The sequence below is a fragment of the Haemaphysalis longicornis genome, unplaced genomic scaffold (assembly GCF_048455015.1).
Source record: "Haemaphysalis longicornis isolate Haplotype H1 unplaced genomic scaffold, Haemaphysalis longicornis Haplotype H1 scaffold_4, whole genome shotgun sequence".
Classification (NCBI taxonomy): Eukaryota; Metazoa; Arthropoda; class Arachnida; order Ixodida; family Ixodidae; genus Haemaphysalis; species Haemaphysalis longicornis.
In genome coordinates this window covers 223306009-223450187 of record NW_027526361.1, presented here as the reverse complement: position 1 = coordinate 223450187, position 144179 = coordinate 223306009, and the positions used below count along the sequence as shown (strand labels likewise).

Below are 144179 nucleotides of genomic sequence, written 5' to 3'. Positions count from 1 at the left end.
GAAGAGAGCAAATACGGAGCTAGATATTTTGCAGTGCATGAAGGGTGGCAAACTTAGATGAACAAGCCAACATGCACACCTTAGACTGTACTTCAGAGAGTCGTGACCGTCCAGCCGACTAACCAGATGCGAGGGCTCGCGTGAATTTGTAGTACGGCGCAGCGGCGACAGGATTGATCAAAGGAGGGAAATATATTACGCCGCAGCCGAAAGAAAGCAAACGTGACTTAAGCAGGCGCCGCGCCTGCGCAGTGGACTTCTTTCCACGCCCTGTCGGTGCTAGCCTAGGAGTTTCTGACAATATACACTAGAGAGGAATGTGGCGCTAGCGTCTATGCGGCTCACATCAAGGCCGTCTGTGTAGTCATGGACCGCCATTATATCATGCGCTCGCCATGGTTTCATCATTGGCTTATATTGAAAAGGTTTAGTGGCCGTATATTCAAACACAGTGCCACAAAAAACGCAAATAATGGTGTGCTAATATAGAAGTGGAAAATAAAACAGGCTGTTTTAAAGCTAATGAGAAAGGAAGTAAAGCGTAGTTTCGCAGGAACGGTTGTGCCTACTATTCTGCAGGCCAAGCTGGTAGTTAACAACAATGTCAATATTTTGTGGAAAACTCATTAGAGACTCTTATTTGGTTAATTTTACTATTATTTCAAATAATAAGTTGTTTGAAGAGTTTGTAAAGCTTTTTGAGCGTGCCTATGAAAATGTCGTCTTCGCGATGAACCGGTGCAACGACCGTGAGCTACAGTTTCACAAAACTTGTTGCTGAACGAGTTGGTTCCTACTTGAAGAAAAGAGAAAGCTTGCCGTTAAACAGTCGCGTACGAAGAAAACATAAGACAGATACAGTTGCCTGTATCTGTCGTATCTTGTCTTCGTCCAAGTACGTTTTGTTTCTTTTTTTTTCGTCAGCTACAACTTTCACAGCGGCATATTACCCGCTCAGTCATACGTCCTGCGAGTGCGGCGTGACCAACGTCAGGTACGATCACGCACTGCCAGCCTTTTCAACGAACACGGCTACCACAGAACAGGGAGGATTTTGGCTTCCTCGTAGCTTGTAGATGTGTTAATGCATAGTGAAGAAAGCAAATCCCAGAAACCGCTTAAGAATCCAATCGTCATGCCAAGCCCAAGCCAAAAGAGTAAGTCTTCCCATAAACCCCACGACGACATGGATTTCCAGGTGCAGTTCCCTCTCTAATATACTTACTAAGGAACTCTATGGTGCTAGCCTCGTCGGCAGACACAGTCGCCAGCCATGCTTGCAAGTGGCGCCATCAAAATTAAGTTCCTCTCCAACTGGAACAGATGCCGGCACCTCCATTGGGTCAGCTACCTTAAAGAGGAGGCAAAACCTTAACTCCAGTTTCTCAAAAGGGGAAATGAACTAAAATTTCTCGTTATATGCAATAAAATCCACTATCTGTATCTAGTTCCAGAAATGTTCAAATTACTTTTCTAATCTCCTGCGCCTGTTTAACCGTGGCAACCTCTGCCTTGCAATGGATGGATGGTGCTGGCAGCAAAAAACAAAAAACAAAAAACAAAAAAAAAACAATCAGCCAAAACATATGAACGATGTAATCCCAGGGAACATTCACGTAAGCATCGGCGACATGGCCTTACCGAAATCGGCCGAGCTGATCTGAGGATTTCCAAAACGCAGAACCCCTTTAACAATATGGCACGCATTCAAGAGCTTTATCATACTGTTACCGTGTTAACGTAAACCGTCTAACGTGATTGCGCGAGGCGACTGTAAATGCGGGGGCCGCTACAGTGAACGCTAACTTACCGGTGCAGGTATTACCATCGCCGACCAGCTTCCTGAGCAATCGAAGTGTACCCTCGCGTCTTGGTCACAGAAAATTTACTGCGTTCGGCGTTCACTGTTTGGTACACCAAATATAAGTAAACTTTGTTGATGTTTTTTTAAAGGCGAAATACCTTAAAGGGGCCCTGAAAGGCGTTTTGAGCACACCAAATGAACTAGCGCAATCGTTAGATTGGGTCGTCAACGTCACCTGTGCGAAGTATTACTCTTTTACGCGCAGCACAAGGTCGCGGGTTCGATTCCCGGCCGCGGCGGCCGCTTTTCTGATGGAGGCGAAAAGCAAAAACGCCCGCGTGTACGAGATTTCGGCGCACGTTAAAGATCCCCAGGTAGTCGAAATTAATCCGGAGCCCTCCACTATGGCGCGCCTCATCACCTGCGCTGCGTCGGCGCGTTAAACCCTACAATCAATCAATCAAATCTTTTACGCCCAGCGGAAAGCTCACACTTTTGTTGCCAAGCTTGTCGCTTTTTCCTCACCCTTCCCTTCGTGTTTTTGGACGCCGCCATTTTCACATGTCTACGTCATCGATTCCCAGATGTTCGTCATGAGCTAGACATCCTGCTATTGGGCGGCTTTTTCACGCACTTCCGGCAAAGAGCTGAGTCGTCTGCTCAGCGTCGGCTCGCCGGCTGATCTGCCAGCGGAGTGCCGGAGTGCTTGGACATTTTACTACAAACGAAACAAGTGTAAACAAACGCTTAACCGTTTGTATTGAATGCATCACGGCCATAACACGACATGGATATTCTCTTACGTGAGTACATTCCATATAAAAAGCGTTGAAGCCTCATGGCACTTCTTTCGTGCAATCGCAGCGAACTCCCTGAGCCGAATGCCCCGGTTTGACGCACACATTTTATTAAACTTCAAAACAATCCAGAGATGCGTTTCGAACGAACACAACGCCGCAACATGCGTTGCAAGTCTTAACCGGGATTGAGAGACGATGGGTTGCCTCCTCCTGCCCGTCGTAAATTCCGCACTCACCTGGCGCGCGGTTTGCGGGGACGAACAGCAAGTCACTTAACTCTGGCGCACAAGCCGAGATGGCATTTAGCCACGCACACTGCACATACCCCATAAGAGGTTGAGTCGTACGTCGCTCGAGAAAGATAATCCAGAACATGGGAAGCACTATCCACCCGCAGAAGGACAACGTCGCATTTCATCGCAAAACAAAGGCGTCCACAACACACACACCATCGCCTCCTGTAATGCCAAACGCATCTCTCCCTTCCCAATGGGAGTGACTGGTACGCCTGCAGTGCCCACATGTCGCGAGGGGGGGCCCCGAGCTGAACCGGGATCACGGAACCGTAACGGACTTCTAGAGTGGTTTGTGCCTTGTTGCCAAGACAACCGATGTTTGAGATTGTCAAAGAAATGGCGCTCGCTCCAGCGCTAGAAAGCTCAGAGCCGGGGCGGAGCATGTTTTGCCAACGTTTCGGCTCTCCACCGCGCGTCGCCCCAAGCTGAACTGGTCACATGGTTGAAGCGTTTTGAGCACGGGTTCTGTATCGGTTTAAAATGTCTTTTTCACATGCCGCCGGCAGGAATTACCACCAACGCAAAATAAGACCCGGCACCAGCGGGGCCACATCTGATAAGGCGCTTTTTGGATAAACAGTGCGCGGTGCATCAAAGAGAACGAGCGCACGATCCTCCCCGTGCGGCTGCGAGTTCACCGCCGATAAAAAGACGTACACCGCGAAAGGGCAAGGCCAGGCCGCCGCACACATGCGGCCAGATTTTTCGTTCGCTTTTCCAGCCTTGAGCGGAGTGCGGGATTCATGGTGTCAAGAAAGCTTGCCCGTAGCAGACGGCAGTCTAGGAGCGCCATAGCGGAAGTACGTCACCGCTGAGGAGCGCAGCATCATGAAAGGCAAGGCTCGGGCGCCGTCAACAGCCGAGAGTAAGTCGAAAGGAGGAGGAAACGCGGAGCGACGATAATGCGCGGTTTTCGATTTACGATTTCTCAGCTATTACTCATCGCTTTAACAAAATTCTTGCGGGAGGAGATTGCTAATACATTGCTTTATTTGGTTACATGTACATCCCTGCATCGGCGGAAGGTATTTCAGGACCCCTTTAAGGCCGAGGCTTTTCCGGCGTCCGTACTCACGGCACAGCACCCGTGTAAGTCGAAACATCTGTGAACAAAAGGTTCAAAAAAGGTTAACAAGAACAAAATAAAAGGTTCACAAAAGGTTCACACATGGTTAACAAGAACAAAATAAAAGGTTCACAAAAGGTGTGTGTGTGTGTGTGTGTGTGAGAGAGAGAGAGAGAGAGAGAGAGAGAGAGAGATGGCGAGAAAGGGAGTGCTCCTTGAGAGCCGTGCTGCGCATGCGGGATGAGCATTGGATTGGATTGGATTGATTTGGATTGGATTTGATTGAAATGGATTGAATTGGATCAAATTGAATAGTATTGGGTTTGATTGGATTGGAAATCGTTTTAGCAGCAGTAAGCACTCTCACGGGTGATTTACAGCAAGAACGATCCCCACTGCTTCGCCCACTCATCGTAATTCACTTCGTGGAGATGCGTGAATTTTTTTTAAGTTATCGTCGCTAAATGATGCTCAGGAGTACGACAAACGACAAATTTTCTAAGATGGGTGGGCCATATCCGCCCCCACTTGTGTTTAGTCTCGCCCGCCTAAAAGACTTATGAGAAGCTACTGAGTTCGCAAAACGTTCTCGCCCCTCTAAACCTGTACTGGGCAGCTAAGTATAGGTTCTTGCGTAATTATTATAGCATATTTTGCTTTTTATTATACCTAAATATACAGCTTAGGCGTGAATTTTAGTCAACGTCATTTTATGCCACAGTTCCCAGTAGACGGTGGCATCGACATCATTGTATCTATTTCCACTCTGCACGGGTATTTTCCGCAAAAAATTCTCAAAAGAAAATAATTTTATTGTGAATGCCTAATCTAAAATGTCATAAATTGAATGTATTCTAAACGAAATCGCTTCGTTCTGAGCAAGAAAGTTTTGTGTCATTTACTTTCAGGCTGATTCGCCAGGTGTCGCCACGCGAATTACAACCACTGTACAGAAACCGCAAACGGTTTGATAAAATTTGTCGTACCTTTCTCGGTGATAACACGAAACTCCAGTTTCCGGTAACGCGGTAAACGGTAACGTAAACACGGTAGTGGTATGCTAAAGCTCAGTCTTGTAAAACGCCTAACCGCGGGAAGACCAGGAATGATAGCCGAAGAAATGATTAGACTAATGCAGACAGTGTTCATGTGCGGGATGTTGTTCAGCGTCACGTACCACAAGGTTACCCGCACCGAAGAAATCCACATAAACACCATCATCAGGACAGCATTGAGGCAGCGCTCAACCCACAAATTTTCACGGTCAAAGAAAAGGTGCTCAAAATGGGCGTTTACAGCCCTTTGAAGAAATCAGAAAAGCCAGTAGCCTAGCACGTGGAGGAGCTGCGAGAGCGACAGAGAGAAAAACAGAGAGCGAGCGAGAGAGATAAAGAGAGAAAACTTTATTTAAAACCAATGATGGTTCATTATATGGAATGGGACTTCCACCTGCCACGATGGGGTCGCAAAATTACTAACCTTTCGCAAACAAAACCAACATGCATTTCCAAATCTAGATGGACGAATAAGCTTTGCGGGAAACATGCGACATAAACTCAGGACTGTGCTCAATGCGGAAGAACAACTATCCTTTTTTACTGTGCCTGGCCATGTTCAAGGGTAAGCTGAGGGGAGAACAACTTGAAATGTACATATTCCATTTCTGCCGAGACGTGCGAGGCAGCTTTGACCAGCTCGCTCGTTATCTCAACAGTAGCGTTAGTTGATTGAGAATGCAAGGAAAGCAGCTGATGCATCTTGGGCACTTGCCTTCGGGTTACACGCTTAAGCTCCCCCCAAACTGCTTCCTACTCAAGAAACGTCTTCTCTTTGCCTCTCTCCTGGCAAAAAAGGGGTGTAGGCGACGGATTTGAGAATAAACACATTGAAACACTGACACGGTCAACTTCCCGTTCAAATTGACCAACACTTTGCAGCTGCAACCTTTCACGCCCACGTGCTAAGATGGCCTCCGTTTTTTCTGAGCCACGGCGATTAAAACCGTTGCGGCTAGTCTTTATCTCTTCACTGACATTCAGTGCGTGGAAAGTGCAACTAGTAAATGCAGCAGTTCCATTATAAAATGTTCACTCAGCGCCAAAGAAATTCTTTTGCGTCGCACAGCTTAAAATCTAAACGTAGGTGTCATTTTTCGCGACTTTTACAATGTCATAGCCAAAACTTGTGGCGGGTGCACCGTTAAAACAATATGGGAACGAGGTTTTTTGACTGCATACCTTCCAGGTTTGGCAGAAGACGACGATTGGACAGCCGGCGCCATCTTTTTCCCGCCCGGAGGAGTTCATAAGGTCACTGCACATGACGCTTGCTGAGAATGGCGCTCGCATAATTTTGACAAAAAGCCAGAGCCACGAACGCATCCTAATGCAAACACTTCATAGACACCTTTAAGCATGACTTCAGGTTAGACTGTTGGTTATCCAGCTCTTTTGCGACACTAATGAGGTACATAGATGCGGAAAATGAGCCTGCGTGATGTGCTTTAGTTAACAAACTTTCTCTCGCCTTCATATTAACGTTATTTGATCGCATTTTCGTGTTGCGTTAATTTTATCCTTAACAAACGCGTTTCGTTTGCCAGACTCAGCAGCCGTGGTAATTTGTACAATACGGAGCCACCGTTTCTACATCATTTATCCACAATGTCTGACTGGTTGGTACGGATCATTGTAAGCTATGCATCATGACACTGCATGTCATCACAGCTATACGCGCACACGTCACTGATTGCTTACGTTTTATCAGCACAAAAACCCGCAGAATTCACGAAAAATTCACGAAGTCGAGTGTAGGGACCTGGTTATATATATCCGCGATTTGTACGGCCCAATGAACTCATACTTCTAGCGAACTTTAACACAGGACGAAGAAAGAAAAGACGAAACTCACGCTAGACTCAACTTGGCTTATTCAAAAAGGAACATTAAAATACGCATATATATACATGATTCGAAAAACAAACAAACAAACAAACAAACAAACAAGCACATTATTCCGCGGAAATGAAACGGCACAATGTTTGCACGCGCTCTTATCACTATTTACATTGAAGCACAAACAACGCCTGGTCACGTTACAGGATGCGATCTTTACCGACACGTGTGCACACCAGTCGCCGTTTGCGCATGATCAAGGGACACACCTACTCTCACCAAGAAAGTGGATTTCTCTTGTTGAAAGTGCCAAAGATGGGGCAGTGAAGCAGTTCTCGCCCTCCCTGTTCATGACAAAAGCCTCGAAGACTTCCCTAGCAGTTTGAGAACATGTAAAGAAAGAAGACGCTCGTCTGCATGAATAGCGTGTGTTTTGTCTTTTCTTTCATCGTCCTGTGTTCAAATTCGCTAGAAGTATCAGTTCATTAGTCGGGCACTCGCCCAACTCTCCGCTTTAATTGTACGGCCCGGCCGCCGTAAGAAATACCCAAAACTTCGGCACATCAGCCAGCAAGGTGGAAACAAAGGCCACCACCAAAGGTAAGAAAAAAGGCGTTCTTCGCTCAGCCCCACCCCAAGCATAAAGGTGTCAGTACACGCCTTACAGGTTTGCTTTGAATCCTCATAGAATGAACTAGGAACTAACAATGGACATGAAGAATTACTGATTGATTGATTCTAGGGTTTAACGTGCCGACGCTACACAGGCAATGAGGCGCGCTGTAGTGGAGGGCTCCGGATTAATTCTGACCACTCGGGTATCTTTAACACGCGCCGAAATCTTGAACACACGGGTGTTTTTTTTTTCGCCCCCAACAGAAATAAAGAATAACTCAGGCACTTAAGTCTGCTGACGAAATTGTGAAGGTCCACGGGTGCGATACTCAGCAAGGACCGTTATTTCCACATCGGGTTCGCGTCTCTGCGTTCGCTTTCGTCACTTCATCTTTTGGCGCGAACTATTTGGAAAGACCGACTGGCCAACTTCACGTGACAGCTTTCCAAGAATCGGAGATATTTGTGGCTGGCGTGCACTTGCTCTATTCAGGTACCGTTATATTCAGCTGTCACACAACACGCAGTAGGGGTATTCTCACCCCCACATCCCCCACTGGGAATGTGCCAGGGTAGCGTCGTGACGTGGTGACGCATTCCCTCCTTATCCGCACTCCCACGTTGAATTACCACACAAACCGAAACGTGTTTTAGGGGAGAATAACCTTAAGGCCGAGGCTTGCCCGTCCGGCGTCCGGCGTCCGTGCTCACTGCCCAGCATCGTGTAAATCGAAAAGCCTGTGAACATAAGGTTCACAAAAGGTTAAGAAGTACAAAATTATGGTTCACAAAAGGTTAGAGATAGAGACGGAGAGAGAGAGAGAGAGAGAGAGAGAGAGAGAGAGAGAGAGAGAGAGAGAGAGAGAGAGAGAGAGAGAGAGAGAGAGAGAGCTCCTGGTTAGCCCTGCTCGCATGGGCGGGGAGCATTGGATTGGATTGGATTGGATTAAATTGTATTGTATTGTATTGTATTGTATTGTATTGTATTGTATTGTATTGTATTGGATTGGATTGGATTGGAAATTCTTTTAGCAGCAGTAATCACTCTCACGGGTGATATACGGTAAGAACGATTCCCAGTGCTTCGCCCACTCGTCATGATTCACTTCATGGAGATGCGTGAATTTTTTTTATTTTTTCTTTTGGCGCTGGGAGTTTTTGACTAGTTCTTGGCGATAATACATAAGAATGCACGTTGAAAACAATAGAGGGTCCCCAAAATACGGAATGGAGTATGTACTAATACTAGAGGATATCTGCATTGGGTCCACAGCTGCCATCATCCTCCATAAAGAGTGCAGTAAAATACCTATAAGGAAGGGCGTTAGACAAAGAGACAATCTCCCTAATGTTATTCACAGCATGTTTACAAGAAGTATTCAGAACATTGGATTGGGAACAGGTGGGAGTAAGGGTTAATGGAGAATACCTTAATAACTTCAGATTTGCTGATGACGTTGCCTTGTTAAGTAACTGGGGGAGGAATCGCAAAGCATGATTACCGCACTGGACAAACAGAGTAGAACCGTGGGCCTGAAAATTAATATGCAGAAAACTAAAGTAATGATCAATAACCTCGGGACAGCACAGCGGTTTGAGATAGGTGGCGAGGCAGTGGAAGTGGTAAGCGAATATATCTACTTAGGCCAAGTTGTGACCCCGAATCCCAACCATGAGGCAGCGATAATTCGAAGGATAAGAATGGGGTGGAGTGCATTCGGCAGGCATTCTTAGATAATGGATGGCAGCCTACCATTGTCCCTTAAGAAGAAAGTGTATGACAGCTGCATCTTACCGGTACTCACCTACGGGGCAGAAACTTGGAGGCTCACTAGGAGGGTTCAACTTCAATTGTGAACGGCCCAGCGCGCAATGGAACGGAAGGCGATAGGTGTAACATTAAGGGACAAGAAGAGAGCGGAGTGGGTCCGGGAACAAACGCGTGTTAAGAACATATTAGTAGAAATTAAGCAGAAGAAATGGACGTGGGCAGGGCATGTAATGCGAAGGCAAGATAACCGCTGGTCAGTAAGGGTAACAGAGTGGATCCATAAAGAAGGCAAGCGTTGCAGGGGGCGGCAGAAAGTTAGATCTGCTGATGAGATCAAGAAGTTTGCGGGGATAAAGTGGTCGCAATTACCACAGGACCGGGGTATTTGGAGAAAAATGGGAGAGGCCTTTGCCCTGCAGTGGGCGTAGATTGGCTGGTGATGATGATGATGATGATAATGATGATAATAAAAATACGGAAAGAGCTCATGCGGTCCTGGACCTCGTGGCAGTGGGCCAAGGCAAACAGTAACAAAAGCTTGCAGGAGATGGCGCAAGCAGCGAAACCTCGCGAAAATTGAATACACTGTAGCAAACCTCCTCCGTGTTTACCGCGGGAGGATCAAAGGGAGGGGAAAGGTATCAGAGGTGGGCAGGGGAGAAAAGAGGGCCCTTTACGTGTCAGAGGCGGCAGACGACTATCGTTTTTTTGAAGAAATTTGAAGCCTAGTCACCAGATACGCGCCGAAATATTTTTAAAACGCAGCTTTATGTCAAGGTCTTGGCGCTACAAAGGAGAAGTAGGAGGTTAAATTTTCGGCTACGACAGGCTGTCTTATTGTTTGAGAAGAAGCACTATTCACCCATGTTTTCGGCTAACGTAAAATGGTGTTGTGGTGAAACGTTCCCGTAGATCTACGCACCCGCCTGCCTAATAATCAATGCGTAGAGTTTGGGCACGCATACTCCAAGTTGAGTTATTATTTTGAGCGTGCAAGTAGAAGAGTAAGTCGCAAATACAATGAAAGAAATAGATCGAAACTACTTTGAAAGTTGCCATTCATTTCAATCAAGCGCCTTCTCATGGGGATGGCGCCATTAGACGCTCTTTCATGAGCCAATTAAAGTTGGCATTTTGCCTTATTTTTGGCCGCTGCCCTAACTACATCACGGCGGCGTGAGGAACTCGTGATTCTCGCTCCAGGGCGCCTGCTTGAAGGAAACTGCGTCCCGCAATAATTGGCGCTTTCGGCATTTCACTTAACCAGGTATGTTTAAAATATTCTAATTATGTTTTCTAAACGGGCGTTTTTTTTAAGCGCCGTAAGTCTCGAGAAGCGTGCTAGCTTATACATTTATAAATTTTACCCTATGTATGCAACCTAGGGCGACTGATTTCCATCCTTTCTTACTAAATAATTTATTCTGCCTTGCTTGACCGCTGATAAATACAAGTAGCATGACACAATTTTCTAAGCATGTACCTTGATATACTTCTGACTGGATTATGATAGGTTTGAACAAAGGTTTACATTATTGATGTTGATGTCAGTGTCATCTATTGTAATTTCTCATGAGCGACTAAAACTAGGATGGCGTAATTATTTCAGAGCGATTTTGTTCATTACGTACAAGATAAAATTTAACCATCTTTCACTGCCATGGCAGCTGCATGATTTAGCCAATGTAAGCATCTCATTCCACAAGAAACTGTAGGAAGAATTCCTAAATACGCTTTCCTTGCGAATCAAGGCTTCGCATTGCACATCTGTGGATTCAGGCGTTCCAAGCACACGGGTACACATTCGGGCCGTAAGTGATGGAAACAGTCAGGTGTCTGCGACAGGTTGTAAACACTCACAGGATGCGTCTCGATACGCCACGAATGCGCTCCTTTCAGTAAACAAGCTCGGCAGGAGTTAATGAATAGTACTTATTCTGGTGGAAGGTGGAAGGCCACTTTATCTGCCGCCGGAAGTGACAAGGGACCTCCCTCAGCGGCTTTGACCGCGTCTGTCAATAGGCAGCACTCTCCCTAATGCACTTGCACTGTCCGTTCCCTATGAACAAGCTGACTCTCACCAGTAGATAGGTAACCTTGAGAGCGAATTCGGTGAGATAGTCTGCGCAAAACAATACTTAGAAAGTAGTGGAAAAGACCGCACTCACTTTCTGAACGACGGCGGCATATCAACCGTAAGCCACTCTACCGCACTGTTGTTCACAGGTCATATGCGTCGGCTCGATTTCGTAAGTGAAAGGACTCTTTACGAAACAGCCGGCCTGTACGCCGTTTGTAAACAATGTGTTGCTACGACGAAAAGAATTTGTTCGTTGGCGCATGAACGTGTTCTACGTGGAAGAAGGCTATTGCAATTACTATATACATCGAAGTTAAAAGTGCTTGAATGAATGAACGACTTTACTTAGAAATGCGCCTGAGGCCCTCCAGGGTTAATAATGATGCGGGAAGGGGATTTATGAATACTTCTAGTAAACGTAAATACCTACACCAAGCGATTTGGTCTTCGATGAGGGTGCACCATCGCAAATCACTGTCACTCTGCGAAGGGACGTTTGACATCCACCTCAATGCAGCCGTACGCCTACAAACGACTGGCCTCCTGGTTAGCTCAGTTGCTAGAGCGATTGCTCCGGCTAAGTGGTGGTCCCGGGTTCGAATCCTGGACCAGGACGAATTTTTCTTCAGCTGCGAAGTTTGTGAGGAAGCTGTCTAGCTTTCCTTTGTAGCCGTACGGCTCCATTGAGGTGGATGGTAAACTTTCCTTCGCAGACACTTACTTCACCTTCGAGATTTCCCCTAAATCGGGTCGCAGTTAGCTGAAAAAATGTTCGGCGCTTGTATAAGTTTGAGAAGTCATTCCGAGCGCTTTGAACGGTGCAGTTTTATCAGAGGTGAAGCGACGCCAGCTGAAATCCTCACTTCGATTCTGACCGAGAGGTGTAATGAGGGAATTGAACCCGCTTTCGCCAGATTTCATTTGATCAGTATTGCTATCGAGTATCTTGGATCACAACCACAATGAAAAGCAACTGCTAATGAGCACAGACCACCTTTGCTCTGAAATCGTGAAGCCAGTGCAAGTGCACTAGAATGTAAAGAATTAGTGGCGTTCATGCACTCAACAGATCAAGAGCTCTTACAAGTTTTCGCTAAGAACCGACCAAACAGAGAAGTGAAGCAAGCTGAAAGTACAAGAGAATTAAAGCAAGCTAAAAGTAAATTTCCAACGAATGTATTGTCGGTATACATAACCAACTCGCCCCCAAACTTTTGGTGGTATCTGTCTAGTTCTGTATCTGAAATAACTGGGTTTTCTATGAATAGGACCTCTTATAGCGAACCGATTCAGATTGCGGAAGCATACAAACAATACTTTAGTACGGTATTTTCCCAAGTACGGATGATTCGAAAAATGGCCGCAACGTGATGATACCAGCACCATTCTTTTTCACCGTACTTAAAGAGGGTGCAGTGACATTACTGCTTGAATTGGATCATTAAAATCCCCCGGTCCCGATATGCTTCCCAAAGAAATTTAAGACGCTTTTGTGATTGGGTTTCTGGTTTCTAAGTTAAAATTTTTAATTTATCTGTGTTCTGCCGTTGTCCCGAATGGTTTGGTATTCGCAAAAGTTGCGGCCATTTTCAAAGATGGTGACCGCCTTAATATAATTACCACTCAATTTATATCACCTGTACTGCTTACATAGTTATAAAACACACTATTTCAAAATATTTATTTTATTATGCAGAAAACAATAACCTGTTTTACAATAAACAACACGGTTTTATAGAAAGCCTTTCAAGCGTAACAACGCTCTTCACACGTGTTGATGCTCTTTCTACAGCAATGAACTGAATGAACAAGTCGATTTTGCAACAATCGATTTCTCCAAGGCCTTTTGCCGACCATTTCACCAGAAACTTATTGAAACATTGTTGAAACTTGGTATTGATCCCAAAATTGTAAGATGGGTTGAAGCTTACTTGCACAATAGGTTGTACCTTGTTGAAATTAGGAGTACACGTTCATCTATGCTATTTCTCTATTACGATTGTGCTATCATGCTTTAAATTTGTGAACAGACGTGTTGTTATGTACGCTGTAAATCGGGTGGCTGAGGCCTCTCTCGGCCACGTTCGCCTTTAGTCTCAGCCTCCCCTTGGTTTTTGCCAAGAAATAAAAAATCAAGTAAAATCTCTTTTAAGTGTATCCTCTGGTTCATCACGTGGCTCTTTACTGTTTTTTAATTGCTATAAAAGACCTTGCAACGATTGTTCCACCTTTTGTTCATGTAAGGTAACATGCAGATGATTGCCTCTTGTCTTGGAATGTGAACAGTGTTTCTGATCAAATGCTGCTCAATGGTGCTCACCGATGTATTGATAATTGGTGTGAAAAATGGGACATGACAATTAATTTCGATACAAGCGTTTGCATGGCACTTTCAAACAAAAATACTCGCTAAACTCTAAATACACAATAACGAATAGAGAAATTAAGAGTTCTACTAAGTGAAAATATTCAGGTGTTACTCTTTGGAAAAATTTAAAGTAGGACAACCATATTGAAAATAGTACAGGACGGGCGAAGCGAAATGTGGGCTTTCTAAGGCATAAACTAAGAAATCGAATGTTGAATTGTTGGCCTATAAAACGATTGTTACACCAACGATGAAGTACACAGCTATCATATGGGATCCACATACTAAAATTGAAATTAATACACTCAAACGAGTCCAAAGATTAACGACAAAGTGTATACATTCAAATTACAAAAATAACACAGTTCGCATAACTGCTGCTTGCAAGAACTGACATCCAAGCGTTGGCTACTCGTAGGAAAAAAGCTATTTTGAAATTCCTTTACGACCTAAACCATAAAAATTACAAACCGGATCCTGCAGTATACCTGCGCCCCCCAGGACGAGTGTCGGCTCGTACCAATCACTCATTTGTTGTTCAGGCATATGCACCCCGGGAGAAGGTATTTCAGTTTTCGTTTCTTGTGCGATCTGTTGTTGATTGGAGTGCGCTTCTTCACAAGTGGTTAACGGGATGCAGATCCTCTCATGACTTTCAACGAGGACTAGACTTGTTTTTTGCATGAACGTTTTGTATTGTTCACCTGTTCACCTCCGACTCCTGCTACAGCCCGCAAATGTTAGCAGTATTGTAAATAAATAAATAAATGAATAAATAATTAAAATTGAAGATTAAAACTAAAACAAAATAAATAAATAAATAAATAAATAAATAAATAAATAAATAAATAAATAAATAATAAAATTATACAAATTACTTGCCTTCCAGTACCTCAGCCAACATTTGATTATTTGCTGACGATTGCATAATTTACTGGGAAATCAACACCATATAAGACCATCTGATATTACAATCTGCACTAAACTTTGTCTATTACTGGTGTAATGACCGGCAAATATCCCTCAATGTAGAAAAATGTGCTCATTTATCGATAACAGGAAGGAAGAACTGGTACGAACACATTTACAACACAAATAATAGTCCTATAATCCGGGTGCACCAGCACAAATACTTGGGAGTGATCTTTGCGCAAGACTTCAGATGGGATGTCCACATAAATCATATCGCGTCGGCTGCACTGGGAAGGCTGTTTTCCCTCAGAAGATGCCTGCGATCGGGACCGCCAGAAACAAAGAAATTAGCCTACAACGCCTTTGAGAGATCTTTACTCGAATACTCGAACATTATCTGCTTCCCGCATGCTAAAGTACACATAAATAAACTAGAGCGAATACAACGAAAAGCAATTAGTTACATTTACAATCGGTATGACATAAATGCTTTAACAATAGAACTACTGAGGAACGCCGGTATGCTTACCCTAGAGAATCGTTCAAAACTAGCGCGTTTAAAATTCTTACATCACCTCTTTCATAGAAATCTAAACCTCGATACTTCAAAGTATCTCACTACCAATGAAGCGAGGCCCACGTAGCATAATCGGACTTTCACATTTAAAGAATACAGTTATCGCACTGATTGCCCTACATATTCGTTTTTCCCACTAGCCGTAAGAGATTGGAACCGTATGCACTAATCGATTACGGGTAGCGCATCTATTGAACGAGTCCTAGCTCTAATTCAAAACCACCTCCACGAAACAAATTAACCAAAACGACGCCGAGAATTTAATCAAATGAGTCTACACGGTTTTCCTTCTCTCTCTGGGTCACTTATGATTTTCACTATTATGGAGTAGTTCTTCAGTAATATGTTTGGCTCGGTTTCGTAAAATGTTTGGTTTCGTTCGTTCTTCAATCGCTGCTGTAAAATATTCCCTCCAAATTCTGTGTTTCATCCTGCATTCAATTTTATTATGTTTTGTTGCTTTGTTTTTTCATGATCTTGGTGACGTTTGATGCATGAGATTTCAGATTTCATATGTAATATGTAACCTTCGCTTGTCATGCAGAAAACCTGTCTCGCATGTTCATACTGTTCTCTTCCTGTATGAACGAAAACCACGTTTGAATTTTGTGCATTTTAAACGATGTATCACCCTCCTGCAAGAATCCGAAATGGGATTGGCAGTATGTTAAAAATAAATAAATAAATAAATAAATAAATAAATAAATAAATAAATAAATAAATATTACAAAATAGCCCTGCCAAGTTTCTTCAGTACAGCTCACTTAGCTAACAATGTACTCACTGTACAAAATCTTGTGAGAAAGGCCATTTTTTCTTCTGTAAGAGATGCGCTCGTAATGCAACAGCAAGTAAACTTCGACTTGTTAGTTTGAAAAATGTCTTCTTGTTTATGAGGGCTTTGAGAGGGCGCGCAACCCGTCGTACGTGCGCTCGCCCCACTCTGGAATGAATGGTGTAGTGCCGTTGTTTAACCTTTGCTGATAAACTTGAGGGCTTCGCACTCAGCCCTCGTATTTGTCTTTCATTTTCATGCAGTATATCCTGCTGAAAAAAGCACGGCACTTCACATAGCTCGTGGTTTATAAGTGGGATTCTTGTTTCATACTGTTTGTAGGTTAAGTGAAGTGTGTATTGGGATTTGTGTGGTGTTTGCAGCCACCGGCGGCCCTGATTGAGCCAAATTATGCACACCGTGATAAACCGTTCTTTAACTTCCTGTACGCGCATATTGAAACTAAACGTCCGTACGAAACATACAAAAATTTGTTGCTGTCTGCATATGATTGTTGGCAGGGCGGCTATGGTCCCCTAGTGAAAGCCGCATGCCAGGTATCTGAAGATTGATTGCAGATCGCTAAATGTGCACGAACTAAATTCCGCGGGACGCTCACAACTTTTTAAAACGTGAAAGCCAAAGCCTGTTTGACCTGTGTATGTGCTAGTGACCTTTCTGCTGAAGTTTACAGCAACCACTCACCACTACCAGCCCCCCTTGACAGCACCCCGCGAAGCTCGTCCAGCTCCTTGCCATTGTGACGACCATCGTGTTCGCCCCAGACGCGATCGGCCGCAACGGGGGCCGCCGGTCTGCGTTCCGCCGCTGTTTCGGTGTTCCGGCGGCAGATAGGCACGATGGCTGCCCCAGCAACAGCGTGTCCCCGTTGCAGGCGACAACGCTTCCGGAAAAATGCTCCGTGTGTACACCGTCGCTGAGGCATTTTCTGATTACCTTGCGGCAACACAGCGGTGCTGCAGTTAGTTCAAACGATGGATTGTAGAATGGGACGCTCTCCCACGTTGAAACCATAACAAAGGCAGAACCTCAATTAGCCGATCCAATTCATTCCATAGCGCTGCAAATGCAGCCATTTGGCAACGCTGTGGAACGGATTGAATCGCCTAATTGAGTTTCCCCAGTACTGTTAAAAAAGAATGTAGCGACGAATAAAAGAAATTCAGCGTGCACCACGCAGCGCAGCAAATAATTAGAGCAAAAAAATTGGAGTTCGGGAGATAAAAGTTCACGAGCCACGCGAGAAACGATGCAACGGAACTGAACATGGAAGCTGCCGTGTGAGCACAGCCAGCACCGGCACTCAACTGCCGTTTGCGTTAACGGCCGTTGCAAGTGCCCGTGTAACTGGGGTATAAGGAATTTGCATTAAAATAAGATTGCTAGAGGTTATGCGAATTTGTGATAGAGGCGAAAAGCAAAAGCTGCCGTGTGTTTGCGATTTTGACAAGTTAAAGAACCTGAGGTGGTCAAAAATAATCCGGAGCACTCCTCTAGGGCGCGCCTCATTGCATGTGTAGCGTCGGCGCGTTAAACCCCACAATGAATGAATGAATGAATGAATCAATGAATCAATCAATCAATCAATCAATCAATCAATCAATCAATCAATCAATCAATCAATTATTCACTCAATCAATCAATCAATCAATCAATCAATCAATCAATCAATCAATGCGTCGGTTGAAGGAAAATGTGGCACTTGCTTTCCTCACTTCCTGTTGCAAATTTTAATTACCTAAACTTTACTTCCTTGGTATCGTTTACGCCTGAACGGAAACAAGAATCACCAGCTGAGCTGCACTAAGGCTGTTCGCAACGTCATGCCATTGTGTTCTGTTACTTGTTCAAATCTAGGCTGCGTTCTCCTTCTGCGTCATTGAAATCGTATACTTGCGTCCTAGAATCTTGCAAGTGTGATCACGCAATAGCACCTAACCACAGGCCCTGCACTTTATTCACTCCTTTGTGATAAACTTGGATTTGCTTACTCCATTTTACAGCGAAGCTGTTAGCCTCTCGTTGGTCGGAAGGAGGAGGAGGGAGAGCCTAATTGGTGGCAAAGAACAGATCTTCGTCTTCCCAAGTGAGAGGAGCTCTCTTCCCAGAGCCCCTGTAGCTTTGGCTGTCGCCCGGGCCCTCTCGACCAGTCTGCGCTGATCTTCACGCGCCCAGATGGACGGCGCGGCGTCCCACTGTTCGGTCGTTGGATTGTCCTTCACGGGCACTGTCTTAGTTTCGGGACAGGCCCATGTGACGTTGTAAAGAGTAGCTTTTTCTCGCCCGCATACTGCACATTAATCTGACGGGTAGCCTGAAGGGTATATCGAGTGCAGGTGACTGAAACGCGGGTACGTGTTTGTCTGCACTAGGCGCCATTCTACTGCCTCCTTCTTGCTTAGATGTTTGTGGCAGAGGAAGAGAGCGGCGAATTAAACACTGATTTTTTAGAGTGTCATGGTATGTCAGAAGGATTGGCGCTAGAACTGTGGGCTGGTCGCCCTGTGGTGGTGGGGCCCGGATAATCATAGCTTGGGCTGATGCTTGCGCTTGTTCGTTCCCGTCCAGGGCGCTTTGTCCTTGTGTCCATTTACTGAGGTTCTGGGGAGTTGACTGGGCGAATGCATAGTCAGTAATTGATGAGCTATTTTATATATTAGGCCGTTGCTGAAGCTGCTACAGGCTGCTTCGGAGTCGGATACTCCTGTAAAGTGTTTGGCTCGCAGGGATGACGTTATGGCAAACGCTATTGCCGTTATCTCTGTTCATATAGGACGTGATGTATTCACTATCGCGGTTGTTCGTTCTTGCACGTCGTCATCAATAACGCTGATGACCATAGCTGGCCTCTCTGGGTAGCTGGCTGCGTTGGTGCACCGAACGCGTTTGGATTTTGATTTGAAGAGCATGCTCGTGGGTTTCTCGTCTGCCCTGGTTGTATTCAGGGTGCATGATCTGAGGTATAGATCCCACGTGAATTTTGTCCCGTTAGAAATGTGGGAGATTCATCAGGTGATTATGACCTGCGGTTTCTCTTGGGCACGCTAGGCCTTCGAGAATCAGCCTGTCGCGTTCAGCCGGAGTCTTTCTCGCTGCCTGAAGAGGTGTGCTCAACGTGTTCTTCTACGGTGTTATAAACGCCGAGAGCCAGTAGCTTCTGCTTCAAGGTAGTGGGTAGAAGAATGAGGGCTTTCTTGTAGGCGTGCCAAATGAGGGATTTTGGTTCCTCCCATTGTCGCCTGTTGATTGTGATGGAGGATACGGTGTAAGTTACCTGTCTGATAACCAGTGCTCGTACTAGACAGGTGGTGTCTTCTTCTTATAAGCCATGGCGCCTGTTAGGGATTTGGCTCATAATGCGGATGACTTGGTTTGTGGGGTGCTTGAGTCTTCAAAGTGCGTGCGATCCACTGGCATCATAGGGGACCTCGGAACCCGTCCTCTTCGTACTCCAAACAAGGGAACTCGGCAAGGAGCTGTATTGTCTCCAGCACAATTTGGCATAGCGATGATGAAACCTCCAGCTCAACTCGCGGCGATGGAGGGCGAACACTACGCTACCTACGCCGGCGACGTCACCATATGGGAAAAAAAACAGCTTGGACGGCGAGATACAGGAAAGCCCTGCAGCACGTGGTCGACATTGTCCAACAGTATGCGCGCAACACCGGGGGAAATTTTTTGTCTTAAACAAAAAACTCAGGCAGGACCCATCAGTTCTCGCCCAATACGCAGCGGACCAGTCAATGCGGACGTTTTGTGCTTGGTATATTATCTTTTGTGCCAGGGGATTTGTGGTCAGGGGGGGGGGGGTTGATGAGCATTATGTAAGAATACTAGAGGATATCTAAAATGGGTCCACAGCTACCATCATCCTCCATAAGGAAAGCAGTAAAATACCTATAATGAAGGGTGTCAGACAAGGAGACACAACCTCTCCAATGTTATTCACAGCATGTTTACAACAAGTATTCAGAACGTTGGATTGGGAACAGGTGGGAGTAAGGGTTAATGGAGAATACCTCAGCAACCTCAGATTTGCTGATGACGTTGCCTTGCTAAGTAACTCGGCGGACGAATTTCAAAGCATGCTTTCCGCACTGGACGAACAGAGTAGAACCGTGGGCCTGAAAATTAATATGAAGAAAACTAAAGTAATGATCAATAACCTCGGGACAGCAGAGAGGTTTGTGATAGGTGGCGAGGCAGTGGAAGTGGTAAGCGAATATATCTACTTAGGCCAAGTTTTGACCCCAGCCCAACCATGAGGCAGAGATAATTAGAAGGATCAGAATGGGGTGGGGTGCATATGGCAGGCATTCTCAGATAATGAATAGCAGCCTACCATTGTCGCTGAAGAAGAAAGTGTATGACAGCTGCATCTTACCGGTACTCACCTACGGGGCAGAAACTTGGAGGCTCACTAAGAGGGTTCAACTTAAATTGAAAATGACTCAGGGGGCAATGGAGCGGAAAATGATAGGTGTAACATTAAAGGGACACTGAAGTGAATTTGTCAAGCTCCCGTTTTTGCTTGCACTGCGTAGACTGGCTCAAATTAGCACACTTTTCATCGTTTATCCGGTTGACAAATCGGTAATTATTTTACAAAGCGCGAAAGAAGAAAAACTACCATGCGCGGTTTGCGGCGGCCGCACCAACTTAGGCTGTGACGTTGAGAGGAGGGGCGCCGTGATTGGACGATGCCCAAGGTTAGCAATCACACAAGTTTCGGTTTCGGTTTCGGTTCTGTAAAACATAACCAATGGCTTTGTTGGATGGGCATTCTCAATATCTCAGTAATAATCGTACCGCGCTTCTGCCATGTTGTCGGCTGTAAAATGCACAGGATAAGCCTCCCAGGACGGCTTGTAGTCGTAGCATTCACTAGCCGAGACCTACGCAGTGCATGAACGCCCTCCGCGTACCCGCAGACGCCCAAATGTCATGCGCTTTTCCCCCATATTTGGAGCTTGCCTCCCTCATGCCTGTATCGTAAAAAGCGTGTTCGCACCAGGCCAAGGGTCTGTTCATTCTGGCCTGTGCCCACTGCCTGCAAGCAGTCGGTGCTTATGGCAACAGCACGCCAACGAGAACTCGCTAGCGCGCCAGTGCCAGCCTGCGCGCGTTTTGTGAACTAGTTCGTGTAGCCATGAACGTTGCGGCCCCGAAAAAGGTGAACTCAATATAGAAAACATCGGCGGAAAACAAAAAAGTTAACTTACAAAAAAGAAAGCATGTACCCGCGGGGATTCGAACTCGTGACTCGCAAAACATTTGCGGTGAATTCCCAGCGCCCCAGACCGCTAGGCCACTTTTTTTTTTCTTTATTGCAGACCGCTAGACCGCTAGGCCACGGACCGGGACGCTAATGCCTTGCTAATATAGGGTACATATTGTACAACCGGTTTACACTTTTATTTAGTTTTGGCATTTCAAGCCGCTTAGGTGACTATTTGTTGTACTGCGATCGTGCAGTAAGCGTCGCCCGAGTTTCCACAGTAGCTCACGTCTAGCAATTGCATTTCGTAGACGGAAAAGCGTTCGCAGATGCTTAGTCGTGCTGCTGACCGCTGTGCTTGTTCGCCCAGCGCAAAGAAGTGCTTCCCGCGCCCTAATTTTACGCTGTACGGTAAAAATATCAGTTGATTTTAGTTCCTTAGTACCTATACTGACTTCGCTGACTCTTCTCCCGCCTTCAAGAGGCCTTATATTTTCCTACTGGCGTACCAGTCAGCGAAGCGTCGCATGTGCAGCGCTTGTGTGAAGCGACCTTGACTTGGAGCTAGATACAGTGTACAAACAAACGCTAGATACAGTGTACAAACAAACCAAGTAAAGAAAGGCACATTCTTCCAATCACAAACTTTTCCTGGCTTATTTTAAACTAAGCGAACGAATTGCGACCAAGCAATTTTTTTTTAACCTCCTTGATTGCGACGACCCGCCGGCGGCCGGCGGACGAGACGCTGGGCCGACTGACTCTGTCGGCCGGGGAGCCGTGCAGTAGCGCAGCCGTGGCGCAGCCAATTGCCAGCTCATCCCCTCCTGACGTCACACGAAAACGCCACAGAAAATGGGCGAGCGTAAAGAGAGGAGGACAGCGTTTTCGAATTAGTTTTTCTACTAAATAAAATCGCGTAAACGCGCCTAGAGTGGTCGAAACATGGCCTGGGGACTCCGGACTACAATTTGCGCTAGTAATCCCGCAATGTTTACATATCACTTCAGTGTCCCTTTAAGGGACAAGAAGAGAGCGGAGTGGGTCAGGGAGAAAACTGGTGTTAAAGACATATTAGTAGAAATTAAGAAGAAGAAATGGACGTGAGCAGGGCATGTAATGCGAAGGCAAGATAACCGCTGGTCATTAAGGGTAACAGAGTGGATCCCTAGAGAAGGCAAGCGCTGTAGGGGGCGGCAGAAAGTTATATGGGCAGATGAGATTAAGAAGTTTGCGGGGATAAATTGGTAACAGTTGGCACAGGACCGAGGTAATTGGAGAATAATGGGAGAGGCCTTTGCCCTGCAGTGGGCGTGGATAGGATGATGATGATGATGATGATGATGATGATGATGATGATGAGATTTTATTGTTTCCAATGCTTCGTACGAGTTTGTGAGGAGATGAATAAATAGCGGCAGAGGATAATCAGTATCATGTGCAAGGAATGGCATGTATGGTTGATAGCATGCAGTTCTGCTTCAAGGTTCGCTGCATGGCTGTTGTACATGGTGTGATACCCCGAAACGGCAGGAATCTCCGATCATGTCCAGGCCAGCCCGGTGATATTTAAGCTTACGTTGACGTCTGTATAGATGTCGCCTTCATTTTTTAGTCTTGTCGTCTAAGGCGCCAGGTAGCATTTCACTCCAAAAAACAGGTAGCATTTCACTCCACCTCTACCCTCAAAAGAGAGGCTACACAGGTGTGCGTTCACAACCATATTGATAAATGATAATACCTTTTATTTTTGTTCTTTGCAATAGTAGGTTATTTATCTTAGTAGCTACCGTCTAATTCATTTAGCGACAAGTGGACGATGTATCGCCAGGGCGTGAACCCCTGCTGTTATCAGCTTCTCGGGACAAAATGCATTAAGCTGCAGGCTAGACGCACTCCTGCTGGCAAACTGTGCGAGTGGAGTGACCCGCCTTTATCGAAGCTCAAAGTCACGGTGTAGGCAACTTTTATTAGCGGTAAGACCGTGGCAACTGTCGCTCCAGGTCAATCCTCCCCAACGTTGCTTGTATGAAATTATTCCTCTGGAAACGGCTGTTCTCGGGAAGCCGCTTTTCAAAGAAAAAAACGATGAGGCTGTTAACGTACGTTGTCTTTTCCTCATTGTCTTTGTGCACTTCAATATATTTCACCCTTATGTCAGCTGTGCCTCTGAGTCGATCAACGTAAATTTCACGCAATCTGCACTGAAAAAGAGATTTCATACGATGACTCCAAGGTAATAGAACATGCAGCGGCAACTGTTGATTTACCACTATATGGTTACAGTGCTTCTTTGAGGGCATATTTCATGGGCGGCTTTTCAAAGTAGTAGGTATAACACATAATCAAGGTATAGCTTCGTCTCGTGTAATATGTTTATTTGTAAACGTTACCCTGCTGCAGATAGACTGCAAATATAACAGTAAGTTGATCCCCCACGTGAAAATCCATGATCCTTCATTACTCCATGTGCATGGACCTGAAGGAACCACCCCATGTTTTTATGGTGTTTATATTTGGAGATGTACAGAAATATAAAAGCCATACATTTTTTTCCGACACCCTTGACTTGAATACAGGTAATACATTCTACATAAAACTCGCTTACCTTGTTTTGCTAGTGTTGTCGAGCCAAAGTACTTTTGTGTTGCTAGGAATGTGTGGTTTATTGAAGTGGGACGTAACTGACCAGCAGGCGGAAACCCCACATTAACTAGCCATGCTGGGGTGCGTTTAAGCAGCGAAAAAGGGCCCACCATAGAGGCTAGAGTTTAGGACTCCTGTATCTGCCTGAGGGAGCTTTTAAGAGCACCAGATTTTGTTTTTAATGGACTTCCCCTCTTTACATGTCACTCGGCTGTTTGCTAACGTTGATAATCGTAATGTGTAATAACCATCGGCAAATGTACTTAAATCACCCATGACATGACAAAAAAACTTCTGAGCGAGTGGCTGCAATTCCACCTTCAGAATCACATTGGCCTGAGTTTAACACTCCAAGCTCCAGAGGCGGCCCAAAAAGTTTGCTTTTCGTATGTGCGAAAAAATTCCGCGTGATACCACAATGGGCCCAGGGTGACCGACACGCCCATGCAGACCAGGGATCAGACACACCAAAAAACGTGCCCGCTTGTAGAGGTATGCGTTACAATAAACTATTGAGGAATTCCCCTGTGAAAAAAAATGAACACATGACACTTATATCGACGGTAAAGTAGGCCTACTATACCTAAACTAATTTTACGCGCAGCGACTGGTTTTGTCCAAAAGGCGTTCGGTTGTCCTGCGCTCTCTCCGGGAGTTGCTTTTCTTTGGAGGGGCACAGCGGCTGTTGGGTCGTATAAACGCTGAATGAAGGTTACATTGGAAGGGTGTGTGCCGTAAGTGAGGGTGGAGATAGTGAATAAAGCTTTTAAACCTTTTAAAAGAGCGGAGCACTGCCATGCTAGAAGGAGTGACACATCAGCGCCCCCGGTTGTCGGAATGTTGGATAAAATGAAAGATAGCCAAGAGGGCCAAATTTCGCTGACTGAAGACTTCATTCATTACGGTGAGCGATCAAGGCGGATGGACGTAAGTTTCAGCACGCGACAATATATTTACAGTAGTTGATCAGTTAATGAAATAGCAATTCTGTTAAAACCGTTGCACGCACCTCTAGAATCTCTAATGAGTTATCCCCATCCAGTTGGTACCAAGTTAGAGCGTTCATAAAAATATTCCCACAAGTCGAGGTATTCTCAAGTTTATCGTAGAACGTGGCACGCATTAGGGTACGTATGGTACACTGTGTTAGGAAAATTTGTTACATAGCAATAAAACCACGCGAAAATATAAGCGTTCAGGGGTCTTATTTGCAGGTATAAGGTCCTTGGGAAAGACAGTAAGAAAAAACCGTTCAAATGTGCCGTACATGGTGGGATCTCATTTCATTGTTGTAATAGTGAAAAATGAAGTTGTATTGATAAATGCACCGCTTCCAAACTACAACGTTTTAGGGGAAGAATTACAATTCCTTAAAGGTTGCAATCTTTATCATATCTATTTTATATGTAAGAGCTGCAAGAACAGTTTTGCAGGGTCACTTGCCAGGTCTTTAGGTCCTTTTGCCTTAAACAAGATAAAAGTAATATTGCTTGCTGGATTTAACATTGAGAAGCCTTGCTTTCATATTGTAATGTTTTGTTTACTCTAAAGAGGGGTAAGGTGGGCTAAAGCTTCATTTATTGGCTAATTTTTACCGTTCTTCTCTATTCTCACTTATAACTATTATATTACGTTCCTGGGCAATTGTAATTGTTCGAAATTTCCATACATTCATGGCTTTTTACAAGAAACGCGTCGACGGTTGTAGCAGGCATCCTTTTAAACCCCTTGCATGGGCAATGAAATGCCCCGCGGGAATACGGTCGACAAATGGAAACGGTGAGGTGTGGCAGCAGTGATACTGCAGCGAAATTTGTGGCCATTGAGGTTCCCAGACGTCACCCTTTTACAGGTGCTAGGCCATGTGAGGGGCCCTTGAAAGAAAATTGCTGATACGTACGGTTTTTGTAGGGTACATTATGATATGAATGGCTTAATCTTCAATAGGCTTTGGGATGATTTCAAATACTTGGTGGTATTGGAGTATGCTTACCTTTGCTTGCAGTTATCTAGGCAGACACCCGATTGAAGTATACCTGGAAGTTCTTAAGTTCTCAGAAGCTAATCCGCGCTTGAACAAGCAAAAAACGAAGGAAAGCCTCTCAGCTGCGCTACCGTCTAAAAGGTCTAGACAGAGTTACACCGATCATAACAAGAGCTCTATGGCTGTCAGTGATAAGCATTTATTGAGGTTCAAGAGGGTATGCAAGGAATGAAGTGACACGACGGAGTCGCTCCAGGAAAGATGCACGCCTTTAGTCCTTGCATCGTCATGTGTATCGCTCCTTTCTTTGAGCGATTCCCGCAAAATATAATATTCCCATGGCTAGTGATTAACCTTTATTGACAAGCAGACACTCGCGTATGCAGATAACATCGCTTTGATGTCTTCAGGGTAACAATAGTCCCAGGTGAAAATACCCTTTTCGGTACTAAGCTACAACATATTTTCAACACCAGTCGCCAGACACTATTTACTTTTGGGTACTTCAACGTATTCAGCAAAACACACTTGACAATAAATATGAACCGGGTGTTACTACCAGTTTGGAGCAAAACACGCTTTATTTGTCGCAGCGCAAGTGGAATGCCGAGAGCAACGGCTGGGATTACGCGAAGCTGGCAGAAAGCACCAGAGAGTCCAGAAAACGTGTGAATAAACTGCGTCAGAATTTAGGTATAAAAGTAGTAGGCGGAGCGGTCCATCTCTGTGGTGACGCATAGGTTAAGTCAACATAATGATAATCAGCTCATTTTCGACTACTGCATTATGAATGCATGCACCATAGACTTCCAGCTGCTCTTCTCGTGTGGCGTCTGAATTAATTTTTTAGCACAAACATTTTGCCACCTGTTATTATCAAAATTATTTGAAGATCCATTGCTGTACATTAAAAGTGTGTAAGCACCTCATCTTAATCCCGCTGGGTCTCGGCCCGACGCTCACGCTTTTCTACGGCTTTAGTCGACTCTTACGCCTTTCGCATACTGTGCCAACCGTGCTGCGCATTCCAGCGCTCGCGTTTGCTCGCTTCAATACAAAACATCAGCATGTCATTGTCGTCAACCCTATCGCACCCTATTTCGCCCCATACTCGCCCTGACAATCGCGGCAAACTTTTAAACTGGGACTCCGGGCAAAGGGGCCCGTCAGCGGCGAGAAGGCGCGGCTTCTCGAGCACGGCCGGCAGTTGCGCGAAGGCAGCGCTGGACTTGCGATGTCGACATGCCACATCGCAAGGCGACATCAATGCCGCCTTGTCGATGCCGCTGGCGATGTCGATGCGATATCGACGTCGACATGCGACATCGCGCGTCGACAAAATAATGAATAATAGCGAATAGTGTATGAACGCAAAACTGAATAGTGGGGGCCTCTTGAAGCTGAACATTACGACGTATATAAAACCAAAGACGCGTGCTTTCTTCGGCCACAGGGAAGAGTCTGCTACTGGGCAGAGCCTGCTGCGGAAAACTCGGTGTATGATGAAGACCCATAGCCCTGCCACCGAAGGTTTACGCGACACGAGGCGCCCGCGATCAATCTAAGAGCATGTGCAGACAACACTTTTATCAGTCGTACCACGTCACTGAGTTACTTTTGGTTTCTGCTCTTGTCACATGGCGGAGCCCAGTTGTGATGTGCGACTCCCGGGAGCACGCTTAAGACATCGATTAATGTCAAGGCAACGTTTGTGAGAACCCTCGAGCGACATGGTCAATGTGTCAACTGTCAAAGAACGCTTGCTTTTTCGACCGCCACAGCAAAAGAGACACACCCAGTTTCTTTCTTACCAGTTGACAATAAAACATTTCTGGGAGCTTTCCTCAAGGGCTAGATGCAAAAACTCCTGTGGCTTCATTTAATCGTTAGTCTAAATCCCGCAGTGTTGCTCCTCGGTAGATATTAATGATTGTAGAAATCTCTTCCTAAACTGCGTACTCTCTTTTTTTCAGTTACGCATGCTGCAAAATATCACGTTTAGAGTTAGTTGTGCTTAGCCTTAACCATATTGGCATCCTAGAGTACTCTGCATAGGTGTAGACTTAAACTTCATTTTTAAACGTTAGGTATACCATACGGAGTAATAAAGTGGTTAACATGAGACGGTACTAGAATTCGGGGCGGAAAGCTTGCTCGATGAAGGGACAAAAAAACAGAAAATTAGGCGGCAAATAAGGAATTGGGCATCACACGACCAGAGCAGATAGATGTTTGAGGGAGGGGCCCTCTTCCTGTAATAGACGCGGAACTGCATATGACGATGAATATCGAATGTTGTTTTGTTTTCGATTTGTGGCTACGACACGCTTTCTTTCTCGGGCTGCTATCGAAAGTTTAGAAGCACGACTAAAGCCTGGCCATCGTTCATAGGCGGAAGATTTCTACTTCAGGCTAATAAACCCGAACGTTGTAACCAAATTCTACCTGGAAGGCACAGTAGCTCGAACATTTATTTTTTTTTATTTATTTCTCTCTTTGATTTGCGACTTTTACGTGCTTAAATTAGTAATCTCCAAATTCAGTTACATTTCCAGCATCCATAGGGGGAAAACCTTGCTCTTTGCGTTTCACGCTCTCAGGTAGGCGCAACGCCACTTACGGTGTCAAGTGTTCTTAAAATCCTAAGGAGCGAACACTCTCAATACAGCCGCTGGTAACCGGAGGTCTTTTGAACTATCGATGGTTGTCTAATATCCCGAACTGCTGAACAATAAATGAAAGTGATAATCTACCAAACCCCATTGCTCGCTTGTGCAACAGTTATTTAGTATTTTGCAAAGTCAATCGGTCCGTGCGTGTGCATGTGCGTGTGAGCTAGAGAGAATTCACGCGTGCTCAAAGTTCAGGTAAACAAGCAAAGCGTTTAATATGAAAGCATTGAACGCACAGGTAGGGCGGACGACACTTACAGAAAACGTAACGCGAGCATATGAGGCGAGAGGAAGACGTAACACGTGCGCGCGAGGAGGCCAACACACTGTCATACGTAAACACGAAAAAATACCGGGCCATTTCAACTAACGCGAAATCTGGGGAGGGGCGCAGCATGCACTGTGTAATTGTATTCCAAGATTTCAAGTCTCTCTTGACACACGGCACGCGCTGATTGGGTGCCGGAGAAGCGCCAGTGGTAGGAGCAATCGCGCGCTTGCTGAGGCGGTGGCGCCCTCTCTTGCGTTGAACAGGATTGAAGCAATTAAATGAGGGACAGGCTGGCCATTAGTTATCTTCGTGTCACACGCGGCAGTATGCTAAGAAGTATGGTTTGCTGGCGAAAACATGGCGCTTTAAAGCCATTTCGAGACGGCATTTAACAAATTTCTGTTTAATAATGCAATTAAATACTGATTATTACTGTATTATAAAATATTTTAAGCCATGTTAGCCTATTTTAAACTGGTATTACCGATTATGTACTTGTTTTTGGCCATCGTTTGACAACTCGATTTGCTGTGACGACATGAGACGGCGCCGACCGGAGATGCCGACAGCCCGAGCCCCTAAGGTGCTTCGCCACTAAAATAACACAAATGTATTTATTTATTTATTTATTCATTTATTTATTTATTTACTTATTTATTTATTTACTTTAAAAGTCCAGAGGGCATTACTTAAGAGGGGATACATAAACCGGGCACAACAGTGTCGACTATACATTTGGGGAGGGAGTTGTAACCAAGTGGTGAGTCAGCAACAACATGTAATAAACTTGAAATGAAGCGAGCACACATTGTCAACACGCGTAATACACCTTACACGAAAAGAATTGCTACATATCTTCACCAGCTTCCAAATAGGACAATAAAGAAGATTTGAAACACGATGGATTAGTGAGGGAGACTATAGCTGAGGGAAAAACATGCATTCGTTTATACACACAGAAAGAGGTGAAAACTGGTATTTGTTAGTGCGCGAAAATATTGGTTTAATCTTATGGGCGTGGTCGATACGAGCAGATACGTGAGGAGCATGGTGAGTGAGGCTTCGGTAAAAAGATGCGTAACTATTATACAAAGAGTGAAACAAGGAAAGGCAAGACAACTTTCTGCGAATGGCAAGGGAAGGACGGTTGAAATTGTGCTTTAGTAATCAGAAGCTTTGATAAGAAAAGTAAGAAGAACAGATGAACCTGGCTGCTTTATTTTGAACTGATTACAGCATATCAGTGAATAATGCCGTATGAGCGTGCCAGGTTGTTGACGCGTACTCCGAGGTAGGCCTGACCAAAGTGTTATAAGCCTGAAATTTTGTTTCCGCGTCTGCGCACTTAAGACGACGCTTGAGGAGACCGCGTTTTCAAAGGTTTTATTATTAATCTACTCAAGATGACTGTTTCAGGTTAAACCACAGTTTAGAAAAATGCCAAGGTATTTTATTGATGACGCCGTCTCAACTATAGTGTCACTAACTGCATATGTGGCAGGAGGGTGGGTTGTACCTAAAGAAAATTTGATGTGTTTGGTTTTTCCTATGTTAATTTCCATTTGCCGCAATCGGCACCACTCCGCGAGTTTCATTAAGTCCGACTGTACAATAGAAACCTCGGTTTGTTCGGTTATTTCCCTATATACGGCGCAGTCATCCGCGAAGAGACCTATTGAGGAGGGAATGTTTGATCCGATGTCGTTAACGACCCACCAGCGTTGCCGGGCAGCTCGCTTACGCTTTCGCGGCAGGGGTGCGGAGCCAGGATAGTCTCGGGGTTTTGTGACGATGGTCGAGAAGATCCCGGATTCATGGAGCTGGTCGTGCGGCCTCGAACCCACCGATCAGACTTCCGCTAAAGAATCTTCACCCCCGGTCCCCCCAACGACCTGCACGTCGTGCTAACTCGCTCTGACTGCCCTCTGGCTGCCCACCACGCTTCCTGTATAAAATTTACCACCCCTTCCTAATGAAAGTTGAGAGAAGAGCGAAAGCTTTCTCACACCAAAACTGCGTGAAAAGTGCGTTTGGATTCACTTAAAGTCCGTCCAATCGATCGTCAAACCTTCAAAGACGGAAATTGCAAGCGAGAACGAACCTAACCGACAATTTTTCGCTCACTAAGTAAATGCACCTAAGAAAAATGTAAATGTGTACCGACACGTGGTTTAGGATATGAAGGTACACTATTTGACTCCTTCTTCACGATCGATGCGTGCACTGTCTTACCTAGAACCATTCCCTTTTCGCGATTTTCAAGTAACCGTTTTGACAAAATGGAAGCCCCTTCCACACACGCGCCGTGTGTACAAATACCTTATCAGAGCTTCACGGTCGACCAACCGGTCATTATACAGGGAAATGCATTAGTTTTTCGACAGGACCCCATCGGTTGCACTAAGAAAGCTTTCGCCTTAATATTCCCGACGAGCCCATCCCAGCGGCTACGCTGGGCGTCCCCTATTCCCTTCGCCGCTTAGACAAAGAAAAAAAATTACACCATCTTCCCGTAGGGGAACCCTGAGTAGTATGCGAAGCAGCCATGGGGTCGACTGAAGTTCCCATTAGTTTTCAGTTCGTCGTTTCCGTTGACGTTCAGCTTCGGGTGCCTTCATTGTATCAGTAGCTTCTTGACGTAGTTTCAATGAGTGAAGGACATAGGGCGCGTTCGTAACACATGCTCCCATCTCGGTTTGTAGCGCAGTGGGAAGAGCGCCACGTACCTCCCGTTGCCGCGAGAGAGTCGTGAGATCGAAACCGAGCGCCGCCTATTTATTTTTATAGTGGACTGCGCTGACGTCAGCCCAAACGGTGACGGGGCTTAAGAGACGCGCATGCGCAGTAGAGTGCGGACGGCGGACAACGACAACGAGGGAGGGAGGGACACAGCCTGGAGCATGAGATGCTTCGCATCTAAAAGCAAACATAGAAAAAAATGAGAGGGTGACCCATGTGCTCAAGGCGAGGAAGCAGCGACCAAAAATGGTCGCCGTCGACGGGGAGACCGTAGTGAGGGGCGCCTCAAAAAATAAACTGAGTGCCCTGAGTTCCATATTTGCAACAAGAACACAGAAATGTCCAGTCTAAATAAAATGCCGACTTTTTAGTGTAAATTATTTGTGCCGACCATGTAGCCATAGTTCACAATACGCTGCGATGCGAGCTCGCGTTCAGGCTGAAATGTTTTTTTTTATTTTCAAAAAGCTCCGCAGTGACCATACCTATCCCAATTACGGGCTCCACGATGAGAAAAAAACGTTGCTTGCCTTAAGTCCACGGCCCTTTGAGTCCTCGACTGCGCCAGTAAGGAACGGTGGCTTACGATAAAAACAGTTTACATTTTCTAGGTGGCCACTGAAGGAGATGACGCACATTCCGTTGCTAGTGTTTTCACCAGCAATAACAAATACCACAATGGATAAAAAGCGGTATAGATACTTAGTGGAATGATGACAAACAGAGCATAATCAAAAGTGGAATTAATGATTCTTTCTCTAAGTGTGGTGATTACAGAAAAGGTATGACGGCCCAAGCAGAAACTATTACCGTGTAATTTCCTTTACTCAGTCCATAAATTGTCCACATAATTGTTGTTTAAGTATTGGTTATTACAACATTAGGCACCCCTCGGTCTAACGCCGACATATGTTGAACGCGCAGCTTTCTCGTGACGGATGGTTTGGTTGTTGTCTGAGTTTGGACTAGGTTTCGACCATGTCGAAATGGAGCAATCGGGTAGACGCCAGATTCATAACGCGTAAGCCACCGCAGCGTTTTTTCCTTTCGCTTCCTCCACGATCACTGGTCATCATCGTCAGAGAAAGTTGGCTTACCTGCAGGGCGTTTTCGCGTTACAGACACCATCAGTGAAAACACTAAAGTTTCGCTTTAATAATGGTTCCCAAACATTTCCTTTTGTGGAAACGGAAAGAAACTACCGTACGGAGTGCGTGGATAGGTAGCGCTTGAGAGGATGGTACATAACCATTTGGTGCATCCGGCCCTGCATCCGTATGCAATGCGGCACTTCCGAGTCGTGTAGACGGGCATGCTTCGCTGGACGTTATACGCTTGCGATAAGAAGCGGAGCGGTGAAGTTGCGAACAAAACGCGGTGACCAGCGAAGCTTGCTCCTTACGTCAGAACCACGAAAGTGCAAGCCAAGGGGCGGAAGGTTGTGTGGGGCTATTTTAGGCTCGCGGCTTTGGCATGTCTGGATGGAATTCCGATGATAAACCGACTTAGAAAAGTATCAGAACAACCAAGGTAGCACTGGCAATATCCGTGTGACATGTCCACGCTAATGCACACAATTACATGTCGGCGTGCAGCTTCTTATCTTCTGCGGTCACCGTCATGCATTTCTTGCTTTCCTTCATTTCTTCTGCGACCTCAAGCATACTGGAGTGTCCGTACAGCCTTTTCCGTATCGTTGCAATAGGGCGCCTTCGTTGCCACAGCAAACATTTCATATATGCGCTCATTGTCTGATTAGTATGTCGCGAGATAAAAGTTACAGCCCCTTGTGTACCAGGTAATATCCCACGCAAAGAGAAGTTCGTGGTTCGTCTAATCTATGGTTAAATAAAGTGTACTTTCCGCTGTTCTCTAAGTTACTAAAATAGTAATTACAATCTCCTAAACATTGTATTCCTTATCACACAAAAGTAGCTACAAGCTTTAACTTTTCCGGATTTCTACGTGTTAGGAGTCCAGTAACGACAAGAGGGTTTCAAGCTCAATTGTTGCATGTACGAGCAAAAAAAGTCCCTCCCGCCGCCCACCGTTCCTTCTTGGAACATGAAAATTAGTTGCAGGATCTATTACCACCTTCTCACGCGTTTCCCTTTTGGATATCACGTGTTATACATAAGGTATCCCGATGTCGATACCCCACCTGTGTTTAATATGGTCATAGCAGCAGCCGCAGGGCGGATTACGCAACCAAAGGCACAGTCTTACGCTATCTACTTCAAGAGAGAGAGAGAGAGTTATTTAATGTGAACTGGTGAGGTGAGCCCTACTAGGGAGAAGGCTTGCTACGCCAGATGGGGGATGACTACAATCATGAGTGGTAAATGTTGGACATTAGGGGTACAGCAGGGAGTAGACAAACAATAGGCGTTACAAACGACAAACAAGGGAATGCTGCTAGCAGAGTCCGGATATAAAAATAAATTGTAGAAGGAAATGGCCCATATAAAGAAGTCCCAATCAAACTACAATCAAACACAATCAAACTACAATGTAAACGGCCTAAAAAAGGAAGTTCACCAGCCCCCCAAAAAATAAAGAAAACAATTGTCTCCAATCTACGAAGTGAAGGTACTTGGAAAGCAAAGCTCTCAACAACGCTCACAACAACTGCCCATGCGACGTCAGTTGAATTCCCACACGCGGCTCTACAAATAGAGAAACCAGAGATTCTGCCAGCCGTTACTTGGAATTGGCAGGAGCGGCGTCCCGAACCCAGCAGCGCCGGCCACGGCCGGGCTAGAGCGGTAGACGCCGCCGGCGTAGCCTGGCCGTGGGTCGGCAGAAAGAAAACGGAGAGGAGCGCCTTTCGAAGGGTGAGACAGCGGAACATAGCGATCCGGATGTGCTAGCTCGGGGCTACACCACCGCGCGACACAAGCGTAGACACCGAAACAATCCGGCATGTGAGCTTTGTGATTCCCATATTTGCCGATTTAAACAAGTTAGTTTTGTAAGTTTGAGAATCGCGAGGAAGCTGAGGGAACTTTTAGAATCGCTATTTATCAGGACCATTTGCTCGTTCCGCCTTTTGTAATACCTCTTAAAACCAACCGAATTGGTATGCACCAATTTAGAAAACGGAGTCGCATTCGTGGCAAGCAATGCGCAAAAGGTAGCATTTCTCTAACGGCCAGATGTCTGTCTCTACATTTTGTTTTCCTGCCCTTCAAACCAATCCTTAACGTATCTTTGCCGTACGATCACTTGATTGCGTCGGGTCAGGGTTCCGCAGGTGGTGCTGTGGAGCAGTTATCCAAGCCATGCCAAATGAGCGCGAAATGGACGCGAAGCTGCGCCAAAACAGGCCTAAAACAACCTTCGCTAAAGCAGACGACAAAGCCGTACCACCGACGTGCCCGCCGGCGAGCAGGCACATCCGCTCCGGGAAGGCTTAGTGAACTCACCGTACCATCTACAGTGTACTCCGTGAGTGAAACCGTCCGCACATTCAACGCAGAAAACAACCACTTCCAATAGCGATAGCTCGTCAGAGACTGGCTTTTCGCTGTTTCGAGGCGCCTGATTATTGGCTTGGGTGATTAAGTACAGTTCCTAATTTACATCCAACGACGCTTCAAACTAACTCCATCATTCACAAGTTTCTGTGCCAGAGCCGCACTCCGTATAAAGTCAACAGGGATGCCTGGACTGGTGCTTTTCCTGGAGATCAGGCTTTCTGATAGGCTGACAATCAGGGATAAAATATCATAACAATATAATTAATAATGCTGTATTGTTTCCCCCAGAAAGCCCAAACATTTCCAGGCACATAAAAATTCCAGAAACGTGTCTACCGTTATTTACGGCTAATCTGACTTCATTCATACAAAGAAAAAATGAAATTTCAAATGAGTAAAACTTTCATGAACGTATTATATGTGATACGGTGGAGTCTTCTGGTGCCTCCTTGCCAGCTGTCGTCTCATCGCTTGTGGTATTGGAAGCAGCAGCTGGGCTGCTTGTTCAGGCGGAGAGTAACATTGCATTTTGCGCACATACCTGCGCTAAAAGTGTTAGCGCGTGGTACAAAGTTCCTGCATAGAAGTCTCTTCCTCGTCACAAGTGGCAGATGCTTAACCCTGTCTCTTGAAATGTTACTTTGGGACTAACGTGTTGTTCCTTAACATTATTGGCGCAGGAACTAACGTAGCGTGAGCTTCGCCTTCTTCACAGAAGGAGAAGGCAAACTATTTGGCCATCCTCTTGGCGCTTTTCCTGAACATCAGGCTTTCAGATTCGCTGGCAATGAAGGTCCCCAGCTTGAGTGGACGCGCCTTCAACTGATGACGTTTTCAACTGATTCATCAATAGACAAAATAGCGTGGTGTATTAGATGCATATACCAGCCCTTGGAGCCATGGGCGTGCGCGAAGGCTGCAGAAGGTGCACTTGCCCTCCCGCCCCCTCCAAGCCTCACCGGCGCTTGCCCCCTCCAGCGCCCTCTCCCTCTCACCGGCGATTCAACTGGTTTACCCCCAAAGCAAAAATCCGGCCGACACCCCTGCCTGGAGCGAATGGTGTACTTGTACAGCGAAATCTGATAATTATGATGGTCAATCCCGCAAAGAACTGTGGTACACGCCAACAATTGCAGGGCGTGGTACGTCAAAGTTCATTTTGGCTTCGCAATCATACCTTTTCACCCAATGTATGGGGTCTTTGTATGACTTTTTTCGCGCAATTTCGTTCGCCATTTATTGTTTGTGTGTTCAGATGAAGCTAGTCAACTCGAAGCAATCACATACAATTTCCTCATCATCACTTCTCTCGGACGGTCAGCGGCGGCGGGGGAACTTATCACTAAAATCGCTGACATCTTCGCCGGCGATTTTGGAAATGTCAGGACGTAGAAAAGTGTAACGAAATAATAGCAAATAGTTAAAACGTTCACGGTTGAAAGCTGTATTGAAAAGCGTATCAAAAGCGGTACGAATATGGAGCCACCATGAAGGCCCCAGTATATGAAAAATTATAACAGACATTTGAAAGAACGTCAAAGAGGGCTCGGGCCTCAAAAAGAACAAGGGCATTGTTTTGGTCGCGCAATTTTATGAGGAAGAAATTTGCCACATGTTGGGCGACAGAGGTAAATTCGCACTGTTTTTTGAGTGACATGATGATGGTGAGAAGCCTTCGGGCGAGCTGCCTGGTGCGACCATTTTTCTCGAGATGACACTAGCCCGTGGCGGTGCCTTTCAGAACTACTCACATGAGAAATATCCGTCATGGTTTAAAAAACGATGCGCTTGGCTTTATTCTCCCCTTAATGCGTTTTATCATCATTTTCGGACTTCTTAGTACACCATGCTGTTGGGCTAGTTGGTACTGCATTTGAAGAGTAGAAAAAACTGCGCACCAAAGACAAGAACACTGCATAGGGGGCAGCACGGGCGCATACTCACAACTAGGTTTATTTTAAAAAAAACGAACATAAATATATACCATACATTGCACATGCGCAAACGCAGCCGTTTTTTTCGTTATCAATGCACCATCCTGTTCAAAAATTCAAACTCATTTTCCTACAATGTAACGAAAGGCTCGCTCACACAATTTTTACACTTTTTGTGAATAAAAACGTTGCTATAGCTTCCGGGCCACTCGTTCCCCGGCTTCTTCCCAGCACTTTTGTTTCATTCAACAGCGGCTGGGCTTGTCCTCGCCGGCGAAACAATGGTGCGGACGATGCGACCCTGTTTTATTTTTCATTGATAGCTGGTGCTTCCTCAAGCGGTCATTGACACAATGGCCAGCCTGGCCCACGTGCACCTTTCCGCATTCCAGCGGTGTAGAGTATATAACCCCCGTAGCGCATCGCACAAACTGTGTAGCATGCTTCTTTAGGCATGCCGTGGCCTTGTTTGATCATTTGGGGATCTTGGGGCACAAGCTAACCTACTTGCGAGGGGCAGAAAACACTACTCGCTCTCCGTGCTTGATGGCCACATTTTTTCATGATGTGAGCCATTCTGGGACATATGATAAGAATACTTGGTTTTTGTGCCTATGGACGTCAGCCTCACGGGTTCGACTGCACTTGAGCTGTTACAACAATGACTTGGCTACCGCTATCAAGACCACCAAAGAGAAGCCAGCCGTCAGCAACCCAGTCACCTAGGCGACGAAACTTACATGAACTCTGTGGCGGCAGGACTTCGTGAGTGAGTCTTGAAGACAAGACACCGCAGCCGCCCTTTTGACCGTCTTTGAGTGTGCGGACTTACAGGGTAACGAACCTTCGAGTACCTCTGCCATGTAAAGTCAACATACATGGACCGATAAATACGTAAGGGTTAGGTCTAAAAACTGCAGGCTGTCATCGCTTGGAATTTTATTGTTAAAAGAGAGGACTTTCGCCACTCGTCAGGACAGTTATAAAATATCTTTAACAGTGACAATCTCGTTAGAAAAAAAAGGGGAGATTAACAACGATGGAGCTTTTAAAAAATCAAGAAGTCGTCAACATATCTAAAAAGGTTTAGTACCTTGCCTTCGAGATCATTATCCAGATATCGATCGATACGGGCCAGTGAGAGTTGATAGAAGCGTTTTTTACTCATGAAAACCATGAACATTTTTTGAGTGAGCCTTCCCTCACAATGTACGGAAATGAGCTTAAATTTTTGAACAGGATGAAGCCATGATGAAAGAAAAAAAGAGGGAAAAAACCGGCAGCTTTGTTCGCATGTGAATATATGGTATATATTCATCTTCGTTTTCTGAATAAAGGTAGTTGTGAGTCTGTGCCCGTCCTGCCTCCTTTGCTGTGGTCTTGTCTTTGATGCGCAGTTTTTTCTACTGTTGAAAACTTTTGCCTTCTCGAACACCGCGTAGCAAATTTGATACGCTGGGCGCTCTGCTAAGAAAACAACTATTTTGCTCGAATCTAATGATTGACTGATTGCGCAGTTTAACGCGCCGACGCAACGCAGACGATCAGGCGAGCCGTAGTGGATGACCCCAGATAAACTTTGACCCCTGGGGATCCTTAACGTGCACCAAAATCTTGAGCACACGGGCGTTCTTGTATTACGCCATTACCGGAAAAGCGGCCGCCGTGGTCGGGAATCGAACCCGAGTCCTCGTGCTCAGCAGCAGAATGCTCAAATATAATGAACGTTTACCATATGGCGCTAGAGCAGCGGTGGTCGCCCGTGTCTTTCTGGGATAAGTGCTCACACACGATGGTTTTGTTTCATAAGCTGCATTTTTCGCCAGCCATAAAACTCTCTACAAGAACAAGAACAGCCTGGTGGAGACAAACTATTCCATCATAACGGCCAAATTAACCACTTTAAGCTAACTAAACAAGAAATGTTGCATTTAGACGCGAGAACAACTATGTACTACACGAACATTTCACTCTACAAGAATGCGATATTAGAGGGTGGAAACCGCGGAACCTTTGAAACGACGTTATTAAGCTGGCATCGTTATTTAAAAGAAGCGAATAAGGATTCCATAGACAGTTTTAGCATATTGTTACCATGTTTGCGTTGCCGTTTACCGTGTTACCGGAAGCCGGAGTTTCCGTTAACGGGCGAAAACGGTAAAACGCGGTTTAGCACAGTGTTTGCGTATACTGGCTTACCGGCACCGTGGGACACGCAGCGACATCTAATGCATTATTATCGAAACAAATCACGGATAATTTGGTTGCTCACAGCTATCTGAATTTGTTTAAAGTAGCTTTAATGTTTCACTTTTCGGGGGAAGTGTTCACAATAACATTAGTAGTTTGAAAAATACTGTAGCCATTACCTGTACAGCTTCAAAAAAGAAAAGTGGGGTTGGTGGCGCTATCTACTGAGTGTAGTGAGAATCAAGGTAAAATACAATTTTCGTCTGCGCTAAATATTTCGGCATGAAATGGGCAAAATATGACGAAATAATTACTGAATTTTTTTTTGCCCGGCACAATTTTGCAGACGTAAAAGCGCTTTGCGTGCTCAGAAACTTATCTGAACTATTTGCGGCGGGCGAGGCTTAGCACGAGTAGGGGCGGCCATTTTGCGCACCCATCCGAAAAAAAAATCGTCGTTTGTCGTACTCCTGAGCATCATTTAAGAAGAAAAATACCATCTAAACAACATCTACTAAGAATAGTTTTACCGGCTGTACCAAGCATGAAGCGCCGAGTGCAATGCGTTTGCTGTAATCAAGACGAGAGGGTACACTTCATTTGTTCGGGAAGCGCCGTGGCGACTATAAAAGCTGTAGTGATAAGTTACCGTTCACGGTAACTACTCGCGCATGCGCAGTCGACTCCCGCAAACCGGTAAACGGTAACGCAAACACGGTTATAATATGCTAAAACTGTCTAATATTTTGAGAGAGTTATGTAGGTGCTTTTCAGTATGAAGAAAGAAATCACTGCAGAATAACAGCTTAAAGTCGTCATCGTTGTCGTCCACATCATCATCATAATCATGTTCATAATCATCCTTCTGCGTGTACCACAAGACGGAAGTATCTTTTTCCCAAAGATTTCCAGCGACTTCCGTCGTGAGCTTGCCACGCCCATTCTTTGCCGCGCAATTTTTCTTTTTCGTGCGTTCATACAGTCCTTCAATAAAGTACTCACTTCAGAATAGCCCTAAAGGTCCTCCCGCAGGAGAGCATTACATAGGTGGGGAGAGTAATATACGAAGTAACAAATGAATAACTAGTCGCAAAAGTGCACCAACAAGAAAAACTATACACATTAGGAATGAAATACAAGGCCTAATAATATTGCGGTAAAATTATTGAGCAGAAATATTATTTCCGGTTAATATTTCTATTGAATAATATTAACAATAAGGTTATTGTGAAGACAATTTTTGTTTTAATTTTAAGATAGTCATAAGAAATATTATTATGATGTTTAAATAACATCAAGATAATTATTAACTTTAATATAATATTTTTACTTCTTATGAATATAAGTACTTGATGATATTTACACCAGTGGATTTACAATTAGCAAAAGCAAATAGTCGCACCTGATAAATGAACCGGCCAAGGTATATAGGGCGAAAACAGTTGACGCCTTTCCTTCATGCATAGCCTCCTCATATACAGGGTGTTTCACCTAACTTTAGCCAGAGTTTAAAAAAATTTCGGTGCATTCTAAGCTATTGCAAACAAATGGTTGTTGCTACCTTTTCTAAGTTGTTTCTCACGCTATTTTTTATATGGCCTAACCAGGTAATTAGTCAATCTTAATTAGCCAACATTCGAACCAACGAAGCTAGGCAAAAAAAAAAATCCCAATTAGAAAGTTACAGGGCGATATTCAAAACTTCAGAATAAACACTATCTGTAATTTTATTTATTAGGTGTTTGTGTTTTTCAGCGTATTGAAGATGCCTTCAAAATACAAAAAATACCACGTGGCGTACCGGGTCGCGCGTGTTGATAACAGTGCTTCGAAACCCTGCGCTCACTAACTATCATAGGCGAGTCGTTGCTTAAAAGGCCACAGGGCAGCAACATAGGCGTTGGCTGTGCCGTTTGCCCCAGCGATGTGCTTCTCTCGCGACAGATCGCCAATAGTGATAAGCAGACGCAGCGGTTATCGCGTGTCCTGCCGGAATCAACAGGTTCGTCTCTTCCCTGTCACTTTTTAAGCGGCGGCGCGATGATGGTAGTTTGTGAGCGCAATGTTTGGGAGCACTGTTATGAGACGTTCGAGCCCGCATGTCAAGTGGTATTTCTTAAATGCAGAGCATTTCTTTAACTCACGATGTCACCCGGCGTTGTCGGCGTGCCTCGGCGTCCGCAACAGCCGCTCCAGGTGGGCCCTCTCCCCCACTCCTCCTCTTCCACATCACGCTACCCTCCTCGCTCTCAACAACAGGTCCGCACCCCTCCCCCTACACTATATAAAAAAATAATACTTACCGGCGCCTGGTTTCGATCCCACGACCCTGCGGGCGGAACGCAAAGTACATGGTGTTCTACCCACTGCGCCACAAAGCCGACACAGAATGGAGGGCTACGGACATACCTTATATCCTTGATTCATTCAAACTACGTCAAGAAGCTGCTGATACAACGCATTCACTACCTGTGGGCGGAACGCGAGGTACATGGTGGTCTTCCCACTGCGCCACAAAACCGACGCAGAATGAAAGGCTACGAACGCGTCTTATATCCTTGACTCATTCAAATTACGTCAAGAAGCTGCTGATACAACGCATTCACTACCACCAACTCCCCAAACACTAAACGTTAACGCAATACACCCACCCCTATGCGACACATTTACTCGAGTTCCCCTCGCGGGGAGATGGGCCCTTTTTGTATTTCTTGGGCATATGTTTAAGCTCTGGCTAAAGTTAGGTGAAACACCCTTTATATGCATTCCTAAATCGTTAATGAAAAACGAAAATTCAACGTATCAACGAAAGCTCATCTCCTCTGCGACAAATATACACGTGAATAATTATGACTTGTGCAAAAATGTACTCGAATTTCGCCTCATAACGCTAATGTTTAAATTACATCGTTTCAGACACACCACTATGTACTGATCGTATCGAGCAACAGCTTCAAGACTAAATTACTTTGTTGGCAGGTGTTAATGAATCTTCGCACTTGTATTTGCAAATCAAATAGGTTTGTATATTGACAGGCTAGCACAGAACACTCTTAGGAACAAAAACTTGGAATGGAGATTACGAATTGAGTGAAGGATACCTTCGGATCATATCTCAGATGACAGTACCGTGAATACATATATTGTGATGCCGTAGTTAGAAGGCGACCGGACCGTTGCTTCGTAGCTCCTTTATTCGGAGGCGAGTTAGAACAAACTCCATATGTCGACCCAGACCAAACACTGAGGATGATCCGCCGATGAAGCGAGATCGTCGGTGATGATGAGTATCTACAAGGAATGAAGCAGTGATGGCCGCAAGCTGGTGGTGATGACGGTTACCAACTGCTACCTACGATGGCAGGCAACCTTTAGCTGAAAAGAAAGCTCACTATATATATATATTGAAAAGGTGTTTATTGGCAGGGAATGGTAGAGTTCTAGGTGATGGTATTCAGGTAGACACAGAGAGGGCTAGGCCGGAGGGATGATCACGATGCAGCGAGCTGTCCCAGATAGTGGCGCGTTCTCTGCGAGACCGTTGCTATCTCCTCGTCGTCTTCACAGTCTACATTCACTGCGTACCTATTATCGCCAATGGCCACATACCAGAGCAACCCACACGGGACATAGTGCGTCCTTCGCAGTGTCTAATAGTATACTCTAAATAAGCGAATATATATATATATATATATATATATATATATATATATATATATATATATATATATATATATATATATATATATATATATATATATATATATATATATATATATATATATATATATATATATATATATATAAATTTAGAGAAAGATAAACTCACAAAGCGCGCAGAAATAGTATAAGTACAGAGTCGGATACACAGCAAGAACAATAACAGCAATAACAGCAAGAACCACGGCTCGTTCCCTGATCCCCTTAAGCCCAGTAGCCGGTAAATTCTATCTTCTCCCAAAGATTCACAAGGTGAACAACCCAGGGCGCCCCGTTGTTTCTGGCATTGGCACTGTTACCGAAAACCTCTCACGCTATGTGGATAATCTCATTTGCGACATTCCGCCCAGCTTTCCCTCCTTCATTAAGGATACCAATGACGTTCTCTCAGACATCTCAAAAATTGAAATTCCTGATAACTGCCTTCTAGTCACCCTTGATGTTGCGTCACTGTATACTAACATCCGCCATGAAGATGGCATCGCCGCTGTATCCCTTGCGTATGAGCAGTCATCGTGCGACAAACCTATCGATTCTTCTGCTCTCCAAACATTCCTTAGGCTTATTCTTGAACTTAACAATTTTGAGTTCGACGGAGTTCATTACGTGCAAGTCAGCGGAACGTCAATAGGAACTCGAATCGGACCTAACTACGCTAATATCTTTATGGCTCACCTCGAATCAAACTTTCTTGAGAGAGAGAGAGAGAGAGAGAGAGAGAGAGAGAGAAAACGTTTATTGAAAAGCAGGGACGGGGTAGGGCAGAAAAAGAGTTAGGAGCTGTGGGTGGCCATCCTATTCCGGTAGGCCGCGTGCCGCGGCTGCCATCTTCGCCCGAGAGATCAGGGCCTCCTGGTCTTCGAGCTGGCAGCTCTGCAACGCGCACTCCCACTGCTCAAGGGTAGGGGATCTGAGTGGTGGAGGGTTGATGGGGCACGTCCAGACGAGATGAGCTGTGGTGTTAGGCTCATCACATTGGGGGCAGTTGAGTGGGTAGTTAGTAGGGGATATGTGGTGGAGATGGAGGTGATTGTAATAAGTGTTGGTTTGAAGTCGGCGCCAAATGCAGGCGTCAGCGGTAGAAAGGGAAGGGTGGGGAGGGGGATAGGTGCGTCGGGTTGCTCTGTAGTGGTAGAGGATGTCGGTGTATGTTTGGGAGAGGGGCGCAAGGGAGTTTGTAATAATGGCTGCATTGTTGCCCTCTTCTGGGAATGCCCGGTGAAGGAGAGCTCGGGCGGTGGCGTGTGCCACCTCGTTCCCAGGGAGGGAAGTGTGGCTGGGTGTCCACACTATGCGGGCATGAGGGAGGGTGGGGCATTGGGAAAGGATGGCCAGGGTAAGAGCCGAGACTCGTCCGAGTGCAAAACGACGGCAGGCAGCTTGTGAATCAGACAGTATCGTTATGCTGGGACTCATAGCTTGGGTCATTGCGACACCCAAAATTTAAAGCCAATGTACTATAAAAGGTATATTGATGACATATTCATGATCTGGCAACACGGTGAGGCGGAGCTCCTCACCTTCATTGAGGCATTTAACCTAGCCCATCCTAGTATTTCCCTTGCTCATTCCTATTCGGTACACAGTGTAGACTTTCTGGACGTCACCGTTACTACCTTCCAAGGTCGGCTTCAAACTAAACTGTATAGAAAACCGACAGACACGAGGCAGTATTTGCACTTCCGAAGCAGCCATGTCAGACACTGCAAGACAGCAATACCTTACAGCCAAGCCCACCGATTTAGGAGAATTTGCTCAAACCAAGCCGACTTTGACTCAAACTGTCGAGAACTCAAGACCGCCCTCCTGAATAAAAAATACCCGGAAAAAGTTATCGACGACGCTATTGTGCGAGCCAACCAATTAGACCGTAACGAAATCTGTAACAAAAAAGCCCCGAACGTGAACCCGCAAACTAACTTAGTTTTAACCCACTCATCCTCCGCTCCAAGAGTATCAACCGTGCTAAAAAAGCATCACAATATCCTAATGCAAAGTGACCGCTTAAAAAGCATATTCCCCGAACCACCACGCGTTGTCTACCGGCGTAATAAGAATTTAGGTGACTTTCTTACTAACTCTCGTATCAACCGACCGGCAACTACTGGCTGCATGCCCTGCAATAAACCCCGATGTAAAGTATGCCCACACATGACCACTACACAGCGCGCCACCAGCACGGCTTCAGACTACTACGTAAATATAAAAGGTAACTTTAACTGTGACTCCGCTAATGTCGTATATCTTCTAGAGTGCAGTGTTTGTAGGCAACAATATATCGGCCAAACTGAAACGCCCTTCCGAATACGGTTCAATAATCACCGCTCTCATGCAAAAAGCTGCCCTTATTTGCCCCTGTCAAGACATGTGAACAGTCCCGGGCATGCATTTGAACATCTGAAAGCAACGATTTTAGAATCCGCCTTCAAAACGCACCACGACCGCGAGGTTCGGGAATCTTATCTCATTTATAAGTTTGGGTCAGCCACGCTTGGAATTAATGAAAGTTACGGAAAACTAACGTGCTTATCCCTCGAATAAAATTAGCGGCTTCATAATTTTTATAACTATGTTCATTATTCCTACCCTCGAGTTTGCCATCAGATTTCGCAGAAACTCTCCTAATACAGCAGCTTTATTAGCCTAATGCGGCTCAACAATGCCATTTGTCCTGGGAAAGGAGGCCTCGTTCCCACCACCACTTAAGAATGTTTAACTCTTTGTGATCTATTCATGTTTAACCTTTTGTGACCCCACCTATTTCCTGTTCAATTGCTAGCTTCTGTGAAATGCTCTTTTGTGCCCCCTATCTATTCTCTTCACCCGCGGGGGGCACACCCACCTTCGCTTCCCCCCGAACCAGTCGCCCCAGCCACTGAATACGCTACTGTATACTCTTCCCTTTCTTTTCAAACCGCGGTTGTCCAGTTTCCCCCATTTTCTGAACTTGCAGCCCGCGCGGCATACGTTGACCCGTCATGGTGCAATCTTGAACGCTGCATTGTTAACACGACCACTTTTTCTCTCTCTCGCTCCCCCCCCCCCCTTTTTATTTTTCTTGTTTGTTTGTTGATGTTGTAACATAGGCGTAGCCTTACTGTATGCATCTTGGGGAACAGCGCGAACTAACAGGGACACAAAAAGAAAGAAGTGGACAGGACTAGCGCTGTGGACAGTGGACAGGACTAGTACACCAACTCGCCCAACTCGCCACCCTGTTACTGTATGCACTCTCCCCATTTCCGAAACATTTTCCGCTCTTTCTCACAGTTTTATGCAAACCTATATAAGAAATGTGTTCAAAATGTTTGCGACAGCAAAACCATGTAACTTTACTCTGATGAGGGCAAGTCCCGTTGCCGCTACGTAAGTAAACATTGTTTGTTATTGTTCTTGCTGTGTATCCGACTCTTTACTTATACTATATATATATATATATATATATATATATATATATATATATATATATCCGCAACGACCGCGATGCTCGCGGTGGCGGGGTGGCAATTATCTATAAACAGGGAATGCGACCCGTACTCATGAAAGATTGTCCCGGCACAGAAAGTGTTTGGTGTAAAATAATGTCTGCTGGAATAACTTACGTTATTGGTGCTGTCTATAGACCCCCAAATGCTCCCGTTGCCTGTTTGGAAGCCATACAAGAATACATTTTTAACAACGTCCCCTCAAACACACGCGTAATCCTAGGAGGAGATTTTAACTTGCCCGGGATTTGTTGGGATACTCTCAAAACAGGTTCCGTAGATGTTAAGCACAGCGAGATGTTGTTGGATATTGCCTTTAATAATGACTTCATTCAAGTTGTAAATGAAACTACCAGGGTTGGTCCAACAAGAAACTCAATCTTAGATTTGGTATTTGTGAATAGGAAAATAGAGGAATACACCGTAACGGTTCACGAAGGCCTCTCTGATCATAAAATGGTATTGCTTTGTATTAAGAAGTTCATTTTACCCAGCCATGTTAAAAGAAAAGTAATCACGGTAAACGATTTTAGCCAAGCTGATGATGTTAGCATTTTGGACCATCTAGAAATATCTCTGGATTCGTTTCACGTGGGAATGAACGTCAATCAATTGTGGTGTACATTTAAAGGTATAGTTCATTACTGCTTGGATAAGTTTGTACCGCAAAGAAAGAAAACTGTGAGGAAACACAATCCTTGGATGACTCGGGAAATTATTCAGCTCAAACGCAAAATCAGGCGCAAGAAGCGGTATGCAGTAAAAAATCAAAGCGAGATATCGTCTCTTTCGTCAACATTAAAGCTCAAGCTGGCAGCTGCGAAGGAAAACTATTATTCAAACACGCTTTCCGAATTTATGAAAGTTTCACCCCTACGGTTTTGGCGTCACCTTGCCGAGCCTAAAGAGAATGTGCAGTATCTTGATGCTGATGGAAACATTGTTACTGACAGTGCGCAGATTGCTAATATGTACAACGACTACTTTCATTCTGTGTTCTCGGCCCCAGAAGTTCCAAAAACGAATCTCGATACATGTAGCTTGTCTGCGTTATGAACCATGCCGGACGTTGTTATTTCAGAGGAAGGCATTCTCTCGATTCTTCTCGAGATGGATACAAAAAAATCTATTGGCCCCGATTGTATTCCGAGTGAATTCCTGAAGCGTTACGCAGAGTGGGTTGCGAAGTACCTATCGGTTATTTTCAAAGCATCCCTACAGCAAAATGCATTACCCAGTGACTGGTTAACTGCCAAGGTAGTTCCTGTTCATAAGTCTGGAGCAAAATGCAGCGTCAACAATTACAGACCAATCTCAATTACATGCATATGCTGTAAAATACTGGAACATGTCGTTTCAAAATGCCTGTACAAGTACCTTGAGGATTCGAATATTCTGGTCCCTAGCCAACATGGTTTTCGGCGGAATTTATCAACTATTACTCAGCTAGTAGAAACCACCCACGATTTTGCACAATCTCTAAATGAAAAGGGTCAAATTGATGCAGTTTGCCTTGATATGTCAAAGGCTTTTGATCGGGTTCCCCACGCGCAGCTTATAGAGAAACTAGTACGCCTCGGTGTAAATAAGAAGTTGAAAGAGTGGCTTAAATCGTACCTTTCTAACAGGACACAATTTGTTGAAATTAATGGTGTGATATCCCGTATTTTAAGTGTGACTTCTGGTGTGCCCCAGGGCTCCGTGCTCGGCCCGGTGCTCTTCTTGTGCTATATCAACGACATTGCAGAAACAGTTTCACCTAATATTAAGCTTCGCCTGTTCGCAGACGATTGCCTTATATATTCAAAAATAACTCATCGTAAAGATCAGCTCGCTTTAAACGCTGCACTGAATAATCTGGGCGACTGGTGCAATAAATGGAAAATGAAAGTTAACTATTGCAAAACCTCGTACATGACAGTCACAAAAAACGTAAAAAATGTGTTGGCGTTTTCCTACCGATTAGACGGGCATGAGCTAGAGCGAGTAACGCATTTTAAATACTTGGGTGTCACCCTATCTCAAGACTTAAGTTGGAAAACTCATATTGATCATTTGTGCAGCGTTGCAGAAAAGAAGCTGTGGTTTTTAAGAAGAAAATTAAAACTGGCATCAACCAAAGCAAAGCTTACGGCATATTTGACGCTTGTGCGGCCTACGCTAGAATATGCGAGTATTATATGGGATCCTTATAGAAAATACCAGATTGATAAGATAGAAAAAATACAAAGGCGAGCAGCTAGGTTTATTCTGTCGAGATTTAGAAGCACTGATTCGGTTAGTGACATGCTAAGCCATCTTAAACTACCTAGCCTTTCAGACCGACGGAGAATAGCTAGGTTGAAGTTTCTTTTTATGCTAAAAAACAATTCCCTAAACTTAGACACTAGTCCATATTTAAAACCTAGGAACACTCGCACCGTCAGGGGTAGCCATGCGGGCCAGTTTCTCGCAATTAATGCGAGGGTTGACAGTTTTAAATATTCGTTCCTACCGAGAACAATAGAAGACTGGAATGCACTTCCACAGGCTGCAATTTCCGCAGTCACGGTTAATCAGTTTGAGTCGTACCTGCTTCGTCATTAGTCACTTATAACTGATTGATAGCTGCTGTAACGTTTTATTCGTGTGTTCTTGCATTTCCGTGTGCTTCTGTCTTGCGCACGCGCTGTACACATGTTTCTTGGTGTAGTTCCTGCGCATTTCATTGCAGAACACTTGCTGCGCCGCTTGTATGCGGGGATGTTGCTTGGCCGATGAGACCCCGTTGTGGAACACGTGTTGCTTGTTTTCATTGTCGCGATAGCTTGCCACTGCGTGCAAATGGTATCTGTGCTCAAATTTGGTCTTGGTTTTGTGTATAAAAATGCGTCTTTGTATCGGGCTAAGAAGCTTTGTTAGTGTTGTTTGTTTTGTTGTCTACCACCCTGTAACGGCCCCACTGGGGCTAACAGTATCGTTAAATAAATAAATAAATATGTATGTATATATATATATATACATAAAAGGTAGCATGATACCTTGGTAGATGGTAGGGAACACAAGAAACAGGTTAGTGACCTCGGTTCTTGCCAACGCTTCAGCAAAGGCAAGTGTGTGCCTTCGTTAGGGCACACAATCGCATAGCTGGCACGCTTTATGTAAGGGTAGTTCCCCAGGAGAGGTAAGAAGGAGGGAAAAAGAAGGTGAATGTAGGGGTAGAGTTGGTTTGGGAGTGTGAGGACGAAGAGATTGAGGAGGAAGCAATTGTTCATATTGCCGCGCGGGTAAAATATGCACCCTTGCTCCCTCCTCCGTGCGTGCGTACATGCGCATGTATGTATGTATGTATGTATGTATGTATGTATGTATGTATGTATGTATGTATGTATGTATGTATGTATGTATGTATGTATGTATGTATGTATGTATGTATGTATGTATGTATGTATGTATGTATGTATGTATGTATGTATGTATGTATGTATGTATGTATGTATGTATGTATGTATGTATGTATGCATGTATGTATGTATGTATGTATGTATGTATGTATGTATGTATGTATGTATGTATGTATGTATGTATCTATGTATGTATGTATGTACGTACGTGTGAAAAAGCGTAGTCATCCGTCTGCTTATCTCTATATATCATCTAGCCTCCCATCAGTATATTGTTCTTAGAATCTGTCGACAGCCTCGTCCTCGTAGAGAGACGTTAATGCAAGGGTTAGAACTACATTTACTTTGACCTCTTATTTATCTTCCTCCTAATAATCGCGAATTGCTCGCCCATGCTGTAGAATTCTTTGGCATTCCTACTACATCCTTGTTATTAATTTCGTCGGGGTGACAGAAGACGCCCACGTTTCAGCACCTAAGTGCTCTGCCCCCTGCCCTTTTCTTCTAATTTTTCTTAATCGTATCATGTCTTGTTTAATACCCGAGAGCTACGTTGTAAGTACAGCAGCAAAGCTCTCGCTGGACAGTGTTGCGGGGCTAAACCTCGACATGTTACATATGTTGTCGCGGTCGTTGCACAGAAATTTTGAGCCCGTTCTTCTGTATCACTAGTTTGACTGCTATTTTGTTCAGGTACTCTAAAGCTCCTTGGGATTGGGGGCTGTGAGTTTATTTTCCGGTTCTTTGGCAGGCTACGGCCACATATTACCCTAGTAAGGTTGTCACATCTTGTTTTGGTGAAGAAGTGCTACTGGCGTTCCCGCAGCCTTCCCAATTTGGTTGTACAGCATAATTAGCCCCACTGATATCCCGAGATGTTATTTTCAAACTGACCAGGCAGCAGACACAACCTAGAATAGAACGTTCCAACGAAAGAAACCAGGCGTTCCCTGAGAGACATACACCCTAAGCACATCACCACGCGGGATCTGGAGGTGCCCAGAATTACACTAACGCTAACCCTTTTAAATCTCGGGCAACCCATTTAGTGCGTGAAATAATATAAACGAAACGTTATATTGCTCTCCTAGTAGCAAAGGTATACTGGTTTTCTTGTGCGCTTTCTAACTCATTGTTTTCCGTTTGCACGCTATCTTTATTTATTAATTTTCCGTTTATCTTAAGTAGCAAGCTCTACCGTCAGCAGGGAGGGTTCTTCAGGCCCTGTGTTGTGATGTCCCTGTTTCTTTGTTGGCTTATTTGTTTCCATAAACGTGCGCAGGTCATGGTGGAAAATAGGGCAAAAAGTTGCACTCAGAAACTACCTCAAACGGCGGATATTCAAACCTTTCCGTATAATGAGCATACGATTCACACAAAGAAGTTTTTTTGTGGGGAGATATTTTGCTTCAAACAAAAATTGTTTTATCAGGCGGAAGACCGAAGAACAATGCGATACGTAACAATAGCACAAGTTGGTGCACAAGTGTTCCAGCGGGCAAACCCGGTATTTGCGAGAAGAGCCATTTGTCATCATTGCCAATTTTGGAATCAGGAAGAAGTTGTGTGAGCATAGAGCTAGCGCACTGCAAACATTTTGCACTGTTTATCAAAGCTCGATTGTTATTTGTGCAACGGGCCATGTTATGAGGCTTCTCACAGCGCTGTTGGCGGAGTGTTTAGAACGAACATACAAGGCACAGGTAGTGTCAAACAAAAGAATAATTCGTAAAGAACATGTTGCAGCATTCCCAAGCCAGCGGGCTCAAAACTGAATATGCAGTCATTTAGAATACCAGTCAAACGGTTCCACATGAAGAGTACAATCATGGCCAAAGAAATGCGAACACGAAAATAGGAAGCAGAATAGACTAATAGCGCGATTTCTTTCCATGCATGTCAAATTGGCCCGTGGTTCAATTACAAAAGCGAAGTTGGAAAATGTGGCTTCCCAAATATACCAATACTGCGCCATTATTGGATCTGCACGAACAGTATTTCTCAATTTTGAGTGTTCTGGTTCACATGCTCGTGTTCACATTTCATTTTTTGAATACTACACTAGACATTTTCTTGATAGGTGTGTTGCTGAAACATCATTGCTTCTTGCACAGCCCTAAACCATTTAATGTAACAAATGGAACAAACACTACGAATGATTAACAGTAACCAGCACAAGAAACGGGATGAAAGAAGGGGACATTCTAAAAATTGTCAACGCTCTGATAATTTCACGAGTCGCATACTCAGCTCCATTCCTATGTTTAACAGCCACTAACACCAAAACACGCAACGCAGCACTTAGGAAGGCAATCAAAATGGCGCTAGGATTACCCCAATTGACGTCGACAGAGAAAAATAAATGAACTGGGAATCAGCAATACAGTTGAAGAAATAATTGAGGCACAAAGAATAGGCCAGTTTGAGAGGTTAAAAACCAGCCACACTGGCATGGAAACCTTGAAGCGACTGGGCTACCGTATACATGACACCATTCACGCAACCACCCACGAGATTGCTGATCGCATACTCAGGGCCCTGAAAGTAGCACCCATACCTAAAAACATGAACCCTACACTGCACTACGGCAGAAGGTTGGACAGATGCCGTGATATTGAAAGAATATGCGGGAATTCATCGTACACGGGGTACACAGATACTGCCCTTACGAGTACCAGTGGCACAGCCACCATCTGTGCACACAACCCAATTAAGTAACGTACCATAACTGCTAGTGTGCGGATATCATCATCTATTAAAACAGAAGAAGCAGCAATCGCTGTAGCTATCATTTCAGGTCAACAGGATGCACTAATGAACATCGTTTCTGACTCCCAAAACGCGTGAAGGCAGTGGGCGTTGGGGCGCATCGGCAAAACAGCCCACAGATTAGCAATCAGCTACAAATTAACTAACCCAATTAGACAACTGAAAATTTATATATGGAGCATAAAGCATTCGTACCCAAAGCACTGTACCCAAAATCGTACCCAAAGCACTGAATGGCGGAAGCCTCTCCATCTCATTTTGTAAGTCTCAAACGATTCTGTGGTTCCAGCCACTATTGGCGCATTCTGCTGGGCAACGCACGCCTGTTTGAAACGGCGCGGCAGTGGCATGCATTTTGCATGTATTCTTGGATTGGGGCGCCGCTTTGAGGGGCGAGACAGCAGTGAAAATAGCCGTGAGGGGTACTCTAGCCAGGGTGGTAAGCGACGCGCGACGACGCGCTCAGACTACAAAAAAGTGATTGATTCAGTGAGAACCGCAGCAGTGCTTTAAGCATCGAAAGACCACGGTGTAAGGGAGACCTGCATAAGACTCCTATAGACAACACATATAGAAGATTTATCGAAAGAATAATCCTTCGAAAGTTAAACGACTACTTCAAGATCATTAGGGGCGTACGAAAGGGAGATACCATCTCGGCAAAACTGTTCACAGCTTGTCTGGAGGGGGTATTCATGAAGCTTGACCGGGCCAACAAGAGATTACGCATAAACGGAGAATACTTGAGCCCTTTGAGGTTTGCTTACGACATAGTCTTGCTGAGAGAGTCGGCGGAACACCTGCCAAAATGCTTGATGAACTAAATTCAGAAAGCAGGGCCGTAGGGCCAAGGATAAATAATAATCTATCTAAAGTAATGTTGAATAAACGTGCCGAAAGCGCCCCTGTACACCATATGTAACGACACTCTACACCAAGTAGAAGAATATAACTACCTCGATTATGTCAGTGCTTATCCCAAACACGAGTAAGAAATCCAGCGCACAATTGGTATGAAGAGGGGTGCACTCGGCAGGCACTCCCAAGTGATAAAAAGCAAGCTACCCCTATCACTAATAAAGAGAATATACAACCAATGCGTCCTTCGGGTGATGATGGAGCGGAAACGTGGCGTCTTAGTAAAACAACTTGAAAGCAAACTTAGGTCGGCTCCGCGGGCAATACAATAATGTCAGGAGTAACGTTGAGGTAGAAAAACAAGCTTCTTGGATGACTGGACAAACCAGAGAGAAAGACACCATAGCTGAAATAAAGAAAACTAAATGGACTCTGGTGGGACACATACGCGAAATGAGAACAAGCGGACTTCCAGGGTGACACAGTGGACACCTAGAGACGTACCTAAGGTTGGAATGAAAACGAATTTCCATACAGCATTGCAAGAACCTAATGTAACCGACCATCCTAATAAAACCAGTAACATAATAACACTGCTCTAAGGATTGCACCAACACGAAACAGATATTCAACTTGTATTGACAACTCGTTAAATGGCCGGGGCAGATAAAAAAACAGCAACCACATCACACTGGGGGGGGGGGGGGGGAGGCAAGAACCTCCCTACACCACCTTCCTTAACATTCAACCCGTCTGCTTTCACCTGTTCCGGTGAGGAGGCATTTGCACCGAAAACGCTTCCAGTGAGAAAGTCGCCAGCGACTAGAAGGGACACCTTTGCAGGGCATTCTACCTGTTCCGACTCCCTGACATAAGAACAAACTTTAATTCACAAGGCCAACCCTAACGGGATGTATGCGCAAGACGTGAGCCGGAAAAAGTACGATGGTTTCACTTCCTTTACATGGCCATCCACATGCACCTTTTGTGGGCAGCCTCCAACACCTAACCTGTTCCGCCTAATCTGCCACTGTACGATCCCGTGTATTGGCACAGCCAACCTGCTTGAATAATGCTCGCCTCCATCTAACACGCAAGTGTACGTACAGACCACCAGCAGTAACCCATTTTTAATCACAGCCAAAATAAATACGCAAAGATCGGAGTCAATACGATGTCAGTACGGAGTCGGTCAAAGCTAATTGAAACAAATATGAGTGGTATTTCAAGGCAATGTAGAATGGGCCTGGCTATGCTTTTCTGGCTGTACACCACGGTGAAGGCCTCATGAAAGCCCCATGACTCCCCAATCAACTTTATTCATACGTTATTTCTTCCCTTCCTACTTACCTCATCTCCTCACGTGACTTCATGCCTCCTGGTTGATGTGACCAGAACATTTTTTATCTTTGCAATAATGCGGCGCAATTGTACAATTAGCAGAAGAAATAAATTTATAAAGTGCTACAAAGTTGGAAATAAAACTGAACTTGTCCTGTGCTCTTGCTGGAAGCATATTGCTTGCTTCGCGAAAGCAATGTTTTGCTATCTGTGTGCAATCACGGCCTGACCAAACAATGCATCTTAGGAGGAAGCAATACTCGCTAAGAGTGTAACGAAGTTTCGCAAAGTCATGAATTTAAACCATCGCTAAGAATTGTTTAGAGGAAACAGATAGACACGTTGTGAGTCGTGTAGAGCAACGCGGAACTAGGAAAAAAGAAAAGCGGCATATCTTATACACCATGAAAAAAGAGTGTTTACGTAATTACCTGCGAGAAATTCCTGTAGCACCGTTCTCCACGGAAGAAATATTTGGGGCATATATTTCCAAACATTCACCCGGGAACGCCTGTCTCCTCGTTAGCGCGTGAGCTGCTCGAGTCGGCAAATTCTGTGTGCACAAAAAAAAAGGCAGACGTCCAAGGGGTGCACCATTGTTTGATGCATCATGTGAGCAGACTAAGAAAAGGTAGGAAGATTTTCGCTGCCTTGGAGTACCTGGCCAAACGTATCGTATGCATTGCGTTGCAAGTATTGCCGGTGTATCTGGTAGAATAAACCTCGAAAAGAATTGAAGTGAAAGTAGATTAAAAAAAAACGTAGTGATATATCACACGGCCCCACATACAACGCAGCAGGCACAAACACGCCGCCACAAATGTATACACATATACACGTGTTATTATGAATGCATATTTACATTTGTATATACACCTACATGTACAAATAAGTAAATGCATGCTAGTTCACGCCGGTGCGCGTGTCTGAGGGTAGGCTTTCGAGCTTGTAAAGTGTGCTTGTGTTCACTTTCCTACTCAATTGTCTGTGTGTGAGCGCGCCCGCAAAAATCGAACGTATACATGGTCTCGATTCGCAAGCACATACACAATGTTTAGGTGCGCTTTAAACACGATTACACGGCTTGGATGGAAGGCTGCGCAGACAGAAGATTTCGCAATGGCTAGCCCGCCTGATTTTTTTTTGCATTCGACTGTGTTACAACAGCCGTGATGAGTCCCCACACAGAAACACGTTTGTATTCACTAGTCTATTGTAGATAGAAGCACTATTGACTGTTCGAAGCAAGGTGGTCTGAACGCTTGCACCTTGCCCGCGTGTTTCAGGCGGTTGCCTTTGTTCGCACTGGCGTGCCGTATCAACAGCCACGAAAACTACACAGGGAGCTCTACACTTTATGTAGGAGCTTTGAGATAGTTGCTAACGTGGGGTATTTTAGAAAATACTGTGGTGCTTTTCATGAATGCCTTTTCGCCAAAAAAAAAAAATCCCGTTTAACGCCTTCAAAGAGCTATTTTGATACAGATGGCTTCGTTGGATTCACTTCAGATGCATTTCGCCCGCATTGAATGGATCTGAGGGCCTACATTTTATGCCTACATGGTAACCTGCGCATGTGATACGTAAAGTGTGTAAGATGCGAAAAATTTCAGTCAACGCGGGGCGTTATAACTTCTTATCGGGAAGAGTACATTAAGAGAATTTGTTTCACTCTATTGCGAAGGTAGTGACGTGGGTTGCGGTTATATAGATATTAGTGGCTGTTGAGCAAACAGCTGGAGGGAGGGCAAGGTTACGCTTTTAGTTAGAATTGCATTGACGCGTTGCGACTTGGGAGGCAAGAGATGAAACAGTGCTAAGCAGCTCTGCGTATCAGTTGACTCAGGCAGCGTTGAGCAGCTGTTGTGCGCTATCGACGGATGTCACTCCGGTCGGCGCTGGTGTGCTCTTATGCACACATCTATGCAGAAGCAGCGACACGTCCAACATTGATTACATAATATAGATGGCTACTGCTGCAACAAAATCCCTTTTTCTCGTAAGCCCCAGCTAGCTATGCCTGGCCTACAGGATAACCCCGTGCTAACGCCGGTCATGGGTATTTTTGTCCGGTTGTTGTGGCAGAAAAACCGCGGGAACATGTTATCTAACGAAACTCTTGTTTAGTCCACAGTGATAGGAAGCACGAGACTTCTATTTTTTCTGCAAATAAAAGCAAGAATTAGTACCTCACCTATTGACAGCGGTAAGTCTGACCCTAGGAAATATTCTCAAAGGTGTTCCGGTTGGAAATGTGAAAAAATAGGCGAGGAATCGTTGGTGGAACTTTAAGAATGCGTAAGCATCTCGGGCCTTTCGAATTATAAATTAAAACTCGCACCCTTGTGCCCGCATTAATTAATAAAGCTTTCACAATCTGCACTGCTACGTTTCTCGCACTTACATTGTACGCCGTGAAGACTAGGCTTAGCACTCTAAGAGTCTCAGGGGTCACATTTTCTTGCTTTAGCAATGGGGCTGGCTCCTCGCCGCTCCGTTTATGGTCCATTAGTGCCAATTTTGTCATCGTCATGTCCATTTTTTCCTCTTTTGCGGCCGTGCATTGGCTGAACACTAGATTCTACTACGCACCAAGTGGTAGTGGGAGTCACAAAGACCCGCCGAAACGCCCCTAGACGGAAACGGGGGGTTGGCAGAGGCGGGTGTTGAGTTGAACTTTGACTGCCGTCTGTCTACTAACGTCACTCTCTTAACTCTCTCCTAGTGCTCTCTGAACGGTAAGGTTCTCTTGTTTCTTTCGCTCGCTCTGTTACAGACCTATGCGAACCAACGAAGAAATTTCGCCTACCTACACCAGCTTTGCTCAAGCAAAATAAGACAAATTTGTGTTTGGGCGACCGGTTGTGCTTCTGCGTCGCAACGAAAATCAAACTTGTAGCCAATGCATCCGACCTTAACAAAGTGCTTTCCCGGTAGCTTACAAGCGAATACCTTTTTCGATCTGGGCACTGTTCCTTAACCGCCTAAGGGTATTGTGTAAGTTCTTATTCAGAAGCCCATCCCACAGTCGAAGGCTCTAACAGAACTTAATGTAAAATTTGAATGTAAAATGTTGTCTACACTGCACACAGAATAAATGTCGAAAGGAAAGCAGTAATCTCAAAGCAACAAATAAAGCATGAATTTGCTTTCTAGTCTGCATCTTTGTTGCAGAATATTCATGAGTCACTCATGAGTTTCTGGTGCTCCGGGTGCCTCGTATTTGTTGACACATTGGCTCCTTAGAACACTATGGTCCTCAGCGAGAACCATAAAATGGTTGCTCTGGTTGAAACGAATGTGCTCAGGACTTTCACCGTGTATTCGGGTGTTTACGGCTTTGTCAGATGCAAATTTGATTTGTCATACTAAAGGAACAGGTAAGCAAAGTACGTAACAGCGTGAAGTTCGGCCGTAGTTGCAGCTGTTGAAGCGGTCGCCGGAGCCAGATAAAAGTCTTGATAACGTTCCGATGCGCAATGCGAAAAAATTAGTTTAATCTACACAGGACTCAGTTATACCACGTACCTAGGAAATTGATTAGGCGATTTCATGCAGATTTTTTCGAGGTGCGAAACAAACGGATTTTTAGTTTTTTAGCGTCATATACCGGATCTAAATGAATACTCTTGTCTTTATGGTCGGGCATCAGACTCGGTATATACTCCAGCCTATAACGCATTTCTTAATTGGGCGTGCTCGATTTGACACTATCGCACATACTTTTTGGGCTTCAACCTGATAACGCTTTCGCCCCAAATATACTGAGGTGACAATTTATCAAACTTGTGCACTGCAAAATGTTTAAACTGAATAGCCATTTAATAAGTGTCGTCCAGTGCACCTTGGACGGTATGTGGCTCGTTGTGGAACACAAACAGGCTGATGAATATGACAATGATGATAACGACGGTTTTCCCGGTGATGATGAATTGCATATCCCTCCTAACGGTAGGTATAGTTTTTACCCGAAAAACTGTACTTAGGTATGAACTGGCCAATCTTCTGAATAACGCGAAGTTGCCCGTTTTGCTGATCATATGTTTATGAGGCGTGTACAGTTGATCCTCGGCTTTACCCCTTGTTTTGTTGAGAATGAGCACAGCGTTCATAAAGAATGCGGAATGAATAGTTTTAGTCGACATTCCTAATCTCGCATGCGTTTTTCCACGTGCTCCGCAATTTCTGAGGCCGGAAAAAGTTCACCTGTTAATTCTCAGTGTCTCTTCTACCAGCATAGTTGATAATCTAGCAACTCAGAATCAAGGAGGACGCAAGCTGGTCGGTGGTTATGCCTCTCCCTGGCGTACGCGCAGGACGCGTGAATCAGAAGGCAAAACTGTATCCTGAAGAACGTATCCCTGTAACTACCGTACGTGGCAATCTCCGTTCGGACCGGGGACAAAGAAAAAAGAAGAAATACAAGGAGGGAGAGGATTAGAGGAGGAGTAGCGTGAACTGATAAACGTAGCGGTGACGTCGCACGAGTGCAACGCGATAGGGACGACGTAGGAGCTTATATAAGGGGTCTGCCGGAACTGGAGCGGCCGAGAGACGGCTCATCTCTCTCTCAGCTGCCTTGAAGGAGCGAGCAGACACGGATTCCTGCGCTGCTGTTCCTTTGTCGAAAGCGAAAATGAACGTCAGGAAGGGAACCTTCGCGCTGCTCATCGTATTCGCCTTCCATGAAGTGCTACTTTCAAGGTAACAGGGGTTCCACGCTTTCATGTTGTGTTTGTTCTTTCCGAGGCCGTGGGTAGTGCACCTTAGGCATTTTCTTTCATCCTTTTGGTCGCTCGATACCATTTAGGTTAATCCTGGAGTGTGACTCGGAAGCAATGCCTACTGCTTAAGTAAGCAGAATCACCGCGTGAAATCAATAAAACGATCACCTTCACTCAGTCTAGGCAAGCAGGTTACGCATAGTGTGAAAACTCCCAACGAAGCGAAGGCCTGCATGCGAAAACAATGCAGTTCACACTACGGAGATGCTTAAACTTAAATTCCAGATTACTCCAGTGCGGAAAAGTTTATATAGAGTATTTGAAAATTGTACTCATCACAATAAAATCGGAAACATTGAATTCCTGGTAACACTCGTTGATTCTACTGTCCATCAGTTGAATAAAGCTTATTCAAGAAAAATTCTGCAAATCACATTTTAATGTGTTACCTTCACTCCTAATCCTATGACCGATTTACGTGAAAGTGTCTGACAAAACATTAAGACCACACCAAGTCTAGACCATTTTTAGTAGTCCGCGCCAGAATTCATGTCTAGAATTGCAGGTTCGTATTTTATTAGCGTGTCACGTTTCTACAGCATGTTGCTACAACATGTTTCAAGCAGTAGGATTAAAGTACATGAATCACTGTTGCTCCGCATCGCATAAGCTGAATTCCAGTTGTAAGCTCTCTGCGAACTTTGGATGATTTAGTGCTTGTAGTTTGTTGGCGCGAATTTTGCTCAGATGTAGCCGCAGAACCAACTATTGTAGGCATGGAAAAAGTCAAAAAGTGCAGTCAAGTGGGAAGACCAAATCCAACTGTAGATTATGTCAGAACCGGAAGTTTAACATGCCGAAGCTAATGATGGTAATATGGTATTATAAGTGTCATGGTTCGGGCTACGAATGTAAAACCCACGATTTGAAGAAATGCTTTCGTCGAAGCAACCGTTAAGGTGTATTCAAATGTTTTACGGTGAGAAATTCCGGCTCCAGCACTGCGCACCAAACAAGCAACATCACCTGTCTACGTGCCTCTCAGCGTATTTCACTCGAAGTTTTGACGACGAATATTTCTATGCACGTAATAAATGATAAACTATGCGAATTGTAGACATGTGAAAGAATGTGGAATTTCTTTCAAAACGGTCAGTTTTGTCACAATTGAAGAAATAAAATTTTTTACAGCGCACAAATCGCATCATCTCGCACTTTGATTTAAAAAAGGGTAAAAATAGTTTTCCTTGGAGCATGTACTAATTTATTTGTCATTTTTCACTTGGACATTTTTCGTGGGGAACAAATGATTCTGAGCTTTTTTACGTTTTCACTTTGCTGCATTCACTAAAAACAACCACTAAATCCATCTGAAAAGTAACCGGAAATTTTACGGGATGTAATGGTGCCCGAGATAGGTAGTGATGTTGCGAGCTAACGGTTCTAGTTTCTGCAATGGGGTGCCAAATTGCAAAGGCTCGCGATGTGGATGGCAAAGCTCATCCTCGAACAGTCTTCCCCTGGCCTCGTTCTTGGAACGGTGCTCTAAAGGACAAAGTAGTTTCGTTTGTTGGTATTTGTGTTACGGTTCCACAAGCTTCTGGTTACATTTGAAAATACAGAAGACGGATTTCCGCTTAAGGACAGCGAATACGAACTACATTCTTGAATTGCACCTCGTTAGGTCAAAGAACTCATTTGTAAGGTTTCTTAAACTAGTGCATCATGGCATTATTAGGTAGCCTATTATCATCTCCTCCTCAATAGAAAATCAATGCGGAGTGCGAGAGATGATATAATGGAGCGCAGTAGGCCAAGTTTTCACAATACTGAAGCGTATAGGAACATGAACTTCTACTCACCGAACATTTCCTTTATTTCGGGCTGCGAATAACTTTATAGGACTTTGTTAAGTGGCGCGCTATCGGTCGGTGGCTTTGAAGGGGTGTGGACCTAATATTCTGGCGGGCCTAAAAATTTTGCAATCATGACAGAAGTTAATGCAGAGAAAAAAAAACCTGCAATTGCAAGTTTGAAAACAGTATTATAGCATTACCTAAGTTTATACGTACGAAATTACTGTAACTCGAATATTTGGTATTTATAGCGAAAATATCAATTTTGGCAGAATTTTTTCCAGCGTCACCTTATAGTTCAAAATTTTGGAGACGAAATCATAGTACCATAAGGCTTGTTATGAGCTCAGCCACGCAGAATGCGGCTAACGCAGAAAACGTATTCTTGCTCGTAACCTAAATACATACAAATGACTCAAGCCGCAATAAAAATACCTAAGGTGACCGATAAGCGTGGTTGTCAATATGCACCGTTACAGGTTCAGATTTTGAGGGCCGAAGAAATGACAAGGGTTGCGAGCAGTGACGCGGAATTTAAATCTCGCGGCGCGTTCTCAGCAATGTTCTCTGTTATAAGATTTTTTCAGCTGCAACCCCATTTTTTTGCGAATATTACAAGCTTGCTTCAGAGCTCGATGGCACGCGCTCTGCTATTCGAAAATTTCTTCAAGGTAGGAACAAGCGCCGCTACATATTCACCTAAAGCGCTGCTAGCGTTGACACTAAATCCCCGACCCGTCGTCAAGCCGCTCCAAACTTTTATTAGTGATCTTAAAACAGAGACCTCTAACAAGTAACTGTTGCACGTCACTGATACCTCGTAAAACCCCTCTGGAGCTGATATTTGTGCGTGCCAGGAACACCATAATTCCATAATGATTCTGACTTCTGTAGAGTATTTTAGGAAAATTCTACCGGGTCCCCTAGCAACAATGCACCCAAGTCTAATCTAACCAGTGAGCAAGTGAGTGAACGTGAGGTAAATATATACCTGTCATGCAGCCTGCTTCCAAGAACGTAACTTATCATTTTCAGAGCTGTTATTGGTTAGTATATCCAATTGGAAACAGTTATGTCGGCAATTCACGCAAACGTCGGTTGGCAGTGTGCCATGAGTTCGTAATTCCGTGTCCGAGGAGTTCACTGGGGTGCGCAGTTTGGCACACTCATTGCTTCCTATTGGGTTTATTTTTACGATGCATCATAAAGTGTAGCTTATGGCACATATTGAGGATAAATATAGTGCACGAGAACACGAAGAATTGTTAGTGAAGTGCCAATGAGGAGTCCGAATATACGAAGGTAAAATCCTTGATTAAATGTCCCCAAATATTACTTGTTGTGCGCATTAGTTGTTATTTTGGGCCACGAGGGGGGCAAACAAAAGAACCTTGAACATTCCTGCACTATGTGTTGCAGCGGTTGCACTGTATGTTTTTTTTTCGTTTCAATAGGTGGAGCCTCCCGCAGAAATGAGCCGACAGGTTAAGTTATAGTCTCAGAAAAGACGTCACACAGAACAGTTATCAGATAACAAGTCAGTGCAGGGACAAGTTTTGCAAAGCAGCGGTGTGCATAAAAAACGCGATTTGGTTTGCGCTCACTTCAGGTTGTAAACGGCGAAACCATTCTAAATATCTGATGACATTGGGTAAGGACGTACAGCTCACTGGTAAACCATTTTTATTTGGGTTCGCTGAAGGGTAGGTAGAATTTACAGGCCCTTTTCTAAGGTGAGATAAATTATTCTGTATTGAGGGTATCTTTATCCGTTATTTTTTACACCAGAGTTATGTTGCCAATGATCTGACAACTAGATCTAGAACTGGGCAAAAACTGAATGATGTAGTCAAATAGCCTGTTAAAGACAGAGGGGCCGCCAACTGCATATAGACTGCCGTATTATCCACGAGTTCCCTGAGCGGTGGCTTTGTAGCGGTATACGTTTTCCCTACTGCTAATAACCTATTTGAAACCAGAACAATGGCATACAAAATAATGCATGCTTTATATATTCCGTGCCCTTTAAGAGATAAATGCTAAAGATAGGACGTCTGAATGTCATTTCACTTAAACGTTGAAGGTTCCCTTAATACATGTCTCGTCATTCCAGTGGCATTTTCACGAGATGACCTTCGTTCGAAATAGACGTAGGGGAACTCTGTAACATGTCACGCATCGTGATTACCGCAAAGGGTGAAGGTTCCAAGGGAGCGCAGTAAATTAGGGACGCTTTATCTTCTAATTCTAGGCCAATGAGGCTGATTACCGAAGTGCGGCCTTGACATTGAGGGGTTGCCCCCAATGCGCCCTGATATGAGCGGCATAAAGTGGTACCTCATTAGATAATAAACTTATGCAAGAAACCCCAGAGTTATTACACCAACAATACTTGCACACCAAAACAGTCCTATGTGCGTTTAGGGCTTATAATCTCTTCTGCGCGCAACGGAGAAGCTTTCTTCAAGGGAGAACTAAGCTGAATTGTGGCCTCAATCTGCGGACACCTTTAACGGCGGAGTTGTTTAAGCTAGAGCTCTGGCCACGCGGATCGTTAACAGAAAATCGGTGAAGTCGACAGAAGGAAAATGCCACGGCAAGAAGTTGGGGGGGGGGGGGGGGGGGTTTCGGGAGTTGCGTTTTTTCGTTTGCCTAAATTCCCTTCGACCAATTATCTCAGTTACGCTATCCCTAACTTCTGATAAATTCGCCGATTATGTATTTTTTGCAGATCTAGAACGTTACACGGCGGTATTGCGTTCAAATTTTTTATTTGAATTTTGGTTTGTTCAGGGGGGTTTTTTGCTTCTTTTTTCTATCAGAGAAAATTGTGTATACGATGGATATTTTTTCTTTGTTTGGTATATTTTTACAAGTTTTCCTATAAAGTCTTGGTATCTCTTGGTTGCTTCTAAAGTTTCCTTCTACCAATTGCCTGCCTTGACGCTAACAAGAAAATGTGCTAAGTTTCCTGATTGCAGAGCTAGGTGCAAATGCAGGGTGCTAGCTACATTATCGGTTTGCTTCCACAGCTTTTTATGGTATTTCATTTGGCTGTGTAGGGATATTTTATTTTTGTCTTTGATTTGCAAGGGCAGTTTATGCGATACACAATTTTGACTTAGCTGTTGGTTTTAGAATTTTAACTTTTTCAATTTGGTATATTAATTTTTTTGATGTTCTCCTCGACCAATTATGTCCACTTGAGCTGTTATTGCGGACAAATGCGTAAATTTTCCCAAATATGCATTTTTGTTTAAACGAAGGTTGTTACATGCTTTGGGGGTGGGGTATTCACAAAAATGCTGCCCATTAAAATACAATGGAAGGTTGCCGACCTCTGCGAAAAGTAGTGAATTAAACGCAACCAAGTGCGTAAATTAGCAGCAACGAAGCAATCGCAGGAGGGTACACGCGGGTTCTTCTTGCTTCTTTCGATGTTCTTCTTTTTCTGCTGGCTTCATATCCTTTCTATATGGTTTTCTCGCGATCCGCTGCGCCCCCGCCCCCTTCCACGAACTCGTTTCAGGCATAGGACACGGATATCAGTTGCATCGTTTTTCAGTGGTAGAGAGTCAATTTCGCCTTCAGAAGGTGGGAATGGAGGGTTTATGAGCGGGAGGGGTGATGGATTAGACTGGGGAGGTCAAGGACGAGAGTGGGGGAGGGACAAGTTTACCTGACAGCGGGGGGGCGGGGAGGGGGGTTGAGAGGGGAAGTGTGGCGTAAGGCTGAAAAGTGGAAGGTGGGAGGTCGGGTGAAGTCGACTGAACACAAATCGCTCCCTTAACTGGAATCATGTCACGTCGACAGTAATCAGAGATGGGTTCCTACGGCATTTTTCTTCTTCTAACGTGAAGTGTAAATACCCACCGGCACACTCGTTAAGCTGGAATTTGGTCATAATAAGCACTATCACTACATCGGATGCTCAAAATAAGTAATTTTATCTACGATCAATCAGTTCGCCATTCAGGAAATCTTTAATTAATGAAGTAATCATTGTCTAAATTCATTTGCCTTCTAGCAGGAGTCCGGTAACAGTGCAGACCAACCCCTGACGTGCATGTCGGGTGATGGCCTGATGGGTGACGACGGAAGGTTTAGTTATTAATTTTTGGTGCCATCGAACCTAGATTGTGCGCGAGCGACTTTATGTCATCTTCCATTGGTAAATATTCGTTACCCAGCTTTATTAGGTTTGTTGAATATATTCAGCTTAAATATGCGATGCAAACACGGTACGCATTCTACTTCCAGTAATCAAGAAATAGCACAAAGCAGCCGTGGTTGCTAGAAAAAAACGTTCTTTCGTGGCTATTTTTGGCAACCACAGCTGCGATGTGTTTCCTTTTCATGGGTTTAAATATTCAAAGACGTTTTGTTAAAGCGTAACGGGGCATTCTACTGTGCTCAACTGATATGTGGCATTGCATGCATTGCGAACAAGCTCGGGCACGGTCGGTCATTAGCACAGAATCTGCAGAGCAGAAAAAAAAGTAAACATGCCATCGCAAACAATTTATGCAACGCTTGCGCCAACCGGTCGGTGTGTTTGTACACACTAGCTGGGAAGCTTCAGGTTGTTGGCACGTAGTCTTGCGAAGCTCTCAGGGGGCAACGCTTTGAGAACAGCGTTTACAGTTTGGATATACGACTAATTTCCCAGGTAATCACAGCAATCAAATGAGCGCGTGATTTGCTGAGTCGCAATGTTTAGGTTTGGGTCGCTAAGTGCAGGCAACATAAAATTACAGCGCCCTTGTTCGAGGAGCTTTGCACTGCAATTCTTAACACTTTTGCGCATGTCGCCATCTGTGGGTAGGTGACACAAGTGGTCGTTTCAAAGCACATATTTTACGCCTTAAAAACTTAATTCCTCAGTTTGTCGTTAAAGAGTGGTGAGCTGGGCAAGTTGGTGTGGCGTCATTCTGGGCAACAGGGCTAAAAAAGACGTCGACGAAGGGAACGGACAAAACGAGCACTGACTCACATCTAGTTTATTCACGCGCTCCGTGCGGAAAATAAGCGTTTACAGCAGAACAGAGAGAGAGAGGGAGAAAAAAAAAGAAAACATTCAAATCCAACACACTCCCTCGTACCCCCTCTTCCACATCGTCAGCAGCGCACGTGGCTGCTATCCTTTGCTTTAAAAAAACAACCGTTCTTTCCAGACACGCCAGGCAGACAGACCGGGAAATCATTGAAGCGTTTCACATCAGGAAATTGCGAGCTAATTGTGTAAGCCAAACGTCGATTGGGCTGTGTGACAAAAAATATGCGTGCTTGGTTAGCACGTGCTGTTATTCTTGATGTTCCGATGTTTTGTATTCCAGTTATCAGCCCGGTGTGGCCCGCTGTTCATTCTTCATGAGTTTCATGTTAAGGTGTTGAGTGCTGATGAAGTGGGAGAGGGGGTACGAGGGAGTGTGTTGGATTTGAATGTTTTGTTTTTCTCTCTCTCTTTCTCTTCTGTTGTAAACGCTTATTTTCCACACGGATCGCGTGAATAAACTAGCTGTGAGGCAGCGCTCGGGCTGTCCGTTCCCTTCGTCCACGTCTTTTTTCGTAGTGTTGCCCAAATTGTCGTTAAATCACACAACTTTAGTGCTTGAGGTTCAAAACCTTTGTCATCCCTGAACAGCATGCAGATGACTCTACTGTATTTCATGTGCTTCCACAACGTCAGCGTCTGTAATGGTGGACACACTTCAACACGTCACTTTATTTGCGTTTCAGTAACCTTTCTTTTTCAATTTGGGTGGGGGGGGTTTCTTGAATTTTTAACAATGTTTTTGCCAGTGAGTGGGAAAAAAAGCGTGCATAGGAGTGGGAACTGCTGTTGTATCATATGCATGAATGAATTATTTTTATTTGTAATGGCTTTTCACTTTTAATGACGCTAACTGATTAATAGCGCCAAATATTTCGTCTTCTACACCCACTTATATTGGAATAATGATGCCGTCTACTTCTCGAGAGACAAGGATGGCAATAAAGATTATTATAGTAGAACTTTGGAGGCAGGAAATAAACGATGTTCAAACAATTAGACCCCCGCGGGGCAGACGCAGTGAGTTTTCACAAGAACAGCAAGACCGGTGGTTATTGCCAAATGCAAAAGGCCTTAATGAAACTGAGCTCCAAGCAACAACGCTCACTTTTGACATTTACTTTTTTTCCTTTGACAGGCACACCGTGGAAGCCATGATTGAAGCCCAGGACATTATATTCACCAATATTACCTCGCCGACAATATACAACAAGCGAGTACGACCGGATTACAACATCGGTAAGCAATGAACACTCCAGCATTTTCTCTGTCACGTAGCAGCAGAATTTGCCCGGGAGGATAGCAATACAGTCTGAGAGTTGAGTTTTGACAATCTTGCAAACTCCCGGTTTTAGGCACGGGTCAGAATACCACTTCAAATTTTAGGAGTGTGAATACGTGAAGAATTCACCCTACCGCCGACTTTTTTTTTTTGCATTAAGAGAAATGTCAAGATCTGGCAACACAGCACCGTCGGCAAACGCTTTTGTTAATGTTGGACAGCACATTGAAGAGGTTTGAATTTTCGGTCGGCCAAGTTCCTTCAAACGTCTCTCACACGCCACTTGTTGAAAACTCTGGCGTGAAACGCAGTGGACGTTTGCCTTGAATGTCGGCATGCTTCGACCCATTACTGATATCTCAATTTTGTTTAGGCCCCGTTACAGAATATAAGTATTTCGCACCTACATTACGGGCACTCCACTCCCTCCCAGAAAAAGTGCCATGTGGGGCATTGTATTCCGCATGTTTTGCAGCCTTTCTCTGCGGTCGTGTGGCTCGAAGGTATTAGAGTAACGGTGTTGTACGTGCGCTATCGAACTGCTTGCCTTATAACAACTTTTTTTCTCTACAGTTTCTTTGGTAGTCTCTGCCGCACGCATTCCTGCTGAAACCCTGCCCAAAGTGTTGACTTCTAGTAGCCCTTCAGTTACACTGTTATCATAAAAAAGGTCTTATCTCGTCTGCTATACTGTAAGACTCTTGTCTTTCCGCCTCGGCATTGTTTCGAGCAGTATAATGCCCTTTGAGAGGTGCAGTGTCTTGAAGAATTTTTCCAGGTGCACTTACTCCGGCTTGTTGGGAGCAGCGCTACACCAATTTAAATCAATTGACGGCTTTCAGCATGCTCCTAGATTTAAGGATATTTATGACATTTAATTGCGCTGATACGGAAGATCTTGACATTACACAGGGCTGTATTTATCGCCAACTATATTTATCCTTTTCTCAGCTTAAATAATCGCTAACTTTTTCAGCAGTAACATTGGCTTGTGGGAAGACGAACTTGAGTACAACCCTTCACCCGGCAGACAAACGCCAGATTGTCCAAACAGGTTCCTCACGCAGTTGTTTTTGGCTATCCTTGGCTGGAGGCCACACATTCACTAAGGTGGTGATCGTATTGAGCACACGTTACGTGAGAAAGCCTAAATAGACACCCCAATCGGTTCAAGCCTAGGAACGCTATCTTTGACAGGAAGGATTGCTTCTTACAATGGCGGCGCCAGTGCCGCAGACAAAATCAGCAGCATTAGAGGTCACGAACGCAGCGCCCTTACAATCGTCGCAAGACGCGCTGGTAACTGTTTTGCAAGAAGCATATATCTGTGTATGCGACAAGTGCAGCGGGATTCGAGGACGCGCCAGACATCTTGACCTTATCGGCTGTCGGCAGTGACCGATTTATGGCTCTTTGCTGGGGGCCCTATTGTAATGCAAAAACGTAGAGCTTCGAACCCGAACCCACACTTCCCGCCGATGAACGGCATGAAGGCAAGGCCAGACCAATCTAGTGTCGTAGGGTTAAGGGCATTAGGATTGAAATAAAATAATGCACTCTTCAGAAATGCGTTATTTCCCTGCAATGTACTTATCCGTTATTTTCCCTTGTTTTTCTCTGATTTTGCCTTGTGTGTACTGAAGTTTTTGGTTCTTTACAATCTTTTCTGCCGAGTGTTGGCTGCTTGTACATTCTGTAATTTTCATGTAACCCCCCTTACTCAATGCCCCCGGGCATGTAAGGTATTTTAAATAAATAAATAAATAAATAAATAACTATATACCGGTTTTAGGAATCCCACCATTACGCCTTGAAGATGCATCCTTCAGGAAGGCTTTGTTAGATTAATCACAATCCATATTTTCACAACAATTGATTAAAATGTGTAATTACCGCTGTATTCTCTGTAGGCCCTGTTTTATTGCGTAAAAGAGTTCAAAAGAAGATCGAAAAGTTGATCTTGAAGGGGATTTTGACCCTCAAAAACGTAACAAAAAGTCTGCGTAGGTTGAAGGGTCAAAATCATTTACCCAATGGCTCGATATCTCAGGCTCACATAAGCTCCTTGTATGCGCTTTGAGATGAAATGTCATGTAGTAGTTTATGCTTGAGACATGCAGTGTACAAAAAATAGTAGCGGGAAGAAAATTGCACTTGCTTCTGGAGAACACCAGGGAACACCTAAGCGTGCCTCTAGTAGCAGACACTACGCTTATTTACGCACAAAGGTCTTCACAACATTGTTAACGTGCACGACAATAAATTTTTGCTCCCTTTTCGCAGGCCGTCCTGTCCTCGTCAACACGAGCATAGTCATCTACAGCATGGCATCCACCAATGACCTACACACGGTGAGACGGCAGCACTTCTTTCTTCGTTCTGATAAAAAAAAAATAAACAGTCAGTAAGCGGCACCCCCTGGCGAAAACTTGTATGTTTTGTTACTGTGAACGCCAGGAAGGAGTGTACGGTGCAACAATGGCAGCCTACGCGCGGATAGCTATGCCGGCGGCTACGTCTCTTTGCTGACACCGAATGTTACGCACCTGCAGGAAATGTATCCTATATACCCTGAGGTGAAGATAAAAATAGCGTCCACTACAATTGCCGCGTTTGACACATGGCTTACCAAAAGCCTGAACTTCGCACATAACGTGAAATCACGCAGCGCAATTATAAGTATTCCTTTAAAAAGTCCGTGTCAGTATAAAAGCATACCAAGCTTGTTCAGAAGAGTTCGAACGGGGTATGGCAGGACGCAGAAAAACCTAGAATACCTTTTTCTCCCCTGTTTTTCTCTATCCCGTCTGAGGCGACGTTATTTCATTTACAGTCTTGGTATCTCTAGTAAACAATTGTGTCAGCATGTCTTCAGAAGAGATTAGCGGGTTTGTAACTAAGTTTTGGTGCAGCTTCTGGCTTTTTTCTAGCGAGTACGTGATTTTGTTATCATAGTTCTGTCTGCAACATTTAATGCACAGCTCGGAGAGACTACTTTGCTCACTGTCTTGCAGTATATCTTGTGTCGGTCATGCAGGCCGGTGGGCTTTAGAATCTGATGACGTAACTGCAGGTTGTACTTAAGAGTGAAAGCTGTACTTCGTACTGGTAGAAACGCAACGTGAAGGCTCTGCCGACTAACCCATGTCTCCAGATGAATCAGCAGACGACCAAAACATTGTTATCAGCCTCTGGCAAATTATCGCGAAAGTAATTTCATTTTCCATCCTTTACTCCAATAGCCATGCTCATTACGATAAAGAATCGGGTCTGATAAGCATGACCGCTCAGTGATACGCTGATTAGCTGTGATTCCTCACACAGATTCTGAGCACTGCTTCAGGGGATATAGCTGTTAAAAGGAGCCTAACACATAGCAGTGACGCAATGGGACTAACTCCTCACAGGATCAAAAACAATACTAAAAATCCCTAGAAAAGAGGAGTTGGTTGTCTCCGAGGACACTCGCATGTCGTGCCGCAATTAACATTGGCGGCACGAGGAGGCAGTATTCTCTCTCCGAACGGTTGAGGGCATCGCTAGAGTAAGCCAGGGACAGTGACAACAACCCCGGCATTAAAGAACTGGTGCCAACTGGAACGAAAGCAGGCACGACCAGCTGTCAGCGACTGGCTGTCGTGCTGTCTCATTGCTGTTGCTCATCATCCTCATGGCGGCGACGGTGTGGAACCATTGTAGTTATTGTGTGCTCTGTAAAAATGGCGCAGTGTGATAAAAAGAAGGCGTCAAGATAAGTAGGCAAGGATTTTAGCAAAAAATGTAGGAAGGCCCTATTTGACATAAATATCAAAATGGAAATAGGTGTGGTTAATAAGCAACACTTGTTTAAATGGTTTGCTTTAAGTTAGACCATACCCAAGAGATCAACTCCACCAAACGTATATACCCAAGCGGCTCGTATACTACCTACATGGAAGGTTACTATTTAGCGGAAATAAATCAACATATACGTTAATGTGGTTTTCTTAATTGGGCATACCTTATTAATGGCTAACGTCAGCTTGAACGTAGAATGACGAACGGTAGCGAATGACACATATGGCGCAGTGTTCCCGGCTGTATATTTTCCGACTATCTTTTGTTCTACCTTCAAGGTGTTCTTGCCTAAAGATATGATCCAACCTACCCAACTTCAAGCAATTCTACATTCGTATGTTTTACTCCTATGTTACCGTTAGACGTGTGACTGAGCCGTTTGACACCCAGGTGAATTGTGATCTCTGGGGATATTTAAGAGAACATCACTAGGGGCATATCGGTTGAATGGGGAAAAATTTATACTCAGTAGTGTTTATAATCAATATTAATTTTTGGCACCACTGACATTAGACAGTGATGCCAAAAACTATTAATTATTGCCAGAAGTGGACATGAATATGGCCACGCTGCACTTGGAGCACGTTCGCGTTTGCATCTAGAAATCGTGTTGCAAACCATGCAAACATGAGAAATCGTGTTTCAACCACCAATGGTTCATGCTGATTTACGCAATTAAACACCAAAGGGATGCAATTTACAAATTAATCTGCAAAAAACTCGTCGAGGTGCACCCTCGTCGAGGTGAATCTCCCCTAGATACCAGGCCCGCGAACTGCAGCTCTATTTTTGCACTACACCACAGTGCACACGCGGAAGAAAGTAGGAGTGCAGTTTCTCTTATAAGCGACACCAAGCATCCCCGTCGTTTAGCTAGATTGCGTACGCCTGACTGATACGTGGCTGACGCCAAGGCGCACGTGGAAGTAATTTGCTCAGGCCGACAGCAATTGTCTTCCCGCATCGCGAGAAAGCAAGGTTGTGGCTTCTCCTGAGCATCGTGCGTTTTGCTGCGCGTGTGATGATTATGCACACTGCGTGCTTTTCACCGATCCGGGCCTTATTAGTTCATCGTAAATGGTAGGCGTAACGCCTAGTTTTTTCGGGTGGATCCACTGTAGGTGCGAAGTTGTTTGTTCTTCTACTGAACGTTAACCATACAGCCGAGAATGAAAACGACGAGGCATGGAGCCTAACTTTTAGTTGATAAAGTCGTCAATGGGCTTGTTTGAAACTGTACCATTATAGACCTATGGCCTGAAGTCGGTTTCAATACAGGCACACCAGAAACGAAGGTGAACAAATGTTACTCCGTGCACCAGGTTATTCTGGGGACATGCCCAAAATGCGGTTGTCGAGAAAATTTGCGCGCCTACCCGACGATGTATGAAGCAAATTCCGAAATAGGCTTCAAAACGCCCGTGAATCAGTTTTGCAACAATGCACTTAAATGACCACAGTCGCGGCTTCCGCGGAAACAAATTTCGCAAAGAGACCGCAGATGTGATTTCCTTCAAAATTACGATTTGCGCTGTGACATCGCACAATAGAAGTCGCCCGGATTGCATTGCGCGTTGTCACAGATGCGGCCACAATTTTATAGTCAAATCACATGTTGGGCGTCGTCATTGCCCTATTTAACCGCTTTGATTGCGGTGATAGGCCTTCTTTGCCCACTGCAGGGGGAAGGCAAATAGTAATAAACTTAGCCTGCCGTCTTCATAGCGTTGGGGATCCTTCAAAATAAACTGGCCTTCGTAAACTGCTCGTTATATCATCCGCCAACAAGAATATCGCTACTTGTAAACTGCACAATTGTACTATGCGTAGCTTTAGTATAATGGAATATTTCACAAGTTTTACAAAGGGTCTTTAGAACCAGGACTGCCTTGTTATGAAGTCTACCAAAAAGGTCGTAGGACTGCCTGTTGTTCCATCGTTGAGGTTAATTGTTTACGGGAGAAAAGAAATAGTGACGGTAGACTTGTTCGCATAAAAATAACCCGTTTACTGGAAGATCAGTAATTGTATTTGCCACGTGACAAGTAGCTACACAAAGCTTAGAAACTTCATGCTAATATTGTATACCAGGTGAACACTATAGCACTCCGCAGCAAACCTGAGGGCGTGCGGGTTCCCTTCCATGCGGAGAATATTTAATGGCGTAATTTGTATCACGGCTCCACGAAGGCAGCGTGTGGCGTTATCTTGTCGGGTTCCCTGGGAGGGCGCCGGCTTTCTGCTTGTTTTGAAGGACGATAACGGGGACGAATTATGAGCCTCAGGAGCCGCTTGTGACCGTGAAACAGATGAGCAGCCCGTTTGTCCAGCACGATAAGTTTCACCTGCTTGTCCCCGATAACCTAGTGGTGATGTTGTTGTTCACGCCTCTTGTACACGAAATGATGTCAAAGACGCCTTTAGATATAGTTTTGCGAGTTCTGTCCTTAATTTTAATTTTATTCGAAGTTTTAAAAACAGATTCCTCAATCAAGCTTTAGTGGATACTGGGGTGATGTTGGTTTTAAGGGGTGGAAATAAAAAAGACCACAATTTCTAGGCAACTTTCCAGAGGAATTTCTGGTATCATTAGTCATTTTGTCGCGATATTTTCCCAATTTAAGCAATACGTTACAAAACGCAAAGCATTTTCCATTTACGCTCAGTGCTGCCTAAGAAGTGGTGAGGACACAACGGTTACCTTTTAAAAAATAAAGGCGAGTGAAGAAGGTTTTAGGAACTGCTGTACTACTTACGTAAGAAAAAAGTCCTTTTAGCAATTTATTTGGCGACAGGTGCAGAAAATTGAAAAATTGCGTCATTGCTTCATAAAAAAGACATACATGGGTGTTTCAATTTCCCATGCGGAAATTCAGTGCAGGGCGCTTTACGCAACTAAACCTTCCGTAGTCTGGCCCTTGGCAATATTTTTGGCGTATTGCGTCATCCCAGCAGAATAGAAGTTTTCAGACAAATCTCTGTCGAACATTTGATGCATCGCTACTATGCACGCGTGGCTTAACGGCGTTCTTCAAAGTTCTGACTGCAAACAACACTGCTGAAAGAATTAAGGTTCTTGCCCTATCCAGGATAGACAGGATTAATAACTGGAGTCAGTGTGAGAAAATGGAACTTATAGCATTTATATCTACCTCCCCTTGAGGAGGTTTGCTTCCTGAAACCTGCCTGGCGGTGATAGAACACATTAAGCGTAGCTTACAACGACCTGCCCACTCATATCGCATTTGTGTGATGCCATGAAACATTTCGACACGTCGTATCCGCTTATTATAGGTCTTAATCTTCTGCAACAGTTTAATGAGCATGTATTTGTTACTAGCGATCTCTTTCTTGGCTTTGTAACATAATTGATAATATCAAAGTTCACTCATGCACTTATAGTTTTCTGCAGGATTTTGTTTATTTTTAAATACATATGTAGACATGCTCTGTATATAGATGTAATAACTTTTTTCCAAGTCTATTTGATACCTAAAGGTTCGTGCATTTCTTATATTTTCTGTGTGTGCGTATTTGCTATATTCCGCTCATTATCTCTTGTTGCTTTCTGCCTAGTGGCGTTCGTATTCTGTATGTTGCCTTCGTTTTCGGGATGTGCTTCCCATACGCTATACACCTGTAAGACATCTTGAATAATTAAATTGTGCGAGGGCATATAGTTCTCTATAATTGCAAATTTATAGCACCGTTTTCAGGGTTAAACTCTTATCCTGCAACTGATCCCTGTTCCCGTTCACCGCAGGAGTACACAGCTCATTTGCGGCTGCGGCAAACGTGGTTCGACCAGCGGCTACACTATGACGCCAGTTCGCTGCAGCCGGAGGAGCGAATCCAGGGCGACCACTGGCACGCCGAGCAGATCTGGCTGCCCAGCGTGGAGGTCACCAATGTAATGAACCTCGGCGCAGGACAGCTCGAGTCTGCCACAGCATTCACCGGTTCCTCTTCAGTTCTTGTCATCGTGCTCCCCGACGGAAAGGTGCACCTTAGTCGACGGTAAATGAATGCTTCACTTTTACCTTACGTGAGCTGAAAATTATGTTGGTTGGTACACTATTTCTCACGAAAACGACATCGTCTCCGACTGGATGGGACGAGAAGTACAGAACTTGTGACCCTGCTTACGTGTTTGCTCATTGCCCATCCCATCCCATCCCAGGCGCAGTCGCTTTCTTTCAAAGTTAATCTAACTTTGTTCCTGTCGAATACCAATGATTAGCCACCTTGCAGGTGGGCTCAGTTTCACTCATAACCCAAGATTTGCGGCATCAGAATAGTCCTAAACAGTATGATGCAATTGGCATCTGGCATTGGGCATCTCCCTGTAGAGGTACGGGTTAGGTACGGGGGACGTGATTTTCGCGAAGGTACAGAATATGAAGCGTGGAGCTAATGTGTCACCTCTACCAAAGGGGCAGAGGAAATACGACAGATTATATGGTTTATAAGTTATAAAAACTGAGTAGTTGGCTTCCTGCCAGCAAAATGTGTGACCGCCACGTACAGTAGACACCTCCTGAGTGAAGTCCTGTCTCTGCACAAAAAGTTTCCCGATGTGTGATCTACATCATTATCGGTTCCAGCGCGAGCAGTGTACGGCGAACACATTACTGCACGCAGTGAGAAGACAAGAGCAGTCACATATTGTGCCAGAGGCTTGAGATATGTATCAGGACTGACCGTGTTTGCGCATATGTGTGTTAGGTGGTGTTTCCTAGAATCAATGCTTGATAGTAGCAGAGTCCTTCAATGCCTCTCTGGTCGTGAAACTTCGCCGTCACGCTATGGGAGAGCTTTGTACGCTTCCCCGGGAGGCCGCGCCGCGGCGCTGGTGTTGGTCGGAGGGCAGCCGGGGGCGTGGTCAGAGCACGTTTGGCAGGGAACGGACCACGGAGTAAGATAAAACAGACGCTTGCCGCCTCATCAGCTGCGCGCTTTCGCTTTACGTGTCGTGGGCTGCTCAAATCGACTTATCATTTTGTGAGTGGCGAAAAAATTTGGTGCGAATGGGCATGCTGCTACTGCGTTCCTGACTGCCGGTCTGGCTACAGAGCAACGGCGGCCGCCTGATGCCCTCCAATCTGCGGTTGCGCCTCTCGCGGTCGCCTTTGTCCGCGTACGAAACTTGGCCACGAGTTTCATAACCAGAGAAGCATTGAAGGACTCTGATAGTAGTAAGGAACTTATTTTCGTGCACGTTTGCATATTCCGTGTATACACTCAATGCATATCACAGCATGGATAAAAACATACGGCCTTTTACAGGAGCAGTCGGAACATTTTTTTTCTGTTAGGGCTGTTCTTTATAATTTAGTTCTTCCAGTTATATTGCCATAGGCTGAGAATGACTTGCCCAATCGAGCACTTGTGGAATGGTTTGTTTCAGTTAGTGGCATACGCAGAATTTTATATGGTGGAGGAAGGGTGGCAAAAAACAAACGAGAAAATGTGGGAGAACAAAGTACAAACAACAAACCCTAAACAACAAACTAAAAAACAAAACCAAAAATTACACCTAAAAATAAAAAAAAATCCATCGGGGTGGTGCCGTACACCGCAAAACTTTTTACGTTCCTTCCCATTTTTTTCATTTAAAATGCAAAATGGTTTATCATTATGGTGAGAGTGCTCCTAGCAAATGCATGGGATTAGGGAATAACTTGCTACCCGAAAATATTTATCGCCAGTCATTACATTTTGATAGCCACTTAGTGGGCTTGTCTGGTGGTTCCTTTTTCTCAGGGAAATAAAATTTCGATTTGAAGAGGGGGGGGAGGGGGGTGCTCCTCGGTTCTGCTGCGTACGCCAGTGGCTACAGTTAAACTTGACCAACCGCTTCTAATGTTACTTTAAGAGCTGTTTTAGCCGCTGGACAAGACAAGCAATGCGAACATGTTTTTTTTTTTGTTATTTCTTCTGTACTAATTAAAAAGGCAGAAATGTTTGGCTGAGGAACAGCAGTGAACGGCTTTAACGGAAACGAAGCGTAACCGTTTCCCGGCCTGAGAAAAAATAACGCTCCATTTGTTGCGCGGGAGGTGACGTCAAGTTTCACAGCGCTTTCCTCAAGTAACCTAGTCGTACCACTTTCAACTTGAGCATGAGTAGCGATGATTATTATAGGCCGCGAAAGAGTTACGCGTGAAACGCTAACGCCCACTTTATTCAAAGCCAAACGTACTCGTACGAAAACGTTGTGCGAAGGCGGAGACAGCCACTCGTGTTTCTTTTTTCTGTTCGTGCAATATGATTTTCCCGCGCACAGCTGGCAGCCACGTGTCGAAATAAAAAAAAATTGCCTGTCGTGCGGGAAGTTCGTACCAACTTAATGATAATGTGAACTGTGATTTACAGAAGCTCAACTTAAGCAACAACTCAATGTCAGTTTTGTTGTGCTTAAAAACACCACTGTAGGGGGAAAACCAGCCCAGAATCAAGTAAACAGTCAAAGAACGAATTGTGGAGATTTACTTTTTCTCATTATATGTGGCTAGTGATCTCGCATTATTGCGATGTATCAACAAAAACAGCACACATAGAAATCTATTTGAAATTCATTCCATGTTTGATGTCGAAACGGAAGTATACCCTGGTGAGAACCTAGTATATTTCCAAACATAATTATGTTCTTCTATTTTAAAGGTTGAACCCGAAGTTAACCTGTGAAATGGAGTTCCACAAGTACCCGCTGGACAAGCAAAGGTGCAGCCTGAAGATTCAAAGCAGTGAGTGATGATTTGTCTCTCTGGGCTCCACGTGGACCCAGACGCAGTAATATATAAATTTGCTTGGACAGTGTCTGCGTGTTTGTTTGTACGGTTATGTTATTTCCGTCTCCTGTGGGATGAGGGCCTCCTGCATAAAATTCCGCGTGCTTTTATCTTTACTGTTCGAATTTCTTCTTTGACGTGAAATTCTCTGGTTTGCTACTTCCATTGCGTAATACTACCGAACTTCTCATTTCTATCCCTTGGTACCTTGGTAGCAAATCCGTCACCATTTTTGCCCAGCTATCCGTTATCCGCGTTATGTGCCCATTCGAGCACGAATTGTTTTCCTATCTCCAGCTGCGATGTCTGCCCCCTTGGATCCCGAGATGTTTCATTTTCTATCCATGGAGGTCACGCAGCATTCTTCCTTCCATAGCTTGTTACGCCGTCGCCAGTTTTCTTTTAACACATGTTAGTAAGCCACCCAGTTCGTGCTTCGTATGTCATCAGCAGAAGTGCGCGTTGGTTGTAAATGTTTATTTGCAGAAGGAGGTAGCCTATTGTTCATTACATTAGTTAGTGGCGGAAGGCAGCGCAGACCATACTACTTTTACGTTTAATTCCTTTCTCGTGGTTTTGATCAGCCTAATAACGTGCCCAGGGTTGTAATAGTCCTATCTAGCATTTGGTTACTCAATGTAAAGGGTAATTTTTGGCATGTTTACCGAAAAATACTTTCGATTTCTTTATTTTGAAAATAAATTCTCATATATGTTAGCGATATCTGGCGGGTCCATTGTAAATGTGATTATCTGTTAGCAGCGGCTAAATTAGATCGCTTCAACCCTCTAGAAATGCGGCTGTGACAAAAATGACATACCCTAGCGAGAACGAGATGTGCCCTCCCTGATGAAGCAATCGACTGAGACCTACAATGTCGGTAGAGGCATTCGTCCGAAAGTGCACAAATATATTTTGACGAATTAATGAATGAGATAGTGTTTATTGTATTGTCTGTGATTTTAAACGCGGTCTGAGGTTACGAACGCCACCCTACCAAAAATTGTCACTTTAATTTTGCAATGTCAAACGCTTGCTTCGATACCACCGTATTAAATGAGTACATTCTATTTTCAGTTTTAATAGATTTTTCGCTGCAGCAAAGATTCTTCAATTTCTTCGACAGGTACATTGTCGACGAACAACATGGTTCTAAACTGGGATACGGAAGAATCACTGGAGTTCAAGAATTTTGCTGTCACCGGCTTCCAGATGCTGGACTTCAATTGCAGTAGTCACACAATCACCGAAGGAAAAATAGGTGAGCTAACTAATTCTATAACGGGACTAGCCCATCACTCCGGCGTCGGCATAACAGTTCACTCTCACCTGTCAACTCGCACGCGCTCAGAACGGCTTTACCCAAGAATTCACTACAAGGGCTGTCGTCTTTACTGCTGTGGAGAGAACTTCAAAGGGGGAGAACTGTTTGAGTTGATGCCGTTTTGAGGCAAGTGTCAAGAACATGCAATATGGTGACATAGGATGGAGGAGCAGGAGTAAAAAATTTATTGTGAGCCTGGTGATGTGGGAGTGATTCCCCAGTCCAGGAGACCATGGGGCGACCTTGCTGTCTCAGCCCTGGACACCAGGAGTTGCTGTGTATCCAAGCCGGCGCTGGTCGCCAGATTCTCCGACAGCTCAGGAAGGGGAAGGGAAGTGGGTGAAGGTGGGAGGGCAGGGTTGTGTGCACACCCCAAGATCATATGTATTAGCTAGGTTAGCTAGGCAGAAGTTACATGTGGCAGGGTATTGGGTGGGATACACCCGTGTACACAAGTTGGGTGAAGAAAGATGTTTGAAGCTTCCGGAGTATTACTTTTGTTTTAGTAAGCTGCGGGTAAGGAGGGGGAAAATGTTGTCTTGATGTGCGGTAATGTGGGGTGATGTCTTGAAATGTAGGCAGGGGAACGAGACTTAGTGTTTCCTCAGTGGCCTCGGACGAGAGTTAGCAGGCTCGTCTGTGGGCAAACTTATTTCCCGTTAGTGAGGAGTGTCCCGGGGTCCACACAATGTCGATCTTCCTGTTGGGGGCGTGTTGAGCCAGGAGGTTCCACGTAGTTGAGGCCACGTAACCTGATAAAAAGCTGCGACAGACGGCTTGACAGTCTGTAATTAGAATCGTTCCGAGTGTTTGAGTGATGGCAAGGGCCACAGCAAATTCTTCCGCGGCTCAGATAGATGTGGTCATGATTGGGGCGCAGGTGATGATCTTGTCTTTAGTGGTTGCTATGGCTAAGTGATGAGACGGATTGGAGTAAGGGCTGACATCTGTGTACAAAACATTAGGATTGCTTCTGTAGATTTGTTGTTGGGCTTGGCTACGGGCGTGTCGACGACCGTAGTGCAAAATGGGATGCATATTTTTGGGAAGAGGGTGGACACGAATGGATTGACGCAAATTATAGGAAGAGGTTTTCTGTGCATGGTCTGAGGAAATGACATTTTGAGGTCCTGTAAAAGTGCCAGTCCTGTTGGTGTTTGAGTTAGGCACAGACGTTGACTGGAAAGATTCCCTTCGATCAGTTCCGTGACCGAGTTGTGAGTGCATAATTGTAGCAGTTTAGTTGTCGCAGTGGGCATAGGAAGATTGAGCACTTTGTTTATAGCTTTGCGGATGAGGCGATCAATGGCTTCCGAGTCACTTTTGCTGAGAGTTAGGTAGGGGCGATATAGATGCCCCGTGATATCAGGAAGGCGCGGATAAGGCGGATAAGGTCTTCCTGCTTCATGCCGCGATGTCTATTGGAGATTCGGTGAAGCATGTGGGTGACTTGAGTAAATACTGTGGTGAGCTTGAATACTGTCTGATCGTTCCGTGTAATGACCTGGATTGTAACACCAAATATCTTGAGTGAAGGTCTGGGATATATAAGCTGATCATCAAGGGTAGTTTGAACTGATTCTTTATTGAATGCAGGAGGGCTTTTCCGTACAATGATGAGGTCAGACTTTTGAGGGAACACCGAAGGCCAATTGATGAGACATATTGTACTGTTTTATAGCGTCAGTGGCTTTTTGAGGGGTATCTTTAACTTCACCTAAAGAACCCGTGTCAGTCCAAATGGTAATATCATCCGCATACAGTGCGTGATGAACACGGGGAATGGCGTTAGGCTGACGAGGGAGGTCTAGGAGAGCGATATTAAGAAGCAAAGGTGAAAGAACCGAACCTTGAGGACTGCCTCGATCTCCTAGGGATTTCACATCGAGATTTCACATCGCCCGCTTTTAGGATCGCCTGTCTGTGGGTGAGAAAAACGGCAATGTAGGAGTAAGTACGCAAGCCGCAGCCTGTTTTGTTGAGACGGAAGGGGATGGAAGAATGAGAGTCGTTATCGAAGGCTCCCTTTAAGTCCAATGCAAGAATTGCACGAGGTGAATTTTGGGAGGCTGATATAAAATTTCTTCCTTCATGCGAAGAAGGATATCTTCGTGCACAGATGTTTTCTGAAGCCGCAAATTGTATTTGGGATGAGATCCTCAGCTTCTAAGAAGAAGGATATCTTGCGTGCACAGATGTTTTCTGAAGCCGCAAATTGTATTTGGGATGAGATCCTCAGCTTCTAAGTAGGGTTGTAGACGTCGGAGTATCATGCGCTCCACCAATTTACCCACACAAGATGGAGGCACTAGCATACGTAAACACGCGCGAACCAGCCCGAGCACGAGTCTTCAATGTTTGTGCCGACGAGGACCCAATGGTCCTTCTTAGAAGAGGAATTTTGACAGGGCTTGCGATGGAGATCAATCTACTAAAAGGAGACGCGGCAGGTTACTATATGTCACAAAATAAATAGCAATCCCCTGGTTACAGAGGAGTCGTAGATGGTGATGGAACATGTCAAAGTGTAATTCGCTGCGCGGTGCATAACCCTCCCTATTTTTCGCTTTCGCACACCAGATGTAAAATATTACTTACAAAACTGTAACGTGGCCCCCTATCCTCCATGTGCATTCTGCAACAAACCAAAAACGATCGAACATTTTTTTCCTCTCCTGCCAGCGGTTCACCTTTTAAGACAGAGGTACTTTGAAGGAACATGCACTCGTTTAGCGTTCCTCTCTCTGCTCCACTAATTTTATCGTTCCCGAAGGTACAAGGATTATCTCACGGGAATCTTGGCTGTGCGGTGCACTCATTCGTTCTGGAATCATGTCGTCTCCTGTGCTAACTGCCATGTGGCCCTGCTGGATTCTCCTTTCAAACGTACGCGCGCTTTTGCTCACTGCTTCCACTGAACCACATTCTCTTTCCGTTGTGCTTCCTTCCTGCTTTTCTTGCAATTTGTTTACTATACATAAATGTTATTTTAATTTTTCAAAAACCTGGTATAGTTTCTCTCAATAAGCACATTTTCCCTGGTCAGTGCCCCTGAGTGGGTCAGAGCCATTTCTCCGGCACAACCACCATCACCATGTGCTGACAATGTCCTTGCTGCAAGGCGCGTGTCATATAGAACGAGCGTGGTTGTCTCTCCAAAAATAAATATGTTCGCTTGTCTAAAGGCCAAAGAGCGTCTGAACCTTAATAGCACTGCAGCCTGGGGGCATCTCTTGGTCAAGAGTGAAGGTATGCGAGAGGAGGGACTATAGTACGACACGAGCGCCTAGAGCGGCTAACTGCATTTTAACAGATAAAGAGGCCAGGTCGTGTCAGCAAGCGCTGTGCCTAAGGAATTGACAAGCAATACAGAGGTGTGGCGCGGGGCTTGCCGCCCGTTTTCTGCCTAATTAAGTTACGAATGTGCATGGCCTCCGCGATTATAGGAGCACTGATACGAAGAAATGGGGATAGGGGCAGAACGAAGCCAGAGCGGAGGACAAGGCGAGAAGGGGCAGTCCGAAAGAAGAAAGTAGCACGTTGAAGTTCGCCTTGAGGAGTAGCGGTGCGAAGCAAGGATAAAAACCCTAGAATAGATCCTGAAGAAGGTCTTATGTTGAGTCCATTGCGCACATGCTATACATTAAAAAGAAACATTCAACTTGGATTGTTTTGTGACCCGAATTAGCGAAACTATGCGTGCGTGTGCAACTGCAACCAATTCGCATCAAATGGTCGCCTTGTGTTTTCCACAACTGGTGAGTTCATTTACACCGCGGCAGCTATTTTTATATTGGAGGCACAACAAAACTATGCTCAGGATATTTTGTTGACGTTTTAGTCACCCTCCAGTATTCCAGGCTTTTACGTGACCGTTTACAACGGTACACCTGATTGCTCGGGTGTGGCTTCATAGTTTACAAGACCAATATGATTAGATGCGAAGCAGCTTGGGTCGAGCCTGTTCCCTCCGCCGTTGTGTGGGCGCCGTTGTGCGGCATCCACACCCCCACTGCGTATGCGTGGCCAGGCACTGCTGATGATGATTGTGGCAGGATGCCCCTAGGGATTGGACAACCAAAGAATCCATCACACGAGATAGCTTCACGTTCAACCACCGTCGTCATCTTCCCGTAGGGGAAACCTGAGTAGTATGCAAGGCATTCCTCTTTTCGTCTTCTCTCCGGGATTGCGCAACTACTGGCAACACCTGCGGCTTCGCGCGCGATAATGCGAAACAGCTTAGCTTAGGGTTAGAGACGCGACGGTAGCCGCTGCATACTCCCCTGGGGGCGCCACTATAGATCCGCGGTATAAATGACGCGCGCACGCGCTCCACTCCCCTCATTCTCCTTCCGCAACGCCGCGATCGAACTGAAAACTAATGGGAACTTGAGTCGACCCCATGGCTGCTTCGAATACTGCTCAGGGTTCCCCTACGGGAAGATGGTGAAATTTTTTTGGCATTCTAGCCTTACCGTATGAAATGTACTAAAATGGCATCTACCTGAAGAAGCGTCTTTTGGCGTTTGAAATTGCAAGAAAGCTGCCTTTTGTGAGTATCAAACAAAAGGGTTTAATGGCTGTAAGATTACTTACAGCCATTACCGGATGTCAGTGTCAGTAAAGCTCCTGTGCGCCTTCATTTCTCTCCAAGCAGCTTCCTTTCCCTCAAAAATCGAAATGTTGTAATGCTCTTTTTATAAGTAGAAATATTTCTCTGCTCGTTGAATTCTTCAACGGGAATTGCCATTACCGTAATGCGGAAATCAAGAAAGTTCCAAGGTTCCCTGTATCTTATCGCGTGACCATTGACCACTGTGGAACAGTATTCCAAAGAGCCGCAGTGCTGCCCTAGAGGTGTTGTTGGCAAACATTTCGTGAATCTTAATTTCCCCAGATTGTTTTACTACGTACTGCGCATATGTAATGCTTCGTAAGCAACCCTAAACTCAGAAAGTATTATCTGTCTCGGTGTTACAAATACACACAAGAAAGCATAATCATAGACACAGTGTAAAGAATGATAACACCAAGTGAGATTGAAAAGATGCGGCGGTCACGTCCACTGAGAGCTTCGCGTACAGACACAAAGGCAATAACCCGCATTTCCTTTCAACCTTTCCTATTACTCATGGCCAGCTTGTGTGGATGCTATTTGCCATTTGAACCTTATAGAAAACGGGGGCGTGAGTCGGTAAGGTAGCTCCCAAAGTCGTAGGAGGGCTTAGCACAAAACATGACAGCAAAACGGGAGTTGCCCTTTGTTGTGTTGTAGGTGGTGTACAAAGACATCTGTTGTTCAAGAATGGAGTACAAGGACACAAGCAATAAATGTTAACTGTATTGGCGTTACAATAAGTCCTTTGCAACTGAAGAACCTGGCTTCCGAATGTCCTCGTCTTCCTTCTGCCTCTTCCTGCGTTGTGATGTGTCTTCTTCATTTCGATTATTCCTCTAGGTCCAGTGCAGCAAAGCTTGACACCCGTATTTCCTTATATACATTTCTCGGCGCAGGGGACTTCTCGATGATCAAGTGCGAGTTCAGCCTAAAACGTGACTTCGGCCCCTTCCTGCTCGAGATCTACATCCCCGGCGCGACGTTCGTCATCACCTCCTGGTTCTCCCTGTGGATTGACATTCCCGCGGCCCCGGCGCGAGTCACCATGGCCATGACGGCGTTCCTCACCCTCGTCACGGGCGGCAAGTCCATTCGGGAGAAGCTGCCCAAGGTGCCCTACGTGCACGCCCTGGACGTCTGGTACCTCGCGTGCACCAGTAAGTGAACTCCACGTCTTGATGAAGTGGCACCGATGAAGACGAATGATGAGGGCCATGCTGGCAAAAAAGCAACCGCGCTTATTGTGAACGACATAGAATACGGGAACTCACTCAGCTTAATTTCAGCCACGAAAGTCGTTGCAGACGTAGGAAAATTCAGAGTACGACTTAATATTATAAATCTCAAATTTGCCGCAACATAACGTAATCAGTAGCGCAATAGGTGAAACGCTCCAACTGACATATCGCTGTTCTAACTGTGCGGTACGATTCAACTGGTGCGATCAGAAGGAACCGTTAAAATCGCACAGTCAAGTTTCTTGGTGGTGCCTTTGGACGGCGGCAGCCAATAGCGCACAAAAGATTTTGTGACGTCACAAAGATGCACTATATAGTGAATGGTTAGTCGCCACTGCTTAATTTGACGCCTGACCAAAAATACAAGAGCCGTGACCTGGATCGGAAGCGCGAAATGTGATGCAGTACCTGAGTGCCCTGGCCTCTACCCCTTCCATGCTGGCGCTCTACAACTTGTGTACACGCGCGTGCGCTTTTACCGCGCCGGTTGTCAGTGCCCTTTTATCTTAATTGCTGTCGCCGCCCCGTCGTTCACTGTGAGAACGGCGACCGTAAGGGTGCACAAACAATCCCAATCACTCTCGTCGTACTCTTCCTCGTAGACGCACAGGTGTTGCCAACAAGCTAAATATACATCCTGTATCTTGTCCTCGCTTCCCCTCGCAAACTGAAGTGGACAGCAGCTCGCATGACGACTAGATGCACAAATTACGAACAAAGTGAACAACTTCGCACAACAGCATCAGCTTTGATTGAAGTTTCGTGTGAAATTTATTTGGTGATTCGCTGTGGTTCCGTATATTCATGGCGTATCGCACAACCTAAAAAAGATCGGAGCGCGTGCTAGTGTAAAAGTAGTCTTTTCAGCGCCGAAAAAATTGGCCACCGTATTAAAGATGAAATCTTCAGACGCAAAAGTAAACCGAGGATGTTCCAAGAAGCACCAAAATCCCCTCGTTTCGTGTGCAGAAAATGGGGTGTTCCAGATCCCTCTGTTATGTGGTAAGCAATATGTAGGACAGACCGGTCGCTGTTTAAATGATAGGCTCCGCGAACACGCACGCAATGTAATAAATGGTCGCGATGGTTTCCTCGCACAGCACTGCAGCACGTGTGTTTTAAAGGGTTGTAAGCCGGATTTTCAAAAAAACATTTGTGATAGGGAAAACCAAAAGCAGGCTACCGCGTGAAATCATTCAAGCGGAAAAGATTTGTAGAGTGGGGCCGGAATGTGTCAGCACCCCCTCCCTCGCGCTTTGTGATAGAGTTGCAATCCCTGAGGCTATAAAATGTTCGCGCAATGCAAGTGTGTTAACTCTAGATGATTCTGTGTATTTTTTCAATGTTTTGGCTCGGGGTATATATTCGTTTGCTTCTCGAAATATACTTTGTTGGAAGTTAGCGCTCGTCTTCGTCCCATCTCTTCTCTCGTCCTGTGTCTGCCTCGCGCTTTGGCTACAAGAAGCCAAAAACAGCTTCGCTACTGAACTCCACGGGCACCTACGCTCTTCATAGTTGGAAATGCGAGAGCATATTGTCCAATTAGACGCTGTAGAACCCTCTGGGCGCTCTGAACACCTTGGCTGACTGGTGTCCCCTACGCTTGTTGTGAAAAGAGGGCAGTGGCGGTATTCTCGTGTTTTGTCCGTTTCGTGTCCGTTTCAAAACTGTGTCCGTTTCAAAACTGTCCGTTTTGAGCAAGCCCTCATTGGCTAAAAGCGACCAACCGCACGTGACACCATGCAAGTACGGCGGAGCTATGAGTCGCAGCTTCTCGGAGCAGACGATTTGGAGCAGATGATTTTTCGTCGTGTAGTTGTTCGTTCACTGGCGGAACAATAAACACAGAAAAGGTAGTTTAAAATATGTTCAGTTGTTTGAAATGTGTTTACAAGAAAAGTCGCGCAAAAGTCAACCCAAATCCTGCCTACAAATGGAAGTACGTCACAATAAAACGGACGCAAAACGGACGTTTTCGAAACGGACAAACACGATAATACCGCCCCAGAACGGGATGAAATGCGAAGGTGGGTGAGACGGGTGCTGAACCCAAATTGGTCTAATCACGGTTGTTGTCGAGATAGGTGCGGGCTACCACCGTTATACTTGCCGCTTTTCCACGCGGGTATGCGCATGCCAAAGCGCTTCGTAAATGGCGGAACGGGCTCCATTCTTGTGGTTTTTGACTTGTGAGGCACGCGCTATGGAGCCCCGAGATGCATAGCTACCAATTGGGAGTCAGCAAGCGTGGGGGAGACCCCTCCGTCGCCGCTGACGGCGAAGCCAATGTCGGATTCTTTGTCGAATAAGCCGTTTAACTATCTCCCACAAAACATTTCTCGGGGCCCTTAAGCCTTCTTGCGTGCTTTAAAGCCGACAGCTTGGGGTATATTGTGACACGTACCTACTTACATTCACTTCCACATGTCGACACAGCGGCCACACTAATTTACCGTCTTTAATTCCGCCTGTCTTTATCTTGTTCCACCCTATCCCCTTTAATTTCAATTTGTCTTCTTAATCTAACCTGCTCCATCATATTCGTTCCTAATCCTACTTAGTCACCTTAATTCGTTTTAATCTGATGTAAGTAACCCTAATCCATCTTGTTAATAATATCTACCAGTCACTAATCAAGCGGTAATAACTCTGGTATTCATTATTTATCTCTTATGGATTGCGGGCCGGTTTTATTTCATTTCCTGTCTTCATTAGTGTTTTGTACGTTTCGTATCGATGCTGCGATCACTCAAATTCGCCTTTCATTTAAACATAAGGCTTTCACTCTAATAATTATTGCCAGTGTCTACATTACTGCTCTCATTCTACATAATGCACATTTCATTTCTGCATGAATGACGTAAGGTAGCGTACTTAGCACGGACATTACCGTTTTTCCGGCGCTTTTTAAAGTCGGTAAAATAGCGAGCAGTGTTACCGTCTCCTGGCATTAGGTTGGTCAAAGGCATGTAACGGGAATAATTCCGCCAGAAAATTACCTAGGTTACTTTGTGAGTTCAAGCTTTCGCAATAGTTGTTTAAACGCTACGCAAATTGAGGAGTAAACATGTGGAAAGAAATGATGTCCACCTAAGCAACGCATAGAAACAAACGACGTGAAGACCCACACAAATCAGTAGAGCGAAGGACAGGTTGACATTGCCCTGAGGTGACCGAAGCCGAAGGCAACAGCCTGCATTATTAGCGGACCGATAAGATCCGCTCTCTTCTATGAAGAGGCTTTGCCTGTGCTGGGACAATTCCTCGCAGACGGCAGAGCCTAAGCTCTCCGCAATTAAAAGAGGTTGGTGGCCAGTTTACAACACATTTGCAAGGAAAGGATGAAAAAATAAGCTGCAAATTAGATGTGACAGCAGTCATTAGGTCGGGAGATTGACAAGTCAGGCAGATAACATGTAGCATCTTCAGACAATTTCTTTTTGCTGCTGGATGGTCGGTCTAAGGCGTGCTTCGTTTGTTCACTTTGGCCTGTCGTAAAGCAAGTGTCTCATCCATGCCGTAAAGGAAATTGGTCCCATTTTCCCAGTTAAAAGATTCACAAACTCAAATTTGTGATAAAAAGTTTTTGGAAATATATGGTAACTGCCCCAAGCTGAGTTCTGGTTGATACGTTTGAGGTTGAACAATTCATTTTCTCGCAGAAATTTTCTTCTCTTTCTCTTCGTGTTCACAAGAACAACTTGTTCAGGTGGAATTACTGCGTTCCCCATGTCCCTTCTAGCCATGTGTATGTAGTACTACCCGCCGCGGTGGCTCAGTGGCTAAGGCGTTGCGCTGCTGAGCACGAGGTCGCGGGTTCGATTCCCGGCCGCGGCCGTCGCTTTTCTGATGGAGGCGAAAAGCAAAAACGCCCGTGTGTACGAGATTTCGGCGCACGATAAAGATCCCCAGGTGGTCAAAATTAATCTGGAGCCCTCCACTACGGCGCGCCTCATCGCCTGCGTTGCGTCGGCGCGTTAAACCCCTCAATCAATCAATCAATCAATCAATGTATGTAGTACTAAGTACAGCATATTTTTTTAGCGTACACTTGTTACGATTAACAGAGAACGTTTAGACTTATCGGGTGCGGCTGCATGTAAGCTCTTATTGGCAAGTATTGCTGTGTCCCCATTGAAGTGGAGACTTTCTTGGAGGGGTTAGTCAGCTGTGTGCTGATTTTAGGAGTGGACCGTGTATGTCCTCGTTATTAGATGTATTGGAAACAGCTTCGCACTTGTGAGTTGTATACCTGAAACTATTGAAGCATAACGGGATAGGTCAACCAACAATGACCGCAATGGCGGTGAGACAAAGGTTGTTGGACTGGTGAATGCGCCAGACAGGTTGGACATATAACTCCTTAAATTGCGATATCCCGTGAATTCTACGTTCCTGCTCTCTCAGTGGATCTTTCTTGGGCTACTTGAACGCGAATATTTTGATCTGTGCGTATTCCCGTCTGTCCCTCGATTGAGCCCCTCGGCCAAAGCTAATGCAGAGGTTGAACGTAACACTTACATAGCCACAGCCATTTCTAAATATCCTATTCCAGTTCATACTTGTCAACATTGTTCAGCCAGAACAAAACGTTATGCATATCTGAGGCAACACATTAATACATAAGTAATATTTGCAGTGTTCTTTTATTATAAATACATACATGCTTGATTGAATCACCAATACGGCAACAAAATACAAAATCGGTGGCGCGCGGAACCTGTGGCGGCATTCTAAGAGGTCAAACAGCAACAGTAACAAGCAACAGTAACAAAAAGTTCCAACAGACGGCGGGTGGAACGTGCATGTACTAGCGTGCCTCGATTCACGCGCGTCTCCACCGCCCGGCAGCGCTGGCACAAAGGCTCTTGCCGTGGAGTAGTCGAACGCGGTATATTTAAATGGACTTGCGCACATCTCTAGCGTGTTTATCTTCGGAGGAGTAAGACGGGAGAGTTACAGCATTAGACATGAACGGGACACAAAAGATAGGCATTTACTTGGAAAGGGCGCCAGACGATTATCCTCTTTCAGCGACATCTGCAACGAAGTAAGCAGATACGCGGCCAATTTTTGGTTAGGCTGTAGGTTATGCACGTGGACCACCGTAGGGTGGACGAGTGATGTTTCATGACCAGCGCCTCTGCTACCCCATCAAGGGAAACTTCACTGTTAGAACGGCGCTGATGGGTCGGCATGGTAAAGGATATCACGCTGAATTGGCGTGATCTACCTTCAATCGCAGATGTCAGTGAGAATGGGTTGCATTGATTGCATGGCTGCGAGGCCACTATCAGAAAGACAAAAGGACATCTTCTTTTTTAAATATATAGGTTCAGTAGTTGATGTCCCCAGTGAAGGCAATGTAATTCCGAAACTGCCTAATTGCTGCCGGCCACATCACAACCTTGGCAATAACTATGCGAGCACTGTTTAATTTAAACAGAAATGTGTCTGTAGTGCTCCTTTGCAGCACAGGCCAAAACAAAGGATTTGATACTTAGGAGTTCTCATCGTAAATAAAATGTGTGTTATAGGTACGTCAGTCGCAAAATTGCACCTGTTAAACGTTTTACCCCCTGCTCACCGATATACCACATTTGGCCTTCGCTATTTATTTTCTCTCTACGTGAACAGCGTTCGTGTTCTTCATCCTGCTGGAGTACGCCATGGTAAACTACATATACCACAAGGACAACAGGAGGCGGCAAGGCGGCATTCGGCGCATCGACAGCCAGGCTTCACTGGCTTCCGTAGGAAGTTCCATGAACGGGAACGCCTACGTCAACGTCCTCAATGCACTCGAGGTTAGTAAACGGTGGCACAGAAGCCTCAAGAAGCGGTGGGAGTAAGTTCGAACAATCAGATATAAATCTAAAGATATCAAGGCGTTAATACTATTACTAAATTAAAATATATGTGTGTGCACAGAAGTGTCTCCTCTCGTGTGTGGTAGCACGTGTGTTGGTTGAAAAATACATTGAAAGCATAAAATATTACGGGCCCCCGAGTAGTGATTCTGAATTTATGAGCGTGAAAGTAATAATCTTCCATTCCCGGACGTGTTTTCATTACGTCCGGGAGTAATCAATATATTTGTTTTGATTCTCCTTCCATGTCCCTTTTTTTCTTTTATCAGTTACTATGACCCAAGAATTTCCCGCGCTGGCATCGCCATGCAGTCAGATATCAACATTCGGCGGGAACGTACTTTTCTTGTCCCTGATTTCTGCGGTTGTAATTGTAATGCACAAATTACTGATTTAGTCCTAAGTACCTGCCTATAACCTACGCTTCTAAATCGAACCCCGCAACGCATTCCCCAGTTCTACCTCTTTTATTTTTGCGTTGCGTCTTTTTGTTATTCTCTCGGCTAGTACGATCCGGCACTTGTCCGAGCTGGTTTCGCAAAACAGAGATTGTATTTGGGGAAAACGTCCTTCGCTACTCTCCTAATTGCTGACTTGCTTGTTGGCGCGCTCAAATTATTCACGTGGGCCTCAGGGCATGTGACTAACACAAGTTTGTATGTCGAAGGCCAATGCACAGGTACTCAGTCCAACTTTATCCAGCAACTTTGCCCATGATCTAATTATAATTCATTTAGGTGATCTAACTAGTGCTTACGGACATTATCCTACACATACGCTTCCTATTTTTCAGTTACTTACCGTTAATCACGCATTAAGTGCAGTAAAGAGGACCGCCAAGTATGTATTGTTAGGGCGCGCAATATTCATGTCCTCGTAGAAGCATTTCTCGTGCAGTGTAGTACAGTTGAACCACGTTATAACGAACACTGATATAGCAAATTGTCGGCAAATTATAGCAAAACACCGATTTTGTTTGGTTACGCTTCATGTCAAATACCTAAGATTCTTTTATAAAGAAAGAGAAACTGTAAGAGCCGCGCGCACCATTGGATATAACGAAGAAATATTTGACCAGTAGGCTGAGAAGCTACTTGGAGAAAACTCCCGGCGCCCGAAACTGCAGAAGTAGAAAAGGCCCCTGTGTTCGTGGACAGTGTGGAAAACTTTATCCTTCTCAGGCTGTGAATAGCCACCAGACAAAGACCACATTCCTCCTCGAAAAAATAGGAACGCCGGCTTGTTTTCTCAAATTAACTATGTTGTTTTGTATTTTTTTGTTTCATGTCGTGGTTCATTGAGCTTGAAATTTTACGCGGAGAAACATAAGGGTTACCTTGTTTCTAGAAGGTCCCCAGATTAAAATAATCCATTTTTGTATCGTGGATCTTTGCGGGATCCAGATTACCGATTGGTCTGAATGAATTTTTAGCTCCACTGTTACAAGGAATAGCGGATATAATGAACTTAATTACCGTTCCAATACTACTTCGTTATAACGAGGTTCGACTGTACTGATTAAATATAGGTAACACCGCGATGGGAATCATGAGCCTGTAAAACCGCGATCGCACCCTCGGGTTTACAAAACTCTGTGAGAAACTAATTTGGTGTAAACTAACTCCGCTGTTTCTTATCAACAAAATGAATCACTGTGAGAAGTTACACAATATTTTATAAGTGGAATCGGGGCGTAGCAAAGTTCTAACCTAATCTTATATAATCTGACGGGTTGCCGTATCTACGAGACCTAGAAAATTTCACCCATGAATGATGATCTTTGGAAGGCCATAATAAAGGACCACTCAGTACGTGAAAACATACCAATGTTCACTCATTTTAAGAACACCCCGCATACCTAGCATTGATCTAAATTCGGATCGTGCAGTACATGCTCATCTAGACGTTACTGCGGATTTGTGGACAAGTGTAGCCAAACGGTGCATCTTTCAATGCGAAGAGGCACCTTTCCCTTTTTTCCAGACAAACGTAACTCCTATGCGCTATATTGTACGCTCTGCTGTACGTCCTAAGCCGGTTACAAACAATGCAAATGTATTGCGATAAGTCGGGGCTTACAGTGCAAATTTTGATTGCTACGATAAGCATGCGCTTGCAACTTAGAATCAACCGAAGACTACGCAAATCTGCGTCATAACAAACAATTTTTGAGTGCACACCAGTGCAAATCTGGACATCAGGGTCACACCCCACTGGCGCATCAACAGCTCCCAGGGTGTGATCTCTGAGCCAGATATGTTGAACGAAACGGATGCGGATCTCCTTGCGCTCTTGAAGGATCAGGGCGTCACAGCCGTGAGGCGCATCACTATCCTGAGAGACGACAAGGGCCACAACTTAAGCGCCACAACTAAAGGGCCACAACTAAAGCGCTACAACCTAACCTCGCTATTTTATTTTACTTTCGCAGCAAGGACAACAGCCAGCCACAGTCTTCCCTGGTCAGGGCGCCAAAGGCCAGTGCGCCGTGCAAATAAGCAAGTACAAGAGGAACAACAACGGCATGAAAAGAGTGGGTGGACCAGCTGTGCTGACTTTGAATGACCTGGAGCCACACCAGCTTGCAGACCTGCCGGATTCACCACCCCATTCTCCTATGTCTGTGCGGTCGTTCAGGGGCGACGAGCCATTCGTTTGCACACTAATCACACCTCTGACACCACGTGACATCGCCAACGGCATTGATAGGCACTGCCGGTACATCTTCCCCCTGGCATTTATCGTCTTCAACGCCATCTACTGGGCAGTGCTAACGTCCTCGTGAGCGGAGGCGCGACGAAGGTGTTCTGTCTCTCCGTAGTGGCAACGTTTTTTGCGCTGCCAATCCCTTGTGATGCGACGGACCGGAGTTGACCATCACTACAGAGTTTACACCTATGACAAAAGGTGGCTCTTGGAACAACTGAGCACCTTCTGTGTGAAGTGAATGGTGTTTATACGAGAGAAGTAAACTCGTTTGATACCTTAGAGATGTTGACGAGAAAAGTCGAAGAAGGAATGAACTGGTGTGGCGCCTCCATTACACCGGCGACCAACAACCATTGTATGTTGTGTTTTTGCGATGAGCCTGTTTGTGCATTGCGAGATAATTTCACCGTTTCCGCACTGTGCAACGATGGCTACTATGACTGCAACCTTTCGGTTGGCATTTTGTACTTGCAAGGCCGTTAGCTCCGTTATGCGTCGTGGGTTGCCATTTGTGACATGGTTCTTAACAATAACTGGCAGTCTAAATGGTTTTTTTTTGCGGGAGCTTTCGCATTATCATAAGTAATGTCCTGAACATGCGAAGACGTTTCGAACAGTCATACATTCGTTACGCCCTTGGCAAACATGACAGCGTGGTGATAACGTCCGCGCAGAGTCCAAATAAAATATAAGAAGTCCTGTTCTATTTTTTGGAGTTGTTTTGTACCAGTTTTGCATGTACGAGTAAGTGACCATTGAATGACTTGTATGGCGCTACCAGGCGCAAAATCTTGTTCACCGTTGTTCAGAAGCAAACAAGAAAAAAAATATGGGAGCTGGCCCGTAGCTCAAGAGAAGTATCCGCGTACCAGCGTTAGAATCTCAGGTATACGTGCTATGTGCAATGCGCCTTATGTACTCTAAGGCACATTTTCTCCTACATGTCATAGTTCCAAGAGCGCTGTCAGAGCAAGCAGCTACACAGGTTTGTCAGCATGCCTCACTTCTCTAACTTCCGGCCATTCGTATTGCCTTATCTGTAGGAAACGTTGCCGTAAAGTGTATCAAAGTTTTTTTGGACTCCGAACACAATGCTGGATGGAGCGATTGTTTTCCAGTAAGCATTTATAGTTAGACATATCAACTCATTTCTATGTCTTTGTGTGTAAATAAGTCGTGTTTGTTTGTGTGAATGATGGTTCTATGCAATTCATGCCACTCTCTAAGTCTTTGACACATTTGTATCACTGCTTTGTATCAAGAGCACAAGAGGTGCCAAATAAAATTTGCCTGTTGACTGAAATATTATTCATGTTTTGATGCTTTGGTAGCAACGTTCAGGCATTTTATTGTGTACACATGGTATCGTAGTTTTGCACGTGTGAAAGTACGCCAAAGGGCATCCCTTCTTTTTAATCGCGGGATATTTGTTTGAGAGTTGCTTAGTGCGGATTTTTGCATGAGCAACTTACTACAAAAAAATAATGAGCCATTTATTTGTAGCTGGGGCTAAGGTACCAGAGTAGCAATACAATAAAATACAAGGAAATGTCCAAGGTGAGTACATAAAGCAATGAAATTCTTACATATTTCTCTGCGGAGCCACAAGCTGCGAAAAGTGACAGGTTTTTGAGAGGTGAAGAAGCACGCATTCAAACGCAACCTACGACGCTCTCTTCTCATCGCGGGGACTCAATGGCTAAGGCGATGTGCAGTTGAGCCCAAGGACGCGGGTTCGACTTCGGCCGCGGCGCCCTCTTTTCATATGGAGGTAAAAAGCAAAAAAACAAATGCCCTTCCACTCCACGTGAAAGCTGTCGGAATTACAGAGCACTGGTTCGTCACAATGGGCTGTTGCGCCGTTATCTGTTCACTGCTACCCCCCAAAGCAATTAAAATTTTCCGCCTTCGCAGTGCTCGCGTGCCCCCTGCCTGGAACTGCGAAAGCGGGAGTTCTGTTGCTTTTGTGCTTTCCGGCGTTGCACGGCCATTTTTTTTCGCTTACTATCCTAAAAAACAGCCCAACGAACGTTACTAAATCAATTAACGAAGGCGCTGCCGCTTAATTACGCTTATTTTGCCTTAAATGTACCTGCAGTTTTTGGGGGGCTAAGCAGCGGGAGGATGTCTGACTAGCGCCAGCGGTTTACGAGTTTAGAACGCTTATTAGTATATACTCCGCTTGGCTTTCGAAGCCTCTGTGGGGGGCCGCGACGACAGAACGCCGTGTGGCGAGCGAGCTACGACGACAAGGCGAGCCCCTAAAGTGCTGTGCACTTAAAACGGCCGAGTTTTGACTCTAAACAACGTTGAAGAACCCCAGGTGTTCACACGTAGCGCGGAGCCTCCATTACGGCTTGCTTTCATAGCCAAGATTTAGCCTCCGGGTGTAAGCCTTATCATTTTTTAAATAAAATAGAGTCCCTCTTGCAGTTGAAGTTTGCAAATTTGGCACTCGAGTAAATTTAAATGCCCTTATAAAAGTTCAACATACGGTTTTACAAAAGCAACATAAAAACGTTCAGTACACTCAATGCCACTGCGTTTTTTGTATTAAAAAGCCACGATTTTTCTCTGGTTCAGCATTTTACAAGCGAGAGGCTATTGGATTGGCATGCGGATGAGTGAATCTTGAATAACCTTTGTAGAAAGATTACATGTCCTTCGAAAGTTTCTCAAACACCTTTATGTCCAACCTATGGTCTGTGTTTTATACACTTATATGTGCAAGACCCCGACCTGGTTGAACTAAAGCGATTAAGATTTTTTTCTTTGACCCTATTTAAATTATGATTTACCCTTTTCAATTGCACAATCATCTGGACGGTGCGACCAAACCATTGTACAATGAAGCATTGTAAACTTCCTAGGAAAGAGTAGCTTATTGTCCAAAGCAGCTTAGTAACAGTAACGTTCGCGCGTCGTCTACAGCGACCCCAGTGTACGCGTAAAGTTGCTATACAAGCCGACCTGATCACAGCAGCTGGCGCGCACCGGTTCGTCGGCACGAGCTGGCGAAACACGGCGTGGGAGTCGCGAGCGCAGCGAAACGCGAGTCTTTCCCAACCAGCTGGCACAGGAAAACACAGAGCAGCCGAACGTCGGCTGCAAAGCTTGCAAAGCGCGCATTCCGGGCGATGCGTCAGGCGCACGGGAGGGCGCTCGTATAGCTAGCACGGTCCTAAGAAGGAACTACGGCCTAGTATAAAAGGCGGGCGACTGCAAAGGGATAAAAAAAACACGAGTAAGAAAAAAAGGAAACAGATAGAGCAAATAACGAGCCGACAGAAGACGGCGGACTTGGCAGATAACGCCGTGTGTTGGAGAGCAACAAACGGCAGCGGTTCTCAAGAGGTCGACAGCGAACGGGCGAAAGGAAACGTGATGACGAACCTCGCAACAGAACGGGGAGTCGCCTCTGCGAACCGTGAGCCGGACGACGTTTTTGCGCCTGCCTTCTGCGTACTTTTGCTTTCTGTTTCGGTTTCACCATGATACTGCGGCTAGAAACGTCAGACTCTGAGGTTCACAAGCCTGCCCAGCCTCCACGCTTGACTTCCATCAAGTTGCCGCATGATGCCTGCCTTTGCCGCTTACCCGGATATCTCAAGCAGTGAAACTAGGGTCCTTGGCGAGTCGTAAAAGTACTCCCGCAGGAAGTGCTTTCGAAGGACGGACGGTCTCTCCGCGCTCTGCCTGGAGAGGAGCATTGGTCAAGATGTTAAGCATAAACGTGAAGGAGCTGCCGATGAAGGCGCACTACTTCTTTTACTACGGCGGTAAGTTCTGACGTTTGTTGAACAATATTCCTCTATTCACCAAGTACACTGCGCAGCGTAAGAAAAAAAGAACTCCGGAATAGCCACAATAACTAAATGGCGGTCAGTCACATTGTGACGGAAAAACAGGTGGAGGAAGCGAACCAGACGGGGTAACGCTCGCGTTTATTTATTTCCTCTCTGCCATCGAGCTGTTTTCTCGTCAGAGTCTGGTCAAAACAAATTTACTCCTGACTCGCTTCGCAGCCTCACCCGAACTTCATTGAAAAGTAAGTATTTAAGTTGTTTAGCCTGTTTTTGTTTTTCAAGCTTCAGAAGCCAGTGGTAAGATGTTTTGCAAGTGTGCGCGACGTAAATATAAAAAAAGGAAATAATAAAGTTGCCCTCCCAGACGAGTGGTTTAATTCAAGGATTATGGTCAAATGGCACGTTGAACACTCGGGACACAAAGTACTCACACAGGTTACTCACATAGTTCCCATTGGGAAGGAACACACAAATTATGTTTTAAATATAGTCACATGCAGGCTAGCCCGAAACACCCACATTTATTGTAATTTCTGAATTTAAGTATAAATGAAGGCAGTCCCCCCTCCCCCACCGTTCCCTGCCAACGCCTTCTTTTAGGAAAATGAAAACGCGTTGTATAAATTTTCTCCTACTTGAATTCTACGACTTGTGTACATTTCCGAAAAAGTTTATGCCAGCTTACCAACAGTGCACATGGGAACAAATTTTTTTTAGATTTAACAGCAAGAACCGAATATTTGCTTTGTTTTTAATGTGATTAGGTACATACAGTTCCACTACATAGGAAACATGAGTATTCATGCGTCCCTGTTCGAAACTGACTCCAAAACGTCGAAGTGAACTCAGAAGTAGCTTGGTGTGAGGAAGAAATAAAAGTGCACTAAATTGAAGTTTCTTACTTATTCACTGGTATAATAATTGGTGTAATGGCATGCCTGCATTTACGTGCTACTGGAAGGGGTAGATAGGATGTGACTTTTACTTCCTTTAGTGTCATGCCCCCCCCCCCCCCAAAAAAAAAAAACCAGACTACACTAATCAAAATAGTATATAGAAAAGTGATTTACCCAACAGACAGGCTTACATATTGCAACCGGAGATAAGGGTGGCCATCTGCGTTACATAGTACATACATGATAGCTTAAGCCTCATATCAAGTGCGGATGTAAAAGTTAACAAGCGTCGCCAGGAATGTTGTGTGCCCCTCCACACAGACCATCATTGCATAAAAGCGTTCACTATATTTTTACAGTTGTTTTCTTTCCCCTTTAAATGTTTGTGGAAACGTATGTAATGTTTATTAACTGCGCCTCCTACTCTAATAATGAAGGAGTGAAATAGGCATGTAAAATTAAATAAATAAACATCTATATCACGTGCAAGGACGCAGCAGCTGGTCGACCAACACAAACCGAACATCTGATAGCATTGCACTATAAACATCGCATCTCGGAGCTTGCTTGGCCCGAAAGGAGTCTAAATACGAGTGCGGACTGTCATTCCTGCCCTCGTGTCTTGCAGCGCTCTCCGGTTTCCTGCCCTTTATCGGAATCCTGATCAAAGACCGAGGAGTGTCTGCCGTTGAAGTGGGCCTTATCTACACGGTGGCACCGTTCTTCTCCGCGGTGTCAAAACCCATATTCGGCGCCATCGTTGACCACTCAAAGAAGATCAAGATCGTCATCCTTTCTTTCCTATTGTGCATCACGGTCACATTTGCAGGAATTAATTTCCTCCCAGTGGCCACTAGCGATCCTAAAGAACGATACGTTCGTCATAACATCTCAATTCCGGTTGAACCCCAGGACTTTGCCGACGGATTTTGTAGTGTCCCTTTAAGCCTGCTAAATACGACGCTGGAGTTTATGGATGACATCTCTTGCAACCTTTCTTGCATTCCAGGTGGAGCCAGGCAAGCGCAGGACGTGCAGTCAGATAGCGTAGAGATTCGCGTAGACGTCAACAAAGAAAACGTAACATTCAATGCTCTGGCAGACCTGCAGAATCTATCAGGCGTTTGCTTCATCCGTTGCTTTTTCAGTGACCAACGGACGACGTTTCCTTCGGGGTCAGTCCTGTTGAATGCAGTGTTCTGGCTTTATTGTGTGTTCGTTACTATTAACTATGCCGCTATCGGCTGCGCCAACTCTCTCACAGACACAGCATGCTTCGAGCTCCTGTCTAGTGAAGAGGCTGACGCCAAGAACCGATTTGGTCTGCACCGTTTGTGGGGAACAGTTGGCTGGGGTGTGTTCGCCGCAGGCAGCGGCTACCTCATCGACGCTCTGAAAGCAGTTGACGGCGCCTCGGTCACTGCGACAGACTATTCAGCAGGTTTCTACGTAGCGGTTGCGCTGGTAATCGTGGATGCCGTATGCGTTTGCATTTGTGACATCAGGAAGAGCAAAAGCAGTAAAACAATCGTCAAGGACATGTTCTGGCTCGTCTACAGGGACACGCGAGTATGGTTTCTGCTCCTGGATGCCACAGTGGGTGGCGTATTCGTAGGCATCGTGTGGCAGTACCACTTCTGGTACCTGGACCATCTGGGGGCCTCTTCGGTGCTGATGGGTGTTTCGGTGGCTGTGAGGAGCTTTGCCGAGCTGCCCGTGTTCGTGTGTGCGGGATGGGCCATCGGGAAGGCGGGACACGTGTTCGTGCTGCGGGCAGCCCTGGTCTCGATGGCCACTTCTTTTGCTTTGTACTCTGTGATAAGCAACCCGTGGGTGACGCTTCCTGTGGAACTTCTTCTTGGACTGGCCTTGGGCGCCTTCTTCACGGCCATACCGTCGTATGCCGAGGAAGTGGCTCCACCCGGAACAGAGGCGACCACCATGGGACTGGTCATGGGCTTCTTCGAAGGCATCGGTAAGTGGGACACTGTAAATTATTGTTCGGAGCCTGACGCTCGCGGGTTCTGCAGGCTGGGTTGCTGCTGTGTCTAGTGCATAGTGATAATATTTAGCTAGTGTCTAGAGTGTGATGCGGATATCTTACCGAATATATGGCCTGCGAAAAATGCGAGCGTTATTTCTCGGGAAGGAATGCTATCAACATACCATGTGGTGTTTTTCTGACGGGCATCCTCAAAATGTGTGACAAGCAATCTTTTATGCTGCAATTTATTTTATTAAGTCAGTTAAACAGTTGTTCAAGGCATCTTTCTCTTTCTTACCATTAACATTGTGTTGGTGGATTCGATACCGCATGCGAAATCACTGGGCAAACTAAGCCGCGTCTACAGATAATTTCCTGTTTTGGCGGAAATACCTTCGTTCAAAAGGTGGCAATCATAAAGACAGACGTTCAACTTGCTGCCAATTATTAGGCTGGTGCACTGCACGAAGCCTGCATTGCTAAATAATTGATACTGCGAGAATACGAGGCGTTTATATAAATGAACTGCAGGCATGTATTGGCATAACTCAAAAGGAATCATAGTCTTGTGGTTATTGCAAGAAGTAACCCTAAAAAAGGTGCTTAAAGATAAAAGCAGCTCTAAAGACAAGACAAAAGGGGAGACTAGACGCACGCAGCCTTTTGTCCTGTCTTGAGCGCTGTTTTTTAAAGCATTATGTACCAACTGCCCCACGTTACCCCTCTTTTACAGAAAAAGTGGCGTCAATCCATTTTTACTGTTCCACGTAACAACACCAGGGCCCGCTTGCTCGATGCCAAATAAGACAGTCTTATTCGCAGTCTAATCTTATTGGCAGTCTTATTCGGGGTCTTATGTTCCTTAGGCTATAAGACGCTTTCTGAAAACTTATAAGACAGCGAATAACACTCTACATCAGAACGCAATAAGACTGTGACTAAGCCTGCTCCGAGCAGTCTTATTCACAGTCTTATGCTGACTTGGTCGGTCGATCATTTTATCATAAAGATGGACCTCCATACCGTGAAAAACGAGTGCAGTAGCCGTACAAATGGCGAACGATACCGAGTGGCGGCCGTTCGACCGTTTGCTTGGAACAAATAAATGCCTGTTCCGAGAAGATCGACGCCGTTGTAAACTCCGTCGGGAGAAAGGGTGAAAAGGGACAGAAAATGCGGACGCCGGAAGCCACAACGCCTACTTACTTTGATGTGGCACCGATGGCTGCATCCAATCACCGTTTTCAACTTTCGCTGTGCGCTATGGGCATGTGCTTGTTTTTCCCGGGTAGCACTCTTTTTTTCTCCCTCACGTAAAACAAAATGGACAGGAATGATAGCCTGCGCCCAATATAAATCCCGAGCAGACATCGGGCGGTCGAGCTCACGGTGTGAATGTGTGATCGTCTGCTGTCACCACAGTAGCTACGAAAAGGCGGCACGGAAAGGACGGAACAAATGTATTGTTTTATAAAATCATGCCCATTAACTCAGGAACAACAAATAGGCGTTCACAATTGTCACCAGTTTCCTTAAATTAGGGTGCACTGCCAGAAGGTATGGGGAGTCGACTCAAGAGAGCCAACAAACCCCACCGAATCCACCGGGCACAGGTGACAAAGGGGGTGGCCGTTTGATGTGCGGCTTTCGCCGACTAGAGCGGCAAGAATGAGCAAGAGCCTTGAACGGAAAACAGCACAAAGACTTATATTCAGACAGGCAAGTTACAAACACAAGCACGAGGTAACAGGTCGATAATGACAGACAACCTAGTTGGAATTCTAATACAAGAAACAGTTCAAAATTCGACAAAATGATGCAGACAGGAGAGTTAACAAATGAATATTACGAATCGGAGCAGTTAACTAAAAAGAAACGAACAGTTCGATGCATATGAGAGACAGAGTCCCAGCATATTCACCGACCGGGCCGGACGATGCACCGCTGTCGGAGGCGAGTCGGCTACCTGGGAAGCGTGGCTTCGCTGTAGGCCAGGCCGTCCGAGACGATCACGGTCATTCGAGGCCCGGGAGCACGTGGGAGTCCTCCAGGGCGCGGGTCGCCGATGGTGTGATGTACAAACTGGCAGGTGCCGTTGTCAATCACGACGTCCAAACGTAGCTGGTTTGCTTAGGTGCGGCTTCTCTTTTTATAGGCGCGCCGGTGCGGAGAGGGAGAGCACAACACACAACGCGCCCGCCGCCGTCAGCGAATAACTTCACCCTTCTAGAATCATCGACGCTCTTAAGCACTGGCAAAGCCACGCGCACCTCCTCGAAAGTACTGGAAGCTTCGACGAAACCGGAGCGGCGGAGATTTCATTTTTGTTGTTTTCTTGCCGGCGAGCCGGCGGGCGATCGCGCTACTGCCTCTTCGTTCGCGAAAGTTCCAGCCTTGTCTCGGGGCGAATAGAACCGAGTGTAAGAAGAATTAGGCGCTGTACAATAAAAAGATAAATTTATAAGGTACTTTTAGGCGTCGTACGCTCGAGTTTGTGACAACAATAAAACTACAATGTGACAACAAAATTACACGCAACCGCAAAACGCTAGCAGCCTGTAGTACCTCTGCCCGTGAGCGTCAAATAAAATCGCGTTTTCAACGAGAAGCTGCGCAGACGTCGTGTCTTTCTATCCTTCTCTTCGAAAGTGGCGGTTACGAAGGTTAATTGTTTGGGTTTATACTTTGATTGCGCATTCTGCTTGAGCAATGGGGATCCGGAGGCGGCACGTAAAAACAGCACGCATAATATCAACATTCGGCTATATTCTACAGCGCGATTGTTTACAGCTGCAGCCCTCGCTAGCGTTCTGCCGGCTAGGCAGCGGGTTGTTGCGATCGTGTCGCCGTTCCAGGCGGCATGAGCCCCTGGAGTGCTAGTTGCATCCGAGTCTACGACGATGAACCCGAAGCCAATCCGCAGCTTTCTAATTCACAGTGAGATGAAAAGCGCGACTCGTGTAGCGACAACGTGCGACAACGTTGCTGCTTTTTGCGTAAGCCCAGTGGGTTACTCGGGCGCACGCTTCGAGCAGACGATAGTTGTTTATGACTTCGTTTACGCGGCCGCGCGACCGAGGCCCGGCCGCGTGAGCTGGCCTACCAAGGATGGCGGATCATTGTAACGTATTGGTGACAAGGCCCAAATACGCCGTCTGATGGTCAGCATTTCTTGAATTTATCCAATCATGGTTCAAAATAAACGCTTGCACAACGCCGGCGACGGCAACAAGCAGTTTTGCGGTGTACCCCCGGTTTTCCCTAGGGGCCTCTGTCGTGCTCATCTAGGTACCCACTGTCCCTATAGTCTTCAATAAGACTGCTCTGTAGCCTGGCCCGAGTGCTTTCGAGCAAGCGCAATAGTCCGAATCTTATTCGCGGTCTTATTGAAGTCGGTGAATAAGACTAGACTGTGAATAAGACTGCCAATGAGAACGTGTGTTCGTGCAAGCGGGCCCAGGAAGTGAGAAAAATAGAAATCATGGCAATGTTTCTAATTCGCCCGGAGTGGCCGCATTTCTTGAAACTAGGGATCAGTAGTGGGGCGATGTTTGCTCCTCAGTGCAATCTCCGTGGTCGCTAAATCATTTCTCCGTGGTCGCTAAACGATAGAGAGCTCACACAAGCGGGCTTTCCCGCCAATTTTGCTCGAACCTACATTCAACAAGAAAATGTTAGGGAATGAATTTGTAAACAAAAAAATAAAAACTCTCCTTTTTTAGTTTTTTTTATTCGTGTAGTATGGTGTACTTAATTAGCGGCAGCTACTACCTGATATTTTAAATTGATAACGCTCCCTATTAAGGCGATCCTTCAGTTGGTTCTATATATAAATGCGGCCAAAGAGTGTGCAGAAATTGGCCACAACCAAGTATCCCCTCTATTAAAATCAACTATCACATGCACAGGCACTGCACTGGGTGGTCTAGCTGGTGGGGCTGGGTTCGAGTGGCTCGGAGGAAGCACCACCTTCCAGCTGGTGGCATTGGTGGGATTCGCATGGTGTCTGCTGGCCTACGCCCTGGATGCATCTCTCGCACGCATCAGCCGTCCTATGAGCCGCTGCAGGAGGGCGAGGAGGCCTAAAAGAGGTGCAAACATTTTGGATTTTTTTCTGGCTGGGTGAAACTAAACAGTTTCGGTTACAGTTTGGAGCTGTTTAGCCGCTAAATGGAGGGAATGGATAAGTCAGGGAAATCTATGTTCATGTGAAAATATCCGACAGCACGAAAACTTTCCAGCACAACTCATTCACGCTTGTTTTCATGAGCGTTGAGGTGTTTTCAGTAAAGCTTGAGAAGAAAACTTGAACTTTCCCAATAACGCGTCACTACTGCTCTTAGCTTTAGGTGGGTAATGTAGATATAGTGCGCAGGCTGAAAAAATCCTTCTGGTTAAGGGTACTAAGAGTGATGAAAATGACTTGATGTCCCGAGAATGTTAACCCGAGCTTCGTGCTTTAAACTACGACTTCCCAGACTTCAAGATGCAAAAAGAGGGTCGGCCGTGGTCCGCAGGACGAGGACCATACGAAATGTTTTTGGCTCTATAAAAGTTGGATTGGATGCCAAGAAGACGAGGAGGTGATAAGACTATATAGATAGATAGATGTAACTTTATTAGGGAAAGGGCTGGCTCAGAGGCCTATAAGAATGGTAGGGCGGAAAAGGAGGGGGTAAAATTAAGTCCGGCTCAGAATGTCAGCTTCGCGTGCGAAGTCCCAGAGGGAACGCAGGACTCGGGCTGCGTGCGTGTGCCGTGGTGGCGAGAGATAAGACTATAAAAATTTGCATATTCTAGTAGAGGGTTTTTATGGCGCTGAGGAGCCGCTGCATTATCACTCCTCTGGCTTTCCAGGCTCCCGCATTTCTCTGCAATGCAACCACCAGCACGACTGGTAGTTTCTCTAACCACTTAAAAGATAAAAAAAAAAAGCGAAGCAACTGCATTTGCTTGGGGGCAGTATGGCCTGCAGCTGTTCGTCAGCGGGTTTCCTTGACGTTGCTTTTGGTGCCGTGGAAAAGTACAAGAGAAACAAGAAAAAGAAAATATGGTTTTATTAAGCCTCTCCCCCCCCCCCCAAGCACAGCGTAATCTGTGGTTTCAAAACACCAAAAGCCATTGAAAGTGGTCATCCTTAAAGGAGAACTGACGCCTTATTTTAGCTTTCTCGTTTTTATGCTGTGAACACTACCTCTTCGCCCACTTACAATTCAAATCCAGCAGAAACCGGTCAGCAGTCGCAGAGAAATAGTTTCAATGCATTTCTTTCAGCCAGTTTCGGTGCTCTTTTCCAGCAGCACAGATGGAAGTTCGGAGCCGTACCGGTGGTCTTACGTAACACTAATTGGAAACAAAAACTGCAGTTGCCACGCCAATCAAAAACCCGTGCTGTCACACGTGTTTTACGCATCGTCTGCGGTGGTCTCACGTGGTCCGCATTGGCCCGCCCGAGCTTGCGGCGGCAGCCGGCATCGGGGAAATTTGAAAAGCGATTAGAAAATTCGTGAAATTAGACATAATATAAAGAGCTTAATTTTTAACTGAGACCCATTTGAGTTTCTGTTCTGTTCTGTTTCTGTTCATGATGATAGCAATCTATTGGCTTTTGGAAAGACAGCGTTAATTGTTTGCCACTTTGCCGAAGTTGACGATGCCATTGGAAGACCAGGCCTAGCGCAACGGGACCACCAACGACGTAGCGCAGGAGAGTGTTTCCGTTTCCGGAAAGGGCAACCCGACGTCACCCACAAACGGCCGGTTCTAAAAATGCGGAAGGTCTTTCGTTACACTGATAGCGATTTCGCTAGCGCTGGAAATCGGAGGTAGCTCGTGGCCGGGCCAGCTAAAATTGATTTACGATGTGTTTCCCGAGGTGGCTGGCTACAGAAATTAGTAGAAACCATCTTGACAGGCTATTGAAGCCCATTAAGGGAAAGACAGTCCTCCATTATTGTTCATTCAAAGGTACTTGAAGCCAAAATGCCAGTTATGTTCGTGGAAAATAATCCTATCTTCAAATAACAAACATGGAAACATCAAGGCAAGCTTCAAAACAATTTTTTCTAAAAGATGAGCAATACATATGAAGTATATGCAACAAAAAAGCCACTTGTTTGCCCGTCCCCTGTCACGCCAAATCTATGCCACCTAGAACAGCCACCACTACAAACATGACTGTGGGGTTTTGGTGGTGCTTCTGGTTCTGTTCTACTGTAGTAATTCAATGCTAACATGAGGTTAACACGCTAACAACTCGGTTCTCGGTATACCCCTTAGTACTTACTGCTGACGTTGCAAGGGGGAAGATTTACGGTTGGTCCGTACTTTTTTTGGAACAATGTCATTTTAGCTGATGGAGTTGAGCAAATCATCAAACTACTTCTTTCAAAGAAATCACGGTATTATTTTGTCGACATGATTCCCGAAATTTTGCCTGCACGTGCAGGCGTTGTTCGTGAATACAATTAATCATCGAATATAGGAGTGTACCATATAGGAGTGTACCAGTAGGAGTGTACCAGTCATGTCAAACTCTATTTCACATTACATCTCCCGTGTATGGATGAGTCTGCAGTGAAATAGAAACATTGAAATACTACACAATTGCTTTCGAACTTAAATTTAATTGGCTAAGTATTCTTTTTTGTTTCGAATTACCCCTCAATATCGCACTGCACACTAGATACAAATACTGTTGGCCTTTACTGGGACAATGGTGTACAGCACACTACCTGTTGTTAAATTAAACTCCTGGGACCAGCTGGCGAATTGTAATAAGTCATGTCATCTCCTCGTCTGCTTCTCTATGCAGGAATTTACACCTTTTCAGTGGGAAAAATGCGGTTGTCCGTCAAGTAATTGAAGTATTTATGTCGTTTTGCAGACACTGCTGTTTCTTCGTTGGAACCAGGTCCGAGCAACAGCAACTCTTCAACAGAAAAGAGGACGTACGCCTACACGTCTGTTCAAACGAGCGTGTGACTCTTATTTATGGTGACTGTGCATTGTCGAACTGTTTTAGTTCTCCCCCGAAGAACTCTGAAACTTTCCAGCAGGCTGTACTTGAGGCGAAAAAGTAGCTACAAATTACAGCTTATTCCAGAATGATATGGCTGAACGTGGAGGTTTATCACCGGCCTGATGTCCCCTCCATGGCGTCACCCGCTCCTGTTGCCTGGCAGTTACATCGGTGCTGGCGCTGGTGAGGGGAAGCGGTCGTGGCTGGAAGTTTCAGGTTGGACACGGTGATATACACCCACGGGAGTAGCGTGCGGGCGAATTTCACATATCACCACCCACGACGTAATGAGCCAGATGTAGCGACACTATTCAAACATATGACGAGCCTCCGCCATGATTATATTACTTCCCGTCGTGACCTGGCTTCCCACATCCCCTGATTTGCATGACGCAATGTCCTTGTGAAGAACATTGCCTTGCCGGAGACCGGCACTATTCAAGGAGTAGGCGGAACCGCCATCCAGTGCAAACTCGGGTCCTTTGGTCCTTTGGTCCTTTGGTGCCATTCTCTGCTTCTTGAACTACCAAATTTACTTCATAAAACTTTCTTTGATCACTGTATTGCTTCGTGTGAAATTGCGTTTAAACATGATTTGTAGGCGGAAGGAATTTTCTCTTGCTGTCATTATTCTATCACGCGTGTTCGTAGCCACGGACAATTCGGGAAAGCAGGAAAGAGCGACTTTTAAGTGATTCCATCTCTGGCGTGAGCAACATACTCCACTGTCGATACCAATTTGAGATAGATTAGAGCTATCGTTCCACTTCACAAATACCTATAGCACTGATGCCGGGAGGCGACAAGAAAAAAAATTGATTGTGTGGTTCGGTAGGCACAAGGCCACTCGGCCACATAGCATTAAAAAGAGGGCATTGCTTCTCAAGTTAGCCCCATACAGCGTCTTTCAGCAAACGTCGCCAGTTAAAATGGTTTTGTTTATGGTCAATAGTTTAAAAGGCAAACCTGCATACATTTCAATCAGAGGTTTGTGAATAAGGCCGGTTCGCTCGTCCTTATGACGCCTGATGGGCATCTCTTTGTTCACTAGTTCTACATGTGATTTGCCGCTTTCCTAATTTCTTTAACATGTTTGTCAGTAATCCCGCATGGGATTCTGCAGCTTAGAACGCAGCGCAAACACGCATCTCAGCAGTTGCTGCATGTATCCACACAGACGTCGACATGCTTCTGAGGCAGTCATTCATATCTTATGTGAGCACGACGATGCTACTTTAGAAACAGTTGATAATACGAGGAAACCATTCCCACCGCCTTTGTTTTTCCTTATTTTACGTGAAAGCTACCATTCTAAACGCGTTTCTATTGAAGGAAAGTACGCGGCTCATGAGCGTTGCAGGAAGCCACAAAAAGGATGGAACGCGCCCTAGCACGCCACCCTAATACGTAAAAACACTCATAACAATGACCGCTCTTTTTTTAAAGTGCTGAGCACTTAAGGGGCTTGCCTTGTCGTCGTAGCTCGCTTTAATGGTCGATGTCAAGCGACTGCTGGAATCAGGTGGTGCCGCGAGATGACGCACCCAAGTAGAGCCCAAAGTTCCGTCGTAGGGCGTCCCGCAGAGGATTCGAAAGCCGAGCGGTTTAAATGGTGATAACCATTGGAAACTTGTGAAACACTGGCGCTTTTAGGTACATTTGACGCAAAATATATGTACTTAACCAGCAGCACCCGTATTCATATAGTTTGGAACGCTCATTGGGTTGGTTTTTCCGATAGTAGCGCAAAAAAAAAAGTGGCAGTGCAACGCCTGCACGTGCAGGAGGAAAAACCAAGCGCGAAAAGAACAGAACTCCCTCCGGTGCTGTTTCAGGCAGGGGGCACGCGAGCACTACGGAGGCGGGAAATATGAATTCCTTTGGGTGGTAGCAGTCAGCGGATAACGGCGCTGCAGCCCATTATGGCGAATCACTTTCTCTGCACCTCCGTCAGCTTTCAGGTTGAATGGAACGGCTATAATTTTTAAAATTTCGCTCTACGCGTTCATCCCAGATTGCTGGTTTGTTTTCTGGGTGCAATCATTCAATAAACCCCAAAGGTATGTCTTGGTAACCCGGATTTGTCGGAAATGCACAGAAATTTACACACAGAAGAAGACCGTGAACGCAAGCACAAAGCAGGAACGAAGATTCAGAAACGAACACGCTGTGGAAGATGCCCCAGTTCTCACCATCCACAAGCAGAGACAGAGATAATTATCGCTAGTAATATTAGAGTTTGCCTCAAAGTAAGCGCTGCAACAAAAAACTCTGAGTGCTGGAGCAGGGAAAACTGCAAGCGGTAACCTGAATGAACCGCCCGTCTAGAAATAGTGGCTAGAACATCTCAAGAAACGGAGTTCCGAATGAAATCGTGGAAATTTTGTATTTCTGTAATGTAGTGAATATAGAACTGACTTCATTTAGAATGTTTTATTGAACGTGAATCCCCTTGAGGGCGTGAGAACAAACAGCGCAACTAGTTTGCGTTGTTTGCCGCCGTGATTTCACACGGGTGTACCGCATAACACGACACCAAGTCATTAGACATAAAATATTTGGCTCCAAACCAACAACAAATACATTCGAGGCCATTCCATTTTTCACAGCCTTGCCGCGGGAGGGACACATGCGACTTTATCTTAGTTTGTTCTAATATCCGCAACGTGTTAAAACCTCCGGACAATTAATTTCTTTTTACGCACTGGAAAAATGTACTTATCATCAGTGCCACCTCACTGTTGGAAAACGAATGAAAAACGAGTAGACATGGTCGTGCTCACATGTGGTGGGAGCTTCTGTGAATAGCATTGCGAGCGCGGTTTCGACTCTCATGCTGCGCAGCAAATTATAATTAAAATAATTTCGAATGGCTATTGTCCTCCACAAATGAGAAACAGGCGTCCCAATGCAGAGTCGCCGAGAACAGAGAGAGCAAACACGGCAACAATCAATAACAGCTATGGCAATCCTTTCGTGTTTCACTGTATGGATGAATAATGTCTGGGACCTGACAATTTTACAATTCCATGGGTGCAGTGGTGTTCCATTCATTATCATCATAATGGTCATCATAACCACCACCACTATCATCATCATCATCATCATCAGGCAACTCAGGTTTACTGCAGGACGAAGGCCTCTCCCATTCACCTCCTACCTCTCTTGCCCTGCGCTGCTCGAGTCCACAGTTTACCCTCGAACTTACGTATTTCATCCCTCCATCGTTTTATTGGCCTTCCCGTTCTTCTAGGACCACCTCTTGGTATCCACTCCGTTACCCTAATTGTTCACCGGTTGTCGGTTCGTCTCACTACATGGTCATCCCCAGTCCATTTCTTTTCTTCATTTGAACTATGATATCGTCAACTGTAGTTTTTCCTCTGATCCAGGTATGTTGTTTCCTGTCCCTGAGTATTATTCCTAACATTATTAGGGACTGAGCCGTTACGTGCGCCCTCTGAGGGTGATTATACTGCAGTGGGTGCCCGTCGAACACCGATGGTGGCGCCAGTGCGTCATGGGCCCGTGCGCGCGTGTGCGATGAACAGTCAGCCGCGACGAACACGTGTAGTGTGATAAAACCCGGAACATGCGCACAACCAACCGAGTGGCTTAAAAGCGGCACTCACAAGAACAGCAGGGGAGTGCGCACCGGGGGACACGAGAGAGCAGCTGCGGCCGCGGGCGGTGGCGAGCCACGACCATGACGCCCGGACAGCGAGGAGAAACCAGCGTCCGCGGCGGACGCTCTTCACCCGACGTCAGCACAAATGAATGAAGACGTCGTAGTGAGTGTAAAGAACCCTGCTGTAACTTTCGTGACAAGCAGGGCTTCAACTGCCGCAATGTTTTCCTTACGCGCTTTCCGCGCTTGCTTGCTGTGCTCTATTTATATTGCCGCCCAACTTGCTTTCTTTGTGCGTTCCTGCCTTGGTTTTCCCGGAATAAACCGGTGATTTGTTCTCATGCGGATCGGCGTTACTTCGTCGGGCGGGTTCTGGCTCGCGAACCCTTTACGCTCGAAGGGGGATCCTTCACATTATTTGTTCCATGGCCTGTTTTAGGCTACCCCAGTCGAAAAACACAACAGAAAAATACGACAGAATGATCCTGTGAGGGAATGGGACATCCTGTAGTTTGTAGTAAACCCTGTCCTGTAGTCTGTAGTAAATCCTGTCCTGTATTCTGTAGTAAATCCTGTTCTGTATTCTGTAGTAAATCCTGTCCTGTAGTCTGTAGTTAATCCTGTCCTGTAGTCTGTCGTAAATCCTGTCCTGTAGTCTGTAGTAAATCCTGCCCTGTAGTAAATCCTGTTCTGTAGTCTGTAGTAAATCCTGTTCTGTAGTGTGTAGTAAATCCTGTCATGTCTTTTTTCGTAGTAAATCCTGTCATGTCTCCAATTTCCAATAGTTTGGCATAAGAAATTTACTTCCCGTGGTGTTTTTTCTATTAATTACCTGAAGTATGCAGGATATGCATAACCATTTCAATAAAAATATGACCAACAAACATAAGCATTTGGGGTCATTCTTGCCTTTCTGGTACAAGCTTGAAATTGTTTTCAGTGAATAACTGATTTCAGAAAGCTGTACCAAAAGGCATTTAAGCAATGCAACTAGTGGTACATTCATGCATGCAATACAAAAGTTTGATGTTACGCAGACTGCACACGCCTGATCACAGTCCGAAAAAAAAAAGCAGTTTGCGGTGCTTATCCATTTTATTTTCCTCTTTTTACAACACTGTTCCTGGGCACTACCGGGGCTTCACTTTTTGTCATGGAGAGGCTTTTACTGCCCTCTTATGTTGCTGTTACACCAAACAAATAATTTTTATTTCATTGCCAAATATAAAAACAAAATGTGGCGCGTTATTTGTATGCTCCATGATCGTGCTGACTTGGAAACGGTCAGAACTATAATTTCTTTTAGTACAAAACAGCTTTCATCCGCACGTCATGCGAAACTGCGCCTGCTGCAAATTCACGGGAACCTGGACGCTGGTACACGCCGGACACGGAAACTCGTGGATCCAGCAGCCGCTGGAACGTAACGCTGGAACACGCCCGAGACCACGCCGTCTCTAGCGAATAGCGTGGCCGATGCTCGCGCTCTGCCTTTTTTTTTTAATAGCCGTGTAATTGCAAACCCGCGTAGCTGTTAACAAGAAATACAGAAGTCATTCCTTCAGGGAAACCTCAGTAGCGTTACAAAATTTAGCCAGACTCATTTGGGCACTTTTCAGCTGTTTTGGCCGTGCTTCGGAAGCAGGGCCAAATCGCGTCCCATCATCGCGTTCTGTCAATGACGCTCAACCTGTTCATAAAAGCAAATTTATTCTCCCCGATAGAAAAAAAATATTAAACGAGCATCGACAATAACCGTTCGAAAATTCGTTCCTTATATTAGTTAGGGCCATTAAAACACAAGTGAACAAATATTTCTTTTACACTGCAAAACGTGAGAGAACGTGAGAAAATTAAAATGGAAAGTCAATCTTTAGCTGGAATGCTTGCCTTTGTGAACCTTGTTCCGTTGCATTCGCACAGCAAGGCGTGGAAGGGTATCCTGTGGCGAAAAGCGCACGTCTCTGTGGTGCTGCATTATCTTGAAGAGTACGCACACACGATACCTGCCGAAGTCACGCAGGGATCGTTGCAAGTTCAGTCGATTGTCGAAGCACATCGCACGTATTCCAAATCACGCTGCCTGCGAGATTCGTCGCATTCACTCACATTAAAGTCCCAAGCACCCCGGTTAGTCGTCGCTGGAGGAGTCCTCATATTGAGATGCTTGAAATCCGGACCACTCATCTTGCTTTTACCACAGCTTCCGAAGCTTCAAATGTTGCTGCTGACACTCCGCGGAGACATAAGATGCACGTTTTTACAAAAAAGTTAAGCCTAACTTCAACTAGGCAAAGCGCCGATGTGAAATGTGAACGAGCCACTGGGCCACGCAGCCACCGCAAATTTTGACCGGGAGACGAAAAGCAGGAAGGAACAAAGCAGGAGGGAACAAAGGAAGGGTAAGGAGGGAACCGGCCGATCACGAGAAGTTGTTTCGCGACCCCTCCTGACCCCTCTCGATTCTTCGTATTGTGGTCTCCCCGTCCCGCGAGTTCTGTCGCGCCGCGACATGCCTTAGTGGTGACAATGCTTCCCCGAACTTCTTCCAGAGGGCCGGGCTTGAGGGAAGGCGCGCGTTTTCTTTCTTTCTACATTTATTTTTTTAACCCATCTCGGCAATGCAGCGAGTTCACTGGCGCCGTTTCTTTTTTGTTTTTCACACAGGTAGCGGCAACTGGTTCGCTGTTTTTAAAATCTTATTTTAACTATTTCGCTTGATTGGACACAATTCGCATTAAAATAAACAAATTGCTCGCTAAAAAAACAAAACAAAACAACAGCACGCAGATTGAAACAATGGGGCTCTCAAAGACACCCAGAAATACATGTCAGAATGTGCACTGCAATTATTACACCACGTCTTCAAAAAGCACATCTTGCTTGTTTTTTATGCGTCCGTTTTGCCGAGGGGCTACCCTTGTTGCCTGATTCTTTTATCAAACATTGTCCACAGTACAATATATGCAATTGCAATTCACTCGAAGAACCCGAGGAATTTCCGAAGTTCTCTATGTATACATTTTTTTTATTATGGGGCTACGCTTAGATGCTCCAACATTAGTGTGATTTGTGCTAAGTTGCGTTGTTAATTGCAAATTTGTAGCGAAGGTTTTTTCCAACACGGCCGGAATGCTAATGGCCGCAATGCAACAAACGTTCATTACAACGGACGCTTGCAATGCAATTGAACGAGATGACCGTCACTCGCACGCAGCATTGTTTCCGTGCAGCGCACGCTAAAAAAGTGGGATTTTGCTGCACCGCACGGGCCGCAAACACCAAGTTTCGGAGCATCTGCGTCGATCGCGGCGCTGGAATACAACCAGTTCACCCCTTAACCGGCGCGCGGCATTCATGTGTCCAGCCAAGCAGCGGCACCATACCATCCCGTACTATCCCGTTCGTGCTATCCCCTTCGCATTGGCTAAAGCCCTGTCCCCAAAGGCAATGTCCCCATGTTATTCGATGCTCTCCAGCAACCTCCCCGCGTTGCTGTCGTTCAGCGCGGCGTTTTCCTAAGTATTCCGTTCTTTCCGGGCTATTCCATCGCTCTTCTAATGCTGGAAAACGCGGGGTTTTCCGACAGGGTGCAAGAAATTTTGTAGCAATACTGAACGGTCTGCCATGTGACACTTTCGCAATGGATCTAAACTTCTCTTTCACACTATAAAAATCTGCAGGGACTACAAAATGATCTGTCGCATGGCAGATAATAATGGTAATTACGAAATGCTGAATGTAGTGGCTGAAGGACAGTCTGTGGGCCAACAGAAGTTTGTGTAGTGCCTACAGGGTGTTGCACAAAAACTGTAGTACAACAGAAATGTCTCATGCGACAGAAATTTTGTAGTTGTATTACAAAGGTTTTTGTAGTGGGGACTGCAGAATGTCGGTCGCATGATAGATATGTCTGTTGTACTACATAAATTTCTGTCGTACGACAGACATTCTGTCATCATTCTGCAGAGATTCCTATCTCACAACAGACCATCCTGCATTTCCAACAGAAATTCCTGTTGTGCGACAGAAATGCCTGTCGTACGGCAGATTTTCTGTAGTTGTACTACAGAAATTTCTGTCGCACGACAGGCCACCCAGTAGTCCCAACAGAAATTCCTGTCGTGCGACAGAAATGCCTGTCGTACGACAAATTTTCTGTAGTTGTACTACAGAACTTCCTGTCGCACGACAGACCATCCTGTAGTCCCAACAGAAATCCCTGTCGTGCGACAGAAATTTCTGTCGTGCGACAGAAATTTCTGTTGTGCGACAGAAATTCCTGTTGTGTTTTTCGACTGGGACATAAGTTTGCTTTCTAGTTTTGTAGTAAGGCGCTTAGTCACCCCTATGTCATCACCGACAGAATGGACTGGTTGTAGATTTTTAAAGACGATAGTCTTTCTTGGGCTACTTAAACCCAGAAATTTTGGTCTGTCTGTATGTCTGTATCTCTGTATGTCTGTCCGTCTGTCTGTCTGTGACTCGATTCAGCCACCCGGCCAAAGCAAAAGTTACAGCCGTTCCACTCTACGTGAAAACTGTTGGAAATGCAGAGCACTGATTCGCCATAATGGGCTGTAGCGCCGTTATCCGCTCACTGCTACCACCCGACGCATTTCAAATTTCCCGCCTTCGCAGTGCTCGCGCGCCCCCTGCCTGAAACTGCGCCAGCAGGAGTTCTGTTCTTTTTGTGCTTGTTTTCCCTCCCGCATCGCCGCCCGACGTTCACGAATGGCTGCGGCTTCTCGCTGGCGAAGTTGGGCGTCGGCGGCTCGCTTGCGGCGCTTGCGCTCAGCTACCGCAGCACGCCGCCGCGCCGCCTTCTCTTCCCGCGTAGACATTGTCGGTGAAGTCGATGGTGAAACGTGAAACGTGCCGTGAACCCCCTGCCGCGGCTATGACGCAACGTGGAGCGGCTATGACGCAACGTGGCGCGGCTATGACGCAACACAATCCAACACAATCCACTTTAATCCAATCCAATCCAAATCCAAACCAATCCAAGCCAATCCAATGCCAGACAGACGGGGAGCGATGCGGACTACGGACGCCAACGCGGGTGACATCGTGAGTTACTGAAATGCTCTGCATTTAAAAGAATGCCTGCGCAATAGTCTTATATAGTCACAGCTAAATCTACCCGTCTTGGTCCGGTGTAATGTTCATACTTGTCAACATTGTTGAAGAAGAACAAGACATTACGCAAGTATGAGACAACAAATCAATACAGAAGTGATATTTGCAGTGTTCCTTTATAAAAATTCAAACATGCTTGACTTTTGCGAAATTAAATACTTCATCAACTGCAGAAAAAGAATTCACTCCGCCGTCGCCTGCTGTCGCCCGCGCCACTATAGCTTCTGGCGCCATTTTAAGAACTCAACCGCTAACAGTTACGCAAGGTTCCACTAGATAGTTTCCACGTTCTGCTTGCAACGCACGTAGAGTAGGGAAACGCGGTTTTATAAACGTTGAAGTAGGGCGCCTCGATTAACGCGCGTCTTCGCCGTACGGCAGCGTTCGCATCGAGACACCCGGTTTGGAGCAGTGGAACGCGCAAAATTTAAAATGATTTAAGCAAACATTTGGCGTCTTTACCTTGGGAGGAGCGCGACGCAAGAGGAACAACATGAGAGGTCAGCGGTAAAGCGAAGGGAGGCATTTACTTCGCAAAAGCCGATAAAGACTATCGTCTTTTGACGTCATTTGCAACGAAAGGAGCAGATACGCGGCCAATTTTTTTCTTTTGGGTGACAGAGGAAGATTACTTCACTTTTCATTATTACGGTGTGCTTGCCGAGTGCTCCCCAACTCATACCTATTCTGTGCCAGATTTCTCTCTCGTGGTCGGGGTAAGCACTAACCATCTGTTCGGGGTAGTTGTATTCTTTTACTACTTATAGCGTTTCGTTTCCTAAACGGAAGGTGACGTTTTTGGCATGCTTATTCCTCATTACATTTGATTTATTCATACTTATTTTTAGGCCGCTTTCTGATTGTAATTCCTTCAACATTGTTTGCATGTCTTCGGCAGCCTCACTCAGCACGAATATGCCGTCTCCAAACCTCAAATGGCTCAAGTATTCCCTGTTTATCCTCAATCGCATGTTTTCCCAGTCAAGCTTTATAAATATTCCCTCGAGACATGCTGTGAATAGTTTTGGAGAGATGGTATCTACCGGTATTACTCTCTTTCGGATCGAATATTTATTGCTTTTCTAGGAGAGTTATCCAGCCCGTTGCTTCCTTGTATATGTCTTCTAGAAGTCGTATGTAGATTTCCTCTATTCCCTGGTCTTTTACTGCTTCTAGGGCGGCTGTGGTGAGTCCGGAATCAAACGCTTTCTCATAATATATTAACTCCATGCAAACCGGTTTAGTGTACTCTGCGGACTTTTCTATCACTTCATTGACGACATGGTTGTGATTAATGGTGGTGTATCCCTTCCTAAAGCCAGCCTGCTCTCCAGGTTATTGGCAATCCAGGCTGTCGAATATGGGACTAACTATAACTTCGGTAAACGGCTTGTAAACAACTGAGAGTAGGCTGATGGGTGCGCAATTCTTGAGGTTCTTGGGACCTCCCTTCTTATGAATCATGGTAATGCTGGCGCTTTTCCAGGCTATTGGTGGTTTTCGAGTCTTCAAGCATTCCGAAAATAGTACAGGAAGCTTTTCCAGTAGAATATGGCCTTCCTCGTTAAAAAGGTTATGCCGCCGTCACCTGCAGCATTTCCTATTTTTATGCCTTTGAGAGCCTTTCGAACTGCCGCTTTAGTTACTAGCGGGACATCTTAATTCGAGCTTGGAGTCTGAGTTGTTTCCCCTGGTCTAACGTCACTGGCGTACAGCCTGGTGTAGAATCGTTCTGCTACCTTTATTATCTCGTCCAAGTTGCGCGTAATGTTACCCTGCTCATTTCTGAGTGCGTGTTTGAGTGCCTGTCTTTGCCGATGGCTAACTTTCTTTTACTTGCTTTCAAGCTTCAGCATATTTTGCGGTTGCTTGATCACAGGCATATTATATGCACGAATATCGTTTGTTTTACTTCTGTCAATTAGTTTCGACCACTCGGTTAATTAAATCCGATCCACCGTACTTGGCCCTCTCATGTTCTTACGTTTGGTAATTAGTTCCTTCGATTTTTAGTTAGTTTTATAGTTTGTTGCATACATGTTCAATCATGCAATGAGTGTCGATGTTGTGTGGTCATTTAGATTGTCTACACTGACCTTGTTCTGCTCGTTCATAAGCGAGAATTTGTTTCGAATTTGGAAATTGTCATTTCATTTCACAGCAGATCACATTGACTGAAGAATTTGTTGAGTTATATGTCCATTGATAACAATGGCAGCTTTGATATAATCTTCTGAATGTACTGTACGCTAGTATACTGCATTATCAGGGCAAAGAGTGTAGACACCCGGAGTGAACGTGTACAGCCGGTAAAACGCTTGTCTATAACAGCGATTTCAACTTCAACCAGCTACATCCGAAAACTGCCAAAACATACTCGTTCCAAACATGTCGGAGGCAAAAGCGGAGGGCTAAGACTTCAGAATTCCGCAGTAGTTTTATTGAAATCCCACTCCGGCGGGGCAGAATAGGGCTGAGAGTACGAACTCTGTGTTATAGACAAGCCTTTTACCGGCTGTACAACCGTATGCTGACGGCTAAATTAAGGTAGCCGTCAACTAGTGTACTGGAAACCCCATTCGCAGATTCAAAACGGTAAAAAACGAACATCATTTTTAAAATGTATAGAGTAATATCGAACGCACAGAGGCTTTAGGAATTTTTAATGATCGCGTATTCATCGTAGGTATGTATGCGTTTAGTTTTGCACGTTATTGCAAAGTATTCGGCATGCAACCAGTTACCCCACTTTTAGAGCGAAAGCTTTCGTAATGGGAATGATGGCGCCCTGTAAACAAACCAAGGCATATTCCCATACACCGGTTGGTCGACCGAAAAGCTCAGATAAGATCCCTGGACACATGGTGCTTACGAGAAACCGGGCTTCCATTGTGCCAAAACGGTTACTTGAAAAACGCAACAAAGGAACGGCTATAGATACAACAATACCCGCATCGATCGTAAAAAAAGGAGTAAAATAGCATACCTTTATCTCATAAACCGCGTATCTACATCTAGATCTTTCGTAGTTGCGTTTACTTAGTCGGCAAAAAAAATCGTCGCATGGGTTCGTTCTTCGCTTCCAATTTGGGACTATGCAGGTTTGATAGTCGATTAGACGCACTTTCAGCGAAGGGTTGGAGACATTTTAAGCCAATGGTGGACGCACTTCTAGCGAAGGTTTAGACGCACTTTTGACACAGCTTTGATGTTAGAAAGCTTTAGCGCTTCTCACAAATTTCTCAGCAAGGGATGGTAAATCTGTTTTCGTAATGTTACGCAGCCTGCTCAAAGTAAGAAGTAAATAACACTCACCAGGATGGCTTGGTGGGCTGGTCGTTGATGCACATTAAGAGGGTTACCAGCGCACGCAGGCGGGCACACAGAAGGAAGAAACGACAAGACAGGGCGCTGTCGAGAAGACAAGGACAAGTCCCTTGTCCTGTCGCTTCTTCCTTCTGTGTCTCGGTCTGCATGCGCTGGTAACTCAGCAGGGTTGCCCAGCTGGTAACACGCTGGATTATATTACTTAAATGAAGATGTTATCAGTTAAATTAGTCCGAAGAGCAATATAAAATCTATCGCCGGCACCATCGAATATTGAGGGAGCTGTTATTGTGTAAAACCGTGATGAGCTTCCACCGCGGAGATGATGACAAAGCTCAGCACTAGCTGCCAGGAAGCCTTTCAACCAAACGCTTAGGGTAGTCTTGTAGGTGGGTGTCGTGCAGTAATGTTTTGACCCATCATATAGCGTTCTTTCAGTGTAAAAGTTCAATGCCTGTTGGCATTTAACCTATTGAGCACCGCGTTGTTATCAGCGATAGAGCGCGGAATACGGGACGCTAACATTTGCCGGCTTTCAGCTCGCTTGCACAAGAGCGGCGGGAGTGACTTTGGGAGCACCGTGCTCGCGTAAATGAGGTCAAGATCATGCGCGATACGCTCGCGCTTTATCGTCCGATTCTTCCTCGTTGATGTTTTTTCCGGGGCGTTTTTGTCAGGTGTACGAAACAGCCCGGGTTTAGCATGCGCTTGATGGAAGTCGTGCCTAAGTAAACGTATTTTCACCGCATCAAAGTGTACAGAGCTAATACAAATATCTGTGCATTCTATGATTACGATAATATTCCGCCAATCGCTGTCAGGCTCATGTCGGCAGAAGCGTCATATTCCAGCTCAGTTACAGTCATGCGCTGTGTGAAACGACACACGCCATTGTCAACCGCCGTTTATGTTTGGTAAGTCAAACCAAAATGTATTTCCGTTTGGCTCGCCCCCTTGCTCATAACAACCACAATCTCTCACTGAAAATCCGCGAAGTGGTTAAATACTCTTGTTGACAGCAAAAAGCTGATTTTCCGTGCCGCCTCAGGGTTTTGTTGTAAACGATATAAGTTTTTCGTTTGTTTAGTACGCGAAATTATTATTGGGAACCACAAGCACGTGCTTTCTGTTCCAATCAGCTGCGAGTTAACGAATTTGCATTGCCACCACCGGCGAAAGGGTTTAGTCTTTTCGTGGGTGTGAGGTGAGAGCACATTTCATTCGATAAGCAACTCGGAAGCTCAACGGCATAAATAAAATAACGTAAATTTTGTGACACGATCTGTAAAACGCATGACACAAACATGTTAATTATTTCGGTAAAACCGATGAGGTCTAATTTGTTTTATGCTTTATTACTGGCCACACCCATTTGAGGAATTTCAATGGGCTTCGTGCGCTACAAAGTGTTACGAAGATGTAATTTTTATATATTAACGGTCATATGCGAGAGCTTGTCACACATAGTGAAGATGAAGGTTTTATTTTGTTATCTCTAAACTTTACCGTACCACTAGCCTTTTTTTTTTGGGGGGGGGGGGGTGAACGGTAATTAAACCGATTCTGTGACAAAATTGAACGAAAGACGTGCGGACAAGCCTGGTGTATCTTACGAAAGTGACCTATTCGGCTCTGATATTTTGGGCGAAACGCAACAATACGAACTCCATTAATTTCACACGGGTCATTACAATGCATCTTTTCACCGAAATGTGGGATCGTGATGACCTCTCTGGTTCACGATCGGTTTAGGCACTTCTGCACGATGTTCGATTGTTCTCTTCGACAATGCCAGCGCAATCAATAACCTTTTGTTAATATTTTAGACCAGTATTTCTGGAAAGTCTCCCTGAAATATGAAACTGGCACGTATGATGACTTGAAAGTTCCAAAAGAAGTGAACGTTTTTTTAAGCGAAGCTTTGAAATTTTACCCCCGAGGGTGTGTCGCGACCGTTGGTATCAACAGAAAACACCCGCGAACAAATAAAAAAAGTAACTGGCACCACCACAGGTCGAAACTGGAGCGAATAGAGAGCCGAAGCTAGAGCCCGTCGACTTACGATTGAGGTACGAGCCCACGCGGAGACGGGGGAGACAGACGGTGCACTCACCCAGCACATCTGCGGTTTTGCCCCTCCCCCCTTCTCGCTGAATGACATGTGATAGCGTCACGCGACCTCCCGCGCCGCTGCGCGCTCCGCCCACGGCACGTGTAGCGGCAGTGTGCGCACCTTGCGCATGCGCTAGGAGTTATAAAAGTTAAAGGAAGCTCACACCAACGCATGACATCTCACATTTCCTCCGTCCCTGCAGTCGATTTCTTAGCCTCCGTAGGCGGCAGCAGAGATGGAGTAGAAGTGAGGTCGTCTTACACCGGGTTTCAGCTTCCTTTAATTTTACAAAAAAAAAAGATATTACACTCATATGCTTCGCCAATACAAGTCACCCAATTAGTGCTCATGAATCATGCATTGATTTAGTCTTAGCAAATAAAATCTCTTCGAAGAAATAAATGATGTGGTTAAGGGCATGTCACTTGTCTCTGGTTTCACTGTTTGTAGAGCCACGTGTGTGAATTCAAGTGTCGTCGCACGGGTAGTTGTTGCTGGTGCCGTTTACAGCTTCGCTTTCCCACCACCTTCACAGTATGGTTATGGCGCGCATTTTTTTAGATGCGACGCTGAGGAGCATCTCTTGCCGGCGGGCCTGTCCTGCGTGCGTCCGTTGTCCGCGTCCGCACAGCTGCGTCTCTCCTCCGCTCGCCTCCTCTCCTCTCTCCGATAGCGAACACTCTCTCCCAACATATGCGGTCGCGCTGCGCGCGGCTGCGCACTGTGCGCATGTGCAGTACTCTCTCTCCGCGGTCTCCTCTCCTTCGGGCGCGCTGCGCATAGAAGCGGAGGGCCGCACTCCGGCCGGTCTCTCAGTCGACGGTCGTCCGCGCTCGCGCTTGCGCTTGCTGTCTTGCCGTACACGACGATTGCTTGATGCGATGCCAGTGGAACCCCTTTCAGCGTCGCATCACACCAGGGTTCCCGCGAGGGGATGTGGGCGTATTTTTTTGTTTCCCTGCAGAGGTTAATTGTTGTTTATACTTCTGCAAGATTATCCCCAACCCTCCGCAGAGGCTCAGTGGCTGAGGCGTTGTGCTGCTGGCTGCAAGTACTCGGGTGTGATCCCGCCCCGAGCGGCTGTTTTTCCGAGAGGTTAAGCCTGAAAATTCTCTCTGAAACTTGTTACAGCGGGAAGTCTGATGAAGCCTAGAAAGAGAAGCCGGAAAAGCTTCGACGGGTCTCTTATTCTTCCTCAACCTTCGCTTTAATGGGTTCCAGAGCTTTAATGCATTCCACACCAACTTTCCCAGGAACATAATTTTCTTCAAAAAAAGCAAAAAACAAAACAAGCTTCCGTGGGTCGAGACTTCGGCACACCTTAAACATGCCCGTGTAGTCAGATATATTCTGTAGTCGCTCACAACCGCTGCGTCCCATATCCCAAGTGTGGCATCGCTTTTGAAGGTATTTGAACGTTTTTGAAAACCATATTCGAAGGTAATTTTCGTGTTGATACATTAGGAGAGAGGGAGACGTTTCCCTTGATGCTTCTGTTGTTTTAACGTAACAGTGCGACGGTTCAGTGCACATCTTGAGAAAAAAGTTTTTTGTCTGAACTTCGAGAAACGTGGTCGTCAAGAACAATCTGAAAGCTTTTTGAACTGAAATTATTCCAATCTGCGGACACCAACATCTGCTCAATAACGGCCTGGGTGATACATGGCCCTCTGGATACTCGTTGTAGTTTAAAAAGCATTGGTTGCTGAATTTCCAAATCATAGCGCTGATGTACATGCGCCTCCGGGCAAGGAGCACTTGAAGTCTAACGCAAGGCACATTCAAGAAGGCAAAGCACGAAACTTGTCAGTTGATTCTTTGACGCAGGATAAGACCTCGACGAGACAGGAAATGATAAACGTACTCGGTACTGATATAAAATGCTTTTAGCTTTGCAGTGGAGTGACCTTAAAAACACTTCAGACGCCCCGCAAATGCATGATTACGAATACCTCTACTGCGAGGAGGTCTTCTCGCAGTTGGACATGGTTACCGGTCGCATGGGTCTGCGAAGCCCGTAGCTGCTGCAACGCATTTATCGAAGTTGTTCTTCGTCTCATGTTCAAGTTGACCTCCGCGCAACTGTGACGTGTTCTTTGAAACAATCAATTATTCGTTGTGTTTCCATAGCCCCTAGAAGTGGAGCTCCAAGGCAAAACACCTTTTCTTGACTGTACGGCCACCCGATGAAGTCATTGCTAGCACTGTGCCACCGTGCGGCCTTTTTATAATTTAGCATCACTGTATTACTTACTATCGTTAAACCTGGATGTAACGAACCTCTGTAACGAATTCCTGGATTTAACGAAGTTTTTCAATTCCCCATTGCCATCCCCATTTGAGCCCTGTGTTTGCGACCTCTATGTAACGAAGGCGTTGCTACAGTTAAACTTCGTATAACGAATTCTCTACGATGATGAGTCATTGTTTTTCGCAGTTTTCCTGAAAAAAAATCGGCTGGAAAAATGCACTTGTTGAGCAAATTTTGCCGGCACCGCAAACCACCGGGCGTTTTCACGTGTGAGTACAGTGTGGGTTAGGTGCTAAGCCTGCTTTTCGCCGTGTAGTCACACGTCTCCACTGCTATCTGTGGTGTCGGTTCGTCGGTAATGAGCTTTGCTGCCTGAAAAGAAAGTTTTGTCATTTGAAAACAACCTCGGAAGTTTAAATGTCATCTCTGCCGGCGAAACCGAGGAACGTCACTGTATCGCGTGATGCGATACAGCAAGACGACAGCCTCTGGTCGCTGCAGAACGAACTGCTTTTATTCGAGTGCGCTTATATACATGTCGGTTGCAAGGGTGACAGCCTTCGCGGAACACTGTCAGCGCATAGCGCGTGCTCGGTTCAGATAACACACTCGATACATCCCCCTCTGCTTGAAAGGAGGCAACACGGAAATGGAAACTAACACAAGAAAATGCACTTTGCGTAGATTACGTGGTAGGTTGATCTGTACGACAGTCCCATCGTTGTTAACACAGGTTACACATCTGCTTCATGACACTTGCACAAAATTTCTGTAGTAAGTTAGATGGCGAGGGGGTCTAGGTTGCCGTAGCGACCACCTGAGAGCTGGAACAGGTGACGCACAGGTTGGAGCTCTGGAGACAGTAGGCGCGGCGGCCCTTGGCACTGGTTATGCTTGTGTGGAACTTCCTTCGTCGTTGCATTCGACAAGCTCTGGAAAGTCTCTATGAAAGGCTTCTTGAGTGGGTAGAATGTTTTGCCGGTTACGTCGCAGTAGCCTACCTCCCTCTGTGAAGACGTTGTAAAACCGGGGTTGAGGCAATGGCTCTATGACCTTTGCTTTTGTAGCCCATGTCCCGTTCTTCACTCGTACGACGTCTCCTTTCCTTAGAGGAGCCAGTGGGCGCCTGTTGGTCTCCATTTTGCGGTGCTTCAATACCGGCGTTCCGGGCTACCCTTGGATGCACGGCAACGTCGAGCTCAGGATCCGACCCTGGAGTAGCTCCGCAGGCCAGGGTTGGTCTGGCACAAGACGCACCTGCAGTTGCTCTCGTGGCTGGCAGTACGCATACTTTTTGCAAATTGCGCAGGTCTAAACAAATTTGTCAATATCAGAATTTATTCCGGACCAAAACACTGAACGCACGCTGTTAATTTGATCTTATTCAGCCAACATGTCCTTGGTGGATCTTTTCCAAGATTTCCTTCCGTATGTTTGCTGGTATTATAATCTTGCAGCCTTTAATAAGGACGCCTTTGACTTCAGATACCTCGCCACCAAATGACTTGAGCGGTCCTTCAATAGGCAGGCCCGCAACAATGCTGCTAAGAAGAGAGCTTAGATACGGGTCTTTGCTGTTTTCCGATACTGGCCGGTTTCACGAGTCGTCACTGACAAGTGACGACACTAAACTTACAGCGCGCACGTCTGCGTCGTGACTCGTGATGTCAGCCCCGTCGTCTTTGATTGAAGCCCGTAATAACATGTCGGCGAGCACCATCTGCTTCCCTGGAACGAAGCACAAGTCGATATCGTAATGCAATAACCGCAGGAAAAACCGCTGCAGCCTGGGCGGGATATCGCCTATTGCTTTTTTATAGATGGCAATCAAGGGCGATGATCACTTTCAAGGAAAAAACTCGAACATGCCCCTAAGATGTCAAATTACTTTCATATAAGACATTTGTTCGCCCTATTTTGGAGTATGCGTCTTCTGTATGGAGTCCTCATCAGCAGTCACTGAGAGATAAACTAGAAAAAATTCAAAGGGTAGCAGTGCGCTTCATTTGCTCGCGGTACCGGAGGACAGAATCCGTCACAAATCTGTTAAAATCATGTACGCTAGAACCCCTGCAAGTGCGCCGCGAAAAGCAAAGGTTAAAACTCCTGTTTCAAATTATAAGAGGCGAAATGAAAATAAATAAAGACACATACATACAACCTGCACCCAAACGAGGAGCTCGGTTGAACCATAGTCACCCATTCAGGCCTTATTGGGCGCGTCTAGATGGCTTTAAGAATTCTTTTTTTCCTTATAGCATAGAAGTGTGGAATATACTTCCAGAGTACGCTGTTACTAGTTCAAATGTCAAAGCGTTTGAGTGTTCGCTAGAATTGTACTACCGGCAGCACGAAACATAATGTCTGTTTTGTCATTGTGTATTGTTTTTTTTGTTTTGTTTGTATTCCTCCCTGTAATGACCCTCAAGTGAGGGTTACAGTATCAATAAATAAAAATAAATAAAAATAAAATACTATGACCTTGCGTCCGTATACAAAGTGGTCAAATAGTTCATAGCAGTACAGAATGGCCATTGTTTTTTTTTTCTATTTGAGAATACCGCTGCGGCGTATCCGATAATACCTTGGACGCATATGCCACGGGTTTCCAATGGCTGCCATGACGTCGCAGAAGCGCGGCGCCTATTCCATTTTGTGACGCGTCGTTGGGATCGAATATTGCTAGCAATGGGTGTTTGCTCGAAGTATCGCACAGTTGTTCCCACTCGTACAGGTGCCGTGAGAAGTAATTGGAGCTCGGGAGCTGTGGCCGAACCGCATAGGAGCGCCGCGTAGCTGCACCGCCGGTAAACGAAAGGAGGAGAACACGCATGCGTGCCTGCTGACGGTGATAGCCCTTCGATACTTCTCAAACCACTTCTTTTAACGCGGCTTCGAGCAAATTATTCGCAGCATACTGGGCTCAGCCATGGCGCTAATAGCAGAGGCGGTATCTGGCAGTGTCGCTCCCACTTTTCCAGCGCACGCGAGCTGCTGGAGAGGCGTCGCGATCGCACGGATCTGAGGTGACAATTTTTATTTTCTAATATTTTTGGGCAGGTGGCGTTCGCTGAGATCGGACATAGTTTGCACCGCTCTGTCTTTCTCGCCCTGTGTGTTTACCGCCTGTTATGAACTGTTGTAATCGGTGACCAACCACCCCTGGCGCCGACTCATAAGGTTCGTCGTCCCCTGCATCCTCCTGCCGCTTCTCACGGCCGCTCCCCTTCTTCGCTCCAGCAAGTAGGCCTAGCACGCCGGCAAAAACGGCGGCGGCAGCGCGCTGCCGCTGCGCTGCTGCCCCGCACGTGGACCCAGCGGAGCAGTCAAGGCAGCACCAGCGTAGCGTCGAGCGCCCCTTTGCCGCCGCGTAGTCAGCCCTGTCATGGCAACGATGTGAAAATGGACACATCAGAACCGCAAGTAAGTTCAGCTCCGGTCCCGCCATCCAACGCTGTTAAAAGGCCGCCCGGGTCTGCAAGCACAGCGGAAAATGCAAAGCAGGACCAGAAAAACAATCCCGCCCGTCGCCTTTATCATCAACAGCTGCAATGCCACCTGAGGCATCATCGTATAAGGTGGTCATCAAGTCCCGCGCTAACTTCGACATGTCTACAGTGCCCAGTCGGTTTATTCAAGCTGCAGTGGCCACATGCCTGAACGTCCCAGGTTTCCGTGGGTTTGCCGTGCACAAGCCCACTAATACGATTTCAGTGTGGGTTCCCTCCTTGGATTTGGCCTCCAAACTCCAGACCTTGAACAACATACAGGTCTCGCAGACAGACAGTGTACAGGTCCAGGCATACTTGGCCGCTGGAACTGACTTGAAGCGCTACGTGATATCAGGCATAGACTATGGTGAAGACACCTGAACAGCTTCGTCAGGAGCTCTCCTGCTCCACTCACGAAGTTGTTGCCGTCCGGTATATGGCCACAAGTCGCACCTGTCTCGTAACCCTGCGAGGTCCGCCTTCTCCTCCAGAACGTACAGTGTACTATGGATGCATATTGCGCCCTCGGCAATTCAAGCCATCTGTTGTATACTGCTACTCGTGCTACAGGCAGGGGCACATGAAATCCTCCTGCCCTTATCCACCAAAAGAAAACCCTGAGGAGGCCACAACGTCGCAGACTTTTCGATGTGACCTCTGCAAATCGAACGACCACGACGTCACTACCCTACTAAGCTGCACGCCAACAATAAAGTCCGCGAGCGCCGCTTGAAACGAAGTGAAAGGCATGCCGAAGCCCCAGTGCTCGAAAAGGTGCCGATTTACAACTTATACGCTGCTTTGGCACCTTTACAGGAGGACTTCCCCGCAGCAGAACCTGAACCGTCAACAATGATGACGTACAGTTCGGCAGTCAAGATGTCACGTGCCAGACGTCGACGTTCGCCCCCTGTGCAAGAGCAGCTACGAGTTCCTGATTTAGATGAAGACTACGAAATTGAAAGCAGGCTGGATACACTGGAAAAATAAATTTAGCGGCTCAGAGAACGTCGTACAATACTTCAGCGCCGCGTGCGAGTACCCGCCTTACGGACACCCAAACCACCAACGTCTCTGTTCCTCCAGGTAATCAAGGGTGTACATCGAACACCATGTCTCCACGTGAGTTGTTGTGTTTTGTCGCGCAACAACTCCAGACTCTCACCTCGGTTTTAATGGCTAACCTCCGCCAATGATGGTACCTGTGAATTCGGGCTCATCTGAGAGTATACTGCAGTGTAACTGCAGGGGCATAACTGGAAAGGTCGGAGAACTTCGCCAACGCCTTCTGTGCGGGAAGCTACGTGCGTGGGCGCTACTACTCCAGGAAACTAATGGTCTTCCTTCCCTTTCTGGTTTTGTGGCGTATTCGTCTCCATCCATCTTGCACCGCCGGAGTCTTAGGCCTAATGTTCCCCCAGGAAAGGTAGCCGTCTACGCCCGCTCCAGCTATCCTCAGACCCTCATCGACCTGGCGCGATGGTGCACACTATGGCAAGAGGTCGTCGCTGTACTCGTTCGCCTCCCTCACACGAACGTAATCATAGTGTCGTACTATGCTCGCCCCTACAGTGGCCGTGCAGCCAGACTGAGCCTTGACTGGGTATCACATCTACGTCAACGGCATCCCGGCTGCCCAGTCTTGGTCGCGGGGGATTTCAACGCGCCCCACACTACATGGGGCTATGTCACCTCCAGTGCGCGTGGCAAATGTGTGTATGACACTTTTGTGGACGCCCAGTTTGTGCTCCCAAATGACGTTTCAGTGCACACACGTCGATGTGAACGTCCATGCGATACTCCTCGCTCGCCCGACTTAGCTTGGTGGTTAGGAAGCGGCGCAGTGACCTGGATGTGTGAACCAGACTGCTGGGGCAGCGATCACCATCCTATTCATCTCGACCCCTCTCCCGGTCGTAGGGATCGCCTTCGAAGACTGTGTCGGGTGGTGGAGTGGGACGTATATAGATCGGCGTCAGCTACGAAGGTCTCCAACCCCTTACCTGACCCGTGTCCCAGGCTCCGTGCGGCTTTGGATGCAGCAACCCCCACTACCTGGGTGGAGGAATCTGCAACTCTGCCGTCCGTGGGCCGCCCGCCGCCAAGCTGAACTTGCTTCAGTGAGGAACCCAACGTCAATCGACGCTCGGCTGAACCTTCAATGCCTCACAGTAGCAGCACGTCGACATGAACGACGACTGACGCACGGCCGCTGGCTAGACTGGTGCGCTTTGCTTGGCCCTTCGTCGTCGAACTCTTCAGTCTGGCGAACATTTCGAGCAATGGAACGCGGTCAACGCCCTCCAGATCCAGCGGCTAGTGCACTACTAGCGTCTGGGCAAGACCCGTCCACTTTCGCCTATACAGCCGCAAGTAGCTTCTTTCCCGCTTTTGACGCCCCGTCAGCTCCCTTTACTGTGCAAAACTGCTTGCCGAATGGAGCCGGTTCGTTGCCTACGAGTGGAGACATAGCAGGGATTGAAGCTCCTTTCACAATGGCGGAACTCTTGGCCGCCATCGACCATGCCAAGCCCAGAACAGCACCGGGACCGGATGGCGTCCCTTACTAGCTCTTCAAGAACACTGAAGGTACCACGTTCGATGTATTACTTGAGGCTATAAACACAGCTTGGACTACAGCCATCATTCCGGATTCGCGGTGCCACGTGGAAATTGTTGCAATTACGAAGCAAGCCAAGACCCCAGACCAAATTTCTAACCTTGGGCCAATATCTCTTACATCGACGATATGTAAGCTGATGGAGCGCATGCTAGCGACACGCCTTTCGTGGTGGCTGGAGCGATATTCGGGGTACCACCCTGGTCAAATTGTATTCAGGCCACAATTGGGTGTTGAAGATGGACGCGAGCATTTCTCCTCTATGGTCCTTATAGGAGGGTGCTCTCGTCGGATTCGAACGGTCTTGGCGATGGATATCAAGAAAGCATACGACAACGTCAGCCGCGAAGCTATTGTTGCGATCCTTGAGTGGCCCAAACTTCCAAGTCGGGTATGGACATTTGTGAACGCCTTTATACGGAACTGCACCTTCTCTGTTCGCTTGGCCGGAAAAGCTACAGGCCATTTCACCTCGTATCGGGGGGTTCCACAGGGCTCAGTGCTGGCGCCAATATTATTTAATATCGCCTGGCTTCCCTTAGCCTGGCAGTTGGCGGGAATTCCAGACGCAAAGTACATAATGTACGCCGATGACATTACTGTATGGTTTGTGCACCCTGACATCGATGAACAAGAAAGAGCATTACAAACGGCATTAAACACAACCAACTCCTGGTGCGCCAAGATAGGGCTTGAACTTTCAAAGAAAAAACGGCATATATGTCAGCGGCTAATAACAACGGGCGCCGCCGACTTGGGAACCGGCCTGTCCGGTTGTTTATTGATCAACAACCACTACAAGAAGTTTTAAGTGTACGGGTGCTTGGCCTCGACGTTGCCTCGTCAGGATCTGAGGCTTCATGGGTGAATGGGGCAAAGGAGAGTGCTGCACGCACAATCCACCTGATAGGCAGAATAGCAACGAAGGCTGTCGGGTCGCGAACTAGAATTGCTCGCCTCCTTGTGCAGTCTATTTTACAACCCCGACTCGTGTATGAGGCCCAGTTCCACCATCTCACGATGAGGAACTGGGATCGCCTCGAAGCAATTAACCGAGATGCCATGCGGGCTGTTACTGGTCTGTCCCGAATGACCCCGGTACCAACTCTACAGGCCGAGGCCCAGCTAAACACTACCGATGAGCTGGTACATTAACGCCGTTCTGCCCGCACCTGTAAGCTCTCGAACATCGGTGCAGCTGCTGCACTAGCCCATTACATGGGCTTTGTCGTAGCAGATGCAACCATGAAAGGGTCGGAACTCCCTCCATGGCAGCGAGTACAGCTGACAGAAAACAAACACATCGGTCGTCTCCGACGCCCAGTCCCTCGCAAGGCCACGGCACAGGTCTCTGGTCTTCATTGTACAGACACCGACGCACTCACTGCGTATGTAGATGCCAGCGCTAAAAATTACATAGTACACACCGCACTCGTTTGTCCCCAACTACCGGAGGTTGACCAAACCTGTTCATATGCCGCCAATCCACTGCCACCCGTGTATCTTACTGAATTAGCTGCAATACATGATGTACTGGTCTCATTACTACCTTTTGTTAGCGCGGGGCCGTACTCACGACTAATCATCCGGACTGACTCTAGGCAAGCCGTACATGACATTCGTCGCGTCGCGCAATCGACATCCTTCTCAGATGCAATTCATCGCTAGGCAAGAAGCACGGCGCTGCGGATACGCATCGAATGGGTGCCCCGTTCATCTGTGCCTGGCAATACGGAGGCAGACTCAGCTAGCCACCCGAGCACCGTCATGCGGCCACTACTACCTTTCCCCGAAGACGCTCGCAGGCACATGGAACGACAAAAGGAAAATCTTCGGCGCACCACACGAGCACTCATTCCACCGTGTGGTTCAAACCTCCCTGGAGACTTAACTCGCCGAGAGGAGGTTGCGCTGCGGAGATTACGCGTTGAGGTGGCCCTTACGCCGTCCGTGACTGCCTCCTGGCCATCGGAATACCGTGGCCCATACGGAGCCACCTGTCCATTCTGCACCACTGCCATTGGGGACGTGAATGTGCAGCACCTGGTCTGGGCCTGCCCGGGATTGCATCAAGTTCGCTTCGGCACCTTCGTGCAACCGGTCTCCGCCCTGGCCGCCCTCCTGACCTGCAACGCTGGGTGCATGGACCGTGTCACCGACAACTCCTGAGCTTTATACACGAAACTAACTTCTTCGTGTTTCTGTAAGCGCCTACATCTATTATGCCACAGGGCAAACTTTCGAATGAAAAAAGAAAAATATTTTTAGGTGGGTATGCTATCAGCGCCATCGCTGAGACCAGAATTTTGCGAATAATTTTCTCGAAGCCGCGTTAAAAGACGTTGTTCGAGAGGTATCGGCGCGCTATCACTGTCGGCAGGCGCACATGAGTGTTCTGCTCCTTTCGTTTACCGCCGGTGCAGCTACACGGCGCTCCTATGCGGTTCGGCCACAACTCCCGTGCTCCAATTACTTCTGACGGCACCTGTACGCGTGGTTTTCTGACCGTTCAAAAACCGTGTCGTTCTTGATAAAGCTTCTGAGCAGCGTTGTTTTCTCGGTGAGCGACGGCACGAACTTGGCAAAATAGTTTACAACACCCAGCATTCGTTGGACTGCGAGTTTATCAGCGGGTGGCGGCATTTCTGATTGATTGATTGTAGGGTTTAACGCGCCGACGCAACGCAGGCGATGAGGCGCGCCGTAGTGGAGGGCTCCGGATTCATTTTGACCACCTGGGGATCTTAATCGTGCGCCGAAATCTCGTACACACGGGCGTTTTTGCTCTTCGCCTCCATCAGAAAAGCGACCGCCGCGGCCGGGAATCGAACCCGCGACCTCGTGCTCAGCAGCGGGGTGGCGGCATTTCGATCATACCGTTTATTAGGGAAGGGCTGGGCCTAATGCCTTGAGCACCAATAACGTCGTCCAGGAATTCGATCTGTTCGACGCCGATTGTGCACTTAGCTCGATTGAACGTCAAGCCCGCCCGCTCTGCAGCCCTTATAGTGCAAGGCGCAGGCGCTCGTCGTGTTCTCTCCTTGATGTACCCCAGATTAGTATGTCGTCAACATATACTTTTACACCAGGGACTGCTTCAAAAATGTCATTAGGTTCTGCTGAAAGACTTCTGCTGCCGACGAAATGCCAAATGGCAACCTAAAAAACCGGTAACGTCCAAACGGTGTTGAGAATTTACAAATCCTCGCGGTTTCTTCGTCTTACGGGATTTGATGGAACCCAGAGTTCGCATCCAATCGTGTAAAGACTACGGCGTCTGCGAGTTCTGCTTCGATATGTTCGCTTCTAGGCATTTCGTAGTGTTCCCGCTTTAGATTTTCATAGCTTGCCGTCCTTCTTTCGTACAAGAACAAGTGGGTTCACCCAATTTGTAGGTTCCTTGACTTTGACGGCTATTCCGGCTCGCTCCATGCGCTGCAGTTATTCCTTGGGTGGTTCCTGCAGGGCCAGGGGCACCCGGCGAGTTGTTTGGACGACTGGATTTGCTCCCTCGCGAAGCACCATCCGGTAGCGTCGCTGAATGTAGCCTGTGCCAGAAAACAAGTGTGGAAAGTCTTCTCGGAGCTAGTTTCAGATGCACTGTGAACTCGTCGGGAAAGAAGTCCTGCTTGTTCACATGCTTGCAGGCCAAGTATCGCTTGACGTCCGTTGCGCACAATGAAGAAGTCCATTATGGTTTTGCGGCTGTCAATTGCCACTTCTGCCCTGATAACACCCAAGTGTTTAATCAGACCCCTACCGCACGAACGCAAGACCACACTGCTCGGTTGCAATGGTGGCTTCGGGTGCATTTTTTTATAAGGTCCGAAGGGCAGCAAGTTGGCTTCGGATCCAGTGTCCACTTTGAGTTGCACTGACGCATTGTTCACGCGTGCTTCGACAGTCCAGTCGCGTCCACTGTTGATCTTGTAAACCGAAATCTCGAGGACGTCAAAGTCGTCTTCCGACTCTTTCTTTTTTTTTGCAGTTTGCATGCCTTTCCGAACGCAGGGCAATTACGCGGCTCGTGTGTTCGCCCGCAATTCCGACACTTGTAGTCTCTGCGCCTTTCAGTACGTGCGACAGGGCTTTGTTTGCGCACCGTGTCAACCTGCTTTACGTCGTGGTCCCAAGCTTCTTGGTGCGCTGCGAATATTTTAGCCGCCTTGCAAGTTTTCTCCGCACTTTCCAAGGTAAGCTTTTTGTCTGCTAGGAGCTTCTCGCTTAATTTAGCATCCCTAGTTCTGAAGACAATGTGGTCTCGGACGATTGACGCAGTCAATGCGCCAAAGTTGCATGCTCGGGCTTAAGTCTTAAATCCCTCAGGAAATGTTCGAAAGGCTCACTCGGCTCTTGTACCCTTTTCCGGAAGACGTACCGCTCGTAGACTTCATTTTGTTGGGCGTCGCAGTACTCCTCAAACTTCTTGACCACCGTAGCGTAGTCAAGGTTGCTTTCGCCTTCCGCAAAGGTGAAGGTGGTGTAGACCTCGATGGCTTCTTCGCCTGCGATACTCAGAAGAAGGGCGCCTTTCGCAGACACCGGGTGAGGCTTCCGGTCGGTGGTTTCGGACGACGCCAGGAACAGGTTGAATTTCTGTATGAACAACTTCTAGTTCCTACTTATGTCCCCTGTAAAACGTAGCGGTTCCGGTGGCTTTCTGTCGCTGTTCTCTTCCCGGCGCTCCGGAACGCAGATCAAAATCAGTGACTCGCCACTTCTGACACCATGTATCGCGTGATGCGATACAGCAAGACGACAGCCTCGGGTCGCAGGAGAACGAACAACTGCTTCTAAATGCAGAGCATTTCTTTAAGTCATGATGCCACCCGGCGTTGGCGTTCCTCGTTGTCCGCAACAGCCGGTCCAGGCGCGCCCTCTCCCCCACTCCTCCTCGCCTGCTCTCCGCTGCTCCTCGCGTGTTCTCTGCGTGCTCGGATCGCGTTCAGCAACAGGTGGGGCGCGCATGCGTCGTAGTTTGGCGCGGGAGCAACAACAGTTGTGGCGTGATCGTGACGTAGTCGTGACGTGGTCGTGGCGCGGTCGTGCCGTGATGGGGCGGTTCTCGGCGTTCGCTCTCGCTGTCAATTTCTTTCGAACCAGATAAAATGCCGCAAAAGCGGCGCGAAGAACGCCTTTACAAGCGCGCGCACTCCGTGCCAGAGAAAAGGAAAAATAGAAGAACACTTGCACGCACAAAGTGTCCAGCCTGGAAGCGCTACACTTTAAAAACAACCAACAGCAACAACTGCAACAACATTAACGCAACCCAACCTACTTAACGTGATTCGCCCCCCGAAAATGCTCTGCATTTCACCGTGCCCCTCGCGAGGGGGATGTTTTTTTTTTGGCTTGGGCTTGGCATGACACTTCGATTCTTAAGTGGTTTTGGGCATTTGCTTTCTTCACTATGCATTAACACGTCTACGAGCTACGAGGTAGCCGCAATCCTTCCTGTTTTTGATAAAGACACCTGCAGGAAGGTTTGCGAAATACTTGGTAACCACATTTTGTCCTTGTCATTTTCCGACGCAATTACGAAAGGCTCCCTTGTGAGGCCCGACTTGCCTTAATCATATTGATGGATTGATTGTGGGGTTTAACGCGCCGACGCAACGCAGGCGATGAGGCGCGCCGTAGTGGAGGGCTCCGGATTAATTTTGACCACCTGGGGATCTTTAACGTGCGCCGAAATCTCGTACACACGGGCGTTTTTGCTTTTCGCCTCCATCAGAAAAGTGGCCGCCGCGGCCGGGAATCGAACCCGCGACCTCGTGCTCAGCAGCGCAACGCCTTAGCCACTGAGCCACCGCGGCGGGTACTTGCCTTAATTATAACCTTTTTTTTTTGTCAGCCTGACAATCTGAGCTACGACGGCAGCTTTTAGTGTGTTGATTCCGCCTGTCGCCAGCAAGAAATGGTTTGAGCATTTCCTCCACGTACGCAAAAAAAAAAAAAAGAAAACTCTCGCGCACATTCCAGCCGTGCAGGTGCGGCACTGGCGTAACCAGAGGGGGGGTTTGGGGTGTTCAACCCCCCCCTCCCCCCCGAAATTCACTGCACCCCCCCCCCCTCCTCACTCCATAGTTTTTAAGGAACCATATTATTCCAGTGCGCTTATATACATGTCAGTGGCAAGGGTGAAAGCCTGCGCGGAACACCGTCTGCGCATAGCGCGTGCTCGGTTCAGATAACAGACTCAACAGTCACCGCTCGGTACAGTATACCAGCTAGCGCCCTCTTACCAATTTTGAGTACAGAAAAGAGCATCAGCTTCCCTAACAGGCGTTCTTTCAGCATTAGTTTGGCCCTTGAAAGGCCGTAAGGCACCGAAAATTGTCAAAAGGCAAAAGTGATACTTAAGCTACGCTTGTGAATACGGGGGTAAGTGACCTTCCTTATTTGGAGGGCCCTGTAGCGATGAATAAGTGCTATAGATAGCAGCAGCCGGCAAACAGGCAGTTTTTCACTGTAAAATAAATATTTCAAGGATGAGTTCACCGACACTGATGTCTCTAAATTTTGGTATGATTTCTGCTTTATTCACCCTAGCGTCAACTCTTAACCTGCATTTAACGAAAACCTGCATATAAGGAAAAATTGAGAATTTTTGTTAACTTCGTTATATCCAGGTTTACTTGTGGCCACATTAGCCATGAAATCTTGCCTCAAGAAATGCACTTAATAGCTTTTTAGGAAGCGCTACTAATAATAAATGTTTCAAAAGACATTCACATTTGTATTTTATAAGGTTGGCGCGAAAGCGTGGCGAATATTTTCGTTCCGTATCTTTTATTTGTTCCTCGCCTCACTACGATAAAGTATCGTCCACTCGCCCGCTGTAAGCCTGTGTTTAGGATTTCCATTTGGTAGCCTTAGCGTTACGCTTAACGACGCGCCAAACAAAGTCAATATCATTGTAGGACGTGTGATATCAAAGAGTGCCGTCATGCCTAATATCCTTCTGCTTTTATTTACTTTGCGTTTTTTCGTTATATTCATTACTATGACTTAGAGCTTCAGCCAATATGCCTATGTTCAGCCTTTACATCTGGTAGCGCATGAATAAACTAAACGACTTGCCAAGCAACGTCAAGTCCATTACACTTCAAGCTGCAGGTACCAATAGGCGATGTAAGGCCTCACTGGGGACCATTAGGCCTACGTTTTGGGATTTAACCAACAGTTCCTGCTGTTGTCCTTACCTGTTCTTGAATGTGGTTACTTCCGCATACAGCTCTGGGTTACCACCCACGGTGCGGAAACACCCCTGACGGGTAGGCCATCGCGTAAAGAAAACCGAAAAACGCTTCCGCCTAAAGTAACCACCATTCAAGCGGTTTCACGCCACAGAAGGAAAAGAGCGCAATTCCTCTAAAAACTTCACAGATGATTACCCCACGGTGTACATACGCTCTGTAGTGGCAGCTTCTGACTTACAGCTATGCGGTTGAAACGATTTTTCAAAGGCAATATTTCATGCCGTAAGTTATAGTGTAGCTGTAATTTTAGAACGAGAAAAAAACGGAATGTGAGCGTGTGTGTGTCCTTATGCGTTCATTTTGCTGGGGCAGATGTCTGCTATTTTATAGCGGTATGACGCGTTACAATTTTTGTCAGTTGCCGTTATTGCATGTTCTGGTCGCGCGCAGCGGCTTGTATTTTTGTGTTACTCTTTGCATAAGGGGCACGAATGTACCAGTCATAAAATACTTCAAGTCTGCCTATTACGCCTTTTATTTGGCTGCAAAACGGACATACAAAACCCGCCCTTATACCTTGTCGTCGACGACTCGTGATCAAGTGTTTCTAATAGCCATTTTGTAAGCACAAGGCTTGGTCACTGAAACTGTGAAGTGCCCGAACAGGTTGCGCTTTTTCCGATCCGTGCATGGAAATACATAAGCCGTGACACAGCCGATGGACAATCAGCGATGCCCGCAGGTAGATTAACATATAGTGGCGCACACTTGTCAAAAACGTGTCCCTGCAAAGGGTACCTATGTAAAGTTGAATTCACTGACGTCGATTTAAACAAGACGCAGCCTAAAATGCAGTTCTACTTACGTTGCAGGTATTTGAAAGATTCGCTGGCGGCCACTGGAGAGATTGCGAGGCAGGCTGCAACGGAATTGAGCAGTTTTCTGTTAAAGTTCTGAGAACATTCTGGTAGCTTGTCTTCAGACGACGAGAAGTTCCGACTAAGCTGATTTGTCAGTTCTATTAAATTGTGTGCAGGGAGGAAGTGCTAAAAATGGCCTTCAGAAAGGAAGTTAAAATACCAGACGTAATAATTGTAGTACCAGTGAACAAGCGTTTTATTTGACTAAAAATACCAGATACGCGCCATTTCTGGCTCCTTTTATCGGTGAAAGGTGCCGCTGTTATAGACTAAACCCCTGTATCAAGGTTCCCGCTCCGCATACGGATTATAGTCATCCAGGGGCGTTGAACGCGTTCGCCGGCCTTAATTCATTTCCAGTTCTTAAGTGGATTCGAAAGGAAGGTGAGCTTCAGAGTCTAGCTTGGAGTTTCCACAAGGTAGGCCAGAACGCGCGCCATATCTGTTTGCGCTGCATGCAGTGGTCGCCCACCGGCCTCAGTACAGTTAGCGTACTGTGGTTGAACTCCAACGCCGGTAGCATGGCCGAACTTCCGGCAGCTTTATTCTGGCTGGAGTCCAACGACTCTGTTCACCTCCGGTGGCCGTACTTCGGCCGCACACGGGTGGCTTTCGAGTGGCCGGAGCCCCACGGTTGGAATCTGGCCGTATGAACGTAAGCCGGTCAACTGGCCGACGGAGGGTGGCCGTTGGATAGCCATGGGAGTACGGCCGTATACGGCCAAAAGGACCACATTTGGACACGGGCCGAACACGTCTGCCGGAAAAGTGTCGTATAGAAAATCACTGGCCCAAGTACACCGGCTGGAGTTAGGCCAAACAGTCCTGTACTGCCTGGGTTCGTAACCTCATGTTTCCTCGCAAAAAACAGTGGGAGCAATTATTGCCGTTACAGTAATCGGCTATGTTCCTTTGTTACCCACAAGTGGCTAGTGACAGAGAAACCGCCGCGTATTTAGGCGTAAATTCGCGTATAACGGCGCGAATTTCTTGAAGTTACGGGGTTACAGGGGAAAATAGGAGGTGCCCTACGTCATCAAGCGGAAGAGTGGAAACCGGGACGGCTACGGTGGCCATCCTTGTAAAACCGATCTCTTCTTCTCCCTGACTGTCAACCGGTAAAATTCCACGCGAGTTAGCAGGTGTGTTCTGCTGTCGCCATGCTCAGTCCAGGCGCTCTAGTTGTTCGTCGATGATTTTATTTGTGTCCGCCCGCAGAGCTACACAAACGAGCACACGGAAAAGAACTTCAAACATTGCGCTTCGTGAGCGCTTTGCTACATGCAGCCATCACTTGCGTTGCTGGTTGAAGGAACTATCCAGAGAGGTAACGTCGTGGTGAGCTTCAAGCGAAATGGTCACGACGTAATATACCAATGTTTCATCATCTGTTGTAAGATAATAGAAACCATTTTGATGTCAGGTGCACATTTAGAGGTCAGGTATTGCACTCCATGGCTCCGGATGTGGCTGGGCGGATAAAGCGTTTTGTCGATGGGAACACGGTGAAAGGTTCAATACCTGCCATGGCAGCCTTCGTGCAGATGTACGCAGGAAACATTTTATGGGCACGTCAGTACGCTTACCTGGATTGAAGGTGAAAGCCTGACGACTGCTTCATCTTGTCTGCGTCCCATCGTTTTCGTTTCATCGTCTGTTTGCGTGAATTATTGCGACAGGCTTCTTTACTGCTGCACGCTATTTGATGATGATAATGATGATGATGATGATGAGTTCCTTGGTGAATTGCGTCGCTTTCTTCACTTCCGTCTCTTCCTCTTTTCAAGCGACATAGTTTGGCAGACTGGTGACCCGTGCCACAACTCCACAGGGTCAGTGTTATACTCTCATCCTGTCACCTGATTCTGTTACCTGATCCTGATATCTCTGACAGTGTTACCAGCTCCACTCGCGTGCCATCCCCTTCGCTTGTCACGCGGCACGCACATGCATGCACCGATGAACATCGAGGCACTACGCACCGATGGTGAAAAAGAGACGGCCGATAGAAGAAACTGAGGAACAGCGGGAGGGCCGGAGATTGAACAGCGAAAGATCAGTATACGCTAAGGCAGCGATCCGCGGGTAGCGTACCGATTCTAGAGACCGAATTTTCATATGCTGTTATTTGGTAGTGAGCAAAGAATGATAAAAGAGAAAAAAAACTAAAATAAACTCAGTTCTACCCTTTGTGAAATCTGCCGAAACAGCGTCGCTGCGGTTCTCTTGTTGTCGTCTAGCACTTGCACAATGGGCGCTCGCCGGAGAACGGCAGCGCCGTCTCTGTGCAAATTCTACGGTTTGCGCGAAGAAATCGGCAGCTAAACGTCAGCGGCGAGAAACTCTCTCCCCTCTATCTCCCCGAGAGAGGGATAGGAACGCGCCTCTGCTAAGCTCCCTGTTTTTGTAGCGTAAGCTACACTGGCCGAGGTTGAGCAGTATCGCGTGGACCTTGACGGGCACTGCAGCGCAAGCGCAAAGAGCATTGGATGGGAGTGAATTGGATTGGATTTGGATTTGATTTGATTTGATTTGATTTGGATTGGATTGGATTGGATGCAGTTGGAGTGTATTGGATTTCCAATTCAATCCAATTGGAGTACGGGTGTGTAGAGAATTGGGTCTGCACATTCGCCGGTCTGCGCATTCCAGAGGAGTGCGCAGACCGGCGAATTAATTATTTGTCGTTCACGTTGCTGCCGGACTGATGCAAAGGGTGGCCACAGCGATGTCCATGTGCCCACACTTGCGCAACGCACTGGTCACCAACGCTCTCAACGACAATTGAGTTTTAGCATAGCGGCTAGCGTAAGCTACGCTACGGTAGACGGATACCGGAACCCGACGGCGCATGTGCGCATTCCTTCCGCCTGGACGGTCGGCCCGGCTCGCCGAGCCCGTGCATTCGTTTCTGGCCATGCCCGTGCGCGCATGGGAAGTCCCTGCGCACGCACACGCGCAGGTGGCCCCGGCCTCTACAACTGCGTACGCTAGCCATAGAGTTTCATACTAATATATACTAGAGGGAAATCTGTCGCTGCAGTCAAGGGCCGCCGTGGGCGGCGCCATTGCCGCTAGCGACGTTCCTCGCCTACTTGACCATGTGGCTTCTTCTTGTCTGGAAGCCAAGATCAAGAAAAAAGGGTTACATTTTTTCTTGTTCATTGTACATGAAGCTGGTAGATAATTACTGACAAATTAATCTTTTTGGAGTTTCACTTTTATGATAACAAAACACACTTGATGAACCTTGTGCCGTAATATTGTTGCTTTTTTGCAGCCAGAGCCAACTTTCCAGCCTGTTCATGAGCCATGCCAAGGACAAAAGGAACGTGCCTGCCTGGTACATGACGGAACGCTCGCTGAAGCGGGGCTCTCCTAGACATTGGGGCCAGATTTCCCTCTAGCATAACTAGTATGAAACTCTATGACGCTAGCCGCCATGCTAAAACTCTCCAACGCCCTCGCCCTCCCTGTAGGCTAGCAGCGTTCGGGCCAGCAGCGAGACGCTTGAAGCAGTTTGAGACGCTGCCGTGTCGGCGAGGGCCCGTGATGCGCCGAGTCCAGCGCTATCTGATGGTCTTGGCAGAAACTCAGAGGCGCGGTTACACCTCAACAGTGCCCGAAAAGCCAAGAGAAGTGGCAAATAAAGCTTCCCCTTAATAACCGCGAAATAAACGGAGTAGCGCTGCCCCCTATCGAGTTCTGCCACTCGGTTTCGCCGGAGTCCAAGCGAGTGGTAGCAATTTAGGTCCTTGTTACTTCACTATGCGGTTGTAGATTCCTGCCTGCGTCCTTCTAGAGCAAGTTTAATTTGCTTGCTCCACCAAACTCCTGGTTTTTTTTTGTTACCCGTCCAAAGGTTTAGATTTTTTCGCTTTTCTTATTCCTTTCACATTTAAAGCACTATATAGCTCGCCGCGATTGCACATTTTTCTAGGCTAAGCCTACTTATAACGGGGTCAATCTGGTCGAGCCATTAGTGCCGTACTCCTCCTTTCCAAAGGAAATAAAGGTGATTGATGAATAATTTGGATTTCGTTTTCGGCCTGGCGATGTCCACTTTTTTATCTATTGCAATGTTTTTGGTATTTCACTGATGTTGCCTGCCATCCACGTGCGATTTGTTTAAAATTTATAATTAAACGCATAGCCATTGGGTTTTGTCGTTCGCGTGTACATTTTACTAAGCAGGGCTCTTACCTAAGGAGCGCTGTACTGCCTACCGATGTGTTAGTGTTTCAGGAGGTTAGCGCATATACACCTGGCGTTATCTCGTCGTGTTAGTGCAGCGTATTACTTCATCGTCTCGCACTAGTTTCAGAATGGACAAGCCAAGTACTTCGACCGATGTCGATTTTGGGCGTCGTGTTCTGCGATAGTACAACATAGTATACAAAGAAGACGCATATCATAACAGAAAGGTTGACTCAGAAGTGGTAGCAAATACTTTCAAAAGAAAAAAAAAACAACTCGAAACCATCAATAATAAAGCTCTACGGTCCCCGTTTGAATGCTGCCTTATTGAAATGGTGTGTACTTTTTTCAGGCCTTTTTACAGTAAGTTTTTTGGCACATTAAACCCGACTGACGAGGCACCGTTTCGCCAGTAGCATTGATGGTTTTCGTAGATTTGTGTTCTGCAGTGGGCCCACCGGCTGTCCACGACTTGTGGTTCCAGGTAAAAGCAACACAGGAAGGTAGCCACTTGTCAGGTTGATAGTGGTCTTGTGTTTACGAGGTTGCTATACTGATGGCCAAGAGATCTGTTTGAACTCCTCAAGGGGCTACGTTAAATCATCACGCGACAATAACGTGTCGCAGCCACGACTGGTGGCGCCATCTGTAGAGAAGAAAATACATTATGTAAACCGCGTGTCCAGTCATGGTTTACAGGTGGAGATCATTATCGGCCGAACGCGCGCCTTGCTGTTTTTTAGCCTGTGCTCGAGTTGTCGACGCCGGCAGAAAGTTTCTGACCAACCCCTTTTCTGGACTCCGCAGGGTGACTCTCAAAGGAGCCACCGCCATTTTTGCATGACACGGTACTCTCGTGCGAAATTATTGTTTTCCTCCGTTCGAGAGTCCTGTGGGTGAGCGGGAGACAAGAAACCACAGAAGCTGTTCCCTTTGCGGGACGCCGAGCGGAGTCAAATGCCCGGTTTCAAGTTCTGAAGGACGAAAAAAGTTGGCCGCGTATCTGCTTGCTTCTGCCAATACCGTCGAAAGACGGTAGTCGTCTGCAGCCGCTGCAACGTAACACCCTTTCCACTCTGCGCTTCCACCCCTCGAGCTCTTTTCCTCCCCTCTCACTGCTCGCGGGATGAACTTTATGTAAGTTCGTTTAATGTAATACAATTTTCTCGCATTAGCAATGCTCGCGCACCATATGTTAGGACAGCGCGCCTCCTTTTCTCACTTTTTGCCTCTCGTTATGCTTGGAGCAGCATGAGCGGGAGTTGCTCGTATTTTCTTATTTTCTCATGCTTTTATATACCAGAAAATGGTGGTCTGTCTGTCTGTCTGTCTGTCTGTCTGTCTGTCTGTCTGTCTGTCTGTCGGTTCCTCAAAAACTTGCCAGAATTCTCGAACGAGAAGTTTATATAGGCACACCTTTTCCAAGCGTTTGGAAACACACTTCATATTTGTGAATATTTCAGGCAGAAAAAACGTTAGGCTTGAGTCGGAACATGAACACATTAGTGGTGCTTTCAGTGTTCCCTTCATTAAAAATGCATGGCTGGTTGATTTCTTGGCATAGCAAAAATAATAATATACGCATCAAACACACCCTCTTGACCCCTC

General features: G+C 46.0%; 2 protein-coding genes across 2 annotated transcripts; both read left to right on the top strand.

Moving 5' to 3' along the window:
• The first annotated feature begins 59209 nt into the window (after nucleotides 1-59209).
• LOC144179651 (gamma-aminobutyric acid receptor subunit beta-3-like) lies at nucleotides 59210-95273 on the top strand. The gene is made up of 9 exons (XM_077708087.1): nucleotides 59210-59375; nucleotides 67443-67543; nucleotides 69870-69937; nucleotides 75187-75440; nucleotides 78087-78169; nucleotides 79341-79475; nucleotides 85056-85316; nucleotides 91035-91204; nucleotides 93699-95273. The coding sequence occupies exons 1-9, from the start codon at nucleotides 59308-59310 to the stop codon at nucleotides 94050-94052; spliced, it is 1494 nt and encodes a 497-aa protein (XP_077564213.1). The 5' UTR covers nucleotides 59210-59307; the 3' UTR covers nucleotides 94053-95273.
• A 1784-nt stretch (nucleotides 95274-97057) lies between these two features.
• On the top strand, nucleotides 97058-109097 carry LOC144179652 (major facilitator superfamily domain-containing protein 6-like). The gene is made up of 4 exons (XM_077708088.1): nucleotides 97058-97755; nucleotides 99307-100653; nucleotides 104571-104753; nucleotides 107549-109097. Exons 1-4 carry the CDS (start codon nucleotides 97695-97697, stop codon nucleotides 107644-107646), a joined length of 1689 nt encoding a protein of 562 aa, XP_077564214.1. The 5' UTR covers nucleotides 97058-97694; the 3' UTR covers nucleotides 107647-109097.
• The last annotated feature ends 35082 nt before the right edge of the window (nucleotides 109098-144179 follow it).

What these genes read in the sequence shown, in the direction of transcription:
- LOC144179651 (XM_077708087.1), top strand. Translation starts at nt 59,308, where the DNA reads ATGAACGTCAGGAAGGGAACCTTCGCGCTGCTCATCGTATTCGCCTTC. An exon ending in CATGAAGTGCTACTTTCAAG is followed by an intron (nt 59,376 to 67,442) that starts GTAACAGGGGTT and finishes TTCCTTTGACAG; the next exon opens with GCACACCGTGGAAGCCATGA. An exon ending in CCACCAATGACCTACACACG is followed by an intron (nt 69,938 to 75,186) that starts GTGAGACGGCAG and finishes CGTTCACCGCAG; the next exon opens with GAGTACACAGCTCATTTGCG.
- LOC144179652 (XM_077708088.1), top strand. Translation starts at nt 97,695, where the DNA reads ATGTTAAGCATAAACGTGAAGGAGCTGCCGATGAAGGCGCACTACTTC. An exon ending in CTACTTCTTTTACTACGGCG is followed by an intron (nt 97,756 to 99,306) that starts GTAAGTTCTGAC and finishes CGTGTCTTGCAG; the next exon opens with CGCTCTCCGGTTTCCTGCCC. An exon ending in GGCGAGGAGGCCTAAAAGAG is followed by an intron (nt 104,754 to 107,548) that starts GTGCAAACATTT and finishes GTCGTTTTGCAG; the next exon opens with ACACTGCTGTTTCTTCGTTG.